The sequence below is a fragment of the Bufo gargarizans genome, chromosome 2, assembly GCF_014858855.1.
Source record: "Bufo gargarizans isolate SCDJY-AF-19 chromosome 2, ASM1485885v1, whole genome shotgun sequence".
Classification (NCBI taxonomy): Eukaryota; Metazoa; Chordata; class Amphibia; order Anura; family Bufonidae; genus Bufo; species Bufo gargarizans.
In genome coordinates, this window is record NC_058081.1 from 172,000,032 (window position 1) to 172,144,210 (window position 144,179).

At 43.4% G+C, this 144,179-nt stretch overlaps 1 protein-coding gene across 2 annotated transcripts; it reads left to right on the top strand.

The window, feature by feature from the left end:
* Window positions 1-19,524: 19,524 nt before the first annotated feature.
* Window positions 19,525-106,752, top strand: LOC122929657 (tetratricopeptide repeat protein 24-like). 2 transcript variants are annotated; one of them, XM_044283290.1, is made up of 9 exons: window positions 19,525-19,600; window positions 41,979-42,646; window positions 47,414-47,629; window positions 51,830-51,958; window positions 60,317-60,438; window positions 88,245-88,364; window positions 104,374-104,438; window positions 104,529-104,545; window positions 106,264-106,752. In XM_044283290.1, exons 2-7 carry the CDS (start codon window positions 41,995-41,997, stop codon window positions 104,422-104,424), a joined length of 1,290 nt encoding a protein of 429 aa, XP_044139225.1. In that variant the 5' UTR covers window positions 19,525-19,600; window positions 41,979-41,994; the 3' UTR covers window positions 104,425-104,438; window positions 104,529-104,545; window positions 106,264-106,752. The 2 variants fall into 2 exon arrangements, with proteins under 2 accessions (XP_044139225.1, XP_044139226.1); XM_044283291.1 differs by lacking the exons at window positions 104,374-104,438; window positions 104,529-104,545.
* Window positions 106,753-144,179: the final 37,427 nt, after the last annotated feature.

Sequence of the window (144,179 nt, forward strand, 5' to 3'; positions counted from 1 at the left end):
AGATTCACTATATCCCTGAGCTAATTATGTGACACGCTGATATTTTTAAACCTTTACCTTTATTTTTACTAAAATAATAGATGGTGGAGGTGCAGTAGACATCGCTTAGCTACCGTAGACTTTAGTAAGGCTTTTGATACTGTCCCACATAGAAGGCTTATCAATAAATTGCAGTCTTTGTGCTTGGACTCCCATATTGTTGACTGGATTAGGCAATGGCTGAGGGACAGAAAACAGGGGGTTGTTGTCAATGGAGTATATTTAGACCAAGGTCTTGTTACCAGTGGGGTACCTCAGGGATCTGTTCTGGGACCATATTGTTTAATATCTTTATCAGCGAAATTGCAGAAGGCCTCGATGGTAAGGTGTGTCTTTTTGCTGATGACACAAAAGATTTGTAACATTAGCTGATCCGTGGATGGCACAGTTAAGGGGTGGGGGGGGGGGGGTCTGTGGATGGCGCTGTTATGGGCTGTTATCCCCCCATAACAGTGTCCGTCATCCACAGATCCCCCCATAACAGTGTCCGTCATCCACAGATCCCCCCATAACAGTGTCCGTCATCCACAGATCCCCCCATAACAGTGTCCATCATCCACAGATCCCCCCATAACAGTGTCCGTCATCCACAGATCCCCCCATAACAGTGTCCGTCATCCACAGATCCCCCCATAACAGTGTCCGTCATCCACAGATCCCCCCCATAACAGTGTCCGTCATCCACAGATCCCCCCCATAACAGTGTCCGTCATCCACAGATCCCCCCATAACAGTGTCCGTCATCCACAGACCACCATTAGTTCCAAACCCACCAAAAGCACACCTTTTGGTTAAAAATATTTTTTTTCTTATTTTTCTCCCCAAAAACCTAGGTGCGTCTTATGGGCCGGTGCGTCTTATAGGGCGAAAAATAAGGTAAAATCAGTGATACAGTCCTAACCTCAGTATCTGAGGAAAGGGATTTAGGAGTCATTATTTCAGAAGACTTAAAGGTAGGCAGACAATGTCATAGAGCAGCAGGAAATGCTAGTAGAATACTTGGGTGTATAGGACCACTTCTCGAGCATGCCCGCGGACACTTGATTGACCTAGCACGGATACAGGACCGCGCCTGCACGGACGCCGGAACGGAACCCGCAGGCAATACCGGAGATAGGACCAGCCGCGGCATGTTTCCACCAGCCCGGCCAATCTGCCTCCGGGACCCCGGCTGTCTTCCTCTATGGCGCCCATGCGGACGCACCACTGCATCCGTCCGCAAAGGAATCAGAGCCGCAGGCTCCGCAGACGCATGTGTGACCTGTCCCACTACTCCAATGGGACCCCCGAGGTCGAGGCAGGGGACCCAGAGGTCCGCTGGGATGGAGTGCCAGCAGACCCACTAAGCACCCCCGACCTCTCCCCAGAGGCCGAACCCCACGAGGACCCCTGAAGGACCCAGTCGACTGCGGAATAGGAGAGTGTCTCCCAGTTATGTTCTGGAGAATTTGATTGGCGTCTATATTGTAAAGTAGGAAGGAGCCTACATGTTGTGCATGATATCACTATCTACTGTACAATAAAGGAGCATTTTCTGTGAGAATAGTTGCAGCATGACGACTAATAATGATCATAATGCTTGCCAGAAAAAAACGACATAAAACAGCAATCAGCGGAATGTAGGATGTGAAGGTTTCCATTTGTGTATCAGAAAACTATTTTTGGTAAGCTAACGATGCAGCACAGAGAGGACCCTTGTCTGTGCTTCAGTCACCTCAGTACCCTCCCAAGTCATTATCCTACTGGCTCTGTGTGTTGGTCGCTTTTGCCAGGAACTGCCTTTTGAGAGCTCCCCATATGAATGCAATAATGGAGCAAATGAACTGCACAGCAACATACAAAAATGGTAGAATTTAATGAAACAATTATATCTGCTGACTGCTCAACAATAAAAAAAATTGATGGAAAAAACTGGAAATACCCAAACTATGGCTTCCTTAATAGGTACTTTGGTTTAATGTTGTGAATCAATAGCATTGTTTAAACACAGTGATAAAATGTGCAGCTTTCCTTACAATACGTTGTAGAAAAAAATCCATCAAAATGCCCACCAATATCAAAGGTACCACTCGGAACCGAAGCCGAGTTTGGTTCCAAGTTTTGTAGTGTTTTTTCACTGTAATAATCAATTACTGAAATTATTCATCGAAGTCTCACGCGACTTTGTGAATAACTTACTTTGGCTCATTGGAGCTCATACATTCTAATACTGTACAGAGACGAATCTCCGTACAGTATTATAACAATTTTTTTAGCGAAGTGGCTTCGGGTGCAGAATTCAAAGCTAGCGTCGCTCATCTCTAGTACTAATATTTGCAGTGGTGTGCCTAAGGTGCTTGACAACTGGGACGGGTTCCTTCTCTGGCACACCCCTTCTACTTTAAAACATTGTGCCCCTTCACAGTTGTTAGCATTTTCCCCTCAAAGTAGTTATGCCCCCATTCTGCCCCCCTCACAGTAGCAATGCCCTCATTGTGCCCCTTTACAGTAGTTATGCTTTTAATGCACCCCTTAACAGTAATTATGTCCTTTCTGTGCCCCTTCACAATAGTTATGCCCTCATTGTGCCCCTTTACAGTAGTTTTACCCTCATTGTGCCCCTTTACAGTAGTTATGCCCTCATTGTGCCCCCCTCACAGTAGTTATGCCCTCATTATGCCTCCCTTACAGTAGTAATGCCCTTTCTGTACCCCTTCACAGTAGTTAGGCTCACATTGTGCCCTCCTCACAGTATAATGGGGGTGAGCTGGAGGTCTGGCGGCAGCACAGCAAACATGCAGAGAGGCGGCCGGAATAAAACGACATGTTGGATTCTTCTACTACTGTGATCTGCCACCATCTTGTGCTGTATGTCACCACTATAGTCCCTGTTTGCCTGTGTTGACATCATAGTTAATTTTTCCCTTCTTCTAAACTGTTAGAAGAACAGAAAAAAATAAAGGAATCCTGTATTTTGAGCATTCGTATGGCCTCTTTCACATGGTTAGTATTTGATCAGAATTTGTAAGCCAAAATCAGGAGTGGGTAGGGGTGTAGATATAAGGGGTGCAGTGGTAGCCCAGGAGCCTGTGCGCATAGGAAGACACCAGTATTATAGAAAGTGCATGCAAGCTGTGTGGGAGGAGCTATAAACTAGTCAGGCATTGTTAGGGGCGGTGCTGGAGCTATGGCAGAGAAAGGAGAAGTGCATCATGGGGATGGTTGGATACATCTACAGGAAGTGCTACATACAGGATGGAAACAGTTTACATGGTGAAAATGGGACAGGAGAGTCCAAATGGAAAAAAAAAAGCACGGGGAAGATGTACATGAGGTAAGCAACTACATGGACATATCTGTTAAAAGCCATAATAGTACTGGAAACCCCTTTAAGGGCTCATGCACACGACAGTGCTGTGGACCGCAAATTGCGGATTGACTTACTTAAATGGGTCCGCATCCATGATACGGAGTGCACACCACCGATGCCCATGTATTGCAGGCCCGCTATAAGCTGGCTGCAATACGTCCACGGCCGGGCAACGACCCTGTGCATGAGTCCTAAGGGAGATAAGACTTAATCCCCTCTCTTCATTGACAACACTTGCACCCTTTTTCTAAGCTGAGGCTACTTTCACACTTGCGGCAGAGTGATCCGGCAAGCAGTTCCGTCGCCGGCAATCTGCATGCAAATGGACAGCATTTGTAGACAGATCAGGATGCGGATCCGTCTTACAAATGCATTGCAAGAACGGATCCGTCTCTCCGGATATTGCCTGGAGAAACGGATCCGTTATATATTTTTTTCACATTTTTTCCGGATCCTGCATTGCGGTATTTTGGCAACTGATTCAAAATTTTGGACAGAGATAATACCGCAGCATGCTGCGGTATTTTCTCCATCCAAAATGCCGTTCAGTGACTGAACTGAAGACATCCTGATGCATCCTGAACGGATTTCTATAGATTCAGAATGCATGGGGATGAAACTGATCAGTTCTTTTCCGGTATTGAGCCCCTAGGACGGAACTCAATGCCGGAAAAGAAAAACGCTAGTGTGAAAGTACTCTGAGTGGGCATTTGTGATAGGCTTTGTGTGTCAGCTTTGCTGTATTTAATTTTTTTGCTGCAGTTTTCATAAACTGTGGCAAAACTGCTGCTGTTTTGGGAAAGGTTTAGCAAAATTAAAAAAAAACCTGCAGACTACACCGTCGGAATCAATCACTATCTCTATAATTGTCAAGGATGACCATCTTTTTTTCTCTCTTTCACTGTTGCACAAGCTCCTGAATAGTTACAATAAAGTGTCATAAACAAAATGAATAAACAGTGAAGTGAACTTTACACTCACAGGTATTCAGAAAACACTTTTAGCCCTTGATGTGCAGGATTTAATGTACAGCAAATGTGTGCGATAATAATGTTAGTTTATTCAGGCACAGGAATACTGCTGCAATCAAAAAAGCCCTACAGAGTAAATTAATTGCACGTTTATTGCGTGGGTTTGCTATTTGCTAACTCTCACAGGTAACAGTCTCTAAATAAGGTGAATGAAATGTTAATGTATCGGCCATGTCAAACCTATATCCTTGGAAACTACTTATGTAATTACATTTTACTTTCAAATATTTTACAAGCATAGATTTTTAATTCTGTTTCATTTTTAAATGCAGCAGGAGAGTATGATTCAATATTATAGTCTGGTCATGCTGTGTGTAAAGGCTCCATGTAGCTATTTGGTGGTCACAGATTCTCTGTGCAGGAATGATTCATATTTCACATCACTGAGAGAAGCTGGGATAGCTATAGACAAGGAAAGTTGAAAGAGGTTCTCCGGATGCAGAATATTGATTAATAATAAGCCATCAATATAAGACAGTGAGGGGGAGGGGGGGGGGGTCAACCACAACCCCTGCGGATCAGCTACAGTGCTTGTGCAAGTGATGTGGCTTCTTCATTGTTTACATGTGCAGTGGACAGGTTTAGGTTCCAACGCTTTGCTGGGTCTCCTGGACACTGTCAAGGTGTCACCACATGTTGCTACTCTCGGAAAGGGATGGTAAGGCGTGGTGCATCCCAATGGGAAATTAGTCCAGAGAGCCAGGTTTTGCAGTAAACCAGAGTGTTTCTTTACTGGAGGAACTCAAGTGCAAAACGTGACTGGAGAAGTCAGCTCAGTGCCTTGCCTATATTCTCACTGTCAGAAGAAGGTCCTGTGCTAAGTAAAGGCCTGAGCTAGCTGTCCTACTCCCATTGTCAGGAGGTTGGTAACCTAACCAAAAGGCTGGTGGCCTGGGGTCTGTGGCTCAGTTGTACGGCTGGCCCGCTGGTCAAAGGGCTGGAGACTGAGGGCCTATGGCAGAGTATCCCCATCTCAGCGTCTTCTTCTGTTCACTGTTCTGTAAACACTGGTCTACCTGCAGACAACTAATGGCTCTAACTGCTCTCCTTTTATACAGTTTCCAATTGAACGAGAACCTTCTAGTGGGAGGGATCGAGTGAGAAGTACAGTCTAAAAAGAAACAATGTTGCCGTTTAAAGGGCTTCTGTCACCCCACTAAAGTCCTTTTTTTTTTTTTAGGCTAGTTACATTCCTTATAGTGCGATATATGAAAATATAATGGTGTTACTTACTTTCATTCAGCCGTTTCTTATAAAAATGAAATTTTATAATATGTAAATCAGGTCTCTACCAGCAAGTAGGGCGTCTACTTGCTGGTAGCCGCCGCAAAAAAACGCCCCCTCGTCGACGAGGAGGCGTTTTTTTGCGGCGGCTACCAGCAAGTAGACGCCCTACTTGCTGGTAGAGACCTGATTTACATATTATAAAACTTCGTTTTTATAAGAAACGGCTGAATGAAAGTAAGTAACACCATTATAACTTCATATATCGCACTATAAGGAATGTAACTAGCCCAAAAAAATAAAATGACTTTAGTGGGGTGACAGAAGCCCTTTAAGTCTGCCATAGACTTGTATAAAGTTTCAATACAAATCTAAGGGAAAGACTATGCAGTTTTTCAAGACATAAACAAATCTTCAGACATAAACAACAGAGTTAAAGTAGATAATCAAAAGGTCAGTGTGTTTTTTCCCCTCAAAAACTTTGTATAGTACCTTATAGTAAATGTGGAATATTTCTAATGCCTCAGTGCATATATAGAAATCCCCAAAGACTTTCAGTATTAGCTGGCTGTGCATTAACCCTTTCCACAGTGCAGTGCTTATATAGTGCAATAATAGTGCAAATGAACAAGATATATTACAAAAAACATATAAAATGCAGTTCAACAATATAAAACAGTATAAGTGTACATAATGGCATAAATCGCAGTGCAATAAAGTAATGAGTTTATAGCTTTGCATAGTAACAATAGGGTCAAATATCCTATAGTGCAAAGTATTTTTGCAAGACCAAGATCCTCCTCAAAAGGAAGGGCTATAAAGGTTTTTGAACACAAATGCTGTGGACACTCACTCTGAATGGAGCGTATATAGTGCCTACAGGCATGAACTACGTGTGGCTAGCATTACAATGCTTCTATGAGTCACCACAGTCTTTCCTGAAAAAAACTGAAAGAAACTTTGTAATGCACTTTTCTCACAAGGGACTCAAAGCATAGTCTGTCAACCAGTTGTAATGTCCTATGTAGACAGCAGGTTATGTTATTTATCCCTCAAATGCCAAGAGCAAAGGATGATCTTTGTCTGATCCAGGTAATGAGTTCCAGAGAATGGGGGCATCATGACAGAAGGCTCTGGTTCCAGTTTTATGGTGGATCCTGCATATAGACAGGTTAATCTCAGAGGACAGGGAGGGGTGTGGGGCTTCAGTAGTCCTTTTAAGTAGTTGAGGCGTAAGTTGTTAAAGGCTTTAAAGGTCAGCATATGTGAAAAGGTATTCTCAATTTCACGGGCAGCCAGTACAGTGAGTGAAGGATTGGTGTTATAGGAACATATGGAGCTTGTTTGGTTATTAAACTAGCTGCATTTTAGATTAACAGAGGAGGTGTATAGATTTTTCTTGGAGGCCTATATGTGAGGTTATGAAGGTGTGTACCTGTGTGGATAGAATAAAGTGTTTGACTTTTGCAAGGTTCCTCAGGAACATCTTTACCCTAATTGTTTACAGGAGTTATCCACATTTTGCATATTGGCAGCGTATATGGAATAAAATGGATACGGTTGCGTGCATGAGGCCTAATACGCAAGTGTGAAAGTGACCTATGACTTCGGCTTAAGTAGACATCTTGTCTTACAAGTACAATTACAGTTATAGACTGTAGCATGTCTATAACCGGGGGAGAAATTCCTCTGCATGCGGTCCGCAGAACGGCAATCCCCAGCAAAAAATGCATACAATGGAGGATGCCGGGGAGGACCGCATGCACCACAAGGACATCTTACACAAAATAATACAATGTGCAGATGACAAAATATATAAATACAAAAATCACTGCAAATAATGCACCAAAATGATACGCAACTGACAATACTAGCTAATTCCTCAAGCCGATGTTAAAAGCTGAGAACTTTGACAATATTTTCCAGTCAGGAACATATCAGAGCCCCTCATGCCCCGGAATCCTCCATTGTATGAATTTTTTGCTGGGGATTGCCATTCTGCGGACCGCAGGCGGAGGAATTGCTCCCCCGGTTATAGACATGCTACAGTGTTTGGGTTTGGAGAATTTCCACACTTTTTTCAGTGTGTTTTAATTCACTCTGCAATAAAGCCCAGCTCTATGGAGCGTATGGCTTATTGTCGTCCTATGTACAGATACGCCCTCTCTGCTGTGGAACTCTGCAGCTCCTCCAGGGTTACCTTAGGTCTCTGTGCTGCTCCTATGATTAATGTCCTTCTTGCCCAGTCCGTGAGTTTTGGTGGGCGGGCGTCTCTTGGCAGGTTTGCTGTTGTGCCATGTTCTTTCCATTTAGTTATGATAGATTTGATGGTGCTCCTGGGGATCATCAAAGATTTGGATATTTTTTTTTATAACCTAACCCTGACTTGTACTTCTCAACAACATTGTCCCTTGCCTGTTCGGAAAGTTCCTTGGTCTTAATGGCAGTGTTTAGTTAGTGATGCCTCTTGCTTAGCTGTTGCACCTTCTGGGGCCTATAAAAAAAGGTGTGTATATGTAATGACAGATCATGTGACACTTAGATTGCACATAGGTGACATCATTTCACTAATTATGTGACTTCTGAAGGTAATTGGTTGCACCAGAGCTTTTTATGGGCTTCCTAACAAAGGGGTGAATGCATACGCACATGCCAATTTTCTGTTTTCTATTTCTAAACAATAGATTTATTAATATATTTTTTTCCATTTCAGTTAGACTATTGTGTTCTGATCCATCACATAAAATTCTGATTAACAAAACATTAAACTTAAGGCTGTAATGTAACAAAATACGAAAAAAGTCAAGGGGGGTGAATACTTTTGCAAGGCACTGTATATATAGATACATATACATAGCCGTATGGATATAAAGATAAGAAAAAATATAGGTAAAGAAGATCATCCAGATATAACCTGAGCGGTGATAGAGGGTACCCACAGTCAACCCTGAAAGATGCATTTAAACATACGCTTCAACTGGATCGCACAAGCCTATTGGTACCCAAACAAGAGAATGCAGTGAAACAGGCTGATATCTACCTTTGATGCAGGTAATGCACAAATAAAGGAAGTCTTAAATAAATATTGGTCCATTCTTTCTATGGACCCTGACTTATCGGACGTAGTGACTAACTACCCGAACATTACATATCAGAGAGGGAGGAGTCTAAGGGATCGGTTGGTGCATAGCCACTACGCTCCTACCACTCCAGCCGGTACCTGGCTTGACCGCAGACCAACAGGCATGTCGGTGCGGGTCTTGCAAGGCCTGTGAATTCATCTCCACCTCGAAAATAGTCACTTGTTCGGTAACTAACCAGGTTTTTCAAGTCAGGGAGTTTGTGAACTGTAGGAGTAGAGGAGTCATCTACATCTGCCAATGCCCATGCCCTAAGGATTATATTGGCAAAACCATTAGGGAATTGAGAAGAAGGGTGTGTGAGCATGTCAATGACGTTTACAAGAAAAACATCATGCCTGTAGCATGCCATATTCAGGAGCCACATGGCGGTGATCCAAGGGCTCTCAAGTTTTCTGTTCTGGATTTGGTACCACTGTCACCTAGAAGGGGGGATCTGAGTGGATCTATCGATTTTGGTCACAGTCACTTGTGGGCAGTAATAATAGATTAACTTTCAGTTGCTTTCTGTGAGGGACTTTAGATATTGGTCGCTCCACTCCCCTCTCTCTCCCTTCTTTCTCAGTTACCCCTCTCTTCTTCATAGTCTCTTGGTCTGTCACTTTTTTCAATTATCTGTATTTGGCCTCATGCACACGACCGTTGTGTGCATCCGTGGCCGTTGTGCCGTTTTCCGTTTTTTTTTCGCGGACCCATTGACTTTCAATGGGTCCGTGGAAAAATCGGAGAATGCACCGTTTTGCAGCCGAGGCCGTGATCCGTGTATCCTGTCCGTCAAAAAAATATGACCTGTCCTATTTTTTTGACGGACAACGGTTCACGGACCCATTCAAGTCAATGGGTCCGTGAAAGAACACGGATGCACACAAGATTGGCATCCGTGTCCGTGATCCGTGGCCGTAGGTTGCTTTCATACAGACGGATCCGAAGATCCGTCTGCATAAAAGCTTTTTCTGATCTAAGTTTTCACTTCGTGAAAACTCATTTCCGACAGTATATTCTAACACAGAAGCGTTCCCATGGTGATGGGGACGCTTCTAGTTAGAATACACTGCAAACTTTGTACAAGACTGCCCCCTGCTGCCTGGCAGCACCCGATCTCTTACAGGGGGATATGATAGCACAATTAACCCCTTCAGGTGCGGCACCTAAAGGGGTTAATTGTACTATCATATTCCCCTGTAAGAGATCAGGGCTGCCAGGCAGCAGGGGGCAGACCCCCCCCCAGTTTGAATATCGTTGGTGGCACAGTGTGCCCCCACCATCGCCCCCCCCTCCCTCCCTCTATTGTATTAAATCGTTGGTGGCACAGTGTGCCAACCACCATCGGCCCCCCTCCCTCCCTCTATTGTATTAAATCGTTGGTGGCACAGTGTGCCAACCACCATCGGCCCCCCTCCCTCCCTCTATTGTATTAAATCGTTGGTGGCACAGTGTGCCAACCACCATCGCCCCCCCCCCCCCCTCTATAGCAGTAACATTGGTGGCAGTGTGCGGTCTCAACAGTGGAAGATTCATACTTACCTGCTTGCTGCTGCGATGTCTGTGTCCGGCCGGGAGCTCCTCCTACTGGTAAGTGACAGTTCTTTAGCAATGCGCCGCACAGACCTTTCACTTACCAGTAGGAGGAGCTCCCGGCCGGACACAGACATCGCAGCAGCAAGCAGGTAAGTATGAATCTTCTACTGTTGAGACCGCACACTGCCACCAATGTTACTGCTATAGAGGGAGGGGGGGGGCGATGGTGGTTGGCACACTGTGCCACCAACGATTTAATACAATAGAGGGAGGGAGGGGGGCCGATGGTGGTTGGCACACTGTGCCACCAACGATTTAATACAATAGAGGGAGGGAGGGGGGGCGATGGTGGGGGCACACTGTGCCACCAACGATATTCAAACTGGGGAGGGGGGGGCTGCCCCCTGCTGCCTGGCAGCCCTGATCTCTTACAGGGGAATATGATAGTACAATTAACCCCTTTAGGTGCCGCACCTAAAGGGGTTAATTGTGCTATCATATCCCCCAGTAAGAGATCGGGTGCTGCCAGGCAGCAGGGGGCAGTCTTGTACAAAGTTTGTAGTGTATTCTAACCTGAAGCGTCCCCATCACCATGGGAACGCCTCTGTGTTAGAATATACTGTCGGATCTGAGGTTCACGAAGTAGCTCATATCCGACAGTATGTTCTAACATAGAGGCGTTCCCATGGTGATGGGGACACTTCAAGTTAAAATATACCATCGGATTGGAGAAAACTCCAATCCGATGGTATAAAAGAACTCCAGACTTTACATTGAAAGTCAATGGGGACGGATCCGTTTGAAATGGCACCATATTGTGTCAACATCAAACGGATCCGTCCCCATTGACTTGCATTGTAATTCAGGACGGATCCGTTTGGCTCCGCACGGCCAGGCGGACACCAAAACGACTTTTTTTTCATGTCCGTGGATCCTCCAAAAATCAAGGAAGACCCACGGACAAAAAACGGTCACGGATCACGGACCCACGGACCCCGTTTTTGCGGACCGTGAAAAAAAACTGTCGTGTGCATGAGGCCTTTGTCAGTGAACCGGTTACTAGGTCCCTAATTAGGCCTGTGATGCAGGAAGCATCCAAATGGTTCTATATCGAAATGTCGGAGGAAAACATAATTCCTCCAGACACACTAATTGTTTTATAAACCTTTAGGCGTCTTTTGGGGGTTTCGTGACGATTAAGATAAGTGTGGAAAAGTATTTGAATTATCCAATTTTCTCTTTTATAAATGAAGAACTTGTGGCTATAGCTGTGTCCCTGTTGGGTACATTGAGTGCATTAAGAAGTTTTGTTTTGATGGGAGGTCTACTATCACCGATATGGGATGGTGGTAAATGTAATCATATATTGACGAACTGACTGTTGTTCAAGATATGGCATTAATAGAGGGTCCGTTTGTTCTGGTACACCCTATATGTACTTGCCGAATGGATGAATAGGTTATCACTAATGCTGCCCATAACACCATTCTAATATGGGGTCCTCTCTCCCATATATATACCCTATATCTATATCCATGATGGGTAATATATACAACCCTGCCTAATAAGGCTGTCCCCTTTCTCAGCATTTGAGCACACATCGGGTGGAACACACATGCATGTGACCGGAAGTATCAGGGCTGGCACTCTCGCTTTATTCATGGGTGCTGCAAGGCGGGAATGCATGTAAGCACTCTGCTCTATTTAAATGGGACACAGTGTGTCTTATTCGAATATACATCTGAGATGGAGGATCTTGTTGAGCGGTCATGAGATTAATTGAACGGCATATGTAAGTAAATCTGGCCCACGGGGCCATGCAGTGCATTATGAGATACAGTTGCAAAAAAAAGTATGTGAACCCTTTGGAATGATATGGATTTTTGCACAAATTGGTCATAAAATGTGATCTGATCTTCATCTAACTCACAACAATAGACAATCATAGTTTGCTTAAATTAATAACACACAAAGAATTAGATGTTACCATGTTTTTATTGAACACACCATGTAAACATTCACAGTGCAGGTAGAAAAAGTACGGGAACCCCTAGATTAAAGACATCTCCAAGAGCTAATTGGAGTGAAGTGTCAGCCAACTGGAGTCCAATCAATGAGATTGGAGGTGTTGGTTACAGCTGCCCTGCCCTATAAAAAACACACACCAGTTCTGGGTTTACTTTTCACAAGAAGCATTGCCTGATGTGAATGATGCCTCGCACAAAAAGGCTCTCAGAAGACCTACGATTAAGAATTGTTGACTTGCATAAAGCTGGAAAGGGTCATAAAAGTATCTCCAAAAGCCTTGCTGTTCATCAGTCCACAGTAAGACAAATTGTCTATAAATGGAGAAAGTTTAGCACTGCTACTACTCTCCCATGGAGTGGCCGTCCTGTAAAGATAACTGAAAGGGCACAGCGCAGACTGCTCAGTGAGGTGAAGAAGAATCCTAGAGTGGCAGCTAAAGACTTACAAAAGTCTCTGGCATATACTAACATCCCTGTTAGCGAATCTACGATACGTAAAACACTAAACAAGAATAGATTTCATGGGAGGATACCACAGAGGAAGCCACTGCTGTCAAAAAAAACCATTGCTGCACGTTTAAAGTTTGCACAAGAGCACCTGGGTGTTCCACAGCAGTTCTGGCAAAATATTCTGTGGACAGATGAAACCAAAGTTGAGTTGTTTGGAAGAAACACACAACACTATGTGTGGAGAAAAAGAGGCACAGCACACCAACATCAAAACCTCATCCCAACTGTGAAGTATGGTGGTTGGGGCATCATGTTTTGGGGCTGCTTTGCTGCGTCAGGGCCTGGACGGATTGCTATCATCGAAGGAAAAATGAATTCCCAAGTTTATCAGGACATTTTGCAGGAGAACTTAAAGAGGACCTTCCACCGATCCTGACATTGTGAACTAAGTATACAGACATGGAGAGCGGCGCTCGGGGATCTCACTGCACTTACTATTATCCCTGGGCACCACTCCATTCTCCCGCTATGCCCTCCGGTATCTTCGGTCACTAAGTTATAGTAGGCAGAGATTTTGGTCACTAAGTTATAGTAGGCGGAGTCTGCCCTTGTTCTGCTGTAGCTCTGGCCAATTGCAGCGCAGAGCTCACAGCCTAGGAGGTTATTTTCTCCCAGGCTGTGAGCTCTGCGATGCGATTGGCCAGTGCTACAGCAGAACAAGGGCAGACTCCGCCTACTATAACTTAGTGACCGAAGATACCGGAGGGCATAGCGGGAGAACAGAGCGACACCCAGGGATAATAGTAAGTGCAGTGAGATCCCCGGGCGCCGCTCTCCATGTCTGTATACTTAGTTCACAATGTCAGGATCGGTGAAAGGTCCTCTTTAACCACTTCAGCCCCGCTAGCTGAAATCCCCTTCATGACCAGAGCACTTTTTACACTTCGGCACTACACTACTTTCACCGTTTATCGCTCGGTCATGCAACTTACCACCCAAATGAATTTTACCTCCTTTTCTTCTCACTAATAGAGCTTTCATTAGGTGGTATTTTATTGCTGCTGACATTTTTACTTTTTTTGTTATTAATCAAAATGTAACGATTTTTTTGCAAAGAAATGACATTTTTCACTTTCAGATGTAAAATTTTGCAAAAAAAACGACATCCATATATAAATTTTTCGCTAACTTTATAGTTCTACATGTCTTTGATAAAAAAAAAATGTTTGGGCAAAAAAAAAATATGGTTTGGGTAAAAGTTATAGCGTTTACAAACTATGGTACAAAAATGTGAATTTCTGCTTTTTGAAGCAGCTCTGACTTTCTGAGCACCTGTCATGATTCCTGAGGTTCTACAATGCCCAGACAGTAGAAAAACCCCACAAATGACCCCATTTCGGAAAGTAGACACCCTAAGGTATTCGCTGATGGGCATAGTGAGTTCATAGAACTTTTTATTTTTTGTCACAAGTTAGCGGAAAATGATGATGATTTTTTATTTTTATTTTTTTCTTACAAAGTCTCATATTCCACTAACTTGCGACAAAAAATAAAAAATTCTAGGAACTCGCCATGCCCCTCACGGAATACCTTGGGGTGTCTTCTTTCCAAAATGGGGTCACTTGTGGGGTAGTTATACTGCCCTGGCAATTTAGGGGCCCAAATGTGTGAGAAGAACTATGCAATCGAAATGTGTAAAAAATGACCGGTGAAATCCGAAAGGTGCACTTTGGAATATGTGCCCCTTTGCCCACCTTAGCTGCAAAAAAGTGTCACACATCTGGTATTGCCGTACTCAGGAGAAGTTGGGGAATGTGTTTTGGGGTGTCATTTTACATATACCCATGCTGGGTGAGAAAAATATCTTGGTCAAATGCCAACTTTGTATAAAAAAATTGGAAAAGTTGTCTTTTGCCAAGATATTTCTCTCACCCAGCATGGGTATATGTAAAATGACACCCCAAAACACATTCCCCAACTTCTCCTGAGTACGGCGATACCAGATGTGTGACACTTTTTTGATGCAAAGGTAGGCAAAGGGGCACATATTCCAAAGTGCACCTTTTGGATTTCACCGGTCATTTTTTACACATTTTGATTGCAAAGTTCTTCTCACACATTTGGGCCCCTAAATTGCCAGGGCAGTATAACTACGCCACAAGTGACCCCATTTTGGAAAGAAGACACCCCAAGGTATTCCGTGAGGGGCACGGCGAGTTCCTAGAATTTTTTATTTTTTGTCGCAAGTTAGTGGAATATGAGACTTTGTAAGGAAAAAAGAAAAAAAAAGAAAAATCATCATTTTCCGCTAACTTGTGACAAAAAATAAAAAATTCTAGGAACTCGCCGTGCCCCTCACGGAATACCTTGGGGTGTCTTCTTTCCAAAATGGGGTCACTTGTGGCGTAGTTATACTGCCCTGGCAATTTAGGGGCCCATATGTGTGAGAAGTACTTTGCAATCAAAATGTGTAAAAAATGACCGGTGAAATCCAAAAGGTGCACTTTGGAATATGTGCCCCTTTGCCCACCTTTGCATCAAAAAAGTGTCACACATATGGTATCGCCGTACTCAGGAGAAGTTGGGGAATGTGTTTTGGGGTGTCATTTTACATATACCCATGCTGGGTGAGAAAAATATCTTGGTCAAATGCCAACTTTGTATAAAAAAATTGGAAAAGTTGTCTTTTGCCAAGATATTTCTCTCACCCAGCATGGGTATATGTAAAATGACACCCCAAAACACATTCCCCAACTTCTCCTGAGTACGGCGATACCACATGTGTGACACTTTTTTGCAGCCAAGGTGGGCAAAGGGGCACATATTCCAAAGTGCACCTTTCGGATTTCACCGGTCCTTTTTTACACATTTCGATTGCAAAGTTCTTCTCACACATTTGGGCCCCTAAATTGCCAGGGCAGTATAACTACGCCACAAGTGACCCCATTTTGGAAAGAAGACACCCCAAGGTATTCCGTGAGGGGCACGGCGAGTTCCTAGAATTTTTTATTTTTTGTCGCAAGTTAGTGGAATATGAGACTTTGTAAGGAAAAAAGAAAAAAAAAGAAAAATCATCATTTTCCGCTAACTTGTGACAAAAAATAAAAAATTCTAGGAACTCGCCGTGCCCCTCACGGAATACCTTGGGGTGTCTTCTTTCCAAAATGGGGTCACTTGTGGCGTAGTTATACTGCCCTGGCAATTTAGGGGCCCAAAAAAATGTCTGAATGGAGCCTTACAGGGGGTGATCAATGACAGGGGGGTGATCAATGACAGGGGGGTGATCAATGACAGGGGGGTGACCCATATAGACTCCCTGATCACCCCCCTGTCACTGATCACTCCCCCTGTAAGGCTCCATTCAGACGTCCGCATGATTTTTACAGATCCATAGATACATGGATCGGATCCACAAAACACATGGGGACGTCTGAATGGAGCCTTACAGAGGGGTTATCAATGACAGGGGGTGATCAGGGTGATCACCCCCCTGTCACTGATCACCCCCCCTGTAAGGCTCCATTCAGACGTCCGCATGATTTTTACGGATCCATGGATACATGGATCGGATCCACAAAACACATGCGGACGTCTGAATGGAGCCTTACAGGGGGGTGATCAATGACAGGGGGTGATCAGGGTGATCACCCCCCTGTCACTGATCACCCCCCCTGTAAGGCTCCATTCAGATGTCCGCATGATTTTTACGGATCCATGGATACATGGATCGGATCCACAAAACACATGCGGACGTCTGAATGGAGCCTTACAGGGGGGTTATCAATGACAGGGGGTGATCAGGGTGATCACCCCCCCTGTCACTGATCACCCCCCCTGTAAGGCTCCATTCAGACGTCCGCATGATTTTTACGGATCCATGTATACATGGATCAGATCCACAAAACACATGCGGACGTCTGAATGGAGCCTTACAGGGGGGTGATCAATGACAGGGGGTGATCAGGGTGATCACCCCCCTGTCACTGATCACCCCCCCTGTAAGGCTCCATTCAGACGTCCGCATGATTTTTACGGATCCATGGATACATGGATCGGATCCACAAAACACATGCGGACGTCTGAATGGAGCCTTACAGGGGGGTGATCAATGACAGGGGGTGATCAATGACAGGGGGGTGATCAGGGAGTGTATATGGGTGATCACCCGCCTGTCATTGATCACCCCCCTGTAAGGCTCCATTCAGACGTCCGCATGTGTTTTGCGGATCCGATCCATGTATCCATGGATCCGTAAAAATCATGCGGACGTCTGAATGGAGCCTTACAGGGGGGTGATCAATGACAGGGGGGTGATCAATGACAGGGGGTGATCAGGGAGTGTTAATGGGTGATCACCCGCCTGTCATTGATCACCCCCCTGTAAGGCTCCATTCAGACGTCCGTATGCGTTTTGCGGATCCGATCCATGTATCCGTGGATCCGTAAAAATCATACGGACGTCTGAACGGAGCCTGACAGGGGGGTGATCAATGACAGGGGTGTGATCAATGACAGGGGGGTGATCAGGGAGTTTATATGGGGTGATTATGGGTGATCAGGGGTTCATAAAGGGTTAATAAGTGACGGGGGGGGTGTAGTGTAGTGTAGTGTTTGGTGCGACTTTACTGACCTACCTGTGTCCTCTGGTGGTCGATCCTAACAAAAGGGACCACCAGAGGACCAGGTAGGAGGTATATTAGACGCTGTTATGAAAACAGCGTCTAATATACCTGTTAGGGGTTAAAAAATTCGGATCTCCAGCCTGCCAGCGAGCGATCGCCGCTGGCAGGCTGGAGATCCACTCGCTTACCTTCCGTTCCTGTGTGCGCGCGTTCACAGGAAATCTCGCGTCTCGCAAGATGACGCGTATATGCGTCCAGGAGGAGTAAAGCAACCACCTCCCGGACGCATATCTGCGTACAGCGGTCGGGAGGTGGTTAAGGCCATCTGATGGGTGTTGCAACAGGACAACGACCCAAAGCATAGAAGTAAATCAACAACAGAATGGCTTAAACAGAAGAAAATACGCCTTCTGGAGTGGGCCAGTCAGAGTCTTGACCTCAACCCGATTGAGATGCTGTGGCATGACCTCAAGAAAGCGATTCACACCAGACATCCCAAGAATATTGCTGAACTGAAACAGTTCTGTAAAGAGGAATGGTCAAGAATTACTCCTGACCATTGTGCACGTCTGATCTGCAACTACAGGAAACATTTGGTTGAAGTTATTGCTGCAAAAGGAGGTTCAACCAGTTATTAAATCCAAGGGTTCACATACTTTTTCCACCTGCACTGTGAATGTTTACATGGTGTGCTCAATAAAAACATTTAATTCTTTGTGTGTTTTTATTTTAGGCAGACTGTGATTGTCTATTGTTGTGAGTTAGATGAAGATCAGATCACATTTTATGACCAATTTGTTCAGAAATCCATATCATTCCAAAGGGTTCACATACTTTTTCTTGCAACTGTAGTTGGAGAGAGAGTCTGCTGACTTTCCTTTGGTTGTAGATATCTGGGTCTTGTAGACAGACATCCCATTTAATCCTTAAAAAAAGGCTTCCATCCTGGCGTCAGTATACATGGATCCCTGCTCAATTATTTCAGGCAATCCCGGTCTACTGGTCTATCTGGTTTAATTGTCCTCAATATCTAGAGTTATATGTTTTGGACATTATTGACCATTTGACAACTGTCTATTTTCCATGTAAGTGACACCCTCTGTTTTTGCTATATATGAGGCTGAGTTTAATTAGCTTGTTCTGAGGGTTTGCTTTTTTGTTTCACTTTTTAGATTCGTGATAAGCCCCGCCTGCCCATTGGACCTTTGTGGGACTGGTGCATTGTCCTCTTTGGCACATATTAGCCGCATTAGATATGACTGTACGCTAATAAGTCTCTTTCATCTGAATTGACCGCTCAGGATATTTCTGGATGATCCTTCTTCACCTCTATTTTTTCTTATCTTTATATCCATACACCTATGTATCTGTATCTATATATATATTTCCTTTATCGTATTACTTTTAGTTTTTGTGTTTTTTTGTGTTTAAATGTGATCCACCCATTTTATTGACCCCCTGAGGAACCCATAGTCTGGGTGAAACGCGTTGGAATATGCTGACCCATCCAGGGTCAGTAAGGGTGTATAGGGGTATGAGGACCCATTAGTGCCGTCTAGGGTGTTATAGCCCAGGTACAAGGACAGAGAGTCGCCACCATCAGGGGTCGTCTCTGGGCTGAGTCTAATCATAGGGTAACTTTAGGGAAAGTATTCCCCACCCTATACCTAGATATGTACCTCTATCATCATTTAGCATCTATTGAAATACATTGCATACATTAGATTGGTTTTGACCGTCACTTTAGTTATATTGGAATATTGCTTTTTAGAAGATAAAATAAAGTATATTGTATTTTAAGGGTTATATTTTTTGCTGGAAATTTGTCTTTAGACTCGGTAACTCAGTTATAGGACACTTGATATTGGTAGATTGCTGGAATTTGTGATATGACATTGCAGTCCATAGGAATGTATTGGCATATTCATTGTTGAAATGTTGTATGAGATTTTCATGTGACGTACCAGTTTTACTCACACATTACTACATAGGCATAAACCACTGAAAACAAACATCCAAGTGACCGCCCGCTCCTCGGACAGGTATGCCTTCTTCTCCATTGTTCTGCTGCTTCCAAGTTACTAAGGTAGCAATGCCAAACACTGCATTCATAGAGTGAGGCAGCGCTGAAGAACCTGACAATACAGGGCTCTGGGTATAGCTGAGATATCTCAACTCTGTATGTGAGGCAGATTTTAGGGTAAGTGCAAATTCATCATTATTCATAATAACATTAAAAGTATAGAAGCTACAGAATGCATGAACTGAATTATGTACAAATGAACTCAAAATGACATCCAAAATGGCTTCCAGAATGATATCTGTCATGTTGACAAACATATTGTAACTCATTTTATATCACTGGTAACCAAAAAGCTTTCTTGATGTAATTGACAATAATAGTTACATCATTCAGTCTAGAAGAGTTTATCATTCACTCAATTATTAATACTGGCAATGCTTAGTGTTCTCAATAACTGCATTAAAGAGGTCCACTGGTATGTTGCTAAAAACAATACATTTAATACAGATAGATGGATAGATAGATTAATATGTCGCTACTTGAGAAAGGTCCCATTGAGAGGACTGAAACGTAGCTTTCTGGTGAATAAACACACGCTTTACTTTGGATGTGCCGTGAAACTTTTTATTATTTGTTCATTTTTATTTTTTTATCATAGAGAGATAGATAGATAGATACATCCTGCCAACTCTGTTGGACATTTATAGCATATCCTATCAATAATCAATATGCCATACATGTCCCAAATGTGAATACCTCAACTGAAACCATGAAAGTGCAGCAACTCTTCTCAGAAGTTGAACCCTCTACACCTTTGGCTTTCATCGACTCTGCCATGCTTTTCCAGAAGGCGGAGTATGGATCCATAGAAACAGTATATGGTATCTGTATTCGCTACCCTGGAAAAGTCAAGCAGAGTCAATGCAAGATGAAAGAGTAAAGTGCTCTGAGAAGTGCTGCTCCATATTTGTGAACCTCTTCAGGACCAGGCAATTTTTCTTACTCCCAGCCTTCCCAGAGTCATAACTTTTTTTTATTTTTCCATTCACATGGCCCTATACAGCTTGTTTTTTGCAGGACAATTTGTACGTTCTAATGGCACCATTTACTATTGCATACAAGGTAGTGGGAAAATAATTTCGAATGGGGTGGAATTATATAAAAAAAATATTTTAAAAAATTCTGCCACAGTTTATGGGTTTTATTTTTACAGCATTTCCAATAAGGTAAAACTAAATTGTTACTTACATTTTTTGGAGCAGTAAGATTACAGAAATACCACATGTATTTGTTTTTTCTTGAATTTTGTATTTTAATCACTATATAAAGACCCTTATAACTCTATTATTTTTATGTTCTCTGAGCTGTGCGGGGGCTAATTTTTTGTGGGACAATCTGTAGTTTTTATTGATACCATATTGGAGTATGTACAACTTTTTGTTCACTATTTATTACATTTTTGGGGGGGGAGATGAAGTGAAAAAAAAATGGCAAATCTGAAATTTTGATGTTTTCTTCCATTACACAATTCGACTCATGGAATAAATATTTTTATATTTTAATAGTATGGACATTTTTTAACGTGCCGATGCCTATAATGTTTATTTTTTTAATTGTTTATGTATTTTTATTTGGGGGAAAAGAGGGTGATTTACGTTTTCTTTTTTTTTTATTATTTCTTTTTCTTTTACACTTTTAATAGTTCCCCTAGGGAACTTTAACATGCAATTATTAGATTGCTTCTCTCATAGACTCCAATGCATTAGCCACAGGCAGGGTCTGCATAGGAACCTATCTGCAGCAGCCTCGGATCATTCATGAGGACTGAGGCTTCCGCACACACCATCCAGCTCCCCCAATCTCTCCCAGGGGGAGCTGTTGTCTAAGAACACTTACTCCTGGGTTTTTGAGTTCTCTAATGCCGTGGTCAAATTTGACCATGGCATCTGAGGGGTTAAAGGTGTCCAATCGATGTTATCACCAATTGCATACATTAGCCCCAGGTGTCTTCTGTTTAAAAGTAGGCACCTGGCGGCTTTGGCTATGCCCTCTTTAAATACTTAACCCCCTCTGTATATTTACGTTGGGCGGTTGGGAAGGGTAAAGGTTTAGGTCCCCTTTCATTAAAAGTGGTGTATTTGAATAGGGAAGATAGAATCCCACTTATTTTCTTTCTTTAACTCCTTCCCAACCCTGACTTTACATGTATGGCGCAGGAGGCAGGAAGTTCCCAACCCATGCGGTAAATGTACGGCGCACTGATTGGGTGTGCACATTTGCTGTGCTCACTCGATCAGGACAGAGGCCTTGCTGTCACTGACAGCGAGGTCCCCGCTGTAACTTCCAGAATCAGTGATGATTGCAGATTAGGCAATCACTAGCTGATCATTGGGGGTTCAACTCCGCATCCCCTCCCTTCAAATCAGCTGTTCGGGTGTATCTTCATTGCTGGCAGTCACTGCCAGCACTACACAGCACAGTCAAACTTGTACTGGAGGGATTCTGCTAATACAGCACTGCTCCAATTGACTTTAATGGTAGCAGTGCTGTAGTAACGAGCTCCCTCCACTACAAGGTTGACTGTGTAGTTTGAGTTCCAAATTCCAGTGACAGAGCTACTTTTGAACAACTGATCTCTGAAATGTAGTGTGTCAGAGCCCAGACGATCAGCTGGTGAGGATAGGCCATCACTTAGTAGACAACCCCTTTAAGTTTTTATTTTTAAACAATACCTCATTTGCCGTGTACTCATATGCAATACATTTTGTGGTTTGGATCTTTATTTTTTTTCTACAAAAACAAACACATTCTGTGCTTAATTACGAGGACACTTTGAATGAGTAGTCGCAAAGATTTACATAAAGGTAACATCATTAGGAACTAGGTAGCAGGAACCTGTTCTGCATCTGCAGTTCACATAGCAGTTTGAAATGAGATTAGTGCCATCCACCAAGCTATTTACAGACTCATCAAAATCCTAAAAATCTCTATATATCTTATACACTGTGCTGGGTTAACCAGAGCCAAACTGAACTAGCAACTAAATGATACTTTTGGGATAACCCATAATGCAAGAAGAGGCATTAACAGGCAAATTGAACTGCAATAAGCCGTTTTAATGCATCACAAGAGCTATAGTGCTTTGTTTTATGTTAATACTAAATTAAATTTATTCATAAGGGAACCCTGGAATCTGTTGTCGCTTTTATATTTATTTTTCTTATCAATTATATTACGTTAATTATGCAGCCACTTGTATGGTCTATCTCGCAGGCTCAATACGTGACGAGTGGTGAATGAGTATAAAATCTTATATGAGATAACACCGTAAAAAGTGGTATGTTTACATCAAACATTTAATGAGGCACTAATGAGTTCCCTGGGTATCCAATATGACACCGAAATCTGCGGAAGCTGCAGAGTAGAGTTTACACATGCTACGCTAAGGCAGGTCTTAAATGTTAGAGGATTTATAATTAGTGATGATCGAGCATGCTCGGCCGAACACCTGTTCGGCTCGAGCATTTCGGTGCTCGGCACATGTCGGTACTTGGCCGAGTACCGCATGTGCTCGAGTGCCATGCTCGAGTCTCCTCCCTGCACGTTTCTTGGCTGCTGTGCAGCCAATAAATGTGCGGGTAAGTACTGCCCTCGCTGTAATGCCAGTAGCCATGTTGGCTACTGGCATTACAGTGATTGGCTGGCCGGAACGCGTCATCTGGTGTCATATAGCACCCGGTGACGCATGTTCAGCTCATTTGTAGTCAGGGAGAGCTGAGCATAGGAAGGGACAGAGAGTGTAGGGAGTGTAATTGAATTTTTTTTTTGTAAAAAAATGTTTCAGAGACCCAAAAGTCCTTGCAACTTGCAAGGACTATTGTGTGTGAAAGCAGCAATATATGTTTGTAGCGCAACCTGCGCTAAATTGCTCAGTGTTAGGGAGAGCTGTGCATAGGAAGGGACATACAGTGTAGGAAATGTAATAGGAAGATTTTTATACCAAAAACTTTTCAGAGACCCAAAAGTCCTTTTAAGGACTATTGTGTGTGACAGCAGCAATCTATATTTTTAGCATATCCTGCGCTAAATACAGTGTAATAGGCCGCTGCGGACAGTTAAATATTAGCGCCACCTCCATCTCCGGTGAAAAGTGTGCGCATCCCTAAAATATTTGTGACATCCAGTGCACTTTTTCCATAGACGGTGTCCGCTGTGGACAGTTAAATTATCCGGACCACATCTCCTGTTTAAAGTGTGCGCATCCCTAAAATATCAGTGACATTCAGTGCGCTTTATGAGTATAGGAGTCCCACTACCTGAACAATTGTACCACAATGTGAATGAGGCCCTCCTTTATGTGATATACCCGATGTATTGGAGTTCCTCTTCCTTGTAATTTTTGGCAGCACTTGCACTTTATATACAGAGTAAATATACAGAAAAGAATGTTTCCTAACAATTTTTCCTCTAAAATCAATTTTATCTTCGGTTTGGTGCGTATTATTGTCAATCTCTAAAAGTGGCGTACTACTCAGACAACATCGTTCCCAGCAGCGACCTGGGAGTCCAAAATGCATCCAGACATCCTCCCCATGCTGTTCCCGAACCATTTCGGTGGTGTTTCCATAAATTTCTGACCTTTTCCTATGAACCAGACACCCTCCTCTCTTCAAAGCAGGGGGTGCCTGGTTTAATTCTCGGGTTCTCCTATTGATTTCCATTATATACTCCTGTATAACGTTTGCACATCAGAAATATCTTTGACATTAAGTGTAATTTTTTTCTTAGCCGCTGGTGACAGTGACATTACCTGTGCTACATCTCCTGTATAACATTTGCGTATCCTAAATATCTGTGACATTCAATGTAATTTATTTGTAATATACTTGCAAGCATATATACCATTTAATATGCTCAAGGCGAGCAGTAAGGGACAGGGAAGTGGCCGTGCTGCTGATGGTGCACGCAGAGGCCGTGGCCCTGGGTGCGGTGAAACTGTGCCTGCTGCCAGAGGACAAGAAACTCACTCATCCACGATACCTAGCTTCATGTCCCAGTTTGCAGGGCGGCGCAGGACACTAATCTCAAAGTCACACCAGTGCGATCAGGTGGTCGGTTGGATTGCAGCAGATAATGCTTCCAGTCGGTTAAGCACCACCCTGCCTTCACAAAGTCCAGTCTCAGTATCCAAGAGTCTGTTCAACAGAATCCTCTCCCTGATCCACCTTCCTCCCACCATGGAGAGTCTTGGCAAACAAGTGATACCACACTCGGATATTCCGAGGAGCTCTTTTCATCGCCATTCCTTGATTTGGCCCTTTCGCCAAGCCCGCTTGAAGAGGGACATGAGGAGATCTTTTGCACTGATTCCCAAACTCTTGAGCATCCACAGTCAGAAGAAGATGACGGTGGGGAACGACAATTAGTGTCTCAAGAGGTTGATGATGAGGATGAGACACAGTTGTCAATAAGTGAGGTTCTTGTTAGGTCAACAATTTAGGAGGATGACCAGAGTGAGGAAGTGGAAGAGGAGTTGGTGGACGATGAAATCACTGACCCAACCTGGGAAGAAGACAAGCAGAGCAAGGACAGCAGTACAGAGGGGGATGGATCCGCAGCACCGCAACAGCCTGGAAGAGGCAGTTGGGTGGCAAAAGGGAGTAGGCGAGACACACCAAACAGGCCCACAACTGTTCCCCGGAGTACCCCCTTGTGGCAATCTCCCTTGCCGAGGGGTAGGTGTTCTGCAGTCTAGCGCTTTTTTGAGCAAAGTGCAGACGATAAAAGAATTGTCATTTGCAACCTGTGCCGTACCAAAATGAGCAGGGGTGTAAACACTAGCAACCTCAACACCATCAGCATGATCCACCATATGGCATCAAAACAACCTAATAGGTGGGCCGAATGCCTGGGTCAACAATCAGTGTCTGCAGGTCACACCACTGCCTCCTCTTCCCCTGTGTTACGTGCTAGCCAATCCCCTGTTCAAGACGCAGGCCCGGATGCTTCCCACCCTGCACCTGGACCTTCGCAAGCACCATCAGCTAACACATCTACTTCTGCGTCCTAGCGCAGAGTACAGATGTCCATAGCCCAGGCCTTTGAACGTAAGCGCAAATACCCACCCACCCACAGGCCTTAGCACTAAATGTGCACTTTTCCAAATTGCTGGCCCTGGAAGTGTTGCACATATGCTGATGTGCAGATCTATTATTACTCAATCTACATCACAGTAGGCAAATAGTGCAGTATAATATCATATATAAACATTAGATCCTATAACAATCACATTCACCATACACTGGCGCCATGTGACACGTCAGTGCACTCCAATAACATTTGTGCAGTGTGTTATTTACTCACACAGCATCACCAGCAGCCTTTGCTGATTACAGGGATGTGTTTATTGCCCTAAATATGTGTTCTCCTACCAGCATGACCTTCAGTCAGGTAGGCAGAAGAGCAACTGTGTATTCTGTTCCCCCAGGAACAAAAGGTCTGTCTTTTAGTTCCACCTGCATTTAGCAGTGTTATATGAAACTGTGCTGGTCATTCAGGCTTTAAACATTCTGCTGCAATCTACTGGTGATTTAATAGAAATGCCATGAGTTTGACTTTTCTATTACCACAGCTATACTCCTGGATTGCTGAAGCTGGGAATGTAGTAAGTATTAGTTTATTTTTTATGGGGTACCTGATTTTGTCATACCTTACACTAGCCATTGGAGTGATGGTTTATAGGAAAGGGGAAGCTGCTCTGGTAAATAAAAACTACAGGGTGGGCCACAAAAAAGTAGCCCGTCTCCTATATTGCCAAATCAAACAGCCTAATAGTACATTTGTCTTAGTTGTCCATAGCAACCAATCAGAGATCAGCTTTCATTTTTTCAGTGCCCTGTAGGAACCGAAAGCTGAGCTCTGATTGGTTGCTATGGACAACTGAGACAGATTTATTCAGTTTGATTAATATACTGATTAGTCACTAGTGATTGTGGAAGGCTATCTGCGAAGCAGATCGATTAAGGAAACTCAAAAGACCTTTGCTGACAGGTACCCAGGAACGAAAACCAAAAGCTAAACGTTGTATTCAGAGTCTGGTTCAGAAATGGCATCAAACTGGCATGAAACCAAGGCCTTCATCAATCCAGACAGGCTGAAGTTATGCATCAAATTCAGCAGCGGATTGCAAGTAGCCCCCAAAAATCAACTCGAGCACTGTCTCAGCAAGTTGGTGTATCAGGAACAGCGATTCTGCGAGTGCTGAAATCTCTGAACCTGCAACCACACTGAATAACGTGTGTGCAGGAATGGAAGGAGTCTAACAAAGCTAAACACGTTAATTACTGGACTTGGTCGCTGACTATGATTGCTTACAGACATTTCATGACTTGAAAATTGGTTTTGGTGCGCATTGTCAGGAACACGAATAGTCGGCCCAATTTTCTTCAAATGAACTGTGAATACCGTATTTTACCTGGACATCTTTGAACAGTTTTACAACCAACTAACCCCAACCTTTTCCAACAAGATGGGACAACATGCCGCACCTCCCAGGACTCACTGACACGTGTTCATGAACTGTTTACAGAGGAGTGAACTGTGGGCAAGGGGTTATGGCCACAACATTTTCCAGACTTGTCCACATGCGATTTCTATCTGCGAGGAAATTGAAAACAGAAAGTGTCCGCTAACAATCCACATCCCTGGATGAACTCAAGGAAAACATCACAGACACTATACGCAGCATCACAAGCAGTATCAGCCGACATAATCCGACATGCGCAAAGATGTATAGATGTGAATGTGGGCTACTTTCAGCAACTTTTGTTGCTAAATTCACTTGCTCGTTCATCTTGTCATACTATTGCGGGAGCGGGCACCTTTTTCGTGGGCCACCCTGTATAATCTTGCCGATCACTTATTAAAGGGGTTTTAAGGTAATTAGGCAAGTGCCCATAGCCTGCCCCCTGAAACAGAAGATTCACACTGTGAGTGGGGTGTGCAGTATGTGTCCGTGTGTGAGTGATGTGTGCAGTATGTGTCCATGTAAAAGTAGGGTGTGCAGTATGTGTCCGTGTGTGAGTGAGGTGTGCAGTATGTGTCCGTGTGTGAGTGGGGTGTGCAGTATGTGTCCGTATGTGAGTGATATGTGCAGTATGTGTCCATGTAAAAGTAGGGTGTGCAGTATGTGTCTGTATGTGAGTGGGGTGTGCAGTATGTGTCCGTGTGTGAGTGATGTGTGCAGTATGTGTCCGTGTGTGAGTGATGTGTGCAGTATGTGTCCGTGTGTGAGTGATGTGTGCAGTATGTGTCTGTGTGTGAGTGTGTTGTGCAATATGTGTCCATGTGTGAGTGGAGTGTGCAGTATGTGTCTGTGTGTGAGTGTGTTGTGCAGTATGTGTCCATGTGTGAGTGGAGTGTGCAGTATGTGTCTAGTGTATCAGTGGCATGTGCAGCACAAGCCCAGAGTGTCAGTGGGGTGTGTTGTATGTGTCCAGTGTGTCTTTGGTGTGTTCAGTATGTGTTTGGTGTATAAGTGGTGTATTCAGTATGTGTTCAATGTGTAAGATGTGTGTCCAGTATGTAAGTGGTATGTGCTATATATGTCCAGTATGTAAGAGGTGTGGCAGCATGTGTCCAGTGTGTCATTAGTGTGTGCAGTATGGGTCCAGTGTGTCCTTGTTTTGTGCAATATGTGTCCAGTGTGTCAGTGTGGTATGTTGTATGTGTCCAGTGTGTCAGTAAGGTGTGTTATATGTGTCCAGTACATCAGTGGGGTGTGTTATATATGTCCAGTACATAAGTGGGGTGTGTTGTATGTGTCCAGTACATCAGTGGGGTGTGTTTTATGTGTCCAGTACATCAGTGGGGTGTGTTTTATGTGTCCAGTACATAAGTTGGGTGTGTTGTATGTGTCCAGTACATCAGTGGGGTGTGTTGTATGTGTCCAGTACATCAGTGGGGTGTGTTGTATGTGTCCAGTACATCAGTGGGGTGTGTTGTATGTGTCCAGTACATCAGTGGGGTGTGTTGTATGTGTCCAGTACATCAGTGGGTGTGTTGTATGTGTCCAGTACATCAGTGGGGTGTGTTGTATGTGTCCAGTACATCAGTGGGGTGTGTTGTATGTGTTTAGTACATCAGTGGGGTGTGTTGTATGTGTCCAGCACATCAGTGGGGTGTGTTGTATGTGTCCAGCACATCAGTGGGGTGTGTTGTATGTGTCCAGTACATCAGTGGGGTGTGTTGTATGTGTCCAGTACATCAGTGGGGTGTGTTGTATGTGTCCAGTACATCAGTGGGGTGTGTTGTATGTGTCCAGTACATCAGTGGGGTGTGTTGTATGTGTCCAGTACATCAGTGGGGTGTGTTGTATGTGTTTAGTACATCAGTGGGGTGTGTTGTATGTGTCCAGTACATCAGTGGGGTGTGTTGTATGTGTCCAGTACATCAGTGGGGTGTGTTGTATGCGTCCAGTACATCAGTGGGGTGTGTTGTAGATGTCCAGTACATCAGTGGGGTGTGTTGTATGTGTCCAGTACATCAGTGGGGTGTGTTGTAGATGTCCAGTACATCAGTGGGGTGTGTTGTATGTGTCCAGCACATCAGTGGGGTGTGTTGTATGTGTCCAGTACATCAGTGGGGTGTGTTGTATGTGTCCAGCACATCAGTGGGGTGTGTTGTATGTGTCCAGTACATCAGTGGGGTGTGTTGTATGTGTCCAGTACATCAGTGGGGTGTGTTGTATGTGTCCAGTACATCAGTGGGGTGTGTTGTATGTGTCCAGTACATCAGTGGGGTGTGTTGTATGTGTCCAGTACATCAGTGGGGTGTGTTGTATGTGTCCAGCACATCAGTGGGGTGTGTTGTATGTGTCCAGTACATCAGTGGGGTGTGTTGTATGCGTCCAGTACATCAGTGGGGTGTGTTGTAGATGTCCAGTACATCAGTGGGGTGTGTTGTATGTGTCCAGTACATCAGTGGGGTGTGTTGTAGATGTCCAGTACATCAGTGGGGTGTGTTGTATGTGTCCAGTACATCAGTGGGGTGTGTTGTATGTGTCCAGTACATCAGTGGGGTGTGTTGTATGTGTCCAGCACATCAGTGGGGTGTGTTGTATGTGTCCAGTACATCAGTGGGGTGTGTTGTATGTGTCCAGTACATCAGTGGGGTGTGTTGTATATGTCCAGTATGTTAGCTGTTTTATCAGGATAGCTTCATATAGTATAATAATATAATGTAACTGCATGTACTCTGTTGGGCCTGTGTGCTTAATATTAGCAGGGGTGATTTTAAATCCCAGTCCACCTGCCCTATCTATTGCTGTGACAGTAACAGGGAGAGAGCTGCAGCAGAAAGGACCCCCCCCATGAGAAAGGACCCCCCCTCCCTTCTCAAGCTGTAATTAGGAAAGAGCTGCAAAAGAAAGAACATAATCCCTGAGAGAGCTGCTTGCTTAAAATAGATCTAGCAGAGCAATTAGAGCAATACATTGGGAGATCTCTGGTTGCTTGAGAGGTACAGGGCTGGTTCTAGCTTTGTTCGTCATGTACTATATAATGTTGGATTTTTTTTTTTTACATTACTCATGGGATAACTCCTTTAAGCCATATTCCCATATTCACTAAATAATTTCCACTAGATATTTAGCTGTCAATAAAAAATAAAAAAAATGTTCCAGGAAATAGACTTCTCCTGATGCCATGTTTTTCTAACTCTGATTGCCTTTAAAAATGTTTTCTTAACTTTATCAAAAGATAGAGCTCAAAAATAATCAAAAGAAAACAAAAAAAAACTTTATTTAAATCTCTGATTAAAATATTAGTTTCAAATGGCTGTCCACCTATTTTAAATACAGTGGTGGGAAAACTCAATATAGCCACCAAACCCACAATCACACCTTATTAATAGCAGGTATAGGTGGTGGCTTAGTTTATGTGGTTCCCACTTCTGTGAGGCAAAGGGTTATTCGGCACAGCTGACCAGTAAATAGCCAGATACCAGTGCTTTCCCACTTATGATCACCTGTGCCTAACTCTGTGCACACTTGAATCAATGGCAGCATAGGTTTGCTGCCGTCATCTGAGGCGTGCAGCATCTATCTGATTTGTTATTTTGTTTTACTACACGCGCCGACTCCTGACGAATAACTGACGGAGTCCAGCAAGGAAACACATCGAGTAGGATGTGGGTTGGGAAACTAGTTACATATGTCACTCCTTATATATTCTGTATCTCCACATATATGAACGCCTATAGTCCCGTATATTAATAGACTTTAGCGTATATCTTCAATTGTAGGGATGATATAGTAAATTCAGTTGTAGGAATGATGTGGTAAGTTCATATATAGAAAAAAACAGGAATGCAGCTTATACTTTCGATTTTGGTATTGGTATATATATATGTCTCTTGAATCAATATACGCCAGCTTAAATGATTACTCACAGTTCAGTCGGTCAGCCCGTTGTGGCGTCCCACTTCAGTGGGCTTACCTGACACTGTACAGAGTATTTACTATAATTGATGTTGTCAAGTGGGAAGATCGGGTCTAAGCATGAAGTTTCAGCCTGTGATGCGGTTGTGTCCAGTCTTGGCCTCTCACGCTGTGCCTCGGCGTCTCACGCTATGCCCGTTGTTGGCGGTTCACGTGATTCCCTTAACATCTCGAGGGAAAATTCAAATCATGTAATTGTAGGTATCCGATTTTTTTTAGGTATCCGATTTTTTGAAGTTTGCTGAAGCGCTTCAGACTTATTCAGTTTTCGTGTGTTTTTTCTATCTTCGTATTTATTCGGACATTGAATATAGTCTATAGACAGCCATTTGAAACTGATATTTAATCAGAGATTTAAATAAAGTTTTTTTGTTTTCTTTTAATTGTTTTAGAGCTCTATCTTTTAATAAAGTTAAGAAGTCTTTACATACTGATAGAAGCAAGTATACAGAAACAATAAACAGATTTTCAGACTCCAGCACTCACTTTTTCTTGAAGTTTCAAGTTCTCCGGCTTTATTTATCAAAAGTGCACAGATAATACAAGGTTCAATTCTCATGGGTGTAGGCTGTTCACGCGTTTCGAAAGTTCTTATTCGTAACAGTCTACTGTTACGAATAAGAACTTTATTGTTTCTGTATACCTGCAAAGGAGTTTTTGGAAAAAACTAAGACATCGGGCACGCGGATATAAATACCATTTAAAGAAAAAAAAGTGAGCCGGTATCTCTACTTACATGATAGAAGCAAGTCCCTATATTACCTCTTTAGTTAATATCTTTTAAAATGTTCAAAGCTTTTACACATTTGGTAAGTGTTATCTCCTTTATTAGAGAATATTGCACTGAACCAGCTCCTTACTTTGCAGTGTCTTCTCACCTACACCATTTATCATCATATTTCAAAGCTGCTAAATTACTTTTTTCTTCAGTATAAGATCCATGTCATCTCTGCCTCGGCCTATTTAGTACTGGGAAGGTTAAGAGGAAGATAGATTGTGGTTGAGCAATGTTGAGTCACTTTTATTTCTCTCCCCAAAATACACAGAGCACACATCTCCAAACTCCTAAATTAGTGAGAAAAATGATGGCTTCCAAGTTCTCTTGCAGTAATTTAGGACAGAGTAACTGTACTAATATTCGGTCATTAACCCCTTTGGGACACAGCCTTATTTCACCTTAAGGACCAGGCCATTTTTTGCAAATCTGACCAGTGTCACTTTAACTGCTTCCCGACCACCTAACGCAGGGATGCGTCCTGGCTGCGGTCGATTCATTCCTCCTTGACGCGCCAGTGCGTCATCTCGCGAGACGCGAGATGACGCTCACAGCCGGCCCCCGCATGCGCATCGCGGGCCGGAAAAAGTTTGAGGGGGGTTACATTATCAGCCTGCCAGCCAATGATCATCGCTGGCAGGCTGATGATTTAAAAAAAAAGTAATCAGAAGCCAGTTAACACTTTATATTTATAAATATAAGGTGTTAAATGGCTTCCCTGCTCCTCTGCTGGTCCTTTTCATCGGTTGGTCTCAGCAAAGGAGCACAGTTCACAGTGAGTAGCCACCAAACACTTCACTTAGCCCCAGATCATTCCCCAGCACCCCAATTAACCCCTTTATCACCCTTTGATTGCCCCTGTCAATCACCTAGTGAAAGGGAAAAAAGTGATCAGTGTAAACTGTCACATTTTTTTCCCACTGGTATTGACCGTTAGGTTTTAGGATAGTTTAGGCCCCTTGGTTAGGTAGTTAGCGATCGTTTAGCGCCCAGCCCACCGCAGTCACTGATTCGCTGATTAACATATCGATTAACTGATCACAGTCAGATCTATAATAGTATTAGTGTCACCATAGTTCGCCCTCCACCCAAAACGCAGTGTTTGCCCGATCAGGCCTGATCGGTTGCCCACACGTGCGTTCACCCACGCCCGCCCCGCCGCAGTGACAAAAAAGTTTTTTTTTTTATCACTGCACAATCACTTTACAAGCGCTGCGGCGATAAAAAAATCTGTTTTGATATTTTTTATCAATCGCAGCGGCCTCTGGTACTTCTCTAGCCTCCCATTTGTAAGACAAGCTTGCTTTTTTTCTTGGGTAGTCTCAGGGATAAACCCCTAAATTTAGTTGACCAAATGGCAAACAAGGGGTATTCTTCTGAAGAGGCCTACAGGCTTCTGACCCAGTCGGATGAGGAATGGGAACCCTCATGTGATGAATCTAGCGGGTCAGAATATGAACCTGTAGAAAGCAGTGGCAGTCTGACCCAAAGTTCGGACGAGGAGGTTGAGGTCCCTGATAGCACCAGGCGTACCCGGCCCCGTGTTGCTAGACCACAGGTTGCGCAGGATCCGCTTAAAGGGCAGCAGAGTGGGGCTGGTGCTGTCGGATTACATGGTGAGGCATACACCAGCAGCGCAGCCCATCCTGGACCTAGTACCAGCACTGCCGTACAACATTGTGAAGTGGCGAGCACCAGAAGGGCAGTTGAAGCTGGTACGGTGGCAATGGTACGTGCAATAGTTACCCCGTTGCAGCCACCGCACAGACAGGCCCGTAGACCCCCTAGAGTCCCTGAGGTGCTGGCAAACCCTGATTGGCAGTCCCCAACTTCAGCCGCACCATTAGTTCCCCCTTTCACCGCCCAGTCTGGAGTTCGGGTTGAGATAGCTCAGATCGGTTCGGCCCTGGGATTTTTTTAGCTGTTCTTGACTGCGCAGCTCTTGGACTTAGTCGTGGCAGAAACAAATCGGTATGCCACACAATTTATAGCCGCCAACCCGGGAAGCTTTTATGCGCAATCTTTCTGGTGGAAACCCGTCCAAGTTTTCCGAAATTAAAATTTTTCTGAGCCTTCTCCTCAACATGGGTCTAACCAAAAAGCATGAATTGCGGTCATATTGGTCCACGAACCCAATTCATCACATGCCCATGTTCTCTGCTGCTATGTCCAGGACACGATTTGAGACCATCCTGCATTTCCTGCACTTTAGTGATAACAGCACCTCCCGTCCCAGAGGCCACCCAGCTTTTGACCGGCTCCACCAAATTCGGACCCTTATAGACCACTTCAACACCAAATTTGCAGATTTGTATACCCCTGAGCAAAACATCTGCGTAGACGAGTCCCTTATACATTTTACCGGGCGCCTTGGCTTCAAACAATACATGCCAAGCAAGCGCGCCCAGTATGGGGTCAAATTGTATAAGCTCTGTGAAAGGGCCACAGGCTATACCCACAAATTTCATGTCTATGAGGGTAAAGATCAGACCCTGGAGCCGGTCGGTTGCCCTGACTACCTGGGGAGCAGTGGGAAGACAGTCTGGGACTTGGTGTCACCCTTATTTGGCAAGGGGTACCATCTTTATGTGGACAATTTCTAAACAAGTGTGCCCCTCTTCAGGCATTTGTTCCTAGAACAGATTGGCTGCTGTGGCACCGCGCGACCTAGTCGCCGGGGCTTCCCCCAACGGCTCGTTACCACCCGTCTTGCAAGGGGGGAGAGGGCTGCCTTGTGTAACCAAGAACTGCTCGTGGTGAAATGGAGAGACAAGCGTGACGTTTACATGCTCTCCTCCATTCATGCAGACACGACAATACAAATAGAATGGGCAACCAGTGTGTCACGACTGGCGGTGGGGGAAACCCCCAGCCGTGCGGTACCCGGAGATGTTTGGTCGCTGCAAGACCACAGGATCAGGGAGCAGGTCACCTCCTAAAGTCTCCCAGATCTGACCCTAACTCCTAACCTGCATGGGCCGACCTTTAGGGTAGGAGGACCCATGCGCAGGAACCTCGGATCCCTACTATCCCTCCGCAGGTCCCTAGGCTAGGAGCTGGATAGACTACCTGTTCCTCCAGAACACGGAGGAACAGGAGCCTAGAAAGGCCAAGCTGGAAATAAAAGGAATCCAATACCACTTATGGCAGTGGCAGGTATGTGGAACTGCAACCTCACCTACCTGCCACAAACACACCGCCCGGAACCCATGCAAAAGTGCTGTCTGTCTACCACAACAGAAAAGACAACAGCACACACCATACATCACACAGGGAACCAGGGAACCATAAGGTGCAACAAGCCAGCAACCACATACACATAAACATAACATCAGACAAGGTAACAAAGGTTTTACTAACAAGGTTTATGACCAGAAGGATGGTCCCCACCAGGCAGATGGAGGAGACAGGAGGCTGCTCCAGCCAGCATGGCTGAGAGCAACCTACTGAACCCAGCCAGGGACTGAGGCTTTATAGGCCAAGTGGCCACACCCAACGGCCAGACACACCCAGTGACACACACACTGGGAAGGGGGTTAACCCTTCCTACACCACAGAAGAGAAGGGAAAACACCAACTAAAAGGGAAATAGCACACACACTCACTCACCTGTTACCGCTGGCAACGGCATGCGTGGCAGCCGTGTCCTGAAGAACAACCAGCAGGCCGAGACCCTGCATCCACATGCCCACAACACCAGACGTTGCCGCGGACCACCGCAGGTGAAGGGAGGTGTCCAAGTGCATACAACCAACACAATCTCGTGCACAACAAACACACAAAGGGAGTGCACATAAACACAGACGAAGGACGTGCACACCAAAACACGTTGCCAAGGGCAACCGCACGCATGCCTGTTATTCGCGGCAACCGCACCTGAGGCAAACCACTAAGTGCCCCCAGCTGCGGCTGCGACCACACCAGACCGCGGATAACTGCATGCGGCTCCCAAGGAGTCACGACCATGACCAGGGGTCGTGACACAGTGTCATTGAAAAGCCCCTCTCAGTCCACGACTATAACCTTCACATGGGAGGGGTGGACTTCAATGACCAGATGTTGGCTCCTTATTTAGTTTCCCAACACACCAGACGCTGGTATAAGAAGGTGTCTGTATATTTGATTCAATTGGCTGCATATAATAGTTTTGTTCTCTACAGTAAGGCTGGGAGAACAGGATCCTTCCTCAAATTTCAGGAAGAGATCATCGAGAACCTCCTGTATCCAGGAGGGTCCGTGGCCCCATCCACCAGTGTAGTGAGCCGTCTACACGAGCGACATTTCCCCAATGTCGTTGCTGGTACCTCAACCCAACTGTCACCCCGAAAAAGATGTCGTGTCTGTAGCAGGAGTGGAATAAGGCGTGACACCCGCTATTTCTGTCCTGACTGCCCTGACCACCCTGCCCTATGCTTAGGGGAGTGTTTCCGGAAGTACCACACACAGGTACACTTAGCATAGGGATTGCATCTCACAGGACAGGCACATAGGGCTATTAGTGCCCTTTCACTCACAGCTGCTGCAAACCTCTCCTTTCACCTGGGACTAAGTGCATAATGTACTTCGCCACATCTCTGAGGTTTGTCCTATAAAGGTAAAAAAAAAAAATCACCGGTAAGCAAAAAAGTTAACGTTCTGTTCAAAAAGTTTAATAAAGTTTATATGTTCCGTTCAAATGTTATTATAAAGTTAATAAATTGATTGCATTGCGGCCTGTTTTTTTCTTTTTTGTTTAGTTTTTTTTACCTTCCAGGTGGACCAACCGATCGACTAGCTGCAGCACTGATGTGCATTCTGACAGAAGCATTGCGCTGCTGTCAGATTACACAAAAGTCGGTGTATGCAGCGCTGCAAGACGAGATTTCTCCTCTGCAGTAAAAGATACGTTTGCCGAGGCATATGAGCTGAGGGGGTGGCGGTGTTCATATGCTTTGGCAAACACTTTGTATATAAAAAATAAATTAAAAAATCCCGGCAATGATTTATTCATCCACATCGATTGATGTGAATGGAGAAATTGGGTTTGCCAGGGCACACGAGCTAAGTGGGTATGGATGTTGGATGGAGCCCCTATGTCCTGGCAGACGCCTTTCCCCTCCTTTTTTTTTTTTGGCAGAGATTTTTTCATCCACATTGATTGATGCGAATGAAGAAATCTGTTCCGTTCATTTTTTCTTTCAGCCCAGAGGCTGAACGGAAAAAAAAATCTCATTACCTGTATGCTCAATATAAGGAGAATAGCAGAAACTCCTAATGCTGGCCATACATGTAATGATTGTGGAGACCCTCAAATGCCAGGGCAGTAGAAACACCCCACAAATGACCCCATTTTGGAAAGAAGACACCCCAAGGTATTCACTGAGGGGCATATTGAGTCCATGAAAGATTGAAATTTTTGTCCTAAGTTAGCGGAAAGGGAGACATTGTGAGAAAAAACAAAAAAATATCAATTTCCGCTAACTTGTGCCAAAAAAAAAAAAATTCTATGAACTCGCCATGCCCCTCATTGAATACCTTGGGGTGTCTTCTTTCCAAAATGGGGTCACATGTGGGGTATTTATACTGCCCTGGCATTTTAGGGGCCCTAAAGCGTGAGAAGAAGCCTGGGATCCAAATGTCTAAAAATGCCCTCCTAAAAGGAATGTGGGCCCCTTTGCCCACCTAGGATGCAAAAAAGTGTCACACATGTGGTATCACCGTACTCAGGAGAAGTTGGGGAATGTGTTTTGGGGTGTCATTTTACATATACCCTTGCTGGGTGAGAGAAATATCTTGGTCAAATGCCAACTTTGTATTAAAAAAATGGGAAAAGTTGTCTTTTGCCAAGATATTTCTCTCACCCAGCATGGGTATATGTAAAAAGACACCCCAAAGCACATTGCCCTACTTCTTCTGAGTACGGCGATACCAGATGTGTGACACTTTTTTGCAGCCAAGGTGGGCAAATGGGCCCACATTCCAAAGAGCACCTTTCGGATTTCACAGGGCATTTTTTTCAGATTTTGATTTCAAACTACTTTTTACGCATTGGGGCCCCTAAAATGCCAGGGCAGTATAACTACCCCACAAGTGACCCCGTTTTGGAAAGAAGACACCCCAAGGTATTCCGTGAGGGGCATGGCTAGTTCCTAGAATTTTTTGTCACAAGTTAGCGGAAAATGATTTTTTCTTTTTTTTACAAAGTCTCATATTCCACTAACTTGTGACAAAAAATAAAAACTTCCATGAACTCAATATGCCCATCATGAAATACCTTGGGGTGTCTTCTGGTCATTAAGGGTGTTTAAGCTAGGGGAGCTGAGGTGGTTAAGTGGTGATAACTTTAAAATGCTTTGACTTATCTAAGCCATTCTTAGATTGTTTTTTCGTCACATACTGTACTTCATGACACTGGTAAAATGAAGTAAAAAAAATCATTTTTATTTATAAAAAATGCCAGAATTAGCAAAAATTGGTAAAAAATTGCAAATTTCCAAGTTTCAATTTCTCTACTTCTATACTACATAGTAATACCTCCAAAAATAGTTATAACTTTACATTCCCCATATGTCTACTTCATGTTTGGATCATTTTGGAAATTATATTTAATTTTTTGGGGATGTTACAAGACTTGCAAATGTTGAAATTTTCAAAAACCCAATTTTTAGGGACCAGTTCAGGTCTGAAGTCACTTTGCGAGGCTTACATAATAGAAACCACCCAAAAATGACCCTATTATAGAAACTACACCCCTCAAGCTATTCAAAACTGATTTTACAAACGTCGTTAACCCTTTAGGTGTTCCACAAGAGTTAAAGGATAACTGTCATTTTTTTTTTTTTTGGAGTATTGGAATGTGGTGATTAATATCACCTTGGTGGCCCTATTTCAACTTTTCACTGTGTAATCAATTACCCTTTAATTCCACAGTTTTGTTCCCTGTACTGCCTACTTTTACTTGTGGTGCTTAAAATAGGGTTGCTAGGCATGGTCCTTCTATGTGTTGAAGGACGGAGGACGCAGAAGCAGGCTGCGTGCATGGTCACAATACTGACAGCCAGGGACTGTAAGTAAATGATTAAAGCCAGGTCCTCCCCAGCAGCTGATAACAGTGCCTGGGCTGTGTGCACTTCTCCCTGTCCCTGCGCTTGGCAGACGCTCCCTCACTCAGCAGACTGGGACAATGCAGTGTCGAAGCAGCGCACACCAGGGAAGGGAGCTCTGCCGTCTGCTCAGTGTATAAATGAAAGCAACATGTGGTAAGAGGACCCCTTTGTGCTGCAGGAGAATAACCCCTTAGGGGGGAGGGCTCTGATTACTGGCACTTTTGCGGGGCTGTTGTTACTGGCTAGTGAGGGCAGGCGGGAATAGCCTCAGGGTGAGGGCAGTGGCGGCCATCTTAACTGAATAGTGAAATTGCAGTTTTATTCAGACTGGTTGCTAAGGGCTGAATCTTATTAAATATGGGGTAAGTCAGTCTAATAGTAACTGATTCTGGAATATCATGTTATTACTAGCTACATATAAGAAAATTGAAATTAGGGTCTAAATGTGACAGTTATCCTTTAATAGCAAATGGAGATGAAATTTTTTGGCAAATTTTCCATTTTAACCAATTTTTTCCACTACCAAAGTAAGGGTTACCAGCCAAACAAGACTGTATCTTTATTGCCCTGACTCTGCTGTTTACAGAAACACCCCATATGTGGTTGTACACTACTGTACGGCCACACGGTGGGGCGTAGAGGCAAAGGAGCGCCGTGTGGTTTTTGAAAGGCAGATTTTGCTGGACTGTTTTTTTGACACCATGTCCCATTTGAAGCCCCCCTGATGCACCCCTAGAGTAGAAACTCCATAAAAGTGACCCCATCTAAGAAACTACACCCCTCAAGATATTCAAAACTGATTTTCTGAACTTTGTTAACCCTTTAGGTGTTGCACAAGAGTTATTGGCAAATAGGGATGAAATTTGAGAATTTCATTTTTTTTGCTAAATCTTCAATTTTTCCACTAACAAAGCAAGGGTTAACAGCCAAACAAGACTGTATCTTTATTTCCCTGACTCTACCGTTTACAGAAACACCCCATATGTGGTTGTACACTTCTGTACGGCCACACGGTGGGGCGTAGAGGCAAAGGAGCGCCGTGTGGTTTTTGGAGGGCTGATTTTTATGGACCGGTTTATTTACACCATGTCCTGTTTCAACCCCCCTGATGCACCCCTGGAGTAGAAACTCCCTAAAAGTGATCCCATCTAAGAAACTACACCCCTTGAGGTATTCAAAACTGATTTTACAAACATTGTTAACCCTTTAGGTGTTGCACAGAGTTATTGGCAAATGGGGATGAAATTTGAGAATTTCATTTTTTGGACAATTTCTCAATTCTAACCCATTGTTTTCCACTAACAAAGCAAGGGTTAACAGCCAAACAAGACTGTATCATTTTTTTTGTACCGTGTTAATCTGGGGGGTTAGGTCATGGGGTATTTTTATAGAGAAGATTATTAGCGATGCTGAGATACCTAATTTGTATACTTTTTTTAAAATTATTTTCGTTTTTACAATTTTTTGGGCTGTCTCAAGTCTGAGAACCATAGTTTTTTATCCGATTGTCAGTGGCTACATTGGGATATAAATTTAATACTCCATGGAAGTGTGGTACTCCCTGAAGCAACCAATAATGCAGAGGCCCGGATGATCGGGGCACGTGTCACATTGAGTAGTGGTGTCCTTCCGTATCCCCCTACTGTGACATACTCTGCACCTTTTTTGGGTCCATCCCTTCTTTCCAGTATGGGGGACCACACCTGGAAAGTGTTGGCCAGGAACGATCCGGGCGCCTCCAGTTGCCGAGGTACTCCGGCCTGCTCTTTCCCGGTCCGAAAAGATCAGGGCCTTGAGGACTGCGTCATAGAACTGAAGGAATGTCCCTGTGTTGCCAGCGCTCCGGGACAGCACAAAAGAGTCTTACATGGCAACCTGCACCAAGTAGACCGCAACTTTTTTGTACCATGCCCGAGTTTTGCGCATGGCATTATTTGGCTTGAGGACTTGATCAGAGAGATCAACTCCTCCCATATACCGATTGTAGTCGACGATAGAATCAGGCTTGAGGACCGTTGCCGCGGTACCTCGCACAGGGACAGGGGTGATGCCGTCCCTGTGCGAGGTGAATTGTGGACAGTACAAGGACATCCCTCTTGTCCTTATATCTGACCAGCAACAGGTTTCCAGTGGTAAGGACATGGGTCTCACCCCTGGGGATAGGTACCTGGAGGGGGTCAAACTGTTCTTTTCACAGAACTTTATAAATCAATAGTACAAGCGACCAAAAGAAACTTTGTAATATGTTTGATCAGTAAGAAATGTCTAGTCATGATGTCAAGTGCTTACTTCTCTACTCCCCCTTTCCCCCTTGCTAATTGCTTTTCATTTTAAAAAAAATGCTTGAATACCATCCAAGACAGGATTAGCTCTGCAGGAGGATCATATTACACATGTCAATACAAGTCTATGGAGAGGAGAGGGGCAGGAGTGAGCAGGAACTAAATGAGACAAAAAAAAAATGCTGGGGCTACATGGGCTGAGATATAAACTTCCTAAATGTTTTAATCTCAACTATACAGGTCGGTACTGTAATGTCCTCCATGATCCTTGGGTGGCTTCTAAATGGATAACAGAAGGTTAGAATGCTGATTCTTCTCAACTTTTTGTGTGCAGTGGATGGCAGCTAGTTTCCACCCACCATGTCTGAGAGAACTGCAAACTAGACATTCACTATGCACAGAGGAAAATGGCTACAAATTCCAGATACAAGTGATATAATGGCCAGATATGTGTTATTTCTTGTGTACTAAGTACAGTGCCTTGCAAAAGTATTCACCCCCTTGACTTTTTTCATATTTTGGTGCATTACAGCCTTAAGTTCAATGTTTTGTTAAACTGAATTTTATGTGATGGATCAGAACACAATAGTCTAAGTTTGTGAAGTGAAATGAGAACAATATCTAAATGAAACTATTGTTTAGAAATAGAAAGCAAAAAATTAGCATGTGTGTATGTATTCACCCCCTTTGTTAGGAAGCCCATAAAAATCTCTGGTGCAACCAGTCTCATATTGGCTTGGCTTAGATTGCTACAGAGGACTCATAGTTGACCAATTATAGTCAATGGCCAACTACATATGGGACTATCCATAAGAAGCCAAATATATGTCATGATTGTATTTACTAAGACAACATCTTTAATGTATAGTTATAAGTGTCTTCTCTTATCAGATTACATTGTATATATTTCCCACAGGTATTAATAACACATCATGGCCAACTCAGTCCAATCAATAAGTCAATCCAAACAGCAGAATACTGTTCAGTCGAAAATATTGTCATTGTGCAAAGATGGAGGTGAGTTATTGAATCGGGATGACATAACTGGAGCACTGACAGCATTTAAGAAAGCCTTCATTCTTTCATGCAAGCTACCAGAAGAAAAAATTCAGAAAGCATGTTTATTCAATCTTGGTGCCACTTACATTTGTGTTGGTAAACCAAAGAAAGCTCTGAAGTGTCTCATAAAATCCAAAATTAGTGGGATGGAAGAGAGAGATGGTGACCTATTTTTCAACATAGGCGCTGCTTATGATGAAATGAAAGAGTACGGCAAAGCTGTAAAGTTTTATGAAAGGGCCATCAATGAGTATGGTTATGATGAGCTCAAGAGCATCGCAGATGCCCTCATCAAGCTGGGCTACTGTTTTGTCATGACTGGAAACCTTTCTTCTGCTGCACATTCATTCAGACTCGCAGGTCAATCATATCTAAGAAATCAGAAATTTGACGATGCTGCTATGGCCATGAGAGAGGCGGCCAAATACATGATAAACAGTCAAGCGTTCTCCCAGACTGAAGTGCTCCAGACATTGGATTCTTGTGTCGGGTCACTAAAAGGTGTATCTGACCAACAACTGCTTGGTAAGTGTAATCTCTTTCTTACATTTGTTGAGTTTGGTACATCCAATGATGACTTAATATTTGTTTTGTTTTTTTAAAAATTGTCATAATGAAAGCATATTTCTGCTTAAAACTAAACATAAAGAAGCCACTAGGAAATACAGTATAAAAGCTCTATTAAAAAATGTGTTAGATTTATTGGTTTTGAGAAAACTGGCTGCCATAACATCTTGGATTATTAAGCTGTTTTATATGAAAGGGATATGACATATTGTATATGACTGACCACTGGGGGTCTGATACTGGAACAGGTGGCCTCACATGTACTGACACTAAGTATTATAGTGAATGGGAGATAGAGAAACATCCATTCATGATAATATAGACTGGTCATGCATTTCCAGCCCTATTAGCAACGGTAAGGGTAGTATTACATCTGTGTTCGGTATCTCCAGTAGTTTGTTCCGGCAGAGAAGAAGACTATGGGAGTTAACGCATCTTGCCTAGCTTGGCACCACTGGATCCCTACTCACTATAATTTTATCTGGCGGGGAACCAGTGGGTTTCTGACATAAATGCAAGATTTCTGCTGGAAACCCACTGGATCCCTTATGGATTCCATTATAGTAAATGGGGATCCGGAGGTTAATGGCTATACCACACATGATAACTTTGATAGTCGGCTTCCATGCAGACTACCGGAGGTACCAAATGGAGAACCTACCCTAACCCTGTTCTCTAGACTGTTAGCATCTTAGTGGTCAGAGACAAAAAATTTGACATATACGGTATATACAATCAATTGCTAAGAAAAAGAAGCTACAGTGCTCTTCCATGCCCGTGCTCCATTGACTCCTGTTCAGATTCACTAGCATTATAGTAGGCACGTCCATTATAATGAATAGACTAACCAGATATTTCCTATCTGTAAAGAATAAATTAAGGCAACTAGACGTACTGTTGATTTCTTGAAAACATTTCACTCGTTCTTCCAATGAGCTTTCTCAATTCTGAGCGACTGTACAAGAATTCTCTGGGAATAAATATGTAACTGAATCAACATCTGGTAATTATACCCAGCATGGGGTCAGAGGTCATTATACCCAGCATGAGGTCAGAGGTCATTATACCCAGCATGGTCCGGGTATAATGGCCACATACAATGCTGTCTTGACACCTTTTAGGATAATGTAATCAATACCTTTGACCCCATGCTGGGTATAATGACCTCTGACCCCATGCTGGGTATAATTACCAGATGTTGATTCAGTTACAGATTTATTCCCAGAGAATTCTTGTACAGTCGCTCAGAATTGAGAAAGCTCATTGGAAGAACGAGTGAAACGTTTTCAAGAAATCTACAGTACGTCCAGTTGCCTTGATTTATTCTTTACAGATATATACCATGACCTGGATAAATGAGAATCTTCACAGACAGATATTTCCTGAATATGAAGTTTTTGTCTCACATTTACAGTATGCACATGACCTATAAAAGTCAACTGGATACCTCCCATGGATTAAATACAGTGAAATCCGTCACCATAGGGCTCTATTGTAAAAAACATATATCTATTTAACATATAGTTTTATTTTATTTTTTGCTGGCTCTGCAGGATGGAAAATGGTAGTATATTATGCTATTGCATCGCATATGTCAAACATGGGACAAAATTTAGATGTGAACGCAGCCTAATGTGTATGGGGAGCTCCTGATTCTTCCCAACAGAGGATGTCAGGGGAGAGAAGGATCAGGAATGGTGAATTTCAACGTTCAATCCTTTTGTTCTTCTGAGCATCTGCCAGAGTTGTCTGGTTGCAGCTTTCTCCTCTCTCCCCATTGAAAACACATAGACAATAGGCCAAGCTCAGCATGTACGTGTATGAGGGAATCGGCGAGATAGCTTTTGGTCAAGCGAGCATTCAGTCAGCTATTTAAGGTATATGGGCATCTTAGCACCTCACTGAAGAGCAACAGTCCAGGCCGTTACTAGACATGCTTTCCGCTTTCCAAAACTGCTGCAGAACACCAACTAGTCTTCAATACACACAAAACATTTTCCTGTAGTAAAAGATTAATTACCATTCACATTTTAAATGTGCAAATGTGTTGTCCTGGACACAACAGGTGAACACAGGTACAACATGGTGTCTTCTCATCTGACAGGTCTGGCCACTAAACAGTTCTACCTTTCATGTTAGCAATAAGAGCAAACAAATACAAGAGACAGGTCAGACAAAAGAGTTGTCCACAGAGCAGGAGGTATGGAGGCTATCGGCATAGTGTCAGAGATGTGCTAATGCTGGGAGTGGAAGGAGCCTCAGGCCCTTTTGTACCCAGAGGGCAGACTAGTATAAGTCTGTTGTGACTGCTGACGGCATTGTTAAAAGCAGGGCTGGCACCAAGATAAGGACATGGCATAAGAGCCCTCACTTCAATAAACATCGAGGCCGACAGCGGCAATGCTGCAGTGTGATTATCATGCCATAAGAGTAGTCCTTGCACCACTGACCATGTAGTCCTTGGAGGAGATTTTCCACTACAAACATGCATGATATATATACGATAGATATCTAAATTTGTAGGGTCTGACTATTGTTACCCCCACTAATCCGAATAATATATCTGTTTGGGCACCTGTTTTCAGTCGAGAGGTGGTGACATGAGAATCGGGGATGAGCATGACCATTCCCTGAAGTGGTGCAAGCTCACTGTTCAGACATCTATATTACTGCAATACACATCACATCTGACAGCAGCCCCAGCGGCCATGCCATTATCATGCCACACTGCCTAGCAGAGAGCACAGCAGTTTCAGAGAGAGCTGAGCTTCTAGGTGTAATGGCAATGCCCCCGTTGCTCCCAGAGGCTGATTTGCATATATCAAAACATCATTTTTCTCAGCAATGTGGACATATATGAACATGGAACCAACACAGATGTCTCCAGCTGCCAAGTGCACATGTAACAGGTCAGCCAGTTTCAGAGGTACAAATCTGCTGACAGACGCCCTTTAATAAATATCCCCAAATGACTCATTTTTAGTTTGTTTTCTTTTTAATGGATGATCAAAGAGTGAAAAATAAACTTAGTAGCTATTTCTAGATTTATACATCTCAGCAACACTGTTCCTATGTTATTTGGATCATACCCTGATTGGGGCATGAGGTTCCTGTAATAATGTTCAAATGATTGATGTGGGTATTAATAATGAATACCAATGCAATAATAACAAAATAACAAACAGGTATTGTGTGCATCAGGTAAGGTTGAAGAGTACTAGGGGGTTCCACCTTGATCAACCACAGATGTCCAATATGTACAAAGGGTCCAGGACACCACCAGATCCATTCTTCAGTGCTTTATTGTGATGAATATCAGCACATAACAGTGATGTTTCAGCATGCAGGGCGTTCAGGAAGGCATTTGTGTCAAATGTCACTGTTATGTGTATTTGTACTCCACAATAAAGCACTGAAAGATGTATCTGGCAGTGCCCTGGACCCTTATTACTAAAATAACATTAAGGGTACAGCCACACAGTATGGTTTGCTGATGCGGTTTTGGAAGCCAAAATCAATATCGAATTCACAAAAGAGCAGCCATCATATCTCTCCTTTATATTTTCTCTCCTTTTATGATCCGCTCCTCATTTTGGGTTCCAAAACTGCATTAGGAAACCTGACCGTGTGCTAACAATTAGACAGGAGCCATAACGATGTTTATTTCACTTACAGGGATATTGCAATTTTCTTTCTATTTTTTTGTGGCAGCTATTTCTGTAAATTCATAAAATGTAGCCAAGTTGGTTGTTACCTTTTTATGAGCTTCTCTGAAGCAAATAGTAAAACCTTAGTAGATGTCAATTGTCAACCAATATGTTTACATCTCCTGTCATAGTTTTTGTAAAAAAAATAAAAAAAATTCCCACAATAATCCACAACGTTGGCAAACGTTGGTAAAATATAGGGTGGCCCACAAAAGTAGCCAGCCTCCAGCGATAGTGTGACAAGTTCGACAAGCAAGTGGATTTTTTTTTTTAATTACTAATTACCCACAAGTCACAAAAGATAGTTGTCCAGTTCACGTCTATGCATCTTTGGGCACGTCAAATCATGCTGGCTGATACTGCTTACAGCTCTTCAACAGTGGTGCTGCAGAAGAAAATTTTTTTCTGCTTTTTCCAACAAGATGGGGCAACATGCCAGACCTCATGGAATTCACTGGCACGGGTTCATGAACTGTTTACGGAGGAGCGAAGGGTGAACAAGGGGTTAAGGCCACCATGCTCCCCAGACTTGTCCACATGCTATTTTTATCTGTGGGGAAAATTAAAACAGAAAGTGTCCTCTAACAATCCACATCCCCTGGATGAACTGAAGGAAAACATCACAAACACTATCCGCAGCATCACAAGCAGTATCAGCCAACGTAATCCGACATGCCCAAAGATGCATAAATGTGAACAGGGACCACTTTCAGCATCTTTTGTGACTTGTGGGTAATTTTAAAAAAATAATCCACTTTCTTGTTCATCTTGTCATATTATTGCTGGAGACGGGCTACTTTTTCATCGGCCATCCTGTATAATTGGCAAACTTTTTTTAATACCCTAACTTCTGATTTACATACCATCTATTTTACCTTGTGGGTGGTGATCATCTTTGAGAACTTACTGTACACTGCTAGCCAAGCCCTCAATGTTAGTAAGCAATAGTAGAAATAGTATACGAATATATACACGCCTGTACACCCAAGATTTTATTTTTTCCATCTTCAATTCTCAGGAACACTCTATAACCATGTTGGTCTGCATTATGCTGAACTAAAATATTTTAGCCAGGCGGAAAAGTGTTTTACAGCAAGTTTGAACCTATGCAATGGAAAGCAATTCTCTATAAGAAAGATGGCCGTATTACTCCAAAACCTAGGAGCTGTTGACAATGCTCTTTACCAATATGAAAAATCACTCAGGAGCCACGCAGAAGCAGTAGATATGTACGGTAAGGCATCATATTCATTGTGTACATTTGTTACAGCATTTTTGAAGATAAATCAATATCTCCATTAAATAGCTCTTTACTTTTTCTTGTGTCATCGGCCAGTAAACAATATATTACACCCATTTTAAATTAATTACTGCCATAAAAATTTTAATTTAGACTAAAAAATGAATGCATTAGTAAATAAATGTTCCACAGTGCACAATGTAACACATTGCAGGCTGCTATTTATTTTTGCTTTAAACTTACATAAAATATCAAATTAAGCTGCAAAGTTAGACATTTTTCTCTTACTTTATTCAAGCATTTCACACAATTTAATTTAATAGAGAATAGTGTAACTAGCACATTTCTAAATCACTTCATTTAAAAAAATATACCTACGTTCACCTGAAGAAAGTCTGTAATGTCATGGCCACTAGGGGTCTCACTTCCACCTAAGCTGCAGTCCACTGCTTGTTGTCAGGCAATATCCGTCCCTGGTAACAGAGACGCAGAAGATGGCTAAGAGGAAGTGCGGGTGTGTCAGAGCTAGCTGAGATCATAATCCTGATAAAACAACTGCTTTTAAACTTTACAGGAGTCTTTTGCTTTTCTGTAAGGGTCATGTATCACTCCTTATCAGGTTTTTGCTCCCTAGAAGAAAGCAAACATAGTTGGGGCGTACATAGAAATCATTGGGCCCCATAGCAAGAATCTGAATAGGGCCCACTAACTCTGCCCACTACCCAACCCTGACCCATCCCTCCACCTGCCCTGGCTCCTCCCCTGACACCCCCCTCCCCCGTTGTATTCCTACTGACCCAGAGAATGAAGGGCACAGGTCAGTTTTACCACAAAGGGAATGCCGTGGGAACAAAACCCGTAAAATGGTGGAGAAATTGTGTTTTTTTCAAACTCCACCCCATTTGGAATTTTTTTGCCCGCTTTCCACTACATTGTATGCCATATTAAAGTACAACTTCTCCCACAAAAAATAAGCCTTCATACATCTATGTGAACGGAAAAAATAAATAAAGTTATGGCTCAAGGAAGATAGGGAAGAAAAAAGGAAATGCAAAAGCAAAAACGACAAAACCTCTGGTATGCTAAGGGTTAAAAGGGCTATCTAGACCCTATTATGCCCCCCAAAATGTCCTGGCACCGCATACAGATAATACTTATGCCCAGTGGGGGGGGGGTGCAGCCAATAGCAGGCCGCATCAGAAATGAGCCTCCCTAGGGAGGCTCGTTCCCATCGTGGCCTGCTATTGACTGCCCCCCATGTCGCTGGATGTTTTCATCTGCATGACGGGAGGGAGGCAGTGGCAGCTGTGCGGGCATCAGGAGGAATGCGGGTGCCGGGGAATGAGTTAAGTAAGGTGCCCAGGCATTTTGGGGGGCATTATAGGGGTTAGATAACCCCTTTAACTCCTTGCTGCTAATGCTGAGTGTGCACATAGCCACCAATCATATTCTCCCCTCCCCCTTCCCCTGCAAGGTGACTGATGTGCTGGGGGGCCTGCAGGCTCATAGAGGACTCAGGATTATAGTGTGCTTCCCCCCCCCCCCCCTTCCCCCCGGGGGAGTGGAGGGGGGGGGGGAGTAGGAGGAAAGTACACTGTCCTTCTAAGTCCTCTATGAGCCTACAGCCCCCCCCCCCCCCCCAAAAAAAAAACACTGCTTGCTGCTGCCCTCCCCCCATCAAAAATACCCATATCCATCCAACCAGAACCATATATGAACTTTTTATTAAAAGTGACGCTCTTACTGTGGCATGGCACACTACCTGTGTGTTTATTCTGGTCAGGTTCTGTGTTCACTGTGTACAGTCAGTGACCTGGGTCTGGAGCGGTCCTTCAGTCTGGGCCGGGGAATGGGGGGGCTGCGCTGCACACACTGGCTGACGCTAATGACATGAGAGGGGCGCGCACGCCAGGTGCGCACCTCTGTGTGTGCTTGAGCCTGCTGCTCCTGCTGCCTGCCAGGAATACACTGGCCAATCAGCAACAGGATCTTTGCGCTGCTAAATTCTGATTGGCCAATGTGAAATGCAGCAGAGCAGACGCAGTGCCTGGAAGCCGGGGGAGGGCGCAGCTGGGAGAACACAAGTGGGCGGATCACAGGCCACTTCAATACCCCATGACATGAATAAACTGTCTTGTGCAGAGTAGATGTATGGGGCGGGTCCTTCCATGCGCTCCGAGCCCCCTGTGCCGCGGGCCCCATAGCAACAGCGTGGTCTGCCTATATTGGCAGTACGCCACTGGTAGGAAGTAGTGGTAGTGAGGTCACTACATGCAACACTGGCAGAAGGGAGACTCCATCTGCTTCTGAGTGAAATGCATCTAGCTGTGCAGCTGAAGCAGGGAATAATATGGCTGAGAATTTAGGGAAGCCCAAATATAACTGTTCCTTCCCAGTTGTTTATGATTATACAAAGAAGCACAGCCATTATGCAAACTTTTTTTTAAAACTCAGGTATGATTTAAAGAGAACCTGTCACCTCTCCTGACATGTCTGTTTTAGTAACTACTTGGATTCCCCATGTAACAACAATTCTGGAGCATCTATTCTTATTTCTTTCTATGTTGTTCCATTCTTGTCTTATTCCTGCTAGACGTTTATGGATAAGCATACAGATGGGAGTTACTAGCTGGAGGTGTGTCCCTGCAATTTCTGAAACTGGCAGCACTAATTGGATAGTTTCAGACTGTGCAGGGACACACCCACAGCTGGTAGCACCCATCTGTACCTAGGTTTATAAACTTGTAGCAAGAATTGTAGAATAACAGCACAACATAGAGTCATATAATAATAGATGTTCCAGAATGTTATTAAATGGGGAATGCATGTAGTTACTAAAACAGACATGTCAGAACTAGAAGGTGAAGATTTACATCACTCCATTCACACATGGTGGAAAAAATTGGTTTTGATGTCCGGGCATGCTGTTGACATTCAAATTTGAAGCATCTCACAATTTGGTTGCAGAATTTTGCTAACACATGCACGTTTTAGCACAGATTGCTAAGGCTACTTTCACACTAACGTTTTTGCTGGATCCGGCAGGGTTCAGCACAAACGCTTCCGTTACTGATAATACAACCATCTGCATCCGTAATCAACGGATCCGGTTGTATTATCTTTAACCAAGATGGATCCGCCATGAACTCCATTGAAAATCAATGGGGGACGGATCAGTTTTCTATTGTGTCAGAGAAAACAGATCCGTCCCCATTAACTTGCATTGTGTCCCCATCCGTCCCCAAACCACAGCATGCATTTTGGAGCATCCCATTCTTTTCAGTTATGTTTTGCCCCCATTGACAATGAATGGGGACAAAACTGAAACGTTTTTTTCCGATATTGAGACCCTATGACGGATCTCAATACCGGAAAAGAGAACGCTAGTGTGAAGGTAGCCTAAGAGCGTGACCTAAGTGTGATTAATATGTTGTGTGAGATTTTCAGTCACAGAAAAGGGTTTAAGGGCTCACGTTCCGTAAATCACCAGACTACAAGATCACAGAACTATTATTCCATATAATCATCTCACAAATACCTATGACATATCAGAACATTTCGATATCTCCCCCTGAAAGGGATATTCCCATCTGGACATATACGGCATATGTAAAGGGTATGTCATAAATATTTGATGGAGCTGGTCTCATCTCACGAACAAGACCCCATCACATGTTGCAGGGAATGGATAGCAGACTGTGCATGTGCAGCTCTCTGCCTTCCCTGCTATGGGACTTCTATTTTCAATAGTCCCTTAACAGTGAATGGAGAAAGCTGCACATGCGCAGCCTGCCCTTCATTCACCGCAGCATGCCAAGTTCTTAAGATAGGAGTGGCTATGCAATAAATGTTCAGTGGGGCAACGCCTTTAAACAGAGCCTATCACCATGAAATGTAGTCAGTCTGCAGGCAGCATGTTATAGCGCAGGAGGGCGTAGACAGATTGTTATAAAGTCTTGTGGGTAAAGATTCAGTAATACTTGGAACTTAACAGTTACATATATATATATATATATATATATATATATATATATAACTGTTATTTCTGACTTCACTTATACACAGGGGTGGTTATCAGCGATTGGTAGCATTGTATGCATATACACACAGAGAATACTATCAGATGGACAGATGTCTTAATAACATATATTAACATATGCTCAATTTGACAATTGTTTTCATGGTTGATTTTAGGATCATTGGGAGACAGGAGTGCTCAAGGACAATGTCTCAGTAACTTGGCATTTGCCTATAGCCAGCTGAAAAACTATGATTTGGCAGAGTTTTACTATCAGCAAGCATATCAAGCATTTGTGGATGCAGGTAAACATTACAAGGAAATTACCTATAGAAGGGTCACTATGCAGTAAGTGAAAATTCTTCAAGAAGTGTCTAATCACCAGTCCTGTCATATGGGCGCTTTAACCACCTTCCATTTATCCTGGGCACAGATATGATACAAAATGGATCAGTAGAAGTATCCACATTAGAACGCAGCTCTTCTATTTTTGACAGTGCCCCGTGTGCTGTGTGCCAGAGAGGATTTTGGACAAGGACAGAGAACTGAAAACCTGTGCTATAACTAATTTAAACTGGCTGATTAAACTGGCTGAACTATTACATGTGTGCTTGGCAGCTGAAGACATCTGTGTTGGTCCCATGTTCATATGTAACATAGTACATAAAGCCGAAAAAAGACATCTGTCCATCCAGTTCGGCCCGTCATCCTGCAAGTTGATCCAGAGGAAGGAAAAAAAAAACTGTGAGGTAGAAGCCAATTTTCCCTACTTTAGGGGAATAAAAAATTCCTTCCCGACTCCAATCAGGCAATCAGAATAACTCCCTGGATCAACGACCCCTCTCTAGTAGCTATAGCCTGTAATATTATTACACCCCAGAAATACATCCAGGCCCCTCTTGAATTCCCTTATTGTACTCACCATCACCACCTCCTCAGGCAGAGAGTTCCATAGTCTCACTGCTCTTACCGTAAAGAATCCTCTTCTATGTTTGTGTACAAACCTTTTTTTCTCCAGACGCAGAGGATGTCCCCTCGTCACAGTCCTGGGGATAAATAGATGATGGGATAGATCTCTGTACAGCCCCCTGATATATTTATACATAGTAATTAGATCTCCCCTCAGTTGTCTTTTTTCTAAAGTGAATAACCCTAATTTTGATAATCTTTCAGGGTACTGTAGTTGGTCCCATTCTAGGTATTACTTTAGTTGCCCTCCTCTGAACCCTCTCCAGCTCTGCTATGTCTGCCTTGTTTACAGGAGCCCAGAACTGTACACAGTACTCCATGTGTGGTCTGACTAGCGATTTGTAAAGTGGTAGGACTATGTTCTTATCACAGGCATCTATGCCCCTTTTGATGCAACCCATTATCTTATTGGCCTTGGAAGCAGCTGCCTGACACTGGTTTTTGCAGCTTAGTTTGCTGTTTATTAAAATTCCTAGATACCATTTAGTATGTACGGGTGACTTGCATTATTCCTTCCCATGTGCATTACTTTACATTTGTCAGTGTTAAACCTCATCTGACCACATTGCTGAGAAAAATGATGTTTTAATATATGCAATGAGCCTCTAGGAGCGACACCTAGCCGTTGCCGTTACACCTAGAGGCTTAGCTCTCTCTGCATCATCTCCACTTTGACAGGCAGAGATCACATTTACACTTCCTGGCCCTGTAAATCAAAGTGGAGAGGGTGCGAGAGTTGCACAGGGAGCTTATCCTCTAGGTCTAACGGCAACGCCTCCATTGATCCTAGAGGCTCATTTGCATATATTAGTTTTCTCAACAAAACAGACACAAAAACAGACACATATGAACATGTGCCCCCGTTGCTCCTAGAGGATTATTTGCATGTATTGTCTTTCTCAGCAATGCGGACACATATGAACATGGGACCAACACGGATGCCTTCAGCTGCCAAGCGCACATGTAACAGGTCAGCCAGTGTCATAGGTACAAATCTGCTGACAGACGCCCTTTAAATGCTACTGTGTCAAGACCCTACATCTACAGCTTATCACTCTTTATTTATTACTTATTTTTCTTGATTATGTAACACCAGCCCATGGCCATGAGCAAATCAATTCTAAGCAAATCAAATTTGTTCTGAATTTTCCAAAAACTTCCGTTTCCAACTTGTTTGGGATTCATTAAACATGCATCACACAAAATGGCAGCCACTTTGACATTATTAATGCTGCCTTGGCGTTAAAGAGCTTGAAACAATCCTAGTAGACCCCCAGAGTATCATGCATAATTTTTCAGGGTTAAACTAATTTTGGGAAATTCGTTCATCTCTAATTCGTATCTCTTTGTCTTAATCTTTTGACTCTCTGTTCCCAGTGGGGCTCACAATCTAAGGCTACTTTCACACTAGCGTTTTTGCTGAATCTGGCAGGGTTCAGCAAAAACGCTCCCGTTACTGATAATACAACCATCTGCATCCGTTATTAACAGATCCGGTTGTATTATCTTTAACATACCCAAGACGTATCCGTCATGAACTCCATTGAAAGTCTATAATGCCCTTTATACGGGTCGATTCTTGGCCAGATGATTGCTAAAAAGTGTTCATAGGAATGCTCATTAGTGATCACTGTGATTTCGTAGTAAAGAGATCACAGAGAGGCACGGAGCATTATCAGTCATGTCAATGCTCCGTGCCTCTGCAGTCTGCATCGGATCTTGGCACTCTTTCACGGAGCGGATGCCACGCACGGCATCCGCTCGTGTGAAACGGCCCTAAAGGTGCAGGCACCTAAATCTTCATTGGCTGGCAGCAGATTGTGCTTGTCTAAACACGCTTTGCTGCATATGTATCAAATCTTTTTTTACACAATAAAAGCACACAGAGCTATAGGGGCTGGAAATTGCGGATGGGCTAACGGCCATCTTAGCAACCCATGTCCTCAGCTCTATACACAAAATCCCGGTGACAGGTTCCCTTTAATAAAAGATATTTCTATTAGCTTAGCTGCTCTGCAGTGAACAGACTATCACTATGCAGAGACCTGGCTATGGGGAGAGTGACTGAGCATGTGTGACCAGCAGCACTCAGCTCAGTAGATGGATGTACACATTGCTATATACTAGGTGGTGCCATATTGTGTAAGTAAACATCAAAACTCTTTGTTGGATTTTTTTCTCTAACAACATGTATTGCATAACATTGTTCATTTTTTATAATCTATAAAATGAATATAACACATAATGGTGGGACAACTCATCTAAGGGGTTTACCCGGCACCAATACTAGCAAAATCAAACAGTTGACAGGACTAAGTACTGTGAACACCATATACGAACTTAGCCCTATTCAGTGGTTGTTTAATCCAAACTGTATTACAGTATATGGGGACATGAGTGATCTATGTATGATCACATGAAAAGTGTCTCCAAAAACATCCTTCATTTTTTAAATAAAAAATAAAGGATGTTTTTGGAGACACTTTCATGTGTGTACATATGGAAGACTCATCCAGGTCCTGGTGCCTGGAGGGGCCCATAGGCTACATTGGCAGTTAAAAAGACACCGGTATTGTAAATGATACATGATGGTGGAGGCTCAGGAGCATTGAGGCTCAGGAGCTTTAAAGGGGTTCTGCAGTTTGTTTAAACTGATGATCTATCCTCTGGATAGATCAGCATCTGATCAGCGGGGGTCCGAGGCCAGTTGATACTAGTCGTGACATCACTGGGACAGCGGTAAACAGTGAGAAGGTCACGGCAATGCTGGAGCAGCGCTGCCTTCTCAAACAGCTGATCGGGACCCCCGCTGATCAGATGCTGATGATCTATCTAGAGGAGATAAGTGTTTTGTGACGCCAGTTGCAATGAAGCAACAACGGGACGGAGTCCCTTTAAGAAATGGAGTTGATACCCAGGTGTAGGAATGGCCGAGTGATATGTCACAACCTGGATACGCTGGAACCCCAGGCGTTGGCTCTAAAGCAGACAAATAGGGTGAACAATTGAGGGATTTGAAGAAATATTTGAGTCCAGATCTTGTGATGAAGTTCAATGGCAGCTTTACTTTGCATAAATTTTTCTCCAAATGGTTTACAGACTTTATTTTGGTTCCAGCAGGCTTTAGCATTAACTCTGGCAAGCAAACAATCTCAACTCTGTTACATCAGTTTCTCTTTGGCTCTGCTGTACTAACAGACTTCAATCGAATCTCTGCAACTTCTCTCTGTAGTCTGACTCTGGATTATGCCAGGGAATAGGTTAGAATCCTGGCAGCTCCAACATGGAGTCTCAACAAGAACACACCAGAACTCCCTACCTCCTTCTGGTAGCAAACAGGACTGTCCTACTACTGACCAAGAAAGGAGGGGGGAATGGAATGGTGTAGCTCTGCCATTGTTGCTGCCACCTGCTGGTGAACCAGGCACATTACATAGTAACATAGTACATAAGGCCGAAAAAAGACATCTGTCCATCCAGTTCGGCCTGTTATCCTGCAAGTTGATCCAGAGGAAGGAAAAAAACAAACAAACAAAAAAAAAAAAAAACCCTGTGAGGTAGAAGCCAATTTTCCCCACTTTAGGGGAATAAAAAATTCCTTCCCGACTCCAATCAGGCAATCAGAATAACTCCCTGGATCAACGACCTCGCTCTAGTAGCTATAGCCTGTAATATTATTACGCTCCGGAAATAAATCCAGGCCCCTCTAGAATTCCGTTATTGTACTCACCATCACCACCTCCTCAGGCAGAGAGTTCCATAGTCTCACTGCTCTTACCGTAAAGAATCCTTTTCTATGTTTGTGTACAAACCTTCTTTCCTCCAGACGCAGAGGATGTCCCCTCGTCACAGTCCTGGGGATAAATAGCTGATGGGATAGATCTCTGTACTGACCCCTGATGTATTTATACATATTAATTAGATCTCCCCTCAGTCGTCTTTTTTCTAAAGTGAATAACACTAATTTTGATAATCTTTCAGGGTACTGTAGTTGCCCCATTCCAGTTATTACTTTAGTTGCCCTCCTCTGGACCTTCTCCAGCTCTGCTATGTCTGCCTTGTTTACAGGAGCCCAGAACTGTACACAGTACTCCATGTGTGGTCTGACTAGCGATTTGTAAAGTGGTAGGACTATGTTCTTATCACAGGAATCTATGCCCCTTCTGATGCAGCCCATTATCTTATTGGCCTTGGCAGCAGCTGCCTGACACTGGTTTTTGCAGCTTAGTTTGCTGTCTATTAAACTTCCTAGATCCTTTTCCATGTCAGTGTTACCGAGTGTTTTACCATTTAGTATATACGGGTGACTTGCATTTTTCCTTCCCATGTGCATAACTTTACATTTATCAGTGTTAAACCTCATCTGCCACTTCTCTACCCAAGCCTCCAATCTATCCAGATCCCTCTGTAGTAGTATACTGTCCTCATCAGTGTAAATTACTTTACACAGTTTAGTGTCATCTGCGAAAATTGATACTTTACTATGCAACTTCTACAAGATCATTAATAAATATATTGAAGAGAATAGGGCCCAATACTGACCCCTGAGGTACCCCACTAGTGACAATGACCCAATCTGAGTGTGTACCGTTAATAACCACCCTCTGTTTTCTATCACTGAGCCAGTTACTTACCCACATACAGATGTTTTCTCCCAGTCCGAGCATTCTCATTTTATATACTAACCTTTTATGTGATACAGTGTCAAATGCTTTGGAGAAGTCCAGATATACAACATCCATTGATTCACCGCTGTCAAGTCTAGAACTTACCTCCTCATAGAAACTGATTAAACTAGTTTGACATGACCGATCCCTCACGAAGCCATGCTGATATGGCGTTATTTGCTTATTTCCGTTGAGATGCTCTAATATAGCATCCCTCAGAAAACCTTCAAACAGTTTACCCACAACAGATGTTAAACTTACCGGTCTATAGTTTCCAGGCTCTGTTTTTGGACCCTTTTTTGAATATTGGCACCACATTTGCCATGCGCCAATCCTGTGGGACATTCCCTGTCAGTATAGAGTCTGCAAATATCAGAAATAAGGGTCTGGCTATGACATTACTTAATTCCTTTAGGATACGTGGGTGTATGCCATCCGGTCCTGGCGATTTGTCTATTTTAATCTTTTTAAGTTGCTGATGTACTTCTTCCTGGGTCAGACGGGACACTTTTAATGGGGAATTTATTTTTGCATTCTGCATGTCATCTGACAGTTTATTTTCCTCAGTGAATACATTGGAGAAAAAAATATTTAACAGCTTTGCTTTCTCCTCATCGCTCTCTGCGACTTCCCCCTTATTACTCTTTAAAGGGCCGACACCTTCAGATTTATACTTTTTAACATTTATGTAATTGAAGAACATTTTAGGGTTAGTTTTACTCTCTTTGGCAATTAATTTCTCTGTCTCTAGTTTGGCCGCTTTTATTTGTTTTTTACATGTTCTATTTTTTTCTTTATAGTTTTTCAGTGCTTCCGTGCTACCCTCCTGTTTTAGTGTTTTATAGGCTTTCTTTTTGTCATTTATTGCTTTCTTTACAGTCCTGTTTATCCACATTGGTTTCTTTTTGTTCCTTAACCTTTTATTCCCATACGGTATGTACCTCTCACAATGAGATTTTAGGATGTTTTTAAAGATATCCCATTTTGTGGCTGTATTTTTATTTTTGAGGACTCTGTCCCAGTTAGTTCGGCCTATGGCCTCTCTTAGTTGGCTAAATTTAGCTTTTTTGAAGTTTGGTATTTTTGTTCCTCCCTGTAGAAACGCTCTTTTGAATGATAGTTGGAAGGTTATTACATTACGGCCACTATTTCCCAGGTGTGCCCCAACCTGCACGTCTATTGTTCTGTCAGGCCCTACTAAGTCCAGTATGGCCGTCCCTCTAGTCGGGTCCTGAACCAGTTGGGAGAGGTAATTGTCTTTAGTTATTGCCAAGAACCTGTTTCCCTTATGAGATATACATGAACAATTACATAACATTATTATAAATGCACAGTGTCTAGGGACCTGGAAATAAATGCATAAGATAACATTATATTAGCATTCACAGATAGAAGCAGGGCGTAGGAGTGGTAATGCCACTCTGGGGTGTTACACAAGTGTCACATACAATTTCTCTGATGCTCTCAGTAGCCTTAGAGAAAAGAAACACTTTGAAACAAGGTTTTCTAGGGCTGCAATTTTTATGCAGCAACAGTCACGAGCTGGGTCCAGCAAATCCTCAACAGATAACTTCATACCATTCAGATCAATAGTAAATGATTGTGAATCTCCCTTTGGTATGACTAGAATAAGATATCCAGAGCACAGACTGCAAAGCCGAGCAGCATGCGCCATCCTCCTACCCTGTTGTACAGTTCTGTCTTGCATCAAGCTCTTTTCTGCTGTATGATTATAACCATGTTGTGTCCTTCTGAGCATTTAATATTTTCTGAGATGCTTTGTAGTATTTACTGCTGTGTGCAAAGTCGATAACTGTAGAATGAATCCCACTATTAAATAATTTTTACTTTATGAGACATTTTGATGACTGCCAATTTGTAGCTAAGAACAGCAGGCACAGTTAAAGTGGCAGATATCCAGTAAGCATATTTGCAGACAGAAATATTACCACAAGGCTTCTTGTTAAAATGACTGTACAAACGTCCATATGCTACAAATACACAAAGCATTGCATGTCTAGAATTCTTCTGGGAACCTAACAATGGAAGTGTCTTTATTGCATGCTACCTCTGGACTATTTATAAATTTGCAAACAATGGTCTGTGGCAATAACAGATCTGTTCTGCAGTAGCTCAGGCACCAGAACTACTAGCTTCATCCATTGTGTATTGAACACAGCTGTTTACTGTATTGCTGCTCCTGTTCACTGCAATTAGTGTTGGGCCAATAAAAGTCAAACAAATTGACTTCGATCCGAATGTAGCCAAATTTCCTTGTGCTTTGTGGTAATGAATAAATTTTTCCGGAAATGGCCATAAAAACAAAAAAATACATGCTCACCTCATCCATTTGCGCGCAAAGAGGCCATCTTGATTGAAGATACAGCACAAACTCTCGCGCGGGGTGATGTATGACATCACCACGCCAGCGTCCTGGCCAGACGTGGTGACGTCAATCAAGATGGCCGCGAGGGCCTCTATGCAAGCAAATGGATAAGGTTATTTTTTTTATTTATCCTGATTAATCCCTGAAAGGCCTAAATGGTAGCCTCAGATGCCGCAATCAATGATGAACGTGGCATCTAAGGGGTTCAATGACAGGGTTGGCGTGATTGGCCTGCTACGTACAAAGAAATGCTCTTCTTGACAAAGTAATTCATCACAAATAGAATATCTTTGGGAAATTCAGCAAAGCAGCTAAATCAAATTTTTCATGACTTCACTAATCTCTAACGGCAATGGGAGCAGGACTGCAGTTACCATCTCCGTCCACTACACAATGGATGTAGCTGTGTAGTTCCAGCACAACTTCCAGCACCAGATCTACTCTGAAACACCTGATTGGCAGGGGCATGGTGTGTCAGACCACTGCTGATCAGATATCGATAGTCTAATAACTATTAATAGTAAAATCCTAGAATACCACTTTAAATGAAATATATGTTGATATTAAAGTAGTGGCTAGGTAAGAGAATAGCCCCCTATTTACATGGGTTGCAGAAAGTATTAAATGCATTTTTTTGACAGGTGACCTTCTACGACAGAGTATTGTCAGTGAAGGGTTGGGTGCTACCTATTTTTGCCTTGGAAATCTGGATCAAGCTATTCACCACTACAAGCAAGCACTGGCTCTGTCTGGAAAATCAAAGGTATCCTCTTTTTGTGTTTCCCATGTACAATGTGAGTAATGTTTAGACTCGATAATTTTTTTTTAAACATTTTGTGAGATTTATTTTACAGCTCGGTAAGTAATATGATAACTTCATTCTTTGCATCAGTACGATTATGATAACACCAAGTTCATGTAGTTTTTATTATGTTATACAACTTGCACAATAAAAAAAACACTTGTTTTTACAAAATAATCAGTTTTTATGTTGCTACTTTCCAAGACCCAGAAAATTATTTTTCTGATGACTAAAGGGTACTTTCACACTAGCGTTATTCTTTTCAGGCATTGAGTTCCGTCCTAGGGGCTCAATATCAATACCCGAAAATAACTGATCAGTTTTATCCTAATGCATTCTGAATGGAGAGAAATCCGTTCAGGATACATCAGGATGTCTTCATTTCAGTCTTTTTGCTTCAGGATGGAGATAATACCGCAGCATGCTGCGGTTTTTTCTCCGTCCAAAATTCCAGAACACTTGCCAGCATTTTTTCCCATTGACATGCATTAATGCCAGATCCGGCCCTGAGTGTTCTGGCAAAACTGATCAGTTTTTGCGGTCTGCGCATGCTCAGACTGCAAAAAATTTAAAAAAAATAAATGCCGGATCCGTTTTTCCGGATGACACCGGAGAGACGGATCCAGCATTTCAATCAATTTGTCAGACGGATCAAATGCCATAAGTTTGCATATGCTTTGACGGATCCGGCAGGCAGTTCTGGCAACTAAGCCAGTTCTTCTTTACACCAGTTTGATAAATGACATATATATATATATATATATATATATATTATTATTATTATTTTTAAATAGGGCAGCACTCCTTATACGTAGCAAACCGGGTGCCAGCGTTCAACCTTTCATCCTGGGTACATGGATATACAAGAAATCCACGGTACTCCTCTGTAGACGGTGAAAAAAACAAGTGTATTTATTCACACATGTCACAGCAAAGTGGCACATTTAAATTTTATTTTTTACGGCGTTCACCAGACGGGTTGGATCATATGCTATTTTTATAGAGCAGGTTGTTATGGACACAGCGATGCCTAATATGTGCATTTAAGAAAATTGCTTTTACGCAATAAAAGCATTTTTGAAAAAAAAATCATGTTTTTGTGTTTCCATTTTCTGAAAGCCATTATTTTTTTTTGTGGTGATTTTCTTAGGTAGTGTCTAATTTTTTGCGGTCCCTAAGGACCATGGCATGGAAGGGGTTATGTCTGCAGACTGTCAGCTGTATGTTACAGCTGACAGTCTGCACTGCTCTGCCATCCTGAAAAGAGGGGTAGAGGAGGGAGAAGAGAGACAGTGATGATGGATTATCTGTAAATCCACTGAGAGTAGTGCATAGGAAGCATAGCAAGCTGTAGAAGGAAAACGGAAAAAGAAAATTGGAGAAATTATTTTCTCCACAAAATAAATAGTGTAATTTATTTTTATTTGTACAAAGGTGTCCATATCCTTTAAGATTTTTTAAATCAGGTCAGAAGTGAAAGCAGCTGAAACTTACGTTCACGTTCACCTGCTATCACTCCCAACCCAATATGGGATCCTGGTCTTGTTTTAAAGATTAGATTGCCAGCTTTCAAACAAGATCAGGCCCACTACCTTTTACAAAGCTCAAGATATGAAAGGTTAAAGCAGCACACACACCCTCACTCTGCTACCTGACCTCTGCTCCTGTTGAACTGTTAGACCTTTTTCTGAAAGCTCAAGCAGAGCTCATCAAAAAAGTTAGTGGTTTAATATAAATAAATAACGACCAGGAAAATGTCTTCAATAGCTCATTTTCAATAGTATGCTCCCTTTGATGAAACGTTAAATATAGAACATGCACAATATCCCAGAAGTTCCCTGGTTAATATTCTCCATTCTATTGCTTCTATTTTCTCAATGTGACAGACTCTCTGCCTTTTGGATTTCACCACTATTCATTTGCCCACCTGGTTATTCATTGGATGCCCACTGTTCCCTTTTCTATATGGTCCCTGTAATGTATTTGGCTTTAAAACCTTTTTTTCTGCCTGTGAGTGATTAAGTTAACCCATTATGTTTGGTAGTTGTATCACCGGCAGAGCCTATTGTGTTTTGTTAATTATGTTTGGTAATTTTATCTGACCTAATTCTCTCCCTGACCTAATTATCTCCCAGGCAGAGGGAAGGGATTGTGTGTCCTCTTTCCATTGGTCTGTGTGTTTGTCAAGCAGTTCCTATCAGGTCCAGATGGGAGGTCCCCTTGCATGGGGACTTGCACATAAGGACAAGTGTGGCACCAATAAAGGCAGTTCATCTTCACTCTCAATACTGAGTTCTGTCTCTTATTGGAGAAAACTTACACTGAGGGGGAAAAGATTCCATTCGCAGCATTTAAGTCCTTCCAGGAAAGTGACAAGATCGATGGATTTTTGGCAGATTTTGAACGGCAGTGAACTTTACATCAGTACCATATTATCTGGGAAAGCTTCCGATGCTTTCCGTGCCATCCCTGATGCGGACATACAACACTACCATCTGGTAAAGCAGGCTTTTTTAGCCCGGTACGCTGTCACCCTGGATGCCTAGCGGCGACGATTTCGGGAATCCAAAAAGAAGGGGGGGGGTGATTCCTACACGAAGTGGGCATGTTGACTTCACCGTACAGCATCACACTGGGTCACTGGATGCCAGGCTATGACCGCCGAGGATGTACTACAGTTGTTTTAACTGGAACATATTCTCAACACCTTGCAACCAGAGCTAAGAGAGTGGGTACGTGACCGGAGGCCCCTAACTCTACCTGAGGCTGCTCGTCTAACTGACGAGTACACCGATGCCCGCCACATAGAACAGACAGCATCAAAACCAACACCTCACATCGAATTTCGAGCACCCATGGCTCCAGCCCCAACCTGTTACTCTGGGCCATCTAGGCCAGCGCAGGCACCGAACCACTCCACAGTTCAGTGCCATCGTTGAAAACAATGGGGACATTATCGCAGGGATTTCCCCCTAGAGCCTCCCCAAAACACATGGAGGCCACCCCCACTAGCAACACAACCCTCCACCTTCTGTACTCCTGCAGCACACTGTTTGGAAGCCAAGAGCGGTTCGGAAGAGTACCTGGGGGTACTGTACGAAGCTGATCCCATACAAGCGGCCACCCAAGTCAACCGACAGCACCATCGCCAGGAGGTACGAGTCAATGGGCGCACCGCACAAGGATTACTCGACACCGGAGCCACGCTTATTTTGCTCCAATGTCATTTGGCCAAGAACAATGACCGCACCGGACACACCATTGCAGTAAGGGTGGCGGGAGGAGCTGTTTCACCTCCCCACCGCCCGAGTACATCTCGACTGGGGTCGCTGGATCCAGCATGGTACATGTGGCACTTATGGACAACTTACCAGCAGAAGTACTATTGGAGAATGATCTAGAACCAATGACTCCTGCCTACACTCCCTCTGGGCCAGCCAGCATCAACCCTGTTGAGACCCATGCCCATGCCCGAACTGCTGACTCCAATCCACCGATCATGGACACCCAGGTAAGACACACTGATGATTTAGCTGAGACAGTAGCCTGGGACAATCTCGAGGAGTTTGGGTTAGAGACTAAGCTAGATCCCGCACTCATCAAGTACAGGGATAGTGCAGAGATGAGGGAGGGTTAAAAGGAGAGACATTTACGTGGGAGCAGGGTAAGTTATATAGGGTGACGGTCACCTGCAGCCACGGGACAGTCCCTTCACAGAAACACCAGGTGGTTGTACAATGAAAATACCGGCTGGCACTTCTGCGAATTGGACACGATATCCCACTAGCAGGACACCTGGGAGTATCCTGCACAGCTGGGAGAATAACCCAGCAATTTTTCTGTCCGGGAGTCTCCAAGGATGTGCGACACTACTGCAGGACCTGTGATATATGTCAAAGAGTAGGGAAGAGGGGAGACCACCCTAAACCTCAACTGTTATCTATGCCAGTTATTGGGGAGAAGTTTAGCTGGATAGCAGTTGACCTAATAGGACCCCTCAAGAGACCCAGTCAGTCGGGTAAACAGTACATCCTTACACGGCTGGACTGCGCCACCCAATACCTGGAAGTCGTAGCCCTCTCGAATATCCAGGCAGATACTGTTGCCAGTGCCCTAGTCGGGATATTCACCAGGGTAGGTTTCCCAAAAGAAATCATACCTGACCAAGGGATGCAGTTTTTCGGCAGACCTCACCCGCCATTTATGGGAAGCCTGTGATATTAAGCCCTTGTTCAGCTCCCCATATCACCCCCAGACAAATGGTCTCTGTGAATGCTTCAACGGGACCCTAAAGCAAATGTTGAAGACGTTCACAGACACCTACAGGGTCTGGGAGAGATTCCTACCGCACCTCTTGTTTGCATACTGAGAGGTGCCGCAGGAATCCACTAGGTTCTCTCCCTTTGAGCTGTTATATGGGAGAAGGGTACGAGGTCCCCTTGATCTCATTCATGAGCACTGGGATGGAGAGACCTCGAGGGAAGGGACTCCCATCGTATCATACGTGGTAGAGCTCAGGGACCGCATGGAACAAAGGAGAACCTCCAGGTGGCCAAGGGACCAGAAAGTATGGTATGATAGGAGTGCCGTTCGTCGTATATTCCAGATAGGACAGAAGGTGTTAGTCTTGAAACTCATCAAGACCGATAAACTACAGGCAGTGTGGCAAGGTCCCTATAAGGTAGTAGAGCAACTATGTGACACCACATGTCATTGCTAGCTGTAAAGATGAGAGAATAAGGTGGTCCTTTCACGTAAATATTTAAAAGAATATCAGGAAAGGCAGGAGGACGTAGCAGCTTTATGTGCCCCAGCTAATTGACCAAGACAATTTACCCTTACCCGACCTTTAGAGAGACAACCCCAGTCCAGTTAGGGGACCGACTAAATCCCACTGAAAGGGAGCAGATGCTCCACTTACTAGCGAGTAAACAGCAAACGTTTTCCCAAGAACCCGGTTGTACCTTTCTCACCACCCACGAGGTAGAAACCCCCGGGGAGATACAGGAAATGTTGAGGTTAGGCGTCATTGAGCCTTCCGATAGCCCGTGGGCATCTCCAGTAGTCCTAGTCCCGAAAAAGTACAAACAATAATATAGATTCCAGGATATGGTGGCACTACGGTAAACTGTCACTTCACCACTCGATCATATGGAGGAAACAGTGGTCACGGTTTTTCACAATCTGGTGGTACACAGCTTGTAAGATGCAAATACGATTCCACAAATAGAAGTAAATAAGCTGCACTCTCCATTCGATGCAAGTATTAGTTTATGCTGGGTACAAAAAGGATGGGACTACCCGGCTCTGCGTAGACTATCTGTGGCTAAATGATAAAACAGTGACCGACGCTTATCCCATGCCCCGAGTAGACGAACTGCTAGACCGTATCGCCAGGGGACGCTATCTGACCACCATCGACCTCTGCAAGGGGTACTAGCAGATTCCCTTGGGCCAAGAGGCTGTCCCCAAGTCGACTTTTGTCACCCCGTTTGGCTTCTACCAGTTTAAGGTCATGCCATTCGGGATGGAAAACGCCCCGGACACTTTCCAATGCTTGGTGGATAGACTTGGCATCCAGGAATTTGCCTGTGCATACCTGGATGACATTGCGGTCTACATTGACTCCTGGGAAGAACACTTAAGGCATGTAGGGACAGTGTTAGATCATATTCAGGCCGCTAGGCTGACACTGAAACCAGATAAGTGCCATATAGGTATGGCAGAAGTCTAGTATTTGGGACATCGGGTAGGGTGTGGTAAACAGAGACCAGAGCCTGCCAAGATCGAAGCAGTTGCTGGACTGGCCCACACCGCGTACTAAGACCCAAGTACTGGCCTTCCTGGGGACCGCAGGGTACTACAGACGGTTCATCCCAGACTATAGTGCAATGGCCAAACCCTTAACTGATTTGATGAAAAAGAACCTACCCAGACAGGTCCTGTGGTCCCCCGACTGCGAAAAGGCCTTCAAGCACTAAAGACTGCATTAGTGAATTTTCCCTGCCCCAGTCGCTGACAAACGTTTCATCGTGCACACAGATGACTCCATGTTCGGACTGGGAGCAGTTCTAAGCCAAGTGGGAGAAGATGGAGGCGTATATCAGTAGGAAACTGTTACCTCGTGAAGTGAGCTATGCGGCAGTGGAAAAAGAATGTTTGGCGTTGGTATGGGCTTTGAAAACTGTACTCCATATTTGTGTTGGCGTGAATTCACCTTGATCACAGACCTCATTTCCTTGGTATGGCTTAGCCGTATCGCAGGGGACAATGGACGACTATTGGTCTGTGTGTTTGTCACGCAGTTCCCATCAGGTCCAGATGGGAGGTCCCCTTGCATGGGGACTTGCACATAAGGCCAAGTGTGGCACCAATAAAGGCAGTTCATCTTCACTCTCAATATTGAGTTCTGATTCTTATTGGGGAAAACGCTATATCACAGTTCACTAGTGTCATGGAACCATGAACCAGACGTACAACAAGAGATAAGTGGAAATAAGAAGGCTTTATTGAAAATCAAGCTGTAAGCAAAAGTCCAAACGGATGGCTAAACCGAAGCAGGGTCTTGCGTAGACAGAGGTCAGGAACCAGAAGGGTAGTCAGACGAAGCCTGGATCAGGAACCAGCAGGGTAGTCAGACGAAGCCAGGATCAGGAACCAACGGGGTAGTCAGACGAGGCCAGGATCAGGAACCAGAAGCAGCAGCAGTCTTAGAAGCATGTGAACACAGGAGGACCAAGCAAGGAACTGAAGCCACAGACCTCCTATATATATGAGCTAGGCATCCAGCTCCTCCCAGTGGGAAGGAGAAGCCGCAGGGTGGGAGGCTACAAGAAACCCAGAAACCAAGATGGCCGCCAGCACATGTCAAACGAAGGAGAACAGTAAGAAGGTAAGACCATGACAGTACCTCCCCCTCAAGGGCCCCTCCTCCGCGGAGTAAGGAACGGTTTCTGAGGGAAGCGTGCGTGGAAGGCTCGGAGCAAAGCAGGAGCATGGACATCTGCGGAGGGAACCCAGGAACGCTCCTCTGGACCATAACCACGCCAATGGACCAAAAACTGCAACCGACCGCGGACCAGGCGTGAGTCCAGGATATTGCTCACCTCATATTCCTCATGATTGCCCACTTGGACCGGACGGGGCCGAGGAACCGAGGAAGTGAAACGATTACACACCAATGGCTTCAACAGGGAGACATGAAACACGTTGGAGATCCGCATGCCAGGAGGAAGCGCAAGGGCATAGAGTACCGGGTTTACCCTGCGAAGCACTCGGAAGGGACCAACAAAGCGGGGCGCCAGCTTGGGAGTGGGCACTCGAAGGTTGAGGTTGCGTGTGGACAACCATACACGGTCTCCGACCTGGTAGGAAGGAGCAGGCGCTCGTCTGCGATCAGCCTGGAGTCTCTGGCGCTGCGCAGAGACCTCAAGGGACCTCTGGATCTGTACCCAAGAAGCACGTAGGACGGAAAGGTGATCCTCCACAGCCGGAATATCCTGGGGAGAGAATACCTCCGGTAACACGGCAGGTTGGAACCATAATTGGCCATGAAGGGAGACGTCCCAGAGGAAGAGTTCACCGCCGTGTTCCTGGCAAACTCAGCCCAAGGCAGGAGGTCAACCCAATTGTCTTGGTGATCGGAGACATAGCAACGAAGGAATTGCTCCAAGGCCTGATTGGATCGTTCTGCGGCCCCATTGGACTGAGGGTGGTAGGCCGAGGAGAAAGAGAGATGAATCCCCAACTGGGAGCAAAAGGCGCGCCAGAACCTGGACACAAACTGACTCCCCCGATCCGACACAATCTCCTTGGGCAAACCGTGCAACCGAAAGACCTCCCTGGCGAAAATCGTGGCCAACTCTTGTGCAGAGGGTAACTTCTTGAGAGGAACACAGTGGCACATTTTGGAAAACCGATCCACAATCATGAGAATGACCGTATGGCCTTGGGATGCAGGGAGGTCCACAATGAAATCCATCCCCAGGTGTGACCATGGGCACTCCCCGGTGGCTATGGGTTGCAAAAGGCCCAACGGAAGGTGCCGAGGGGACTTACTCTGGGCACAAACGGAGCATGCCGCTACATATGCGGCGATGTCGGAACGTAGAGAAGGCCACCAGAACAGACGTGAAACAGCCCAGGACAGCTGATTCTTTCCAGGATGCCCCGCGGCCTTGGAGTTATGGTAGGTTCGCAACAACCGAGTGCGCAACTCCTCAGGCACAAAACACCTGCCGTTGGGTCTCCCAGAGGGAGCACCAGATTGAGCCGCCAAAATCTGCTCACCCAGGGGAGAGGTCAGGCTGGTGCGAATGGCGGCCAGGATCTGATTCGGAGGTATGACCGAAGTCGGAATCGACTCCTCCCCGGACAGCTCGGAGTACTGCCGTGATAAGGCATCCGCTCTGATGTTCTTGGAACCGGGTAGGTAGGAGACCACGTAATTAAAACGTGACAAGAACAGAGCCCATCTGGCCTGACGTGGTGTCAATCTCTTGGCCTCAGAAAGGTAGGTCAGATTCTTGTGGTCCGTCAGGATGAGAACCGGAACCACCGAACCCTCGAGCAAGTGCCTCCATTCTTTAAGGGCCTGCACGATGGCCAATAACTCCCTGTCACCAATCTGATAGTTGCACTCCGCGGAAGACAGTTTCCGGGAGTAAAACCCACAAGGAAGCAGAGGACCCTCTGGTGTTCTACGCTGAGACAGAAGGGCGCCTACTCCCGTCTCAGACGCGTCCACCTCGAGGACAAAGGGCAACCCAGGGTTGGGATGCGGCAGAATCGGAGCCGACACAAAGGCGGACTTTAGAGCCTCAAAAGCTCGGATGGCCTCGAGCGGCCAGACCTGGAAATTACTGCCCTTCCTGGTCAGATCCGTGAGAGGCTTGGCTAGCATGGAAAAGTCCCTGATGAACTTCCGATAATAATTGGCGAAGCCCAAAAATTGCTGCAGGGCACGGAGACCACTGGGCTGGGGCCACTGTAAGACAGCCGAAACCTTCTCAGGATCCATGGAGAACCCCTCAGCGGAAATGATGTAACCTAAGAAGGTTACCTGGGATCGGTGAAATTCGCATTTCTCAAGCTTACCGAACAGCCTGTTCTCTCGTAACCGTTGCAACACTCGTCTGACATCCATAATGTGGGCCTCCATGGATTCAGAATATACCAAGATGTCATCCAAATAGACCACCACACACTGCTGCAACAGGTCACGGAAAACATCGTTGATGAATTCCTGGAAGACTGCGGGCGCATTGCACAACCCAAAGGGCATAACCAAGGATTCATAATGACCGGTCCTGGTGTTAAACGCGGTCTTCCACTCATCGCCCGCCTTGATCCTTACCAGGTTATATGCCGCCCTCAGGTCGAGTTTGGTAAAGACCGTGGCCCCTTTGAGGCGATCGAACAGCTCGGAAATCAAGGGTATCGGGTAAGCGTTCTTGATCGTGATGCGATTGAGACCCCTGTAATCGATGCAAGGCCTCAACTCACCGCCCTTCTTTTTCACAAAGAAAAATCCAGCCCCTGCCGGGGACGAGGATTTGCGAATGTGTCCGCGTGAAAGCGCCTCCCTCACGTACTCCTCCATGGCCTCATTCTCCGCTACCGACAGTGGATAGACTTTGCCACGAGGAGGAACGGCACCAGATTGTAACTCTATGGCACAATCGTATGGGCGGTGCGGAGGTAGGGCAACCGCGCGCACCTTATCGAATACATCCCGGTACTCTTCGTATTCAGGAGGCAACAGAGAGTCCGAGGAAGTACACAGCAACTTGACAGGCCCATGGATGCAACTAGCCCCACACTGCGGTGACCACGAGAGGATCTCGGCCGATCTCCAATCGAAAGTCGGATTATGCTTCTGGAGCCAGGGGTACCCCAAGACCACCGAGTAGTGTGGAGACGAAATCACCTAGAGACAGACCGACTCTCTGTGAACGGCACCAATGGCTATCCCCACTGGAAGGGTCTCATGAGTCACGTGTGGCGGCAGAAGGGGTCTGCCGTCTATCGCCTCAAGAGCCAGTGGGGAACCTCGAGGCTGCAGAGGAATGGAATTGGCGGCAGCGAACACACTATCAATGAACAAATCACCAGCACCAGAGTCCACCAACGCCTGGGTCGTCACCGAGCCCCCGACCCAGGAGAGGACAACAGTGATCAGTGGTTTGTCAACACGGGAAACCGGGGACGAGGAGACTCCACCCAAGATCTGCCCCCGACAGGATCTCAGGTGCGAGCGTTTCCCGGACGGTTCGGACATGCCAACCGAAAATGCCCACCGAGACCACAGTACATGCATCGGCCCTCGCGTCTCCGGAGTACCCTCTCCCCCTCGGACAGGCGAGCAAACCCCAGCTGCATGGGTTCACCCCCAGACAAGTCATCCCCAGGAGGCGTGGGAGGAGAGGGAGGCACGGGTGGGACAGCAAACGTAGGCGCCAATCTGTTAGAAGACCTCCGCAGGCTCTCATTAAAGGAAGGTCTCTCCCTGAGTCTGGTGTCAATCAAAATCAGGAAAGAAATAAGAGACTCGAGCTCCACTGGTAGGTCCTTAGCTGCAACCTCATCCTTCAAGGCATCCGAGAGACCATGAGAGAAAGCAGCGACCAGAGCCTCATTATTCCAGCCCACCTCTGCTGCCAGGGTACGAAACTCAATGGCGTATTCAGCTACGGATCGTGAACCCTGTCTGATGGACATAAGGAGCTTCGCAGCAGAGGCAGCACGAGCCGGCACATCGAATACCTTCCGAAGAGAAGCAACAAAACCGGAAAACTCGGCAACCACCGGATTGTTGTTCTCCCATAAAGGGCTGGCCCAGGCCAAGGCCTTGTCCGAGAGCAGCGAGATCAAGAAGCCCACCTTTGATCTCTCAGTAGGAAAGGCATGTGGCAGCAACTCGAAATAAATGCCCACCTGGTTAAGGAAACCTCGGCACTGAGTTGGCTCTCCCCCAAAGCGCTGTGGAAGGGGGGCAGAACCGGTCATACCCCGAGACACCGCAGGCGCAGCAACAGGTGTCGGGGTAGACTCTGGCGCAACAACCGGAGCGGCAGTAGGAGCGGGCCCAGGAGCGACAACCGACCCATCGGCAACGGAAGCGAAATGAGCCGTGCGTTCAAGCAGGGTTTGCAACGCCACAGCGAACCGACCCAACAGGTGATCCTGCTGATCAAGTCTGGCAACCAGCGTAGGTAGCGAGGATGGCCCTGTACCGTCAGAATTCATGGCTTGGTCCTAATGTCATGGAACCATGAACCAGACGTACAACAAGAGATAAGTGGAAATAAGAAGGCTTTATTGAAAATCAAGCTGTAAGCAAAAGTCCAAACGGATGGCTAAACCGAAGCAGGGTCTTGCATAGACAGAGGTCAGGAACCAGAAGGGTAGTCAGACGAAGCCTGGATCAGGAACCAGCAGGGTAGTCAGACGAAGCCAGGATCAGGAACCAACGGGGTAGTCAGACGAGGCCAGGATCAGGAACCAGAAGCAGCAGCAGTCTTAGAAGCATGTGAACACAGGAGGACCAAGCAAGGAACTGAAGCCACAGACCTCCTATATATATGAGCTAGGCATCCAGCTCCTCCCAGTGGGAAGGAGAAGCCGCAGGGTGGGAGGCTACAAGAAACCCAGAAACCAAGATGGCCGCCAGCACATGTCAAACGAAGGAGAACAGTAAGAAGGTAAGACCATGACAACTAGCTCTTGTAACAGCTGTTCCTACTCCCCTCACGGATGACCCTGGAGTTCTTGCAGAACCTCTCACTGTTGGAAAAAGGACCTCGCGGTCCCGCCTGACGTCAACCTCACGAGATACGGTTTAGTCACTGGTTTCCAAGATGTGACGTTATGCCTTCCCTGGGAGCATGTAAGGTCACCTTGATAAAGTTTGCACAGACACCTGCTGTCCACGCGGCACAGAGAGGCAGGGGGGTAAGAGACGGTGGTCCATGCAGACTCCAGCATAAATCCACACTCGCTCACAACCCTGACAAGCTGTCCCAGTGAAACAGAGCTTTCTCAGCCCGGTAGACTGCCACCAGTTACTCATTTGATATAAGCCAGGTCCGCTAATGGGATTATATAGGGTGAGAAACCAACCCATAGTAGTGTATAACTATGCCGAAACATGGGTGTGGGAATTTGTGGACAGAGATACAAGAACAGCACAATATTAAATTATATATTTAATTGCCTTATGGGTGCACTAGACAATACACGATACACACAGAGAATATTTACAGTGGTCGGATGTGCAAATACAGGTGGTATGATACAACAGAATTAGACAGAGCAAGGGTCAGTTACCAGATGGATAAGTCATCCTTTGGGTTATGATGAGTTATGGGTTGCTGTAATGCTTGGCTGTAGTCACATGGGGCAGTGATGTCAGCGGTTCCATACGTCCCTCCAAACACATTACTCAATGTGACCCCCTTCAGAGAAAAGACCCTGGCCTCTGGTCTGCATGTGCCTTTTCACCTGTAGTCAGTCACGCTCCTCCCTCCCTCTGGGAGGAGTCCACCTTCCCTTCCTTGTCCTGGTGGCCAAAGACCCACAACATCCATTATGGCCCATAGCTCCAGATCGTAAGGTCATAGGGAGATGGTTCTGGGACCAACGGGTCTGCCTGGGTTCTGGCTACAGGTGGAGACCATAGTGCCATTATTAGGTTCCTGCTGGGAGATCTCTGTATCTCCCCTTCCTGGCACCTGACCCCCAAACTACGACCAGGATCATGTCTGTCTTGGCCCCAGGGTCGCAGATATATAACTGGTTTATACCTGTGATGGACGGACAATTCATAATTCCTTATGAATCCCCGGTTCCAAGATGTCTGATGGATCTAAGTGATCTGGGTAATAGCTGACACCCTTACAGTGCCTGAAGCCAGGACCCCTGCGGAGTTCACTCCCTCTGCTATCTCACAGCAAATGGCTGGAATTAGATCATGGCTGGCATTAGATCATAATTCCACATTCCTTACAGTTTCATTGTTTGCAGCCAGTATTTTTCTGTTTATAGAGGGCGATGTGCTGCCGACAGACAATATTTGTGCTGCATATATGATCGGATCAACCGATAAACAAGCGTTTTGCTCTTTTGTCAGCTGCTCGTCCTTTACACAGGCTAATTATAAGGAGTGAGGTTTTGTACAAATGTTTGTTCACGATAATCAGCGCAATCATCTGTTTGTGTAAATAGGCCTCATCGCTGATTAACTTAACCAATCCAGAACAAGCGCAGATCAAGATACGTACCATGTGTATCACATTGATCAGTGTTCATTTAAAGGGCCTTCACACAGGCTGATTCATACTGAAAAGGGGAGAAGAAAGCACATCCTCTGTTTCCACATGGAAATTAACTTCCAACCAGCAAGCATCCTTATGTCTACATGTGTTTAGATGAGCTGATGATCAGGCAAAGAAACAATCCTAGGAATGTTTTTTTCCAATCAAGTCCCTTGACTTATCCAATCTTTCTTTTCAAACTGAAAACACCATAACAACTATGCAAGGAGGAAAAACAGCATTTTCTGAATAAAGGAGGCAATTTCAGTCTATCTGAGTAGATTTTTTTCTCTCACCCGCAGTCACAATCTGTCAGATTGAAAATAAAATTGCGTGTAAGCACAGTTTAATCTCAATAGGAAGAAAACATTCTTGGGAAAATATTTTCAAACACTGGGAGGACAGGAACGGATTGTAGGGTGAAAAGGACTAAAGCTAGGCATACACATTCAATTACCATTGGCCAACAGCTATCTCTCCCGACTCCCTCCTGGCTTCCCTACACATATAGAAGTTCGACCCGGCCAAACATGCATGTGTATTTAACGGGGAGAGCGGAGAACGCCACTGTCAAACATCTATGGTGGTGGCTTATCTCCAAGGAGAACAAAAGGATTGGGTGAAAATATTCATTTCAATCTATCTTTCTCTTGGGAGCTCCCCATAAATGTTAGAGTTTTGGCCAAACCCACCATTTTCATCTGGTTCAGCTGACAATACACAAGTGAACAGATATCTGAATTACAGTGCCATACTAGCTAATTTTCTATTTTCTTTTTAGTCAAGCAAGATTTCCAAGCAGCTTAAAATAATAAAATGTACACATTGATGAGAATTCTTTCAAAGCAAGTGAAATAACTGAAATTATTATATTGTCCTACAAAGCAGGAATTCCTCAAAAAATTTTAAGTGTACCTATGTCACTGGAAAGCAGCTTATAATAAAGTTCTCTAAAGCCTATCAATTTGTTATTCTGTTTGTAAGCAGTAGCCCTTCTGGCACCAAATGACAAGTCCCTGTTTGATTAGGGTCTTTCCCTTTAAACGGGTTTTGCCAGCATAGAATTTATATTTTGTTTTGCAAAACAACTATTCTTTTATTATTTAAGGCATTTTAGCAATGAATACTCAATAAAACCTATACATGGTGTAGGAAGGCGCAAAGGTCCGTCGTTGATGGAAGGTATTTGTCACCGAGGTTCCTGGCCTCGGTGGAATAAGAGGCAGTTTTCATGTGTCAGCAATAGTTCCTGTTTGACACCTAGCCATTTAGTATAGCTGTATAGCTGATCCGGGAAGGCTCTTACAGGGGGTAGTCAAAGGGCTGGGTGGGTGACTACTCCCCACGTTCCAGGCCGGGTCTTGACTGGCCTATAAAATACCCAGCCGGGTGTGATTACCTCTCTCTCTGACAGAGATGCTCTGGCAATCGTTGGATTGGGATCTGAGCTATGTGCTAGGCTGGAGGCCTGAGTTTGGGAGGTCTGCTTTGTCCTGAGCAATGCTCACAATTGGGTGTGAACTAACACCTAGGACAGGTGACTGTGTTGCTGCATGAACTGTGTCGGTGTGAACAAACACCAAAACTGCAAATGGACTGTTGTACTGTTTTTTTGCCATAAGTGTGAATAAAACACTGAAGTTTTTTTGAGTTACAAACTGGTCTTTGCCTCTATACTGCGTCCGCTCATCCTGTCCACCAGAGCGAATCCCCACAATGGTTACAGAGATATTCAAGTTTAACCCTAAGGATGGCACCCCCTGGCATTAATACTGCTGCCCACTTTGTGCATTAATGCATGTGACAGCAATCCCTTGTCACCATAATGGCGTGCAATGATAAAATTCGATCCCTCCTCCAGCTCCGTATATACTATGCACTTCTTTCCACTGCACTTACAGTATATAGAGCTATAGAGTTGAGTAGACACAATTTATTAAATTACAGAATGGCTGGTCAGCTTGAGTAAATGTAACATCAACATTGAATATAGCCAACACTTTCCATTTGTATGATATTAAGGTGTTGTCTCCATGGCCAATATGCATCTTTCCAAGTTGCACATATGGTGTGACCTACCAACGAAAGCTTTTTTTTTTGAGGTTCAGAACCAGTCTACTTGTAACGGGGAAGTTCCCTTTATGGGATCTTCTGAATGGAGATAAAATAAGGCTAGTATAGACACATAAATTGTATTACAGCACATAAACTTTACTGTATATGTTTATACATTAGGGATCAATCCACAGGACGATGCTACACTTGAACACATGGATTGCATAAACGAAAGTACAACTCTTACATCATGGTACAATAATCATGGTGGTTTTCTCTGAGAGGGACAGCCACTTAAAGGCATAGTCCTTTAAATATGTATAGTTTATACTGTACAGTGCGTGTAATAGTCAAAAGGGACAATGTCAGGTCTTCAGGTTACCAGGTGTCCAGTTCAGGGTCTCCACTCATTTGCAGCCATCGCACTCTGCCTTGGTTGGGAGTTGCCTTACTCCACCCACCCCTCCAAGTTAAGTGTTTGCATGGACTTATCCATTGACCAGGGCATTGGCTCCTCTTCAGTCCAGTAGAATTAACCATTGTCCCACTGCCATGTCTCTCTCTCAAGACATTTTAGCCACTTGAATCTGTGGTCCGTTTATTGTCACTGGTGGCTGTCTTTCTCTGGTCTTCACAGCTCCCGAAAACCATGAAAACCATGCAGCTGTATACTTCTTCTCAACCCTCAGCAGTTATGTGTTTTTTCTCTTTCTCTCATGTGGCCACCTTCCAGTCATTGAGGCCAAGGTTATTGCTGCTACACATCCCTTGCACATGATTTGCTTTAGGCCTGGACTGTGGCCTGGCCACGGGATGCTCAACTCAACTCATAGCACCCCTGTGCTACTGTAATGCAGGGGCACTTTCTCATGGCCTTGCAGGCTTTGAACTGGCTTTTCTAATGCTCCCCCCAACAAAGAGGTGAGTGCACAGTAGGTGATCTTGTGCTAAAACTCCCCAAAATGGCTGCTCCAGTACTTACATACATGCTCCCCCCTCTTACTGACCTCAGCAGTGACATCGAAGAGGGTTTGGCATGTTCCCCAACCTTTACTTTCTCCATTTGCTGTGCAACACCACCATCTAGTGAACACCACTGTCCATATGCAGTATAATGAATGGAGAAGACATCTCCTACTCCTGGAGCAGTTGTTCCACTCAGATTCCTGATAGGGGTGGCACTTTCATGGTGAGAAATAGTGATGGACGAACATCTGCCGGGACAGTTCGCGGATGCGATCAAATGTTCGCGAACCGCAAGTTCCCAATCATTTTATTGGCAGGCGAAGCTGAAAAACCTTCAGCTCATATTGCTGCCAAGAAATAATTACTAAAAGTGCACAAATAGTCCCACAACATAGACAGTGACATACCAGATGTATTATTCGAATTTGCAATCTCCATATTTTTTTAAATGCGAAATATCGGCAATATAATTTTTGCGTACGTGCATGCGCACACCAGTTATAATTATTTTTGTCAATACCGTTTGTCACTGTGTGTAGCAGAGGAAACGCAGCAAAGCAGCAAACAAATGCTACTGTACCCAAATGCACTATATAGAAAGTACAGGGTGGTCCATTTATATGGATACACCTTAATAAAACGGGAATGGTTGGTGATATTAACTTCCTGTTTGTGGCACATTAGTATATGTGAGGGGGAAAACTTTTCAAGATGGGTGGTGACCATGGCGGCCATTTTGAAGTCGGCCATTTTGAATCCAACTTTTGTTTTTTCAATAGGAAGAGGGTCATGTGACACATCAAACTTATTGGGAATTTCACAAGAAAAACAATGATGTGCTTGGTTTTAACAGAACTTTATTCTTTCATGAGTTATTTACAAGTTTCTGACCACTTATAAAATGTGTTCAATGTGCTGCCCATTGTGTTGGATTGTCAATGCAACCCTCTTCTCCCACTCTTTACACACTGATAGCAACACCGCAGGAGAAATGCTAGCACAGGCTTCCAGTATCCGTAGTTTCAGGTGCTGCACATCTCGTATCTGAAAGCAATTGTCTATGCTGTGAAGATACGAGATGTGCAGCACCTGAAAGTACGGATACTGGAAGCCTGTGCTAGCATTTCTCCTGCGGTGTTGCTATCAGTGTGTGAAGAGTGGGAGAAGAGGGTTGCATTGACAATTTCTTGTGAAATTCCCAATAAGTTTAATGTGTCACATGACCCTCTTCCTATTGAAAAAACAAAAGTTGGATTCAAAATGGCCAACTTCAAAATGGCCGCCATGGTCACCACCCATCTTGAAAAGTTTCCCCCCTCACATATACTAATGTGCCACAAACAGGAAGTTAATATCACCAACCATTCCCATTTTATTAAGGTGTATCCATATAAATGGCCCACCCTGTATATTATTGGTATATAACACCCCGCTTCTATCAGTTTTTTGGGGGGCGACTGGTGGTATATCACACCAGTTATAATAATTTTTTCTAATTGCGTTTGTCACTCTGTATAGCTGCAGTATCGCAGCAGAAACGCACACAACTGCTGCACAATACAAATCCACAATAATATGCTTTCTATGTTAGAAAGTATATTGTAAGTGTATTACACCCCTCTGTACTGCACACCTATCAATAGTACACCTATACCAGTCCTTAAAAGAACTTTTGTGGACCTATTTGATAGTGTTTTTGTCCCCAACAGTCTGTCCCTGCTCCACACAGCAACCTCTCTATACACTGACAAAAGACTGAATGTAAAATGGAAGCCAGATCGGGTCTATTTATAAGGTAGGGGATATGTCCATGGGCTGAAACATCTCAATTGGCTGTCCTGTACCACCTGACGGATGTGTCATGGGTCAAAGTTCTCCACAGTGTAAAATAATATGGCGGGCGCGAATATCGCCATATGTTCGGCGTATCGCGAACGAGCAAAGTACGCTGCGAACCGCAAGGCCATCACTAGTGAGAATGCTTCTCAACTACCTTACATACTCAGAGGTAGTAGCTTGAGTACACGGGTCAATGCACAGTGCAATGATTGAGAACAAACTCTTCATTCCTATCATTGCCTGCTCATTCAGCTGCATTCACATGCAACAGTCAGGCCCCTTTCACGAGCGTGACGGATTAGGTCCGGATGCGTTCAGGGTGCGTTCAGTGAAACTCGCACTATTTTGCAAGCAAGTTCAGTCAGTTTTGTCTGCGATTGCGTTCAGTTGCTCAGTCTTTTCCGTGCAGGTGCAATGCGTTTTGATGCGTTTTTCACGCGCGTGACAAAAAAACTGAAGGTTTACAAACAGCATCCCTTAGCAACCATCAGTGAAAAACGCATCGCACTCGCACTTGCTTGCGGATGCAATGCGTTTTTCACGCAGCCACATTCACTTCTATTGGGCCAGGGCTGCGTGAAAAACGCAGAATATAGAACATGCTGCGATTTTCACGCAACGCAGAAGTGATGCGTGAAAAACAACGCTTATGTGCACAGATCCCATTGAAATGAATGGGTCTGGATTCAGTGCGGGTGCTTATGCGTTCACGTCACGCATTGCACCCGCGCGGAAATCACGCTCGTGTGAAAGGGACCTCATTCTCTTTGGGTAAGAATGAACAACCACTACTGTGATCATTCATACTCATACAGAATCAATGTATCAAGGCTGACAAATGATGATTTTAGGTGTGACATGAAGGATGCGATCACACAGCATATGAGCTTGTTCACTGATAAACTGCAGGCACCTATACAAAGGAAAATAATAGGGAATGAACTTCAATACCAACGTTCACCCCCAATTTTCCATTTCATCCCCTTTTTCTTTGATTTGCAGTGTAGGAAGGAAGGAAACACACATGGTTACAACGTATGCAGATCTGTTGAAACACTTTACTTTTGTATTTTCATGGATATTTTTCAAATAAGATAAAATTTACCTAGAAATGTAGAAAAAACAACAAGGGACAGTGTAACGGTTTAAATAGTTGTACAATACATGCTATAAATATTTCATTTAGATAGTTTATTTCATTTCAGCACTGATAGGATTATTTGAAAACATGATTATCAGCTATAAGACACAGTATTCTTCATACCAAACCATGGCTGACAATAGACTTGTAGACTTCGGCTCCTTATCTGGATGATAACAGGCCTGCTGTGGTGGGAATTATCTTACACAGCGAACAATCCTCATTGTCATTGCAGATAAATCATACTTAATAGGATTGCAATGAATTAAAAGCATCAGTGTGCTTACAGTGTTTGGTTTACCGTCAGAAGATATGCCTAATCACGCAGTCATGTAGCAGCGAAATGAAGAAAATCACAGTGGTGCCACTTTACCTGGCCACTTGGAGATGAGAGACTAACTAGGCAGTAATTATCAGTTCTTTGGCAAATGTATTCCCGAGATTTACTAGGATTTCTAAGCAATGAATTCCTCACAAGGGCATGAATCACAGAAAGGCAGTTAGTCATTCTCACACTAATGCAATGCATTCACTCAATAGCTAGGAAAAAAAGAGACATTTTTTAAAGCAAATCCACAGCTATGGTTTAATGTTTTGTTTTTCGCCATAGATTCCAGTATATGAGGATAAAAGCTGAATGTTTTATTGTAGGTCATCTATCACTATAATCTGTGCACAGTGGAAGATATAAAGGGCATCTTAGCAGCATAACTCAGAATAGTCATAATTTCTTATACCTAGAAAAGGAATCTGTGTGTGTGTATATATATATATATATATATATATACATATATATATATATATATATATATATATATATATATAAAAAGAAGGACGTATGTATGTGTGTGTATGTACAAACCGGATTCCCAAAAAGTTGGGACACTAAACAAATTGTGAATAAAAACTGAATGCAATGATGTGGAGATGGCAAATGTCAATATTTTATTTGTAATAGAACGTAGATGACAGATCAAACGTTTAATCCGAGTAAATGTATCATTTTAAAGGAAAAATATTCAAATTTTCACGGTGTCAACAAATCCCCAAAAAGTTGGGACAAGTAGCAATAAGAGGCTGGAAAAAGTAAATTTGAGCATAACGAAGAGCTGGAAGACCAATTGACACTAATTAGGTCAATTGGCAACATGATTGGGTATAAAAAGAGCTTCTCAGAGTGGCAGTGTCTCCCAGAAGCCAAGATGGGTAGAGGATCACCAATTCCCACAATGTTGCGCAGAAAGATAGTGGAGCAATATCAAAAAGGTGTTACCCAGCGAAAAATTGCAAACACTTTGCATCTATCATCATCAACTGTGCATAACATCATCCGAAGATTCAGAGAATCTGGAACAATCTCTGTGCGTAAGGGTCAAGGCCGTAAAACCATACTGGATGTCCGTGATCTCCGGGCCCTTAAACGACACTGCACCACAAACAGGAATGCTACTGTAAAGGAAATCACAGAATGGGCTCAGGAATACTTCCAGAAACCATTGTCAGTGAACACAATCCACCGTGCCATCTGCCGTTGCCAGCTGAAACTCTACAGTGCAAAGAAGAAGCCATTTCTAAGCAAGATCCACAAGCTCAGGCGTTTTCACTGGGCCAGGGATCATTTAAAATGGAGTGTGGCAAAATGGAAGACTGTTCTGTGGTCAGACGAGTCACGATTCGAAGTTCTTTTTGGAAATCTGGGACGCCATGTCATCCGGACCAAAGAGGACAAGGACAACCCAAGTTGTTATCAACGCTCAGTTCAGAAGCCTGCATCTCTGATGGTATGGGGTTGCATGAGTGCGTGTGGAATGGGCAGCTTGCATGTCTGGAAAGGCACCATCAATGCAGAAAAATATATTCCGGTTCTAGAACAACATATGCTCCCATCCAGACGTCATCTCTTTCAGGGAAGACCCTGCATTTTTCAACAAGATAATGCCAGGCGCCATTCTGCATCAATCACAACATCATGGCTGCGTAGGAGAAGGACCCGGGTACTGAAATGGCCAGTCTGCAGTCCAGATCTTTCACCTATAGAGAACATTTGGTGCATCATAAAGAGGAAGGTGCAACAAAGAAGGCCCAAGACGATTGAACAGTTAGGGCCGCTTCACACGAGCGGATGCCGTGCGTGGCATCCGCTCCGTGAAAGAGTGCCAAGACCCGCTGCAGACTGCAGAGGCACGGAGCAGTAACATGACTGTTAATGCTCCGTGCCTCTCTGTGATCTCTTTACTACGAAATCACAGTGGTCACTGTGATTTCGTAGTAAGGAGATCACAGAGAGGCACGGAGAATTAACAGTCATGTTACTGCTCCGTGCCTCTGCAGTCTGCAGCGGGTCTTGGCACTCTTTCACGGAGCGGATGCCACGCACGGCATCCGCTCGTGTGAAGCTGCCCTTAGGCTGGTTTCACACGGGCGTGACGGATTTGATCCGGATGCGTTCAGGATGTGTTCAGTGAAAATGCTGCGATTTTGGCACTAAAACAAGTCAGTTTTGTCTGCGATTGCGTTTGGTTGTTCAGTTTTTTCCGCGCGGGTGCAATGCGTTTTGATGCGTCATTCACGCGCGTGATAAAAAACTGAATGTTTACAAACAACGTCTCTTAGCAACCATCAGTGAAAAACGCATCGCACCTGCACTTGCTTGCGGATGCAATGCGTTTTTCACGCAGCCCCATTCACTTCTATGGGGCCTGTCCTGCGTTACAAACGCAGAATATAGAACATGCTGCGATTTCAAAGCATTGCAGAAGTGATGTGTGAAAAAAAACGGTCATGTACACAGCCCCATTGAAATGAATGGGTCAGGATTCAGTGCGGGTGCTATGCGTTCACGTCACGCATTGCACCCGCGCGGAAATCACGCTCGTGTGAAAGGGACCTTAGAGGCCTGTATTAGACAAGAATGGGAGAGCATTCCTATTTCTAAACTTGAGAAACTGGTCTCCTCGGTCCCCAGACGTCTGTTGAGTGTTGTAAGAAGAAGGGGAGATGCCACACAGTGGTGAAAATGGCCTTGTCCCAACTTTTTGGGGATTTGTTGACACCATGAAATTCTGATTCAACATATTTTTCCCTTAAAATGGTACATTTTCATGTTCAGTAATTTATGTTCTATTCTGAATAAAATATTAGAAGTTGGCACCTCCACATCATTGCATTCAGTTTTTATTTATGATTTGTATAGTGTCCCAACTTTTTTGGAATCCGGTTTGTATGTTCCGCTATCACTCAAAAACGCAACCATCGATTTCAACGAAACTTGGTATATACATCCCTTGCTACCAGGAAAGAAATCTTGTGGGGGTCACAGTTCTCTAGCACGTGCCATTCCTGAGATATTTCCAAAAAATATGGCACATCACATGACCTACATTAGCCAATAGAAGTCTGCAGGTCTTTCTCTTCATATCCCAACTGCCATACACACGGTCACATGTCCCTTATCAGCCAATAGAAGCTGGTAGGTCCTTAGTCTCATGTCCCTTATCAGCCAATAGAAGCTGGCAGGTCCTTAGTCTCCACATACACACAGTTTTACACCAGGTTTCCTTAACAACCCAGAAATTTTTCTTCACTGCTATAGGCCAGCTTTAGAGGAGCAGGGTGATGTGGATGACACTGTTAAGGGAGCGGAGTGCTGTGGAGGTCACAGTTCAGGGACAGGTAGGGTGGCCATTAAGACTGACCCCTAAAAAGACGGACTTAAAAACCCTGCACCCAGGCCCCGCTAAGCCACGCCCCCTCCCACTCCGCAGCCGACGGGGATTGAAAAAAATGAAGGTAAAAATCAACTTTGTCAGCTGCAGGGGATCGAGGGAGGGTGATTTTCTACCTGCAGCTCATGCTCAGACAGCACAGTGCTGCTGTCTGAGAGTGAGCTGTTCAGAAGAACATCCCTGTGTCCATCTGGACAGGAAGTCTGAGAGCCGGACTGCTCAGCGTAAAACCGGACCTCTGGCCACCCTAGGGGCAGGCTGCTGTGGAGGTCACAGTTAAGGGGACGTTCCACTATGGACATCAGTGTTAAGGGGCAGATAGCTGTAGAGGCCACTGTTAAGGAGACGGGGTGTTGTGGAAATCACTGTTAAGTAGATGAGGTACTGTGGAGGTCACTATTGAAGTGGCGGCTGCTGTGGAGGTCACTGTTAAAGTGGCAGGCTGCTGTGGAGGTCACTGTTAAGGGTGCGGGCACTGTGAAGGTCTCTTAAGGGGACAGGGAACTGTGGATGTCACAGTTAAAGGGAAGGGTCCGCTATGGAGGTCAGTGTTAATGGGCGGGGTACTGTAGAGCTCACTGTTAAGGGGGATACTGTTGATATTTTTTAGTGACATACACAAACATTAAATGGAATAGATTAAATATACCCGTGCAAAGGCGGATCCTTCTGCTAGTGCTCTATAAAGACTAAGGGGGTCATTTATTAAGACCAGCATTTTAGACGCCGGTCTTAATAACCTTATATCTGGCAGTGGATCCGCCAAAGTTCTGAAGAGGCATTGGCCTCTATATAACTTCTGCGCCTCCAGCGCCAGTTCTAAATGTAAGCCGGCTTCCTTGTTGGCTTACATTTAGACCATTCTCTATGCCTAAAATAGCCCCAGAAAATGATGAATGAGACGGGCCTGTCTGCCTGTCCACCTTCCTGCCCATGCCACGCCCACTTTTTTAGACCTGGCTTGAGCCGGGGAAAGTCACAGACTGTGGCACAACTAACTGGCCTTATTCACACATCAGTCTTTTGGTCAGTGATTTCCATCAGTGAATGTGAGCCAAAACCAGAACACACAGAACAGGTGCAGATCTTTCCCTTATACCTTATGTCTGTGGAGGCTCCAATCCTGGTTTTTGTTTACAATCACTGATGGAAATCACTGAACAAAACACTGACGTGAACAAGCAGAAACAAATGAGGAGAGAGCTCATATTACCAAAAATATATAAATTTTATTACAATATGTTAAAAATAACAGAAAAAGAAAGGTAGATTAGTACATGAGATGCCGTGAAGCAAGGTGATGAGAGCGGAGAACAAAAGAGCGCCACCCTGACGAAGGCACGCCGAAACGCGCGTTGGGGTAGCGCCATCCTGGGTCTCTTTGCACACGGTTTATTCAGGTGAGCTTCGGTCCCCCCTGCCCCCCGCTGGTTGTGTGGTCACTTGTGTCCACCTGCACCTTGCCTTTCATGCTATGTACTTCTACCTTTATGCGTTCGCAATTGTTCCCAGTGGGGGTGCAGGAGTTGACCTCGCTCTACCCGATATTGTATGGTTTCATCATCTATCCACTCACTTCATGGGTTGGGCACTGTACCCAAGACTTTTCTTTCCCATGTCAGACATTATTGTATACTAGATCTCTTTATGTTCATACCCGTGTGCCTTTTCCTCCCAGGGTGGCGCTCTTTTGTTCTCCGCTCTCATCACCTTGCTTCACGGCATCTCATGTACTAATCTACCTTTCTTTTTCTGTTATTTTTAACATATTGTAATAAAATTTATATATTTTTGGTAATATGAGCTCTCTCCTCATTTGTTTCTGCTATTTCACTCGGGAGCTTTTACCGAGTTATACTTTAGGTGTATCCCCTGTGGCTATCAAGGGTGGGCACTGTTCCTTACCCGTCCTGGGGATACCCTGGGTCATTTTTGTTTATCTGACGTGAACAAGGCCTAAGGGAAAGATCTGCCCCTGTTCTTTGTTTAGATCTGCACCTGTTTTTGGTTCAAAATCACTGACCGAACACTGACTATGTGAATAAGGCCGAATGCACACAGCCGTTTTTCACGGCCGTGAGCGGTCCGTGGAACCACAGGCTGGATTCCTGCTGAGAGCAGGAGCGCACGGCGTCATTGGCAACCAATGACGCCATGCGCTCCCTGCTGCCACCACAGTACAGTAATACACTGGTATAGATCATACCAGTGTATTACTGTATTGCAGATAAAATATATAGATAAAATATATAGATAAAGATATAGCAACCAATGACGCCGTGCGCTCCTGCTCTCAGCAGGAATCCAGCCCGTGGCTCCACGGACTGCTCACGGCCGTGAAAAACGGCCGTGTGCATTCGGCCTAAGGCATAATGCAAATGTTATTACAACGCAATCATGATTACTTTAATTCTGTATAAATCTTTTGTGTCAATACATACTAAATGTGAAATAATCACTTCTGCAGTACGAAGATGTGCTTCTTTGAGACCCTTGTCTACCAAGGATCACGAAAGGAAGTGACCAATCTTTCGGCACTGTTTCAGAATTGTTTTAATGGGTATCTGTCAGCAGGTTCACCATTCTAAACTGCTGACAGCACTAGGTAGTGACTGGAAAGAGCAGTACAAACATATATTTTCTCATCAGGATTCAGGAATAGTGTGAATATGAGGTTTTATTTCTGCCAGATTCTGCTCTTGCACATGTTCACAACGGAGCTTTGCAGTGTTCTCTGCAATCTGCATTGAGCATCTTAACAGCATGCCCCCTGAGTGACAGCTGTAGTTATCTTCTGGTTGGATTCTACAGCTGTCACTCAAAGTAGAGGGGAGGTCTGAAGCAGCTCAATGCAGAGAGAACTTCATACTGAAGCTCTGCTCACTGATCATTTGAAAGAGCAAATTCTGGCAGATTAAATGTTCATATTCACACTACAACTGAAGAGAAAAGCTCCACAAAGGTATGATTATCCTGTTCCTCTTTGTGTGGGGCCCCCTAACTCTTCTCCAGACAGTAAATGCCAGGGTAAAGAGGGATTGGGCATGTTTGATTTAATCATTCCTTTTGTTTCCATAGGAGATAATTTACTGTCAGAAATAATATAAAAGTTGGAAAGACAAGTTTATTTCTATATAAAATCTTTTGAATAAAACAGTTTGGAGGCAGATATTAGTGGGAGCTGAGAGATCCTTTTGCTTGCAAGAAAGTTATATGCTGTTATCCTAAATTTCAAGTTTTGCAGGTTATCATGTAACAATCTTTGTTTAAAGGGAACCTGTCACCTGCACGATGCTGCCCTCACTGAGGGCAGCATAATGTAGTGGAAGACCTGCTGCTGTCACTTCTGTGCTGGCAGCACTGCAATAGGGATGGTGTTCTTGGGATGCAACTCATCCTTCTTTTTCCTCCAAACATGACGAGTGAAGTTTAGACCAAAAAGTTCTACTTTGGCCTCATCTGACCACATTACTTTCTCACATGCCTCCTCTGGATCATCCAGCTGGTAATTGGCAAACTTCAGACGGGCCTGTACATGTGATGACTTGAGCAGGGGAACCTTCCATGCAATGCATGATTTGAAACCATGAGGGCGTAGTGTTCTACCGACAGTGACCTTTGAAACTGTGGTCCCAGCTCTCTTCAGGTCATTGACCAGCTCCTCCCTTGTAGTTCTGGGCTGATTCCTCACCTTTTTTATCATCAGTGATACCCCACGAGGTGAGATCTTGCATGGAACCCCAGTCCAAGGGAGCCTGACAGTCATCTTTAGCCTCTTCCATTTTCTAACAATTGCCCCAACAGTTGATCTATTTTCACCAAGCTGCTTGGCAATTGTCCCATACCCCTTTCCAGCCTTGTGGAGGGCCACAATTTTGTCTCTGGTGTCTTTTGACAGCTCTTTGACCTTGCCCATGGTAGTAGTTGGCGTCTGACTGACTGTGGGGTGGACAGGGGTCTTTAAACAGCTCAGACAGGTGCTACTAAGTTAGATTAATGAGTGGAGTAGAGGTGGACTTTTTAAAGGCACAGTAACAGGTCTTTGAGAGCCAGAATTCTTGCTGTTTCTCAGGTGTTCAAATATTTATGTTCAGCAGTGCAAGACAAATCTGTTCTTTTAAAAATCATACAATGTGATTTCTTGATTTTTTTTTTATTATTTTTTTATTCGGTCTCTCAGAGTGGGAATGCACCTACAATGTGAATTTCAGACCCCTCCATGATTTCTAAGTGGGAGAACTTGCAAAATCGCAGGGTGTTCAAATACTTCTGTTCCTCACTGTAACTGCTATCCAAGGTTCACAGAGACTGTCCAGCATTGCTTGAGTCCAGTATAGTCAGGAACTTATTAGATCAAAATAAAAAAGCACACACACAAAATTGGCTGATGCATTTCGAGCTACATTAGCTCTTGGTCATGATGATCAGTATATTCAGAGGAAATATTACAATTTTATGTATATGTCTTTTTAGATTGACCTAATAAAACAGCTGATTTTACTGGATTAATGCAGTGCTCGGCAATCTCTGTGAGTCTTGGACATAGGATCACAACATTCCCATGTCATGTGCCTGGTCTGAGTGGCAGTGGATTCAGTGGTTTGAAGAGTTAGGTCTTGGTATATCAGGGTTCTTATGCTACAGTTGAAAATAATTGATATATTATTGACTTCATATTGAAAATATTAGAACTTTTTGAACTTTACGAGGTCTCTTTTTTCTTTTTAGGAAACATCCGATGTCATGAGGGAGAGACTTGTAGAAAAACTTACAGACACCATCGAATATAAAATATCTCATCAACAATCTGCATTTTTGACTGACAGTGTTTCAAGGACAAGACCAGATGTGAGTTTATTAAAAATGAATGCAGAATGAAAATAATGTGAAACAATGTGATAACATGAACCTAATTAACCCAGTTTCCATTGCTCAACATACATTTACTAATGAAAGCATGGATGTAAAAAAAAAAAAATCTTCATTCTGTTGTAGTTATGTGTATGTGACATTTATCCAGCAATCTAAACAATAGGTTTGGTTTATCAAGTATTGTGGTCATTTTTGACTCTCACATGCGCTCTACTGAATCAAAGGGAATACATTTGCAGCAAAATAATTGTTTAGTTCTTGTTTTTGTAACTATACTTTGAAATTGTACCTTGTGGGTATGTGGGTAATGGAGTCATTTGGGTATCTTCTTACACTGTCAAAGTCACAGAGTAACCATGCCCACACATCTCTCCAAGATTGACAACCTCCTGCATACTCAAAGTCATCCTGCCACATCTGAAGTCTTGCGCATGTGCAATAATTTCTCCTTCGCTTCTCTTCTGGTGTATACACGTCAACATACTGTAATTCGTATGTCAGGTGAGGAGGAGGGAAAGAGGAATTATGAAGCATTTCTAAAATTCCAGACATGCTGGGGTGACTTGAAACAACCAGGGAATGTTAATAATGGTCAGATAGTCAGACTTGTGTAGAGTCTCTGTGAGTTGGTCAGTGTAGACATCCCGATTACTTCATTATCTGCATTTACAGTACATATAGAAATCTGATATTTTTGAAAGACACAGAAATTATTTTGCTGTGATTATAATCTACAGTGCCATATAATTAATTGCATATGACAAACTGTGATGACAAGTTCCCTTTAAATATTACTCCATGCAATAAAGTGGGTTAACTCTCAATTGGATAGAAGTATGCCTGTTTTTCAGCCTTATAAACAGTTACTATGCTACATGTAGAAATTAGGAAGAAAGCACATCTCTGCAGTGGAAAAATATTTATTATAGGCATGGCTTATGTACATAGATGTGCTAAAGTTTTAGGCAGGTATGGAAAAATGATGCAAAGTAGGAATGCTTTAAAAAATAGAAGTGTTAGTTTATTTTAATCAATTAACAAAATACAAATTGAGTGAACAAAAGAGAAATCTAAAATCAATATCTGGTATGACCACTCTTTGCCTTCAAAACCGCATCAATTCTTCTAGATACACTTACACACAGTTTTTAAAGGGTCTCGGCAGGGAGGTTGTTCTAAACATCTTGGAGAACTAACCACAGATCTTTTATGGATGTAGGCTTGCTCCGATCTTTCTGTATTTTCAGGTAATCGCAGACAGACTCAATGATGTTGCAGTGGCAACAGAGTTAGGCTACATGCACATGACCGTATGTATTTTGCGGTCTGCAGAAAATACGGATGATGTCCTTGTGACGTCTGTGTTGCATTTTTTGCGAATCCATTGAAATGAATGGGTCTACATCCTATCTGCAAAAAAAAAAAACGGACACGGAAATAAAATACGTTCATGTGCATGAGGCCTAATTGTAGGTTGTGGACTTTTCGGAAGATGTAGGTTTTCAGGTTTCATTTGAAAGTTTCAAAAGTGGCAAAGAGTCGGATGTGTTGTGGTAGCAAGATTAAATATGGAGCTGTATCAGGAGATTAGGTCAGAGGTGTATGGAGGGGACAAGCTGTGGACGGATTTGTATATCATTTTTAAGGGTAGCCACCGAAAGGATTGGCAGAGTTGAGAGGAAGAGGATAGGTGGATTAACTAAGCAACAGAGCTAAGGGTAGATTGGAGGGGCACAGGAGTGTTAGATATGAAGCCACAGTGGAGGATGTTTCAAGGTTGAGGAAAAAGTCGATTCGAGCTTGAGGCAGCAGGAAGTGCTACGTTTTTGGATGTACAGTTTGAAGGAAAAAGAGGAATTAAAGGTTTTTCAAAGTAGTGGACTTGTGAGACTGGAAAAGTGTAGAGCAATTGATTTTGATTGCTAGGTCTGGTAGGGGGTTGAGTAACATTAGGGAAAGATGATGAATTCAGCTTCTCCATTTTGAGTTTTAGAAAACTGAATGAGAAGGTTTTCCATATACCTGCGTCCACAAAATTACTGCTTGAGGGTGATATACCAGCTTCAACTAACAACTGATTGAGGCCTTCCATATATCAGCATCCACCAAATAGTGATAGAGGTTTTCCATAGACCTGCGTCCACAAAATACAGATTGCGAGTTTTGATATACCAGCTTCAACTGACAACTGATTGAGGCCTGCCATATATCAGCTTCAACAAAATAATGATAGAGGTTTTCCATATACCTGCTTCCACAAAATTACTGCTTTAGGCTGATATACCAGCTTCAACTAACAACTGATTTAGGCCTGCCATATATCCGCTTCCACAAATACTGCTCTTCTCTAGGGACTTTGGTACAGGGTCATTTTGAAAATAACAGGCAGAGGAAGAGGCAGGCCGTTCTGTAGGGGTGGTAGGGGTCAGGCAGGTGCACCAGGCCGGAGCCTAAGTGGGAAGTTGGAGAAGATGTGTGCAACTATGTCAAAGGATGAGCCAGAGTTGCTTGAGTGGCTCATTCAGCCTTCCGCTTCTGCACCCTCCTCATCCTCTCTATCTGCACTCTCCTCACTCTCTGCTGTGTGCACCCCCCAAAGACACTACCACCACCACCATCAACATAGCCCCTCCACTCGTCAGAGGAATTATTTTCCCATCCATTCCCAGACCTTACCGATGCGCAGAAATTCTTGGCATCGGATGAGGAAGAGAAGGTAGCAATGGCCGCCACCCAGCGGTCTGACGACAGTACCCAGATCAGCCCAAGGAGGTTGGTCCCCGCTTTTGCTGTCTACTCCAAGATCTCTAATGTCAGAGGTGGTGAAGGTGACGATAATGACGTGTCGATGGATGTCACGTGGGTGCCCACAAGAGAGGAAGAGGAGGGGAGTTCAGAGGGAGAGACGGAGCAGCGGATAGTGAGGAAAAGGGCAGGCAGAACTCGCAGTGCACAGGAGGCAAAAAGCAGACTGTAAATGTATTTGGATCGAGCCATCCACAATGCACAGTTACATCTTGCGCTCCCAGGACGCAGGCATTAACAACTACCTGTAGGAACTCTGCAGCAGGACAGTTTCTGGGGAGCTTGGTTTCTTTTCCCTGCGCCAGTGGCTGCTCATGCGCAACGCATGCAGAATTCTGCAGCCATTTGATGAGATCACCAAACTGGTCAGTCGCAGCCAGGGCACCATCAGTGACATCATACCTTACGCCTTCTTTATGGAGCATTCTTTGTATTGTGTCATTGATCAAACCGTCGAGGAGCAGGAGATGGAAGATGAGGAAGTCGCAATGCTAAATGAATTTCCAGGGGAGGCTACTTCATCTGAGACAAGTCAGAAGGAGTCTGAAGAGGAGTCAGAGGAGGATGGTGGCTGGGGGGAGGAGGAGGAGGAGCAAGAAGAGTAGGCTTTAAACTTTTTGGGGATCCCTGGTGTTGTCCTTGGCTGGGGGGAGGAGGCCGAGTATCACATTCTCCTGGGCGATGAACAGGAGCCATGGTGCTCCAACACTTTCTGCTGTTGCGGGCACTGGCAGAGGAATTTCCCCCCACAGCAAAACAGATGCGGGTACCAATACTACCGCACCTACAAAAAGAGGGCGGCGGTTTGAAGATGTGTTGGTCACTTTGGATATGAGATCATTCTTGCAGCCAACCCATCGACAGCTGCCCTACGAATCCAACCTCAGGGAACGCCTAAACCGACAGGTGTCCGACTACATCGGGTTAACGGCCAATGTGGACACTCTGAGAAGTGAGGAACTCCTTGACTACTGAGTGTGCAGGCTTGACCTGTGGCCAGAGCTGGCACAATTTGCAATGGAACTCTTGGCTTGCGCAGCAGGGGGGATCGTGATCGATAAGTGCACTTGCCTAGCTCACGACAGTGTGGACTACCTCACATTTCTAAAAATTAATGAGGCATAGATCTTGGAGGAATTCAACACCTGTGATGATGTGTAATTGAATTTCCTCATGCCAGCCCAAACATATCTGCCACCACATAGAACAAAGAATGGTCTTTGCCTTATGTATATACAGCAGCATAAAAGGTCTTTTATGTCAGATGAATGCCTAATTTTTGGGGCCTGTACTGGCCGACAGTTACATATTTATCCTGTGACCGCCTAATGTAGCTCCAGCCACAGAATCCAAAGTTCTTTGCTGTCAGGTGAATGCCTATTGCCTAATTTTTGGGGCCTGTACTGGCCGACAGTTACATATTTATCCTGTATCAGATAAATCCCAGCAGGCGCACTTGTTTCTGTTTTCAAAGTATGCTTTATTTCATCATATAATCCACATCACAGCACGCGTTTTGGTCCGTCCAGCCTTCCTCAACTGCACATTGATGACTGATAGCATGTAGCATTTATAGGTCTAGTCACATGACATCACCAATCAATTCAAACAGGAAGGGACATAATAATAGTAACAAAAAATAGTAACAAAAACATATAAATAGTATAATACCTTTGCGAATACTACAACAGTAATATATCTTCCACTCACGATCGCGTTGTCGTAGTCTGCAAGAAAACATATATAAAAAACTTTTTTTTTAAACACATCACGTAATCCCTATTAAGACCCTTAGGGTGTAAGGTATCAAGGGTATGTATTCAGAACGCCTCCCTTTTGAGTAGTAATCTCTTCAGATCCCCTCCTCTCCTTGGTAGATGTACTCGCTCGATGACCTGCTATTTCAGCTGTGCTATAGAATGATTATGGTTATGAAAATAGAATGGTATAGGAAGTAAAAGATTTTTTCTTCCTAATAGTCGATTTGTGCCAATGTTTACGTACCACATTATCAAGTTGATGATTCAAAGGATGGTATTTATGAATGAGCGCTATGCGATCTCTGTTATTTTTTGGTGGAGTTCGTATCTCACTAGCACTTATTGCTGTTGTTAAAATCTCCCGAGGGTAAAATTCACAATAACCTATGATCAGAAATCCGTACATTTTCTGGATGTTATAATACAGAAACAGAAAGGGGGGATTTTGAGCACTGACTTGTATAGGAAAGAAACTGATAGAAACAGTATTTTACATTATCATAGCGCACACCCTCCCTCTCTTAAGAGGTCAATCCTAAAATCTCAATTCATGACAGTTAAAAGGATTGTCTCGGATCCAGAGATACAGCAGATGAAGGTGGATGAGATGACATCCCGATTCTTGGAGTGGGGTTACCCTCGGGAGATTTTAACAACAGCAATAAGTGCTAGTGAGATACGAACTCCGCCAAAAAATAACAGATAGCATAGCTCTCATTCATAAATATCATCCTTTGAATCATCAACTTGATAATGTGGTACGTAAACATTGGCACATTTTGGAGAAAGCGTATCCCACTATAGTGGAGTTTAAGAACTCACCACTTATAGGCAATAGACATAATTCCAGCTTGAGGGATCATCACTCTTATATTGGTACGGTAGAGAAGGTTCCATTACAGAGCACACTTACCCACCAGAAGGGAGGTATGTTCCCTTGTCTCCACTGCATGCAATGCAGTAATGTGCAGAAGGGCCAGTATTTTCAGCATCCTCGTACTGGAAAATCCTACAGGATTAAAGGTTATTACACCTGTGATACAACTAACGTTATTTATTTAATAAAGTGCCCGTGCGGCATGTTGTATGTAGGAGAGACAATGCAGAAAGTGAAGGATCGTATTAATAAACAAAAACCGACTATTAGGAAGAAAAATCTTTTACACCCTAAGGGTCTCAATAGGGATTACGAAGTGATGTGTTTTAAAAAAAAAATCTATATATGTTTTCTTGCAAACTACGACAACGCGAGTGGAAGATCTATTACTGTTGTAGTATTCGTAAGGGTATTATACTATTTATATTTTTTGTTACTATTTTTTGTTACTATTATTATGTCACTTCCTGTTTGAATAGATTGGTGATGTCATGTGACTAGACCTATAAATGCTACATGCTATCAGTCATCAATGTGCAGTCGAGGAAGGCTAGACGGGCCGAAACGCGTGCTGTGATGTGGATTATATGATGAAATAAAGTATACTTTGAAAACAGAAACAAGTACCCTTGCTGGGATTTATCTGATTTTGGAATTGGGAACGATCCCTTCTCGTGCAAGCATCTTTACTAAAGAGTTGTGAGCTGTCTAATTTTCATTGAACATATGTACTGTGCCCTCTTATACCCTTTTATCCGGTCACGGTATGGCAGTGTTATCCAGTTACTGTACAGAGGTGTTATCCGGGCAATGTATGGCGGTTGAATCCAATAACTGGATGGCCATAACTGTATCCCTTTACCTGACGCCATTTTTTTTTAGACATGGCATGAGCAGGAAATATATACAGATTGCGGTGCTAAGGACCTTTGCGCCACAATCTGTGTCAGAAATACGCCTAACATAGACGCATTTCTATATAATAAATGACTACCTAATTGTATTATTATTCGGGGGTAGGGCTAATATCTTTATATTATATAGATTCTAGTGTATTATACTGTGCCCTGTATTTCCCAGTACAAAATGATCCTTGGGAAACACAGTCCTCATCCCTGACCACCAAGACCAGGTAGCGCTCTGTCAGTACATGGCGGCCTCCCCTCTCCGCCACACTGCTCCACTGTGTACTGGTGCTTATTCTGACACTAGGGCTGGGTTCACATCCTATTTTTGCCATCTATTTAATGCATACCAAAAATATATACGTTAACAGATGCCTCAGACTGATGTTCCATGGTACAAAAAAAATAACGTTAATGTATTAATTTTTTTAATGGACTCTGCAGGATACAAAAACGTGGAGTGCTGCACATTTGTATACATCAAACCAATAGGAAATAAACAATTTTTAGGCTCCAACAGGGCACATTTTTGAGAGTTTCCCTTTAAGATGCATAAAAATGGGCCCTGATTAAAATACATATTTTTTGTGTGAATTTTTGCAAATAATCCCCCTCTGGTACGGTACAGTATACCACTGTTGTGGGACTATTTGTGTACTTCTAGTAAGTGTTTGCTAGCTGCAAATATGAGCTGAAGGTTTTTTAGGTTCGCCTGCCATTAAAGTGAATGGGGCCCGCCGCGAACGAACGGTTCGCGAACATTTGATCGCGAAAGCGCCTTAGCCTTTGCGAATCGTCCCGGACAATGTTCTTCCATCACTACTGAGCAATGAAAAGATGCTGAAGAAGGCCCATCTGTGATGCCAAGAAATTATTACAGGATTGAGAGTTTATTCAACTCTGTCAAAGGCTTAGAACAGGTCTAGAAGGGAAAAAAAATCACATAAAGAAAAAAATAAAAACATCCTGCATGATATGATAAATACGCAGATATGCATGGTCACATTTAAAGGGGTTGTCTCACTTCATTAAATAGCATTTATTATGTAGAGAAAGTTACTACAAGACGTATTTTGATCGTCCATATTGCCTCCTTTGCTGGCTATATTCATTTTTCCATCGCATTATACACTGCTCATTTCCCTGGTTATGACCACCCTGCAATCCAGCATTGGTGATCGTGCATGCACACTATAGGAAAATGCACTGGCCTACACACACTCCCATGGTTCTGACCACCAGAGATGTACAAGCACGACCACCACCAATGGATTGCAGGGTGGTCGTTACCATGGAAACGAGCAGTGTATAATGAAAAAAAATAATCCAGCTAGCAAGGGAAGCCATATGGATAGTAACCATACATTAGTAAGTGACTTGTATTATATTCCTCTACATAATAAATGCTATTTGCTGAAGTGAGACAGACCCTTTAAAGAAAAAACAACATAATAGCACTTAAATAACAATAAATACAACGGTTATATCTAGACTAAAACTTAATTCTGATATGATAGATTACACTGAGGCTCTTAGCAGATTTATTTTGATCAAAACATGTCTCAGCCAGTGTTCCTTCTAAGCCTTGGCAGCTGCTGAGCGGGGTTGGCTCAGAGTTGGGCACAGCGCCATCAAAGGTTGGCGATAGAAAAACCTAAAATAATTGTTACATTAAAGAGCATACAATGTAACCCCTGCACCATCCTATACAATACAGTATAATCCCTGCACCATGCTGTGCAATATACAGTATAATCCCTACACCATGCTGTACAGAATACATTATAATCCCTGCACCATGCCATATAATATACATTATAACCCCTGCACCATGCTGTACAATATACATTTTAATTCATACACCATACAGTAAAATATATAGTATAATCCAAACACCATGCTGTACAATATACATTATAATCCATACACCATGCCATGCAATATACAACATAACCCCACAGTTTAGGTGTTATACTGTATATTGAATGGCATGGTGTATGGATTATAATGTATATTGTATAGCATGGTGCAGGGATTATAATGTATATTGTACAGCAAATGTATGGGGGTTACACCATGCCGGACAATATAAGCCCTGTGGGATAGATAGATAGATAGATAGATAGATAGATAGATAGATAGATAGATAGATATTAGATAGATATACCTATACACAGCCTATACCTATGTACATATATACTGCCTATACCTATATACAGTCAGTCTTTACCAATATACGGTCTATACCTTTATACAGCCTATACCTATATCTGCCCCCCAGCTGTGTGGAGAAGGCCTCGGTGGAATGCACATTCCGGCAGATGTGCACCCGACGTTTGCTCCTCAGGGTTTGTCGTTCTGCGGTCTTGGAAAGCTGGGTGAAGGTCGGAATGGCAGCAATATTGGCTTTCACCCAGCTTTTCTGGAAGCGGATAGAACTAAAGAAAATAAATATTATTGCAGTATAGGCACACAGAGATTTGTGAACAGATTTACCGTTTGTAAATGGACTGTTTGAGGCCGCAGTGTCTGTGCTGTGAACAGTTGGTACTTGCAGCTACAGTCCAATGTAAGGACACAGTAGAATTTCACCACAAGTTGTACCCCAACATATACAGTAAGGACCTGCCCTGCTGCACCTTACAACATTAGCTCTGCAGAATCTAACAAGCTCGACCCTTCTGCATCTAACAAAGCTCAGCTCTGCTGCATCTGACAAGCTCGGCCCTGCTGCACCTAACAAGCTCGGCCCTGCTGCACCTAACAAGCTCGGCTCTGCTACTCTAAGAAACTCAGATCTGCTGCATGCATCCCATCCACATATAGGACCGGTATCCTGGTCTCAGTATGTGACAAACTCCATAAAGTGACTTTTCCTGGTAGGGAACAGAACTTACTGCCCCAGAGTGCGTCTTATCACTGAGTGTGTCAGGTTTAATAAATATTAGCGCCCCCTTATTACTGTGGCGGTGGCAGGGTGACTGCTCTGGGGCGGGATGTGAGTAATACATTAGGATTTCATGAACAGGGACTTCACTATCTCCTTCCTGCATCTGCACAGCAGTGACATTTATAGGGCCGGGGGACATTAGCAGCGGGGCCCTTCTCTCCATCAGACCGCCAATGCCGCCTCCACGTTGCCTCTGCCTGTGCACTTCTGCTCAGTCCTCCTCTTTGGTTAAAAAAAGAAGGAGAAGGCAGCAGTAGTGCGGGAATATGTGGTAGGCGGCACCCCACTGAGCCGCTCACGGAAGGAGGAAGTTTTGAAGAACTCATCAATAGTGTGGGGATTTTGCGAGCGGGTGAGCGGGCGCTGAGCAGACTTATTAAACTTGTGAACGGCGGCACAATAATTGCTGCGCAACCGCTCACCCGCGCAGCTTAGAGGGTACACTGGTTTCAGCCCTACTGTCCAAGCAGGGTGACCTCAGTCCAAGCAGGCCATTTACATTCAGGAGAGCAGAACCTGCACATATATTGTGTTGCTACAGTGAATATAAAAAGTCTACACACCCAAAGATAAATCATTTCAGAATTTTTTTAACCTTTAATGTGACCTATAAACTGTACAACTCAACTGAAAAACAAACTGAAATCTTTTAGGTGGAGGGAAGAAAAAATATAAATATAAAATAATATGGTTGCATAAGTGTGCACATCCTTAACCCCTTAAGGACCGGGCTCATTTTCACCTTAAGGACCAGGCCATTTTTTGCAAATCTGACCAGTGTCACTTTAAGTGCTGATAACTTTAAAACCCTTTGACTTATCCAGGCCATTCTGAGACTGTTTTTTCGTCACATATTGTACTTCATGACACTGGTAAAATGAAGTCAAAAAAATTATTTTTTTTGCACCAAAAAATACCTAATTTAACAAAAATTTGGAAAAATTAGCAAATTTCAAAGTTCCAGTTTCTCTACTTCTGTAATACATAGTAATACCCCCAAAAATTGTGATGACTTTACATTCCCCATATGTCTACTTCATGTTTGAATTATTTTGGGAATGATATTTTATTTTTTGGGGATGTTATAAGGCTTAGAAGTTTAGAAGCAAATCTTTAAATTTTTCAGAAATTTACAAAAACTCAATTTTTAGGGACCAGTTCAGGTCTCAAGTCACTTTGCGAGGCTTACATAATAGAAACCACCCAAAAATGACCCCATCTAAGAAACTACACCCCTCAAGGTATTCAAAACTGATTTTGAATACGTTGTTAACCCTTTAGGTGTTGCACAAGAGTTATTGGCAAATGGGGAGGAAATTTGAGAATTTTATTTTTTTGTCTAATTTTTCATTTTAACCCATTTTTTCCACTAACAAAGCAAGGGTTAACAGCCAAACAAGACTGTATCTTTATTGCCCTGACTCTGCCGTTTACAGAAACACCCAATATGTGGCCGTAAACTACTGTACGGCCACACAGCGGGGCGTAGAGTGAAAGGTGCGCCGTTTGGTTTTTGGAAGGCTGATTTTTATGGACTGGTTTATTTACACCATGTCCCATTTGAAGCCCCCTGATGCACCCCTAGAGTAGAAACTCCCTAAAAGTGACCCCATCTAAGAAACTACACCCCTCAAGGTATTCAAAACTGATTTTACATACGTCGTTAACCCTTTAGGTGTTGCACAAGAGTTATTGGCAAATGGCGATGAAATTTGAGAATTTCATTTTTTTGCCTAATTTTCCATTTTAACCCATTTTTTCCACTAACAAAGCAAGGGTTAACAGCCAAACAAGACTGTATCTTTATTGCCCTGACTCTGCTGTTTACAGAAACACCCCATATGTGGTCGTAAACTACTGTACGGCCACACAGCGGGGCGTAGAGGGAAAGGTGCGCAGTTTGTTTTTTGGAGGGCTGATTTTTATGGACCGGTTTTTTGACACCAAGTCCCATTTGAAGCCCCCCTGATGCACCCCCAGATTATAAACTCCATAAAAGTGACCCCATCTAAGAAACTACACCCCTCAAGGTATTCAAAACTGATTTTACAAACTTTGTTAACCCTTTAGGTGTTGCACAAGATTTAATGGATAATAGAGATACAATTTCAAAATTTCACTTTTTTGGCAGATTTTCCATTTTAATTTTTTTTTTCCAGTTACAAAGCAAGGGTTAACAGCCAAACAAAACTCATTATTTATGGCCCTGATTCTGTAGTTTACAGAAACACCCCATATGTGGTCGTAAACCGCTGTACGGGCACACGGCAGGGCGCAGAAGGAAAGGAATGCCATACGGTTTTTGGAAGGCAGGTTTTGCTGGACTGTTTTTTTTTACACCATGTCCCATTTGAAGCCCCCCTGATGCACCCCTAGAGTAGAAACTCCAAAAAAGTGACCCCATTTTAGAAACTACGGGATAGGGTGGCAGTTTTGTTGGTACTAGTTTAGGGTACATATGATTTTTGGTTGCTCTATATTACACTTTTTGTGCGGCAAGGTAACAAGAAATAGCTTTTTTGGCAGCGTTTTTTTTTTTGTTATTTACAACATTCATCTGACAGGTTAGATCATGTGGTAATTTTATAGAGCAGGTTGTCACGGACGCGGGGATACCTAATATGTATACAATTTTTTTTATTTATGTACGTTTTACACAATGATTTCATTTTTAAAACAAAAAAAATGTTTTAGTGTCTCCATAGTCTAAGAGCCATAGTTTTTTCAGTTTTTGGGCGATTATCTTAAGTAGGGTCTCATTTTTTGCGGGATGAGATGACTGTTTGATTTGCACTATTTTGGGGTGCATATGACTTTTTGATCGCTTGCTATTACACTTTTTGTGACGTAAGATGACAAAAAATGGCTTTTTTTTACACCGTTTTTATTTTTATTTTTTTACGGTGGTCACCTGAGGGGTTAGGTCATGTGATATTTTTATAGAGCCGGTCGATACGGACGCGGCGATACCTAATATGTATACTTTTTTTTTATTTATGTAAGTTTTACACAATGATTTCATTTTTGAAACAAAAAAAATGATGTTTTAGTGTTTCCATAGTCTAAGAGCCATAGTTTTTTCAGTTTTTGGGCGATTATCTTAAGTAGGGTCTCATTTTTTGCGGGATGAGATGACGGTTTGATTGTTACAATTTTGGCGTACATGCGACTTTTTTGATCACTTTTATTACCTTTTTTTGGGAAGTAAGGTGGACAAAATTTCAATTTCATCATAGTTTTTTATTTTTTATTTTTATGGCGTTCACCGTTCGGGTAAAGTAACATGACCGTTTTATACATCAGGTCGTTACGGACGCGGCGATACCAAACATGTGTAGGGAATTTTATTTTTTTAATTTTTAATCAGTGATAAATGTGTTTTTTGATTTTTACTTTTTTTTCACTTTTTTTTTGACCCAGACCCACTTGGTTCTTGAAGATCCAGTGGGTCTGATGTCTGTATAATACAGTACAGTACTATATACTATACAGTACTGTACTGTATTTTACTTACAGTTTGCCTGAACAGATCTATGCTTTCAGCACAGATCTGTTCAGCACCATGGACAGCAGGACGCCTGAGCAGGCGTCCTGTTGCCATGGGAACCTTCCCCGTCTGCTCAGTAGTGGTCAGAACTGCGCAGACGGGGAAGGGTAAGGACGGGGCTGCGGGGGGCTGTCTGGGGGCTCTCTCCCTCTCCATCGGGGGGCTGCAAAGGCACTGCAGCCCCCCGATCGGAGAGGGAGGGAGCTCCCTCTTACTGTTAACTTTTTCCATACAGCGGTCCGTACGGACCGCTGTATGGAAAGGGTTAAACGGCTGACATCGCATCACCGATGTCAGCCGTTTATACCAGGGTGCCAGCAATGTGCTGGCACCCTGGTATACCCACTCTACACCAACGATTATTCAATGGGAGGCGGGCGGGGGATCGCGATCCCGCCTGCCGCACCGCCCGCCTCCCGCACCGCCCCCACCGCCCGCAACACCCCCCCTGCACCTCCCACCGGGCTAAAATCATTCAGAGGTGCAGGGGGGGGTGATAAATATATATTTTCGCCACACTAAAGTTTCTGATCGCCGCGGTCAGGGACCGCAGCGATCAGAAACTGCAGAAAGCGCAACAAACCGCAGGTCTGAATTGACCTGCGGTTTGTTGCGATCGCGGACATGGGGGGGTCACGGGACCCCCCCGCGCATTTAGCCGAGGTGCCTGCTCAATGATTTGAGCAGGCACCTTGTTCCGATCACAGCCGGCCGCACGGCAGTGATCGGAACAACACATGACGTACCGGTACGTCATGTGTCCTTAAGGACTCGGGAAACATGCCGTACCGATACGTCATGTGTCCTTAAGGGGTTAAACTAATACTTTCTTGAAGCACCTTTTGATTTTATTACAGCACTCAGTCTTTTGGGTATGAGTCTATCAGCATGGCACATTTTGACTTGGCAAGATTTGCCCACTCTTCTTTGCAAAAACACTCCAAATCTGTGAGATTGCGAGGGCATCTCCTGTGCACAGCCCTCTTCAGATCACCCCACAGATTTTCAATCGGATTCAGGTCTGGGCTCTGGCTGGGCCATTCCAAAACTTTAATCTTCTTCTGGTGAAGCCATTCCTTTGTTGATTTGGATGTATGCTTTAGGTCGTTGTCATGCTGAAAGATGAAGTTCCTCTTCATGATCAGCTTTCTAGCAGAAGCCTGAAGGTTTTGTGCCAATATTGACTGGTATTTGGAACTGTTCATTATTCCCTCTAGCTTAACTAAGGCCCCAGTTCCAGCTGAAGAAAAACAGCCCCAAAGCATGATGCTGCCACCACCATGCTTCACTGTGGGTATGGTGATCTTTTGGTGATGTGCAGTGTTGTTTTTGGGCCAAACACATCTTTTGGAATTATGGCCACAAAGTTCAACCTTGGTTTCATCAGACCATAACACCTTTTCCCACATGCTTTTGGGAGACTTCAGATGTGTTTTTGCAAAATGTAGCCTGGCTTGGATGTTTTTCTTCGTAAGAAAAGGCTTTCGTCTTGCCACTCTACCCCATAGCCCAGACATATGAAGAATACGGGAGATTGTTGTCACATGTACCACACATACTTGCCAGATATTCCTGCAGCTCCTTTAATGTTGCTGTAGGCCTCTTGGTAGCCTCCCAGACCAGTTTTCTTCTCGTCTTTTCATAAATTTTGGAGGGACATCCAGTTCTTGGTAATGTCACTGTTGTGCCATATTTTCTCCACTTGATGATGACTGTCTTCACTGGTTCCATGGTATATCTAATGCCTTGGGAATTCTTTTGTACCCTCCTCCTGACTGATACCTTTTAACAATGAGATCCCTCTGATGCTTTGGAAGCTCTCTGTGGACCATGGCTTTTGCTGTGGGATGCGACAAAGAAAATTTCCGGAAAGACCAACTAGAGCAGCTGAACTTTATTTGGGGTTAATCAGAGGCACTTTGAATGATGGCAGGTGTATGCTGACTCCTATTTAACATGATTTTGAATGTGATTGCTTAATTCTGAACACAGCTACATCCCCAGTTATGCACACTTATGCAACCACATTATTTTAGTTTCTTTTGTTTTCTTCCCTTCATCTAAAAGATTTCAGTTTGTTTTTCAATTGAGTTGTACAGTTTATAGGTCACATAAAGATGGAAAAAGTTCAGAAATTATTTATCTTTGTCTCATTTTTTTACATCACAGAAACCTGACATTTTAACAGGGGTGTGTAGACTTTTTATATCCACTGTACTTGTTACCTCTGTGTGCATTTAAAGGGAACCTGTCACCTGGATTTTGGGCATATAGCAAAGGACATAGGCTGCTAGATGGCCGCTAGCACATCCACAATATCCATTCCCCATAGCTCTGTGTGCCTTTTATTGTGTCAAAAAAACGATTTTATATATATGTAAATGAGGCAACTAAAGTTTCCGGAGCCCAGCCATGCCTACTGTGAAGGAACCCAGCTGGACTGGACCACTGGACTCATCTCTCAAGCATGGAGGAGACAGGACTCATCTAAGGTTAATTTACATAGCTATAAAAAAAATTGACACAATAAAAGCACAGAGAGCTATGGGGACTGGATATTACAGATGTGCTAGCGGCGATCTAGCAGCCCATGTCCTCAGCTCTATACCCAAAATCCGGGTGACAGGTTCCCTTTAAGCAACCAATGAGTGGAAGAGCCAACTCAGCCATATGCATCACCTAAAAGCAACCAGTAGAATAATTGGGATAATAGGAGTGCTTCAACTGTTGGTTGAAGCTTTCTTTTATGTTGTCCATCTTGTTTTTCGAAATATGAGGTGAAGTCCTTCGCTAAAATGAGATGAGAGGAGGTAGGATGCCAAGAAAAACATATATTCATGTTTGCCCTTTTCCCACTGACCTTTTCAATTGTAAATATAAGAAAGTCTGAATTCCCATCATATCAGGAAATCTATTCTTCAGTGGACAGCTTGCAATGAATTAAATTCAATCGCTGTTATAAATTTCTCCCTGAGCTTCTACACAGCTGATGTAGTTAATTGAAAAATAGCACTATGAAGCGTAATCTATAATTCAATAAATGACAAGAAAGCATAATAGAAAATAAAAGAATAAAGAACTCTAATTGTGTCTAATGCTGCTGCCAGCAATAAAATAAAAACTTTGCTTTTTTCGCCTCAGCTATCTCCTAGCGACTGTGTTAATGATGCCTTCAAATCAGTCACCTCCTAATATCAAGAATCCTGGTGAGTTGCAGAAGTACAGTTATTAACCAATACATTTTTAAGACTGGGTGACTTGAAAATAACTTTAAGATTTAAATCTCTTGTCTCTAGGTCTCAAACTAAGACAGGTAAGATCAACTATGATTTAAAGGTTTCATACTGTCAGAAGATCTTAAGCTTTTCAGTGGTCTCAGTTCGCTTTCTGTATTGCAACTTGAATCCAAAGCAGATTAAAGCATGCAAGATACAATCAGCTATCCGCGGCTATAAAATTGGAGAATGACTTTAGATTGTCATTGGGTACATTCATCTGACAGCCACTAAATGTCATATTAAAAGGTTTTTATTTTTCTTTGCTGTATGATACAATACATACTCATTATGTTGTCTCCTAGATGGGTCTAAAACATAAGTGCCACTGCAATGCTCTTGCTTACTTTTGTTACTTTAATTTCTCCATCAGTGCATTAGATTTCTCTAAGCCCATAACCATCATCTAGGAATATTAGACATGACTTCCCTGCGGCACAGCTTAAGTGAAGAAGACTATTCAGATGAATAGATGTTTGCACAGTATTAGGCTGGTCATGCACAGTAGATGCATACTGCCAAATCTGTGAATAGCTGACCATCCAATATAATGTAGGTGGCCCGAGTCTAACCAGATGCCAGTGTCAGGGGAGATAAGGATGACATAGTTGGAGTTCAACATATCAAATCCTCTTGTTGCCTGGGAGTTAAGTCGCCGCTAGAGTTTTCTGGCAGTAACTTCCCCCCTCTTCCCATTTAAGATATAGGCATGCATGGCTGAGCTAAGTATACACATTCTTTTGAACATGAGTATACTTTGATAGAAGCGAGGCAGAAGAGCTCAATGCAACAACAAAAAAAGCCGTAATCTGTTTAAATAAGTGCTAATAAAAAAAGATGGAAATATAGATTATGCTTGTTAAATCAGCTAACCCACTGATTATGAAACAGAACTTTTATGGCTTTATTAAACCTACAAATATGTTCCACAAAGGAACATTAAGACACCACGCCCAATGTAATATCACCAAAAATATTCAATTTGTTAAATAGAAAAAAAATGCATAATTAAAAACATAAAAATGGGACAAACATCAGAAAAGGGTAACAATAACCACAATTGCCAGAGTCACTGGCCACTGGTTTCAATGCCCCCGAAAAAAGATGTATAACATGTCAAGAAATATCCAGGGGGAAGGGAGAATATATATTAAGAAAGTATATCAATAACAACTACTATAGGTAGCCAAAGAAAATGACTGAACATTCATGTAAAAGGGTTTATTCCTGGTTTATTCTTTTTTACTTTTAATCCCTTGCATAAAATGACGCAATCTTTCTATAACCTCTAACCTCCTAACCTCCTAACCTCCTGATGAAGCTGAGGAAGTGAAACGCGCGTTGAGGAGTTTTCTGACCATTACAGTCCCCCCCCCCCGTCCCCCCCGGTCATGTCCCGATATTGTACTTATGTAGCCTGACTTTATAATGGCATTTCAGGGTTGAGTAGGACAATCCCCCTCTTACATAGATGTTGAGTCATTTTCTTTGGCTACCCTTTTCTGATGTTTATCCCATTTTTATGTTTTTAATTATGTATTTTTGTTCCCTTGTGAAACATGTTTGTAGGTGTTTGTGTTTAACAGGTGTGTATGCACTTATTGTTAATTGAATGAGGCCATGTGTTTTTACCTTATGGTTTAGTTTATCTGATGTACGCAAGATAATAATGTTGGTGCAATGTAGACCAATAGTGACACAAAAGACTATTACATAGAAAGTTATAACTTGAAATAAATTGTTGCGTCTTCTGCAGTTTAAAGAGTGACATCACAAGTTCTGACAGCTCAAATAATGAGAAAGAGCTAAGATGCAAGCAGAAAATTCACTCACCGGCTTCAAAAGTTCAACATTTTCAAAGTAATGAGCAAGACATTTCAGAAAGTGAATCCATATCCCAGTCTAACACGCAAAAGAAAAATTCACTGTCTGAATTCGAAGACATTCCAGAAGAAAATGAGGGGCACTCAAACTACAATACAGATCCTATAACCTCATATAAAGAAAGGGAAGAAGAGAAAGATACTTCAGAATACTCCTTTAACTATCAGAGAATCTCACCGTATCAAAGAGTTGGACTGATCAAACAGAAAACCAGGTACATTTCACAAAAATCTGGAGTTGAAAGCTATGATCATAGCTCTAAAACCATAAGAGATTATTAATTCAGAAATATATATAACCCTCATATTGTGTTTGGCATCTACTGGGTAACAGTGGATTGTTTTACATATTGATCAGACATCCTGTGGATCTATGCTGATGCACCAATAAGATGCCCCAGTTGTTTTCTTTTGTCAAACTAATAGCTACTGTAATCTGGGCATTCTACTTCCATTACTAACATTACTAAATACTATCACATTGTTCTGGCCTTCAACAGTTTATATATAATTGAAGGGTAACCCTTTCAAAGCCCACTTACACTTCATACGAATGCTCGTTAATGATAATCTGACAGTGTAAAGGTGCTAAACACCCGTTCATCAGGTGATAGGATCGTTGGGGTGGTCACCCAAAATATTTGCCGGCAGCAGAATGTACTATCTAAACAACACTCTGGTGCCAGCAAACAATGATTCTGTATGGGGACGAGCAATGTCAATCCTTCCTCTCCATACTGCATATAAATGCAGCGGTCACCTCTACTGAAGAGCAGGTGATGGTTGGGAAGGAAAGCTTCCTTCCCGACAATCTTCTACTCCACTAAAGGGGCCTTTAGACTGCTACTTCATCCTTGATTTCACCATCAACAAAAATGTTTGGCTTATCTGAACTTACAAGATATTTGCATAGCTACGTGTAGAAGAGCTAAGTGACTGTTAGTCATGTTTCTGCAGAAAACAAAATAACAGACAGTTAAAAATCTCACCCGACTGAACGATATTACATTATCAGACATCCCAAAAAAAATCATAAGTTAAAAGGTATCATTATAAATTAGATGAAAGTCTTCCAGCATGTCCAACCAACTGTACAAGTGTTGAGAAAGATGAATAAGCCACTGATGGACAAAACCAAGATAGAAATATGCCATTGGCAAACATCTCTGGCAAAGGCTTATCACCCCGTCCAGTAAAAATTAGCAGGTTCTGCTAACATTCATCTAATGTGTATGACAACCCTTAGATTTCCAGTCTTATCTTTATCCAACTATAGAACAAATATATTTGTTCAGTCTTGGCAGAAACAAAGAGAACATTTGTGTAACAAGACATTTGTGGACATCACCAGTCAGTCCACAAATGTCTTGTTACAGGAAACAAAGTTAATGCCTAGACTAAAGGCACCAACTTTCATGCTATATGATAATAAGATTATGTTGACTGAAAATGAACCAGAATGAACATTACATTAAATTTAATAAACCATCCCTTTCTCTAAGGACCCCTACACACAGGCCAATGATTGGGGCAGTTACCGGGAAGAAACATTCCTAGTGATGGTAATTCCGATAACTGTCCCATCTAAAATTGCCCACAATCACAATGATTAACAGTCAAATGCTCATTCATGGGGTGAAGGTATCACTGGCGCGGTCTCCTAAAGGCCCCTTTACAAAGGTCAACACATCAGGCAATTATAAGAAACACACCGTTCTTTCCCAATAATTGACTGCTCGTTACAAGAAGTGAGAGCTGCATTTACATGCAACAATCATCTCCTCTGTAAGGGGATGAGTGGTTGCTTGAGTGGTTGCTCATCACCATAAACATTCATTGTTTCTGGGCAACTGTTTAGACTGCAAAAGAGCACTATAGCACGTTCCTAGAAATGCTCCTACTTGATAATTTCCCTAATCATTGGGCCTTGTAAAGGGGCCTTAAGGGTGCCCGATGATAAGCTGATCACACAGTGTCCTAGTGATGGGGATCGTCAGCAATCATTTGTAAACGATGGGTGAACCTTCCATTCTCCTTTCTAATTTAAGAGGATCCATAATGGGGAACCCTACTCTGTTAACTCATATATTGCATTTGAAATAGGTTTTCTACAAAGCAAATACATGGACAGTCTTGACATCAGGCAGTGAAGTTTAGGATCTTATATGGAGCTATGAGTTCTCATTGACAACAAAAGAATTGATAATTGTAGAGTTTCTGTGCCCTTGCCCAGTGAGGAATATGTATGTTAATCAAACTACTTTATAAGATCTACACATGGATGAATATTATATAACACCAAAATTTGCAACTGTAGCAATGTTTTTCAAAGTGAATAAAACATTTGTTTTCATGTTATGAGTGACTGGCTGACTGCCAATGGTCTGAATAATTCAGAGGGATGCTTAAAGACAGGTCTGAAGTACAACAGAAAATATAGGTACATTTACCATTTTAGGATGTGATACAAACTTATATTTTCTAGATTGTCGAAAGCAGGAGTGGATACTAAACAAAGGGAAATCTGTGGATCCTGGATTAGGGTCCATTCACACGTCCTCAATTCTGTTCCACATTATGCGGAACGGAATTGTGGACCCATTCATTTCTATGGGGCCACACAACATGCACTTCCAGGTCCGCATTTCCGTTCCTGAAAAAAATTAGAACATGCCCTATTCTTGTCCGCAACTGCGGACAAGAATAGGCATATTCTATTAGTGCCGGCGATGTGCGGTCTGCAAAATGAGGGAACGCACATTGCCGGTGTCCGTGTTTTGCGGTTCCGCGGATCCGTGGCTCCGCAAAACACACACGGATGTGTGAATGGACCCTTAGTCTTAAAAATTTATGCAAACTGCACCTAGCCTTTTTTACAGGCGTATTGTAACCCTGTTTAGCAGTTCTAACATTTCTGAATGTATCATTTGGATTCCAACAGTTCCACTAAACCAAACTTATAGCACTAGTATGCCTGTTACAAGGCAAGATCTGTACCTGGTAAGACAGCTGAGAGGAAGTGGGGGCTTTTCAGAGCTAGCTGAGATTGTCAGCCTGATAAAACAACTGTTTCTACAGAGGCTTCTAAATATCACAGAAGCCTCCTGCCTTGCTATAACTGTGATTCTTCCCACCTTATCAGATTTCTGAGCTCCTGAGAAGAAAACAAACATATTGGGAAGTAAAGTCACTGCATACAGTACTGGCAGAAGGAATACTCCTCATGCTTCTGAGAGAAATGCATCTAGTTGTGCAGCTGAAACAGGGTATTATATGGCTGAAAGACTATTTGGGAAACCCCAGACATAACTGTTCCTTCATAGTTATGAGTGTACCAAGAAGCACAGCCATTATGCAAACTTTTTTATTTGAAAACCCAGTTATGCTTTAGGACTACAACAGTTTAATTGACATTGCCTTCATTCTGTTAATGAATCGATCGCACATAAGGAGTAATGAACCTTTTTTGTGGTTGGCCAATATTAATACATCTGCCTCATAATATTTTATCGAAACCAGTACTATCCAGTAGACAGTAAAAGGTGCCAGTTTTTCAACGTGAAAAGAAGAAACCTATGACTAAAGCTGGTCATGCACATTACACCATGCACATTACACCTGGTCATGCACAGACATCCAGCGCACGCCTATACTCTCTCTGCCTTCAGACCCCACTGAAGAAGGTCGCACAGATATTTTTCTATCTGATATGGCATAAATACTATATGTAAATGAATTTGCACTGGATGTATACTAAACAGCATTCTGCTTATTAAGAATTAAATGAGATTATTTATCTTGCATTAACTTTTGGAGTGCCGTGGATTTAACTTATACTATGCACATTACACCTATGCTGGTCAGACCAACCATCTAATGTACATAGGGGTTGTCCAGACTTCCCCTGCCTTCCCCTGATGACAGGTGGTTACGAATAGTCGGGCGGCACTGCATGAAGGTATGGGTGCGCGGTTAGTGGACGTCACTCCGGATGCTTAAATGAAGGAAGAGACCGGCACTCCTTGGTACTGAAATTATATTGGGTTTATTCGCCACTCATAGAAGAGGTGACGCACGTTTCGACACATGCAAGTGCCTTTATCAAAGCAATGTGAGTGTCACCTCTTCTATGAGTGGCGAATGCAACCGATATAATTGCAGTACCAAGCAGTGCCGGTCTCTTCCTTCATTCCGTCAAAAGAGAGAAGGAACAGGCAGCAGTAATTCAACATGCCTGTTCTTTTTGTTCTCTGGCAGCCACTTACTCCACTCTCCCTTCTGTGAAAACATGGATGCTTGCCAAGCCAACCGTGCATGTGTATAGAGCAGGGGTGCACAACGTTTCATGGTTGGGGGCCGCATTGCCAGACTGAACCAATGACAAGGGCCGCAATTAAAATTTAAAGCTGTATTAACAACTGAAATTTTGTACTTATGGCATATTGAACACACATTATATACCATTAATGTCTAGTTGCACTTCTAGGACTCCCACCTAATGGGAGAAATACATGAAAAATACATGTGAGCAGCCACAAGACATAGGCATACATGTCTGTTACCAGATGGTTGGGGGCCGCACAGAATGGTATCAAGGGCCGCATGTGGCCCCCGGGCCGCAGGTTGTGCACCCCTGGTATAGAGGGTCAGTAGAATACTATCAGCCAAGCAAGCATTAGGCTGACAGCTATCTAATGTGTATAACCAACCTTACAGATTTTTCTCTAAGGAGAACACAAACACTTTTATTCCTGCCAATGTTATCAGAAATGAATCCAATGAATGCTTTATTTTTATTTATCATTGCTGATAGCCAGAGTTCTGACATGCATATGCCACATAGTCTGTACAGCCAGAGCAAAACAATAGAAACAGATAAGAACTCTAGTCAGTATGAATAATATAACTGACGTGTGTTTAAAATGGATAGATAGATAGATAGATAGATAGATAGATAGATAGATATTCTGGGAAGGTTTTCTACAAGATTTTGGAGTATGTCTGTGGGAACTTTTGCCCATTCACCTAGAGCAGGCATCCATAAACTGTGGCCCTCCAGCTGTTCTAAAACTACAACTCCCAGCATGCCCGAACAGCCTACAGGTATCAGCCTATAGCAGGACATTGTGGGAGTTGTAGTTGTACAACAGCTGGAGGGCCGCAGAATGAGGATGCCTGATCTAGAGGAACATTTGTGAGGTCAGACACTGATGGGCCTGACTTGCAATCTCCATTGTAGTTCATCCCAAAGATGTTTGATGGAGTTGAGGTGAGGGCTCTATCTGGGCCACTCTAAATTCACCCAACTTAGCATTTATAGACCTTGCTTTGAGCACTGGGGTACAGTCATGCTGGGAAAAAAAAGGGTTTCCCCCAAGCTGTTCCCACAAAGATGGAGGCTTAATCATTTTCCAAAATGTCTTGGTATGCTAAAGCATTAGTATTTCTCTTCACTTAGGCCGACCCCAGAAAAACAACCCCATAATATAATCCCTCTTCAATAAAAATTGGGGGTTTGTGTTTTGGAGGTTTGGAAATCTGCAGTCATTGAGTTTTAGCAGAGCGTTCATGACTGTTCATTGATGAGGTGCCGTGGTTCCTAAACGCTTGCACTTTGCAATAATACCACTCACAATTGATTGTGGAATATCTAGGAGATCTTTTATTGCCACTGGATTGTGTTATGTTTTTTTAATTTTTTTAACAAAGGATAAAGTTTTATTTGGAGATTTTGATCAACTACTTATGCAAGAAATTTAACTAAAGTGACTTGTAGCAATGGTGACATCCAATTACAGTACCATGATAGAATTATAGGCAGCCATCAATACTCCCTCTTTGCACTGTTCAGCATATGGCCATTACAAGGTCTGCTTTAGCAGTTCCCTGTGCAACATGGTATATATTTCAGACATGAGACATATGGGTAGCTTTGTACACACACTCAACTTACATGCAATACACATGCATTCAAAATGGAAAGAAGTATATGCACGTTTCACATGTTGTAATATGGGTTTATTGCATTTTTATACTTTACTAGCAGAAGGACACGGCTTTGCACGGGTATATTTCATCTATTTAATTTAATGTTTGTGTGTGTATCGACAGTATCCCCCTTAACACTGACCCTCCCACAGTGCCCTGCCACTTTAAAATGGGACCTCCACAGCAGCCCATCCCATTAACTTTCACCTTCACAGCAGCCCGCCCCTTTAACAGTGAGTTTCACAGCACCCCACACACACTTGACAGTTACCTCCACAGCTGTTGCTGCTTAAATAGTGGCCCCTTTCCCCTTAACAGTGACCTCCACAGTGTCTGCACAGTGACCTCCACAGTGGCATGCCCCCTTAACAGTAACATCCACAGTAAATGCCTCTTTAACAGTGACCTCCACAGCGCCCTGCCCCTTTAATGCTAGGGCTACACAATGACATGTGTCGCGCAACATTTTGTCTCAATTTTTTTTATATGATAGGCTATGGTGTCGCACTGCGACATTTGACATGCTGAGACTGCGACACGACAGTCGCAAAAAATCCATCCACTCCAGGTTTCCATAACAACCCAGCCATTCTTCTTCACTGCTGTAGGTCAGCTTTAGGTTAGGGCTGCACAACACATAGGGCACAACTACACTGCTACATGTTGTGCTTTTTATAATGATAGTCTATGGTGTTGCATTGTGACATGTGACATGCTGTGACTGCGATAGTCAGTATAAAAATTGTTGCGCAACATGTAGCAGTGTAGTTGTACCCTATGTGTTGTGTAGCCTTAGCCTAAAGCTGACCTACAGCAGTGAAGAAAAATGGCTGGGTTGTTATGGAAACCTGGAGTAAAACTGTCTGTATGTGGAGACTAAGGGCCCGCAAGCTTCTATTGGCTGATAAGGGACATGTGACCATGTGTATGGCAGTTGGGATTTGAAGAGAAAGACTTGCAGGCTTGTATTGGCTAATGCAGGTAATTTTTTGGGAATATCTCAAGAACAGTACGTCCTAGAGAGCTGAGACCCCCACAAGATTTATTTTCAGGTAGCAAGGGATGTGTATACCCAGTTTCGTTGAAATCGATGGTTGCGTTTTGGAGTGATAGCGGAACATACATGCATATATACATCCTTCTTTATATATATTGATATGTAAATGTAATCTATATATGAGGTCATTTAAAATTGCAAATACATTGTTTCCTTGTTTGTTCTGTAGCCTGACACAACTATATCAGCTATGCTTTGGTGTCATGTAATTGCCTGCCTTGATCTGGCAGTGCTGGGGGAGATCAGAAGCCTTCCTAGAAGGTTGCCTTGCAGACCAGCTAAACCCTGGCTGGTTGGCCTATCAGAGAGGCAGGACATCGAGCTAATCAGACCTCCGGCTCAGCGTCCAATCAGTGGGATAAGTGGAGCATTTAAATGAGGCACTGGGTTTTGGTCAGTGCCTATGATTTTATTTGTGTCCTGGCTCTTTTAGTCCTACTATGCTCAATGTTCAACTTCTATTCTTGTTTAGAGATTCTTTATGTTCTGACATTGGCTTGGCTCTTGATTAACCTTTTATCTACTGATTTAGCTTCTGCTTACTCTTCTGACTTTGACCCTGACAAGTTGACTACTCTTCTGTTTCACTTTGGCCACTCGGTATGGTCTGCTACCTGTTAGCTCACACTTTTCTGTTGCAGAAGCAATCTGAGTACCTAGTAGCCAAGTTCAATCAACCTTGAAGTTGGCTCTGGTGAACAACTAGGGGTCCAGACAGTGACCTCCATATTTTACCTTACATTTGGGTCAGGGTATGTCAGTATATCTTTTTAGTAGACTCTATAATTATATAGAAAAAAATTAAAAAAAATGTGTAAACTGCTGTATACTTTTTTAGTTTTTTAGGACTGCATGTCTATTCAGTATGATACTTAGTTTTCTGCTGGCTGTATAGGTCTACAGGTCCTTATCTTGATGTGAACCAAGCCTTATTTGAGCTCATAAGTGGTTTGGTTATAGGCTGTATTATACCAACAGATTATAATGGCCTATTATGCAAACTGATCTTTTGTTATACAAACCAACTACTGGTCTGAAACACAAACAGGTCAGAAAGTCTGTTTGGTGTAATGCAGCCCTTAAGGGCCCTTTATAGAGGATGACAATTAAACAGATCATCGGTAACCAGAGTTACTAGTAACGCTTGTTAGCGATGATCTGGCAATGTAAGTGCACAGCCGATTACCCGATGAATGAGAAAAACGCTCGTTCATTGGGTAATTGTATTTTTTGTGCAGCACAAAAGATCATTGTTTCCGAGTGCCAGATTGTGCTGTGCAAACAGGATCTGCTGCTGGGAAACAACGATTCAGTGTGGGAAAGAGATGGCATTAGCGATGGCTCTTCCCTATACTCTGGAGGAGCTGAAGGAGATCATGCACCGGTCTCCTCCACTAGTGATCTGCAGATTGTTGGGAAGGAACGCTTCCTTCCCAACAATCTGCTAGAACGTCATCCTGTGTAAAAGGACCATTAGGTTCCTTTACATGGGCTAAAGCAGCAGGCAGTTATCAGAAGTGAATGAACCGTTCATTCCTTATAGTTGCCTGCTTGTCAGAGGAAATAAGAGCTACATTTACATGCAGCAATCATCTGCAATATGACTATTAATGATCGCTACTGTTGTTGCTCATTCCCATAGAGAATTATTGCTTGTGAGCAGCAGATCCCCGATTAGTCAGCACTATTTGCTGCCCAGAAACAATGACTTAGGTGACTGCACCAGCGATGCTCTCACCCGACGAATTAGCGTTTGTTCATTAAAGGGTTGTTCAGCAGCATCTTCACGCAGGGCAATTATCGGGAACTAATGTTCCTAGGAATGCTACTTCCTGATAATTGCTTTGATCATTGCCCTATGGAAAGGGACTTTTTTCTCTCTCGAATTTACAATTATTTAAAGACTACAGGGGTCATTTAGGAAGCTGAAATATGCCTAAATTAGGCGTATTTCAGGTGCACATTGCGGCACAATGACTATTTCCGATGCAATCTGTGACTTCTCTCTGTTTATGCCAGGTCTAAATATTTGGGTATGGCATGTGTGGGGAAGGGGACGGGCCGGTGGGCCTGACTCATTTATCATTTTCTACACCTGTTTTAGGCGTAGAAAAAGGTCTAAATGTAAGACAGCTAGGAAGCCGCGGTGGATCCTCCAAAGTTATGAAGAGGCCAGCACCTATACATAGCTGCGGCGGATCCACGGCTAGTGCAGAGGTTTATTAAGACCGGCGTCTAAAACACCAGTCTTTATAAATGACCACCTACATTTTCCCAGAATGAAAACTCTAAACAGTCGTTATGGCTCTGAAGCCTGCAGAAATGTGAATGCAGCTTTGAACTGTCAGGTTAAGGCTACACCTAGACCAGGGTTAGGCAACCTCCGGCACTCCAGCTGTTGTGAAACTACAATTTCCAGCTTACGTACTTCCTCTACTCTGCTAAGAACTCTCACAGGAAAGAATGGAGGCATGCTGGAAATTGTAGTTTCCCAACAGCTGGAGTGCCGAAGGTTGCTCATCCCTGGCCTAGACTTTATAAAATTGCCTCAAGATTGATTTTAACTATTAAGTGACAGCTGCAGTCCACTTGACTGCATTAAGTTGCATGCAACTTACTATGTTCCTTCAGACGATATCTGTACCTCAAATGTTGAAGAAGTATTCAGGTTGTGTTACGTTATCCCTATCCACAGGGGATATTGCTTGTCTGTCTCCGGAACTCCCAAGTAGGACCCCTAAAGATCTCATTTGAACCTTAGGGGATGACAAAGTAACCCTTTAAACATGGAATAAATCTGTGTGTGTAGTCTAAGCCTAAAACAGGCTGAAACTATATCTGCAAGATAATGCAATGTATTTACAAAATTGCCCAACTTCCATATGCAAACTTTAATGTCTGCTCGAAGGTGAATAAGTGTGTACTTAGTGAAGTAGTATTGGAATTTTGTCATCGGTGACGTGTGCAGGACAGAGAAAAATGCAAAGTAGGTAAAATGTCATGACAATCAGTATATGCAAGTATTCATATGTCAAAATTCTATTTAGGTGCAAATCTAGTGAAATATATCATGGCTAGAATGAGAAGGCCATTTATGGGTAGAATCACTTACACAGATTTGATGGCATTTATTTATTAGGTTGGATCTAACTTACAGTAGACCATATACATCTCACAGCAGGTGATCTCACGCACATCTAAAGAATATTATCCATGGCATTTGTAGCATAAAAGATCTGTTTAGTGAATAAATACTAAATTATTAAAATGAAAACCATTAACAGTGCTGTAGTGTAATGCAGAACTTCTCCTTGACATTTAAAGTGTAGGATCAAGGGCATTTTACTTTTCTAAATCAGCCATCACAATACAATGATATTGTCTATTGTGTGGGTCTCTGCTTCTCTGCATATGCTCTCTATATAAGGACAGTGACAGCAGTCTTGCCTTGCACATCATCTACAGAGTATTATACTAGTATGCTAGAAGAATCTTTCCAGCATTATAGTCTTGTAAAAGCAAAAGTTATTATTGCATTGGATTTGTTGTAAGATATCAACCTGCAAACCCACATTGTCATTGAAGAATGCAGAACCTGTGACTCCGTCCTTTCACAGTGTATTTACAGCAAAGCTCCGAATGGAGCCACTGTGGGTATTATACAAGGGACTGGCAATATGAGTAATCTCCTAATTGAATCTGTACTCACATGCATTAGCAATTGCAATCCTCCATATGCATTAGCATTGCATGAACATGCAATTACATATTCTTTTATCTGCCCCTGCAGGCACAGTCAGTAAACTGTGGGCATGGGTATTCTGCTGATGGTTCTCTCTCAGAAGTGAGTTACATGACAGTTCTTCATTATGTTTAGACATTTTTACTTAACGGTAATATGTAATCTGAAAATGACCTATTGTTAACAGTGTAAGGACAGGTTCGTATTCGCATTCTGTAATCCCATTATAGGGTTCCGTTATAATAGAGTTATAATGGAATATAACAGAATTTTAGGACGCAAAACGGAAGCCTTTAATAGCTCTGTCGACAGAACAAATTTTTTCTGTCATGTATAACAGAACAAAACGGAACCGTTATTTCTGGCCATAGACATGCATTAGGACAGAGCAAAATGGAAGGACTCTTAAGCGCTTCCGTTTTACATTCCGTCCTAAAATTCTGTTATAGTCTCTTATAACGGAACACTACAACGGAATTCCATAACGCGAACCCGCCTTAAATGTCATTTTTTTTTGTAATGTGTTATACTGACCATTTTTGTTACATATTTTAATAAAAAAAATACCTCTAAAGTGGCCAATCTTGTGCATTAGCCATGCTCCCTGTCTTTTGTTTAGGCCTCATGCACACGACCGTGGTGTGTTTTGCGGTCCGCTAATCACGGATCCGCAAAACACGGATGTCATCCGTGCGCGTTCCCCAATTTGCGGAGCGACACGGACAGCCTTCAATAGAAATGCCTATTCTTGTCCACAAAGCGCGGACAAGAATAGGACATGTTATATTTTTTTTAGCTGGGCCACAGAACGGAGCAACGGATGTTGACAGCACACCGAGTGCTGTCCGCATCTTTTGCTGCCCCATTGAAGTGAATGGGTCCGCATCTGAGCTGCCAAAACAGCGGCTCAGATGCGGACAAAAACAATGGCCGTGTACATGAGGCCTTACTGTAGAGACGCGCTCCACACTTTTGCTGCCTTCTCTCCTCTCTATCTCTCTCTATCTATATATAGAGAGAGAGAGAGAGGCAGAGAGGGCATCAGCAGTCAGTGTGCAGCATGTCTATTTTTCTTTTTTTTAAAAAGGGCAATTTCAGTAATTAAAATATATCACAAAATGGTCATCCCTGCCCCTACTGCTACAAAGAAGAATGACAGTTATACTTTAAATTTTATGTTAAACATTTTTAAAGAACTTTTGGTGATGTTACAGATGCAGCCGAGCTAAACTTGATAGTTAACGCATTAAGAAAAGAATGGCAAGAAAAAGGAAACTGACTTTTCAATAGATTTCAATGACTTTTTGTCATGAAATAACACATGTCACAGTGTTATCTTGGTTATCAGAGTCAATTTTAGGTCGGCTACATCAGTCTATTTCATTTAAAGTGATTCTATCAGCTGGTTATAGCATATAGAGCTGTATACATGTGCTGCTAGATTGCCACTTGCATGTCCACAATCTACATTTTACATAGCTGTCAATGCTTTTATTCAGTAATTTTTATATATATATATATATATATATATATATATATATATACAGTATATGCAAATGAGGCTAGTATGGAGCCCAAGAGGCTATTATCAACGTTTCAAGTGGTAGTAGGAGGACTACCATTGGGGAGTAGCAGTTGCAGCAGCAGAAGCCATATGATATGGAACATGATGGTTGGCAGGCATACAGCAGCAGTGAAGTGATGGGGTGGATGATAAATTACAACCATCAGGAAGGGCAGATCTATTCATCAGCCTCAGCCAGAGGTGTGGGAAAACTTGATGACAACTTTGTCCGTTTGGGTGAGACAATGCCACCTGCCTCTATGAAAACCCTCTCTGAGATGACACTGGAGACTTGACAAGACAGAACAGAGAAAGCTATCTGGGCCCATTCTGGCCACTGTTCCAATCTGTCTGCCCAGAAGTCCATGGGGTCAGGGACTATGGTATGTGCTGGAGAAAGGCCTCAGTTTTTCAGGTGGTATGTCTTCATTAGCTTATTTGTGTCAGCTAGACAGGGCACATGATAAAACTGCTCCATTATGTTGATTACACTGAACAGGCCTTCTGCTGCTGTGGCTTCTGCTACTTGTGGTAGGGGAGACAGTGGGAGGTGGGTGATTCGGCAGGGATGTAGAGGGGCCTCCTGGTCAGGCATGCAGGTGGCAGCCATTTTCTCACCCATAGGTCTAAAAGCATGGCTATCCAGTAATCCTCAGATTGCTTGATCCTAATGATATGCCTGTTAGTACGTAAGCAAGCAGGCATACAGCTTGCCATGCTCTCGAGCGTGCCTGAGGACCCAGTTATTTCCGGCTTCACCTCCCACTGTAATGATTGGCTGTCATGGTAGCTCCTCATCCTCATCATACTCCATAACGGGACTTTGTCCATGTGGGCCCCCACAGCTACAGAGCTCTTTTTCTGCCATCCTTTGTTGCATCAGAGTGAGTGTCTGCTCTAAGATAAATATAAGGGGGGTGACATTGTTTATGCAGCTTTTGTCCCTACTGACAAATCTTGTGACCTTGTTGAAGAGTATGAGTAAGCAACATGTTTCTCTGATGAGCTGCCACTGCCTGACCTCAAAACAACACATTCTTCCAGCGAAGGTGGAATTCTAGTGGGTTCGAACGTAGAGGATCAAGCGATGCAATGGCAGACAGTTCTGTCACTGCAAGTCCAGGAGGACATTCCTTGCCACATAAGAATGGCTGAAATGCAAGGACATACTGGACATGGCCAGCACCCTCTGCATGCCACCATACATTTTCAAAAAGCATTGCACCGCAGAATTTATCACATTCACCATGCGGGGAGGAGCTACCTTGCCCAGGTAACACAGCCAATGGGATGTTTTCTGCTTAATGCACTTTACCAACTGGTCAGCTGTATGGCTACTCGTGCCCAGGCTGATCAGCTCTAACACAACATGGCAGTGCTTCACTTTACATATATGATAGCAGCACAGTGGCTCATTGGTTAGCACGGGTGCCTTGCAGTGCTGGGGTCTTAGGTTTGAATCCACCCAAGGACAACATCTGCATGGAGTTTGTATGTTTGCATGGGTTACCTCCTACACTTTGAAGACATAGTGATAGGGAACTTAGATTGTAAGCTCCACTGGAGACAGCAAACAATGATAATGTCTGTAAAGCATTGCAGAATATGTCAGTGCTATATAAGTGAGTAAAATAACTAATAATAAATGATAGGAGGGAGAGTGGAAGTAACGCTTCACCCTGATTCTATTGGGGATGGGAAGGTGTCCATTGAGGAGGACGTGCAGGAGGTGGATAAGCTCCCGATGTGGGAACCAGACTGATGCAAATGTGGAAAAGTGAATAGGACCTAGCCTCGTCACTGCCGCTGCTGCAAGTAACATTGACACAGTGGGCTGTGAAAACCCTGCCCATAACAGCTGCTCCAGGTGTCCACGTTGGCATGCAGCTTCTTTTAGAGTGAAAATTGCAGGAAGCAGCCTATGTTCTCTGCCACATAAGAGTATAAGGCAGGGATGGCTTTTTTTGGAGACATACTGATGACTAGGTATCTTTGAATGAGGCTAAGTGCATGCCATCAGTTCCCCAAAGGCAGTAGAATCCACTAAGTGGTACGACAGTGACTGCAAAGCCAGCAACTTGGCGGGAGTTCCATACAACTCTTCCATATATGCTAATGGCTGGAGGACCAGGTGAAGGAAGACAGACTTGTTCTCATTTGAAATAATGGCCAGTTCTATTTTTCCACAGGATCCAGTGATACTGCCTCATGTGCTGCAATACAGCCTTGGTACCTATGTTTGTGTTTGAATGCCCATGGCTTTTAATCCTGCAGATCTTGTACATGGCTGTGGTTTTGTGTGTTGGCCTTCTGGGGGAAAAATAATTCCATATGGGAAGCTATCGGCAGCCAAGCTTAACTTAATGTAGGTCTGGCACGTTTTGAGCTGGCAACCACAGTATCGACGGCATCACCAGTTTCTAAGCTGACCATAATAGAAGCAGATCTAGCCCTGGCAGTTTTTGGGGAGGTTATGGCCATATACTGTTTCTATATTTTTTTTTGTATTGTACCCCTCATTCCTAGATGCTAATACAAATTTCAGCTGGAGAAGTGTAATGTGAGGAAGATTGCTCTAAAATGCCAGTTGTGCCTATTAGCTATTGCTGCAACCAGTTACCTTGTGAGAATTGTGGAAATTGAACTTTGTGTAAGAACTTGCAGTCCATACATGCTGAAAACTATAACTGATGTATATCTGTACTTGAGTCTTCCATATAGAACTGTTCTACTGCAAATTTGCCTAATTATTGTCTCCCTGCCTTCACCATCAAGGGCACCCTGAACCACTATCAGACAGGAGAACCCCAAGACCATGGTGTGTTCTAAAGGGAAGAAAGGTGCTCGCATCAAAATGAGTAGCAACTACAAGAACCATTCTTTCTACTATCACTTATATCATCTCCACTCTCTCAGACACGCTTCAAATGCTTTCAATAACACAAAAAATGCCAAATTACAAAAGGTAAATTGAGGTTATTAGGAAAAAAAGGCGATTTCTCAGCATATGCAGCAGAATGTATGCTATTAGCATGCTGGCAATAAACCTATGAACTGGAACTTGAGGTTTTTGCAAAAAGAAAATGCAGGCTGGTTGTAATTAGCTTGTAACAGGCTTTTATAATGCAAAACTTGCCAGAGAGTTGTATGAACTATGAAACAACACACAACTCAGAGTTACCAGTCCCTCACTCTCTATGTTATGCTATCCCTGATAAAACCCTAAAATCTACTGTTACTGGCTTGTGTCTGTCATAGCTTTTTGACAGACACAGCCAAGACACATGCTCTCAGGTCACAAGCTGAACACAGAATGGGGTTCATCTTCATCCTACCTCTTATTTTCAATTTGCTCATCTCTAACATTAACCAATTGCTAAATATACACTACGTCTCCATATACTTGATTATTTGTGACAAATCGAATGAGTTATTTTTATATACACCATCTTTCCTAATGTAAAACCTTCTAAATTATTACGGCATCCTTACTGAACTAAATTTAGCATGAGTCAAGTAGCTTTTTAAAGAGGACCTTTCATCAGTTTAGCCCTAGTCTAATTATGGTCTTACCTTATAGGGCAGCCCCTACAGATGCCATAGCACTTATTTTTTTCCAAAGACCCCCCGTTTGTCCACTCTTGGCTCCGTTGATTTTGGCGCCTTATATTATAATGAGCCAACTTGGTTATACTAGGCGGAGAATTGCAGTTTTGCTGGGGGTGGTTCTCTTTTCCCTGGCTGTGAGCGCATCCAATCAGAGGGAGTCTCCGTCTAGTATAACCAAGTCGGCTCATTATAATATAAGGCACCAAAATCAATGAGGCCAGAACGGGGGGAGGGGGGGTCTGGGTCTTAGGAAAGAAAAAAAAAAGGGCCATGGCATCAGTGGGGGCCGCCCTATAAGGTAAGGCCATAATTAGACTAGGGCTAAACTGATGAAAGGTCCTCTTTAATTGGTGGGGCTGGAAAAGCACTCCATTTCTTAATCATTTGCTAAAAAGAGGAAAAAGTTTAATGAACTTTTTTATTTTTTGTATGATCACATAGCTTTTTTGCTATCTCAGAATTTGTACAGAGGTGAAAAAGTAATTTAATTATGCTAAGTCAATTAATTTTAAGTCCCTTTTCTGTAACGGCATTGTCTGGCTTAGGAAACACCTGGCAAAATACTCAACTAGATCATAATGAGGAAATATATGGTCCTTTAAATGAGAATAGTACATGTCTGCTAGTACACTGGAAATACCGGACAGTGGTTTTGCTGTATCATTACAATATTCTATATTGCATGTATACAGGGTCAGGGTTAGGAGGGGGCAAACTGGGCTATCCTCTAAGGGGCCCCCTGCTTCAGTCCAGGCAGATCGCAGATCATTGAACAGTTGGGACTCCAGAGTGGGGAATTTCCCAGCTTAGGAGTCCCTGCTCTGACTCCAGGGGCATTGCTAGGGTCTCAAAAGATCCAGGGCCCAAGCCCCAATGCATATTGACCAATTCTCTAAGTTGACCAATTCTCTAAGTTGACCAACCGACCCCAACTTCCCCACCCGCAAACACTAGCACTGAAGACATTTTACTTTGCTATACAGCTATACCTCTCCATTCGGTCCAAACAACTTCTCTCAGCCGCCTCGTGAGACACGGACATCTTAGGTTCCTCACTTTTCTGTACCCCCAAATACTATTCTGAAGAAAAATGAGTGCCATACAGATAATCTTCCCCGCAGTCATAGTGCTCCTCATAGTCCCACCAATAGTAATTCCCTTCTAGAAGGCCCTCATTAGTAATACTGCTCTCTACAGTGCCCCCAACAGTGATAGTGCTCCCCAAGAGTGCCTCTATTAGTAGAAGGAATAAATCAGGATACACTTAAGGCGCTAAATACACCAGCCAGGACACTCGCCTGAAGAGTAGAAATCTTCTTCTTTATTGAGTCTTTCTTCTTTTTAAGTCAATAAAATAACAAAACAATGCGTTTCAGGGGTACTAAATCTTGTAATATAGTTTATTGTAAATCTGCAGTGTGAGGGCCCTGTGTGGCTTCTACACACTTTCAAAATAATCCTTCAGCTGGGCAAATAGATGCCGAATGACCGGGCGCTCGATCTTGACTAACTTTGCAACGCTTCCGGGCTCCGAGCTATCTTGAAGCTTTGTCTTCTCATTGTCTGTAGCTATTGGAGGCCTGTTCGTGCCAGGCAGGTTTCCCCCAGAAGTATCTTGGTTGATAAGCAGCCAATACCGCACTTGTATCAATCTTGACAGGATTAATCTCCAGATGGAGAGGAATTGTTTTCTTGGCATGCTTTCTCCATCGCAACAGCATGTCATTGAATAAACAGAAGACTGGCCGATTCTCTCCGGTCGTAGACAAAATTAAAATGTTATTAGTAAATGTATTAAATATTTTATTATTAATTTAATTAAATATAATAAGGATGCCCTCCTTTTCATTTCCATGATGACTGGGAACCCGTGATGTTTTCACCGGACGAAGAGCCTGAGGCCTGGTTGGTTGGTTTGAATCTTGGTTTCTGACTGATCAGAAGAAAGGTCAAATAAATCATATAAATCATGATGTCAGCCAGGCTTAAAGGCAAAATAGTGGCCCATTCATGAAGTGGGGAGGAGGGGAACAGCATGAGAAGTCCACAGAGTGGGCCTATGACATAGTGGTGAGGTGGAAACAGCATGAAGGGACCATAGAGTGGACCAATGACAAGGTCTGGAGTTGGCAGTAGAATGAGTAGGCCACAGAGTGCCACAATGACCGAGTCTGGAGGTGGCAGCAGCATGAGTAGGCCACAGAGTGCATCAGGAATTGGTGGTTGGAATTCCTGGCTGATCCATGCCTGATTCATCTTGACAAAGGTCAGTCTCTCCACATTTTGGGTGGACAAGCGAGTTCTCCTTGGGGTAACTATGGCCCCCGCCACAATAAACACCCACTCTGATGCCACACTACTGGCTGGGCAGGACAGCTTTTCCAGGGCAAACTCTGCCAGTTGCGGCCACAAATCCAGTTTGGCTACCCAGTAGTCCAGCGAATTTTCAATGTGAGGTGGCAGGGTGCTGTCCAACTAAGCCACCACCTGCTGGTTCAGGTTCTGCTCTATGTCTAGCTGCTGCTGCTGGTGAGTAGTTTCTTCACTATGCGGGTGAAGAAAGCTACTTATCAGCGACTGTAGACTCAGGCTGCTGCTGATGGAGCTGGTACTGCTCCTGCCCCCCCTTCCCAGCAGCCATGGCAGTGGAACGTGAGTGCAGAGGGCTGGACGATGGCGCAGATAGGCAGCGGCCAACTGACTACATAGGATATCTCTGTAGTAGTTCAGTTTGTCCTCCCTCTCGGTGGGTGTAAAAAAGGCCCCTATTCTTGACTGGTAGCGAGGGTCCAACAAGGTGGAGAGCCAGAAGTCATACCTCTGCCGAATGGTGACAATTCGGCTGTCGCTACGCAAGCAAGTGAGCATGCATCGTGCCATTTGTGCAAGTGACTCCATCTCCACTGCATACTGCCACGGTGTGTCCGGGTCCTCTGTCTCGTCTTCCTCATTGCACATGGCTTCTCTGGCTGCTCCTGCTCCTCCTGTTCTGTCAGCAGAGTAGAAAAATCACCCATTTGGCTACACATTGCCTGTGCTCCAATGTCCACCTCCCTCTCCTCCAGTTCAGCCCCCACATGGCTCATGTGGCTGTGAGATCAAGGGGCCACGTCTCCTGTCCCCTGACCAGCCATTGTTACCAGCATATGTTCCAGGACATTAAGCAGTGGAATTACGTTTTTCATTCCGCAGTCGTGGCGACTGACAAATAAACGTGACCTCCTCAAAGGGCCTGAGCAAACGACAGGTGTCACGCATGATCTGCCACTGGCTGACATCGAAGTTATACAGTGGAGTACTCTTTTCCCCTTGCATCATCAAGAAATTATTGATGGCCTTTCTCTGTTCGTATAGTCGGTCCAACATATGGAGGGTGAAATTCCAACGGGTGGAAACGTTGCATATCAGCCTATGTTGGGGGATGCCGTTTTGCCTCTGCAGCTCAAGGAGGGTGTGTTTTGCGGTGTTTGAGTGGCTGAGGTGCATGCAAAGTTTCCTGGCCATTTTTAGGATGTCTTGCAGATGGGTGGAAGACTTCAGGAACCACTTGACATCCAGATTGAACACGTGTGCCATGCAGGGCGCATGGCTCAGCCTTCCTTGACGCAGCACCGACACCATGTTCTACCCGTTGTCGATCACCATGGTTCCGATTTTCAGTTGTCGCTGAGAAAGCCAGGATTCGATTTCTTGATGCATCACACGAAGCAGTTCCTCCCCTGTGTGACTCAGTTCACCAAGGCAAACCAGGTGCAGAACAGCATGACACCGCCAAGCCCTACACATGTGGTATGCTGGAGGGGCATTGTGAATTGTCCCTGCAGTGGAGGCTGAGGACATGATGGAGGATGAGGAGGCAGAGGCGGACATTGTCGCAGGACCAACCGCGTGACAACGTAGAGGCGGAAGCGCAGTGGAGGCTGAGGACATGATGGAGGATGAGGAGGCAGAGGTGGACATTGTCGCAGGACCAACGGCGTGACCTGGCCAAGTTGCTGTTGTGGCTGTGCAGGAACCACATTCACCTAGTGGGCCGTAAAGGACATGTATTGTCCCTGACCGTAGTTACAGCTCCACACGTCGGTACTGTTGTACACTTTGGAAGACACCGACAGGCTCAAGGACTGGCCCACCTTCTGTTCTACATGTGTGTACAGGGCTAATTATTCTCTGTTTTTACTGCAAATGACACCAAATGTGAACAGCGTCTATCTTTCTCATATTGTACTGAACTGACAATAGTTTTTTTTAGAGCAAATAACACCATATGTGAACGGCATGTATTTTTCTCTTTTTCTCTAGAAAAATGACAAGAAACGCTTTTAGCACAAATAACACCAAGTGTGAACAGCGTCTATTTTTCTCGTATTGTACTGAACTGACAATAAATGGTTTTACCGCAAATAACACCAAATGTGAATGGCATGTATTTTTCTCTTTTTCTCTAGAAAAATGACAAGAAACACTTTTGGCACAAATAACACTAAGGCCTCTTTCACATGGGCGTCATTTTTTTTGCCCGGATAAGAGCCGGGTGCGTTGCGGGAAAATGCGCGATTTTTTCTGCGCAAGTGCAAAACATTGTCATGCGTTGCACTCGCGTGAGAAAAATCGCGCATGTTTGGTACCCAAACCCGAACTTCTTCATAGAAGTTCGGGCTTGGGATTGATGTTCTGAAGATTGTATTATTTTCCCTTATAACATGGTTATAAGGGAAAATAATAGCATTCTGAATACAGAATGCATAGTAAACTAGCGCTAGAGGGGTTAAAAAAAAATAAAAAATTTTTTAACTCACCTTAGTCCACTTGCTCGCAAGCCGGCATCTCCTTGTGTCTCCTCTGCGCTGAAGTTGAACAGGACCTGGGGTGAGCTGCTCCATTAAATATCGGTTAAGGACCTTTGATGACGTCACTCCGGTCATCACATGGTACGTCACATGATCTTTTACCATGGTGATTCACCATGGTAAAAGACCATGTGATGACCGGAGTGACGTCATCGAAGGTCCTTAAGCTCTATTTAATGGAGCAGCTCACCCCAGGTCCTGTTCATCAGCAGCGGAGACACAAGGAGATGCCGGGCTTCGCGAGCAAGTGGACTAAGGTGAGTTAAATTATTTATTATTATTTTTTAACCCCTCTAGCGCTGGTTTACTATGCATTCTGTATTCAGAATGCTATTATTTTCCCTTATAACCATGTTATAAGGGAAAATAGTAATGATCGGGTCTCCATCCCGATGGTCTCCTAGCAACCATGCGTGCAAATCGCACGGCATCCGTACTTGCTTGCGGATGCCATCCGATTTTCACACACCCCATTCACTTCTATGGGGCCTGCGTCACGTCAAAATCGGACAATATAGAGCATGCTGCGATTTCAACTGAACGCACAAGTGATGCGTTAAAAACATCGCTCATGTGCACAGCCCCATAGAAATGAATGGGTCAGGATTTAGTGCGGGTGCCATACGTTCGCCGCACGGATCGCACCCGCACGGAAAACTCGCCCGTGTGAAAGGGGCCTAAGTGTGAACAGCGTGTATTTTTCACCTAGAAGTATGACAAGAAATGTTTTTACCCCAATTAACACCAAATGTGAAGGAAGTGTATTTTTCTCTTTTTCTCTAGAAGTACGTATGACAAGAAACTCTTTTAGCGCAAATAACACCAATTGTGAACAGCGTCTATTTTTCTCATATTGTACTGAACTGACAAAAAATGTTTTTACCGCAAATAATACCAAACGTGAATAGCGTCTGTTTTTCCCATATCGTACTGAACTGACAATAAATGTTTTTAGTGCAAATAATACCAAATGTAAACAGTGTCTATTTTTGCTCGTATTGTACTGAACTGACAATAAATGTTTTTAGCGCAAATAACACCAAATGTGAAAGCCATCAATTTTTCTCGTATTGTACTATAGTAGGGCACTAAACGCTTTCACCATACAGTATATAGCTGCAGAAGTGAACAGAGTATATATTTCTCTTTTTCCACAGATATAAGCCACTAAAGGCTTTCCAACATAACACTTGCACCCCGACAACAAATTGCTGGAATGACAGATTTGTATAATGGCTATTTGAATCCCCAAATAATCTTTCCCTGCACCCAACTAGGTTTTCTGTATGACTCTCCCTAGCCCCTGCAACGTCTGTCCCTGCACTAAGATGCTGTGAAATGATTCCTCCCTATCCTTATCGTGCACTTATAAAAAAGGCGCTTTTTTTCACAATGAGGTTTTCTTTCACTCTCCCTAGCGCCTGCATAAACGTCTATCCCTGAACAAACTACAATGGTGAATGGCAGAATCTAAGATGGCTGCCGTATTTATAGGGCTGTGACATCACCGGGCTGGCTGGCTGCTGATTGGCTGCATGCATGGAATTATGGATCATCCCACCTTCCCAGAGTTCCTTGCCCCATGTCCTCACACGTGTAGCCACCATTTTAACCGCCATTGTAGCCGCCATGTTAGGAACAATTGTGATTCGTTTCCATGAAGCTCAAGGAAATTTGCATTTGTTCAGAATCAAATTTTTCCTGGAATTCGGAACGAATTCGACTTTGTCAGCTTCGATTCACTCATCTCTAATTAGGGCATTAGGAACACGTTCACAAAAAATCATACAAAAGTTTAGTTACTCTTTAAGGTTGTACATGTTCTATCATAGCGAGTGATTTTGGTGTTAGCTTAGGAGTCTACAAATATCCCTGTCTTACCGGACAATCATGAATTCTGAAGTATAAGGGGTTGATACAGTAATTCTCTGTCTATGTATTTCAGCTATTTTCATCAAAAATTCATAGCACGGAGCTAGTAGTGCAAGTTTGAGCATCTCTTTTGATTTTCACTCTAGAGATTGTCGCAAACTGAGTTTTGCTGTGCACAGTCTAGTTATGCATACATCTTGTTAGTACCTAACATTCAGCAAATGTACATTTGCATATTTTAATAATAATGATAAAATTAGCAAATCAGATATCGAAAAATGTATTATTACAAATGACACATGCATTCAGACAATTTATAGAATCACTATAGTAAAGTTAAAGAGCACCTGTCACCCCTACTGACTTGTCTGCTTTTGAAAATTCTTGCATTTGTCATGATATAACAATTCTAGAGCATCTTGTCTTAAAGCTCTGCATTGCATCATGCTTATATTATCCCTCCTAGAACTGTATTAATACTGTATGAATTGAAAACTGGGTGTTACTTTTTGGGGTCTCTATCTAGACACTCTGAGACTGTCTAATGGGTCCTGCCAGTCCCAGAATCGGCAGAAACATATACCTTATACATATACCTTATACTCTTTCATTTATAAATTACTGGAGATTATGTACTGTACTTTTAATCACTGTGCCCCATAACAAGAATATGAATTGGGTTCCCATCAACCATTCCTTGCCCCTCCCACTACCCCCCATGAACTGTGCCTACAGCTGCATATTATATAATCGACCATACCCCCATGAACTGTGCCTGCCATTAATTATATAGTGTACCATACCCCTCCCTCCAACAAACTGTGCCAGCTGCTTATTATATAGTGTACCATAATACCCCCCCCCCCCCTAACATTCTATCCCTGCAGCATAAGATATATAGTCAGGCATACTCTACCATGAACTGTGCCTGCTGGGTATCATATAGTGTACCACATCCTTCCACACTATGAACTGTCCCTGCTGTGTACAATATTGTGTACCATACCCCTCTCCCCAATGAACTGTGCCTGCTGTGTATTATTGAGTGTACCATACCCCTCCCCCCAATATACTGTGCCTGCTGCATGTTATATAGTTGGGCATACCCCTCCATGAGCTGTGCCTGCTGCATATTATATTGTGTACTATAAACCTCCTCCCCTCCATGAACTATGCCTGCTACATATTATATAGAGTACCATACCCCTCCACCAATTAACTGTGCCTGTTACGTAATATTTATTGTACCATATCCCTCCCCCCAATATACTGTGCCTGCTGTGTATTATATAGTTGGGCATACCCCTCTGTGAACTGTGCCTGATGTGTATTATATAGTGTACCATAATCCTTCTCCCCTCCATGAACTATGCCTGGTGAATATTATGTAGTATACCATACCCCTCCACCAATGAACTGTGCCTGCTGCTGTTGCTGCTTTATATAGTGTCATGGGGGCTTTCATCCACAGCTGGGCCCCTTCCCCCAGAAGGGTCATAGCAGGTGCATGGTCTACCTTCATTGCTTTGAATACAGTACATATGCCAATGAGCAGTTAAACACACCAAAGGCAGACTAAAGCCATCTGTGTACCCTTGCTCCCTCTTGATCCTGGCCCTGTCAATCAAGGAAAAGGAGGAAATGGCAGAGAAAAAAGGAGGAGCAAGCGTATATAGAGTGGATTGGGCCCACTCTCAGTGCATTTAACTGTGATATTAACTTTTTTTTAAATCCCCTTAGGGCACTTGAGCCTGAGATGTCTTGCAATTGTTGTACATTGTGAATGGTACTTTCATAGGCATTTTATTACTTCCTGCCATGACAGCCATTCAGGACTGCACAATTTTACCATGAAGTGTGTGTTTGGGGGGGGGGGGTCACAATCAGAGGACTGAAGGCACCCCTCCCTCTGTCTAACCACTCAGATGCTGTGGTCACTGAGGGGTTAAACAGTCAGGATTGGAGTTATATTTTATCCCAGTTGCAGCACACAAGCGTGAGTTGCAAACACAACCATAATCCATCATGTATTGAGCAGGTTCATCTTGTAAGAATGCTCCATGGATTCCTTGTGCACTTTGGAAATACAGTTACGTTCTGGAGGGCAAAGATGTTTTTAAAGAGAATTCCCACTCAAAATGTAATAAATGGCATACACTATATTGGTACATCAGATACAAAAGCAGCAGCAGTTGCAATTATACATTGCTTACAGGCATTTTATTGCCACATTTTCTTACAGCAGCAAATTTTAAAGAGACAATAGGAAGAGCAGTCACTGGTTTGACAGCTTAATATGCTGCTAATATTCAAAAAGGCCCAAAAATGTTATGGCATTTGACTATGAGGAGCACTGAAAAATACACCCCACATATAGAGTGCTCCCCTCTCACCATCTCTGCAGTGACTGTCAAGGTGCTGTCCCAAACTGGCCATAGACCGTACAAGGAATTTTCCCCGAGGGCCACTTGACCTTCCACCGTCTAACACCATAAAATGAAATGCAGTCTACAGGCAGCCATGTTATAGAGCAGGAGGAGCTGAGCAGAGTGATATATAGTTCTGTGGGAAAAGATTCAGAAACACTTGTAATTTATACATTTAAATCTCTGCAGAGTGCCGGCACTGTCCAGAGCAAGAGAGGTACAGTAAGTTAATGTATTTATTTTTGTCTGATCTAAGGTCCGATGAAGATTGGGGGTCTGATTGGGGAAGGGGGGTCCTGACCTGAGGTCTGATACAGATTAGGAGTTTGATTGGGGGGGGTCTGATCTGAGGTGTAATACAGATTTGGGTTTGATTGGCGCATCTGACCTCAGGTCTCATACAGACTGATAAAGTTTAGGGCTCTTGTGGGTCTGATCTGAGGCTGATAAAAATTGGGGGTCTAATGAAGATTGCGGGGTTTGAACTGAGGTCTGATAAAGTTTGGAGGGTTGATTTGGGGGGGCTAATGAAAATTAAGGGTGTGATCTGAGGTCTGATGAAGATTGTGGGTCTTATTGGGGATCTGATTTATCTTTTTTCTGATTTCCCTCCTATAAAACCTATAATATTTATCTTATAATCATGTGCGTCTTATAAAGCAAAAAATATAATATATATATATATATATATATATATACACACACAGTATACAGCATATATACTGTAGATACATCTGTATTCACATTACATTAAACACGTGGCAAAAACATGATGTTAACAGCCTACTCTGTTCACATCACTTTTTTGTCCCACATTTAAAGTATACTTGGGGGAGAAATAGGATGGAAAACCATAGTAAAGTGCACTTTTCCACTCTGTTTTGTCCAGTAAAAAAACAAAGACGTTAAATGGATAAGTTTTTTTTTTTACAGTGGAAACCTATGGTGACAAATGCCACTGTAATGGCTTCACATGCCACATATATCAAGATATAATAGACAAATTACCAAACAACGGTCTCTTCAGTGTGGCAATACCAAATGTGCAATTTAAAATATATCCCTATTTCATACTTTGAATTGGAGAGATGTAATTAAGATCAAAGCAAAATGACAGTCTAGAAAAATTGCCTAAAATCTTTAATTAAATTTCATGGAGGCAGACTCGATTGATTAGAACCAGATCAGGAAATATCAAGAACAGCAAGAAAAGAATATATGTTTAATAATTGGTTGTTAGAATATAATTCAAGCATGGTGTCCTAACTCTCCTGCCAACATAAAGAAAATTATTGACAGACTTCCCATTTTGAGGCTGGACGGTGACAACATTCATACACACTATAAAAAAAATGGTCGTAGTCGCAGTATTTATTATCAGCACTGTGCTATTTCTTCTCCAGATTAGATGGTGGAAGTAATGGAAATGCAGCGATTAGTATATGCAGCTTAACACAGCCAAACCCAAAGCTTCATGCTCCATGAACACAGTCTAACAGGACAGGGTGTTTGCCCATTTATACCTAAAGAGGACCTTTCACTCGTATACAAACTAAAAACTAACTATACCTGTGGGCAGAGCGGTGCCCAGGGGTCCCCCTGCACTTACTAGTATGTCTGGCGCCGCTCCGTTCGCCCGGTATAGGCTACGGTGTCTCAGCTCCGTCTGTTGTATTAGACTGATTTTTTGTAGGAGGCGTGTCCCTTGCTGCAGTGCTGGCCAATCGCAGCACACAGCTCATAGACTGGCTATGAGCTGTGAGCTGCGATTGGCCAGCACTGCAGCAAGGGACACGCCTCCTACAAAAAATCAGTCCAATACAACAGACGGAGCTGAGACACCGGAGCCTATACCGGGCGAACGGAGCGGCGCCAGACATACTAGTAAGTGCAGGGGGACCCCTGGGCGCCGCTCTGCCCACAGATAGAGTAAGTTTTTAGTTTGTATACGAGTGAAAGGTCCTCTTTAAGTTATAGAAACATAATGAATGCAAGTTTTCAAGCATTAGTAGAATAGAGACAAAACAGACACTCAAATTACTCCAAACGACCATCCCCTTACCCACACCAGATCTCCTGTGATAGATTTTCTATTCCGCCATACATTTTGCACAGTACCCATTCTGTTTGAGAAGACCTCCTCCCACTTTTAAACACAATATTGGGTGGTCACCTCAAAGAGGTTTCATAATATTGCATAATATTATAAAGTTAAAGCGAAATGCAATTGGTACCATTGTTAATAGTATTATTGCATAGTAATGGCACCACTGTTCCGATCCAGTGGTTTTTCCATATCTCTCTGTTACAGACATCAGTCTCATCTCATTCTCTGCCGTGCCTAGTATCTAGTGTTATTGCATATATAGGGGGCACAAGGCTTAGGTTACATTATGAGAGACCCTCGAATAATAATGATTAATCTGCATTGCACATACTGTACAAGTTAATGGGTAGCTAACCTTTTATATAACTTTATTTGAAACTCTTCTAATTGGCCTCTACTTCATTCTTGTAATGTATTTTATTTATTTTACCATTTTACAAAATAGGCACCAAACTTCATCCCAGGCTTTAACTACGCAGAGCGGACACAGACATAATACTGCTAATAATAATTTGTATTTAGTCATGTAGTCAGCCATTATGCCGCTCAACCTGTGAATATTAATAGAGTTGAAGCTGGAGGTAGTCTTGAGGTTGATGGTAAAATTATATGGTACTTACAGCTATTTTACTTTGCGTAGTATGAAAATAAATCTTGTGTTGCAAGAAGGAAACTGTCAACAAGCTGCTTAATGTAAAGAGACAGAGGCGAAGAAGAATACAAGGTCACTCTTTGGCACCACCGCCAGCAAATTCTAAATCTTCCTTCACCATTCTAGTTTGTAGATCTAACGCTACCCCTAGGTGCTTGCCAGAGCCCACCGCAATAGCAGGAGAGAAGTATAAGCCAAAATCGAAGCCACGAAAGTCAGAAGACAAGTCAAAGTCACATCGCCAGGAGAGACAATTTAAGTCATATCATTAGATGACAGATTATTCCACAGACAAGTCAAAGTCAGTGCAGTAGACAAGGGGTTAATCCTGGAGATAAAGCACCAGCATTACACGTCTGTCTTCACAGCAAGCCCTGTGAAACATTACAGAGAAAAGTATGCTGGGTTTGGTTGGAAAATCCAACAGCAAGCTAATGAAGAACAGGAAGTTCTGCATGTAAATATCCTGTCCGGATGCAGTGAAGCGGAAGGAAAGTGCTGACATGAAAAACAGGTATTTGTGGCAAAAAAATATGTAGTGTTTGTGGAACTCTGGGTACATGAAAAAATCATTGTGAAACTGGAAAACATCTTTAACGTTCACTTTCTGCAATTTGATCCCAGGAAATGCAACAACTCTAAAATGTAGTAAACGCCAGAAGAACAATGCAGCTGTAATCACAATGCTATGACAAGCACTTTCAGTGTTCTCGCCTTTCCTGACACGTCTTTTTTATAGTTGATAATTCTATTTCCCATACAATAACAATACTGGAGCATCTTTTCTTAGAACGTGGTTGTGCAGTTCCTCTATTCCTCCTAGAATTGTATGAAAAATTCATCCTGCGTGATATTAGTTGGGACTTGTGTCTCTGCATTCTTGACAATGTCCAGTCAGAGCCAACAGTATAAGGGATCATGCACATGAACTTATTATTTTTTTTCTGTTTCCGTTCTTTCTTTTTTTTTTTTTACAGAAAACTGATATGGCTCACAACACGGACATCACACAATGTCATCGTTTTTTTTTGCAGACCGCAAAATACATACGGTCGCATGCATGAGCCCTAAGGGTGCATTCACACAACCGTATGTATTTTGCAATCCGCAAAAAAAAAAGGTTGACGCCTGTGTGACATCCGTGATGCATCTGTTTTTTTTGCGGATCCATTGTAATAATGCCTATCCTTGTCCGCAAAACAGACAAGAATAGGACATGTTCTATCTAGGACATGTACGGATGCGGTGTGCAAGGTGTGCAGTCTGCATTTTTGCGGACCCATTTAAATGAAGGGGTCCGTATCCTACGGTCATGTGAATGCACCTTAAGACTGTGCAGGGACATACCCCCACAACTGGACACACACCCAGTTGGAAATTAATTTATAAACATTTAGGAAGAATAACATAGAAACAGTACAATGCAGTTATAAGAAAAGATGCCCCGGAAAGACAGTATATCTTTAGACAGAGCATTTATCTTACCAATTTCTATGGGACTACAGGACCCAGCACACACAGCATGAACTACTTCTGAAATCCAGCTGGTACTGAAGAATAGACATCTATATACAGTTTATAAAGAAGGACGTATGTATGTATGTGTGTATGTATGTTCCGTGATCACTCAAAAACACAACCATCGATTTCAGCGAAACTGGGTATATACATCCCTTGCTACCTGGAAGGAAATCTTGTGGGGGTTACAGCTAAAAAACCCAAAAAATGACCTGCATTAGCCAATACAAGCCTGCAAGTCGTTCTCTTCATATCCCAACTGTCATACACATGGTCACATGTCCCTTTTTAGCCAATATGAGCTTGCAGGCCCTTAGTCTCCACACACAGTTTTACTCCAGGTTTCCATAACAACCCAGCCATTTTTCTTCACTGCTGCAGGTCAGCTTTAAAGCGGCAGTGACACTGTTAGGGAGTGGAGTGCTGTGGAGGTCACAGTTCAGGGGGCAGGTAGGGTGGTTATTCAGGCCACCCTCAAAAGACAGACTTAAAAACCCCGCCTCCAAGTCCTGCTAAGCCATGCCCCTGATCTGGTTATGCCACGCCCCCTCCCACTCCGCAGCCGTCAGGGATTTAAAAAATGAAGGTAAAAATCAACTTCTGTCAGCTGCAGGGGTGGGAGAGAGGGTGACTTTCTCCATGCAGCTCATGCTCAGACAGCACAGTGCTGCTGTCTGAGAGTGAGCTGTTCAAAAGAACATCCCTGCGTGAGATATTCCCCAAAAATGCATTAGCCAATAGAATCCTGGTCACATGACCCTTATCAGCCAATAGAAGCTCGCAGGCCCTTAGTCACCACGTACACACAGTTTTACACCAGGTTTCCATAACAACCCAGCCATTTTTCTTCACTGCTGCAGGTCAGCTTTAAAGGGGCAGGGCACTGTGGATGACACTGTTAAGGGAGCGGCGTGCTGTGGATGTCTCAGTTCAGGGGCAGGTAGGGTGGCCATTGAGGCCACCCTCAAAAGACGGACTTAAAAACCCTGCCCCCAGGTCCTGCTAAGCCACGCCCCCTCCCTCTCCGCAGCTGACGGGGATTGAACAAATTAAGGTAAAAATCAACTTCTGTCAGCTGCAAGGGTGGGAGGGAGGGTGACTTTCTCCCTGCAGCTCATGTTCATACTGCACAGTGCTGCTGTCAAAAGAACATCCCTGTGTCCATCCAGGTCCTGCGTTGGACGGAGACAGGGAGTCTGAAAGATGGACTGTCCTGCCTAAAACCAGACCTCTGGCCACCCTAGGGGCAGGCTGTGAAGGTCGCAGTTAAGGGGACGGTCCGCTATGGAGGTCAGTGTTAAGTGGCAGATTGCTGTAGAGGCCATAGGGGGCGGGTCATGTGGAAATCACTGTTAATAAGACGGGGTAATGTGGAGGTCACTGTTGAAGGGCTGGGGTACTGTAGATGTCACTGTTATTGTGGATACTGTCGATATCTTTTAACGACACAAACAAACATTAAATGAAATAGATTAAATATACCCTTCTGCTAGTTTTTTCTATAAAATACACAAATAATTGTGCTTTGGTTTACAACAAAATGCAGCTACAAAAATGACAGGACCCATTTGTGAGACACATTTCTGAGCGGAGAACTCAGCTTGGGCTCTACAATAATTCGATTGCTGGTGGTGTTTACGTTCCAGAAGATCAGAGCAACAGCGTAAGTTGTTAGACATGACATATTATATACGTGAAAAACAAACATTTTTGGGGTGCACTAGAGCAGAACTGACACAATATACAATTATACGATTATATATGATTCCACCCTCAGCCAGCATGTCTTGTTAACGGCATACATCACATAACAATACAGACTAAATGGTCTACAAAGCCATCATTTATATTCGAAGATTATGCAGCATATTTGTGTGTATTTTATATATTGAAAATAACATGCTGTTCCTCATAAACGCTTGAATAATTGACATTGCGTTCTCATTGGCATTTCCAATGAATTCCTTCCTTGGGGCATGTAGTGTCAGGAGGAGCTGTTGCAGTGCTGGGTAGTGTTGATCACAAATATTCTATACGCAAATTTTTATTGCAAATATCGGCACTTTGAGAATTTGCAAAGCTCTAGAACAGGCATGCTCAACCTGCAGCCCTCCAGCTGTTGCATAACTACAACTCCCAGCATGCCCGAACAGCCTACAGCTATAAGTATACAGCAGGGCATTGTGGGAGTTGTAGTTTTACAACAGCTGGAGGGCCGCAGGTTGAGCATGCCTGCTCTAGAATATAGTGCTATATCTTCGTAATCGTGAATATTCTAGGTTTTTTTTCACCAATACCCTCACTGCTCCTTGCTTGTGGGCCAATGAGAAGGCTGCAATGTCTTTGTCTGAGCTTAGCAACGTCCCTAGCAATCAATAGGAAAGTTGCCTGCCCCTTACTATATAAGAACCTCCCCAGCAGCCATTTTCTGCAGTTTTTTGCACTTCTGAGAGAGAGAGCAGTGACCTTGATGTGCTCTGTGCTTTGGCGAGTCATCTGGATACTTATTTAAAGGGGTTGTCCGGGTTCAGAGCTGAACCCGGACATACCCTTATTTTCACCCCGGCAGCCCTCCTGAGCCTGGCATCGGAGCATCTCATGCTCCAATGCGCTCCCGTGCCCTGCGCTAGATCGCGCAGGGCACAGGCTCTTGTGTTTTCAATAACACACTGCCGGGCGGTAACTTCCGCCCAGCAGTGTGTTCGGTGACGTCACCGGCTCTGAGGGGCAGGCTTTAGCTCTGCCCTAGCCGTTTTACTGGCTAGGGCAGAGCCGAATCCCGCCCATCAGTGCCGGTGACGTCACCGGGCTGCCTGTCAGCCCCATAGAGAGCCCGGTATGTCACCGGAACTCAGAAAAATGCCTTTGCCCTGCACGATTTAGCGCAGGGCAAAGGAGAGCATCGGAGCATGAACTGCTCCTATGCTCATGTCAGGGGGGCTGCCGGGGTGAAAATGGAGGGATGTCCAGGTTCAGCTCTGAACCTGGACAACCCCTTTAATTACACTAGATAGTTAGTTAGCTCATATATATAATACAGATAGTGAGAGATAGTCAGTTTAGGTTAGATAGTGATATAGTGTAGCTGATAGGTTCCAGTGCAGGGTGTTAGGTAGTGTGATAGGAATTATGTGTACTGTGCATTTTCTCCAGTCTCAGGAAACTTCTAGCAACTTGAAAAATGTAGCAAAAGTGAGCCACGCCTGTATTGCGAGGGCAATTTTTGCAATCGAGAAAATAATGACTGGAGATCACAAATTCTAGAATTTGCAAATTTATGGTGAACATTAGGCTAAAAACTAGCAAAATATAGTGAAAACGAATTTTGCCTATGCTGCTCATCACTAGTGCTGGGACATAGAGACTTGCCGTCATCATTCCAGTCCAGCAGAGGGAGACAGTTCCCAGCTAGAGATAACAGGGGGAGACAAAGCCTGCTATGCAGGAAGGGTTTTTTAGCCAGGGCCTGAAAAAGGAGAGGAGTGCAATGCAGGAGATCCAGAGCAGGGTCTGTTAACAGAGCTCAGGTGGGGTGATGGGGGGGGGGGGGGGGGTGATGCTGCCACCCAAGTGATGCAATGCAGCTCAGACAGGTCAAGAGAGACTGTGGCAGGCAGAGCATTTTGTTGAACTGAAGGAAGAGTGCAACAAGAACCAGTGCAAGGGAGCAGAGTGTGAAGCATGTGTGTCAGACAAGCCAGCTCTCAGAAGTGCCTAGCCAGATTCTCCACTGCAGCAAAGAGAAAGGTCCTGCCTTGGAGAGATGGAGATGGACACCGGGAGGATCCCTTGCAGGGGCATAACAATCGCAGTCGCAGAGGGTGCGACCGTGACCGGGCCCGGCATGAAGTACAGTGACAATGCCGGGCCCTATCAGAGCGCTCTTCAAATGTGTGTAATATGCACCCCGGGCGCAGAGGCAGGGGGAGCGCAGCGGTAAGGAAGGATGATGGGGGTGCACACTTACTCACTCACCCGGCCGTTCTTGTCACTGCCGGGCTCTCGTCTCCAGAGTGAAGCAGGGAGCGCTCTCCGCTCCCTGCTTACTGTTCTTCTGCTGGCTGCACAAGAACCTCCAGCACAGTCAGCAGTGCGATGTGAGTATGCAAGCACGTCATTAGGGAAAAAGGTATCCAAAGTTTGCACTGGGGCCCATAACACTCTAGTTATGCCACTGATCCCTTGCTAGCAGGAACAGTAAGTGTGCCCCCTAAGAGACTGCATAAAGTTAAACTTATTTCACAGAGACTGTAGTTATACCCTCTCTGTTATCAACTCTGTTTCTTAAAGAGACAGCATCCCTATTGAATATAAATGTACCTGTTTCAGGAATACGATAGTTTGTTGCTGTACTGCAAAATCATCTTCAGTAACGCCGTTCCCGTTGTCAGATTGAGCTTGTTGCCATCCACCGATGTAATTTACAGGGAGATTTACTAGCCCTGTCTACAGTGTGTAAATTTATGGGATAATACATCAACTGTGTTTTGCCTGAGGAGTGTTTTTACCTGTTTTGTCTGTGAAGTTGGCATTTGCGACAAATTTATAATGTATTTGTGTCATTTTTATGGTGGTTTGCGCCATGCCTGCCACTTTACATTTACGAAGTGGCAGGCAGGTGTGTTGTGGGTGGAGCTACATTTCTAGCCATATTTATCATTGTTATTTTATATTTTTTTTTAAGTCACAAGTTACTCCAGCCAGTGGAGAACAAACTGACAGAGCCTTTGTAATAAGTAAGATTAGACTTTAGGCTGAAAAATTTCAGTTGTTCTATGGTAATTCATGCAACAAATTTAGCAAACATTTTGTAAATTTGTTTTAAAAACTTACTTAAAAAAACCAAGCAGTTTTGTAAAACGTCACATTTTAATACAATATCCCCTTCGGCCTCTTTCACACGAATGATACGGATTGTGTCAGGATGCGTTCCAGGTGTGTTTAGTGAAACTCACACCATTTCGCAAGCAAGTTCAGTCAGTTTTGTCTGCATTTGCCTTCAATGTTTCAGTTTTTTTCCACGCAATCAGTTTTGATGCGTTTTTCACACACATGAAAAAAAAACTGAAGGTTTACAAACAACTAGCAACCATCAGTGAAAAAACGCATTGCACCCGGACCGCATCTGGATTACATCACTGATGCCCTATTCACTTCTATGCGGCCAGTACTGCATGAACAACGCAGAATATAGAACACGCTGCAATTCTCATGCTGCAATTCTAACACAAAACTGATGCATGAATAAAAAACGCTCATGTGCACAGCCTTATAGAACTGAATGGGTCCGGATTTAGTGCGGGTGCAATGCGTTCACCGTGTGAAAGAGGCCTTATCAAAATAGTTGGACTGTTTTGGCTTCTGCAGCTTGCGTGTATTACAAAACATTGCAGGCTGCTGGGTGCCATTCTGCAGCCTACTATGCATTAAATTACATGCAGGCTGCAGAAGCAAAACGGTCCATAATATTTAGTAAAAACCTACTGCAAAAAAAGTTTTTTCAGCCCAGTATACATGGTGTTAAATAAAAGAAAGGTGCCTGCAGATTTTAAATGTGAAATACATACTCCAGAATGTATTTTCTTGCTTGCTTTATCTTAGTTTTTTTTTTAACATGGAAGTCAGTGGAGAATGGATATAAAAACTGATAAAAAAAAATATATCAGATATATAATCCCTTCCAAACACATAGGATCTATGCATGAGTCACTCCTGGCTTCTTCCCACCTTGCCCCTTTAAGAATTTTTGGATAACGAAGCCTCTTTAAATATTTTTGACAAATGGTGTCCTTATCTCAGAAACGCTTGTGAAGTCTATAGTTAATAAATTATATGAAAGGTAAAAGCTTAGAAAGTCAGTGCTCGGCCTTTATAATAATGTGCACAATGTGCTTCACAATTGGTTAGGCCTGGTTGTTTGTGTAGATATGGAACAATGCAATGTCTGTATCCTCCTCCTCTCTAACTGCAATTTATTCCCTGCTAAAATCTGCCATTTCCATGCAGACAGTTCAGTCCCAATTTATTATTAGAACACTAAAGATTTTAGGGAAAAAATAATTTTTCTACACAGTTGAAACTGAAATGAATTTCATATACTCTAATCTCAAGGAAGCAGGTACTAATGCTCGTAGGAAAATGGTGTTCAACTATAAAATACTTCACATTTCTGATTAAGCTGCTGGAATGACAAGAGTTAGGCTACTTTCACACTAGCGTTAATATTTTCCGGTATTGAGATCTGTCATAGAGGTCTCAATACTGGAAAACAACGCTTCCATTTTGTCCCCATTCATTGTCAATGGGGACAAAAAGTAAGTGAACAGAACAGAGTGCTCCAAAATGCATTCCGTTCCGTTCTCATGCCGGAGAGCAAACCGCAGAATGCTGCTGTTTGCTTTCCGTCCTGGGATGTGGAGCATCCGTCCTTACACAATATGGCACAATAGAAAACGGATCCGTCCCCCATTGACTTTTAATGGAGTTCATGACTGATCCGTCTTGGGTAGGTTAAAGATAATACAACAGGATCCGTTCATAACGGTTGCAGATGGTTGTATTACCAGTAATGGAAGAGTTTTTGCCGAGCCCTGCCGGATCCAGCAAAAATGCTAGTGTGAAAGTAGACTTTCCAGGCATTTATGCAATTATATCATTTTGGCAGCCAGGAGATATAAACTATACAATAGCATACATGAGAATGGCTACAAGGGGCAGGAAGAATGTATCGGGCAGATGACATTAAAGCAAGACTACAAGGAGGTGGCAGAGACAAACTTGACATAGGACATGACACCACCACTATATCCTCATAGGGGACACGGGGCCCTTTATTCTCATAATCACTATGCATCCTAGCAGTCCCATCATTTAGTTTTTTTTCTGAATAGCTTGTAGTTTTCATTGGGACCATATTAGTATATGTAAAACTTTTTGATTACTTTTTATTCCTGTTTTTGAAAGGCAAGATGAGCAGAAAAAAGCTTAATTGGCTTTACTACTGGTTTTGCTGCACAACAACGAATGGAAATAACTGACCAAATAACTGAAGTGTGAACTACGCCTAAGGGCTCATGCATACCACCGTATGTATTTTGCAGTCCGCAAAAAACAGATCCGCAAAAAATACGGATGACGTCCATGAGCATTCCATATTTTGCGGAACGGAACAGCCGGCCCCTAATAGAACAGTCCTACCCTTCTCCATAATGCGGACAATAATAGTTCATGTTCTATTATTTTGCGGAACGGAAATACGGACATAGGGAAACTGAATGCACACGGAGTAACGTTCCGTTTTATTTGTTGACCCATTGAAATGAGTGGTTCCGCACACGGTCCCCATGTATTACATGGGCGGATTTTCTGCCGGATGATCGCTAGTGATCATCTGGCAGTGTAAAACTGCCACCGATTGCCCAATGAACAAGCAAACACTCTTTCATTGTGCAATACAAATCTTTTGACATTTAAAAAAAAATAGTGTTTGCAGGCAGCAAATCACTTGACAGCATGGGGATGAACGATGGCATAACGATCTCTCCTCCCCATGCTGCAGAGGAGATCTCTGCATGTAATGGCAGTGGTCTCCTTAGCTAGCGAGCAGGCGATTGCTGGTATGGAATCGTCTGTGTGATTGGTGTGTCTAATACACCCATTAGGCTGGGTTCACATCTCTATTTTGTTTTTCTTTTTTCTGATCCGTCAGAATAGCAGGAGAAAAAAAATGGATCCTGTATTTTAGGCATCAGCTATGCACATTTAGCATTAGTGATGAGCGGCAGGGGCTATATTCAAATTTGCAATATTTCACAAATATTTTGGCGAATATTCATCATATATTCACAAATTTGCGAATTTGAGATTATTTTCTTGATTGCGAAAAATCGGCAATGTAATATTCATGTAATGCACGCAAAATACAAGCGTGGGTCACTTTTGCTACATTTTCCAAGCTGCTAGAAGTTTCCTGAGACTGGAGAAAATGGTTGGCAGGGCAGAACATTAAAAATGGCTTTATATGCAGTTAGGCCTCTTTCACACGGGCGTCATGTTTTTAGCCCGGATAAGATGCGGGTGTGTCGCAGGAAAATGCATTTGGACGCACGTGAGAAAAATCGGCATGTTTGGTTCCCAAACCCGAACTTCTTCACAGAAGGTGTTGTGTAGATTGTATTATTTTCCCTTATAACATGGTTATAAGGGAAAATAATAGAATTCTTAATACAGAATGCATAGTAAAATAGGGCTGGAGGGGTTAAAAATAATAATATTTAACTCGCCTTAATCCACTTGTTCGCGCAGCCCAGCTTCTCTTCTGTCTTCTTCTATGAGGAATAGGTCCTTTGATGACGTCACTGCGCTCATCACATGGTCCTATCACATGATCTTTTTTTACCATGGT

Coding starts and splice junctions, on each gene's coding strand:
- LOC122929657 (XM_044283290.1), top strand. CDS start 41,995: ATGGCCAACTCAGTCCAATCAATAAGTCAATCCAAACAGCAGAATACT. Junction 60,439..88,244: donor CTCTGTCTGGAAAATCAAAG/GTATCCTCTTTT, acceptor TTTTCTTTTTAG/GAAACATCCGATGTCATGAG. Junction 88,365..104,373: donor TTTCAAGGACAAGACCAGAT/GTGAGTTTATTA, acceptor TTTTCGCCTCAG/CTATCTCCTAGCGACTGTGT.